At 45.8% G+C, this 143,717-nt stretch overlaps 8 protein-coding genes, 4 long non-coding RNA genes and 1 pseudogene across 12 annotated transcripts; 6 read left to right on the top strand and 7 right to left on the bottom strand.

Moving 5' to 3' along the window:
- The first annotated feature begins 19,694 nt into the window (after nucleotides 1–19,694).
- On the top strand, nucleotides 19,695–29,813 carry LOC147982132 (DIMBOA UDP-glucosyltransferase BX9-like). Its single transcript, XM_087514245.1, has 2 exons — nucleotides 19,695–20,674; nucleotides 28,796–29,813. Exons 1-2 carry the CDS (start codon nucleotides 20,164–20,166, stop codon nucleotides 29,602–29,604), a joined length of 1,320 nt encoding a protein of 439 aa, XP_087370371.1. The 5' UTR covers nucleotides 19,695–20,163; the 3' UTR covers nucleotides 29,605–29,813.
- Nucleotides 29,814–35,582: 5,769 nt separating this feature from the next.
- LOC147982131 (uncharacterized) lies at nucleotides 35,583–39,253 on the bottom strand. The gene is made up of 3 exons (XM_087516208.1): nucleotides 37,796–39,253; nucleotides 36,890–37,438; nucleotides 35,583–36,599 (listed from the first exon to the last, which is right to left on the bottom strand). The coding sequence occupies exons 1-3, from the start codon at nucleotides 39,251–39,253 to the stop codon at nucleotides 35,583–35,585; spliced, it is 3,024 nt and encodes a 1,007-aa protein (XP_087372334.1).
- Nucleotides 39,254–61,627: 22,374 nt separating this feature from the next.
- Nucleotides 61,628–63,207, bottom strand: LOC147982130 (uncharacterized). The gene is made up of 2 exons (XR_015599988.1): nucleotides 62,784–63,207; nucleotides 61,628–62,033 (listed from the first exon to the last, which is right to left on the bottom strand). It is a non-coding gene; the product is annotated as an uncharacterized LOC147982130 (long non-coding RNA).
- A 5,466-nt stretch (nucleotides 63,208–68,673) lies between these two features.
- On the top strand, nucleotides 68,674–69,558 carry LOC147982129 (uncharacterized). The gene has a single exon (XM_087516207.1). The coding sequence runs from the start codon at nucleotides 68,674–68,676 to the stop codon at nucleotides 69,556–69,558; it is 885 nt and encodes a 294-aa protein (XP_087372333.1).
- Nucleotides 69,559–70,674: 1,116 nt separating this feature from the next.
- LOC147982128 (uncharacterized) lies at nucleotides 70,675–72,233 on the top strand. Its single transcript, XM_087516206.1, has 2 exons — nucleotides 70,675–71,313; nucleotides 71,562–72,233. Exons 1-2 carry the CDS (start codon nucleotides 70,675–70,677, stop codon nucleotides 72,231–72,233), a joined length of 1,311 nt encoding a protein of 436 aa, XP_087372332.1.
- Nucleotides 72,234–72,252: 19 nt separating this feature from the next.
- LOC147982127 (uncharacterized) lies at nucleotides 72,253–72,944 on the bottom strand. Its single transcript, XR_015599987.1, has 2 exons — nucleotides 72,698–72,944; nucleotides 72,253–72,587 (listed from the first exon to the last, which is right to left on the bottom strand). It is a non-coding gene; the product is annotated as an uncharacterized LOC147982127 (long non-coding RNA).
- Nucleotides 72,945–76,080: 3,136 nt separating this feature from the next.
- On the bottom strand, nucleotides 76,081–76,808 carry LOC147982126 (uncharacterized). Its single transcript, XR_015599986.1, has 2 exons — nucleotides 76,626–76,808; nucleotides 76,081–76,523 (listed from the first exon to the last, which is right to left on the bottom strand). It is a non-coding gene; the product is annotated as an uncharacterized LOC147982126 (long non-coding RNA).
- A 2,107-nt stretch (nucleotides 76,809–78,915) lies between these two features.
- On the bottom strand, nucleotides 78,916–80,518 carry LOC147982125 (MEIOTIC F-BOX protein MOF-like). Its single transcript, XM_087516205.1, has 2 exons — nucleotides 79,808–80,518; nucleotides 78,916–79,074 (listed from the first exon to the last, which is right to left on the bottom strand). Exons 1-2 carry the CDS (start codon nucleotides 80,516–80,518, stop codon nucleotides 78,916–78,918), a joined length of 870 nt encoding a protein of 289 aa, XP_087372331.1.
- Nucleotides 80,519–88,176: 7,658 nt separating this feature from the next.
- On the top strand, nucleotides 88,177–89,922 carry LOC125549407 (uncharacterized). The gene is made up of 4 exons (XR_007301331.2): nucleotides 88,177–88,224; nucleotides 88,320–88,392; nucleotides 88,929–89,001; nucleotides 89,359–89,922. It is a non-coding gene; the product is annotated as an uncharacterized LOC125549407 (long non-coding RNA).
- A 22,813-nt stretch (nucleotides 89,923–112,735) lies between these two features.
- LOC147982124 (uncharacterized) lies at nucleotides 112,736–114,265 on the top strand. The gene is made up of 3 exons (XM_087517277.1): nucleotides 112,736–112,808; nucleotides 113,396–113,705; nucleotides 113,881–114,265. Exons 1-3 carry the CDS (start codon nucleotides 112,736–112,738, stop codon nucleotides 114,263–114,265), a joined length of 768 nt encoding a protein of 255 aa, XP_087373403.1.
- A 3,691-nt stretch (nucleotides 114,266–117,956) lies between these two features.
- On the bottom strand, nucleotides 117,957–120,335 carry LOC147982123 (protein FAR1-RELATED SEQUENCE 5-like; annotated as a pseudogene).
- An 879-nt stretch (nucleotides 120,336–121,214) lies between these two features.
- LOC125549406 (uncharacterized) lies at nucleotides 121,215–122,256 on the bottom strand. Its single transcript, XM_048712828.2, has one exon. The coding sequence runs from the start codon at nucleotides 122,233–122,235 to the stop codon at nucleotides 121,417–121,419; it is 819 nt and encodes a 272-aa protein (XP_048568785.2). The 5' UTR covers nucleotides 122,236–122,256; the 3' UTR covers nucleotides 121,215–121,416.
- A 12,357-nt stretch (nucleotides 122,257–134,613) lies between these two features.
- Nucleotides 134,614–140,653, top strand: LOC147982122 (uncharacterized). The gene is made up of 2 exons (XM_087516203.1): nucleotides 134,614–136,534; nucleotides 140,535–140,653. Exons 1-2 carry the CDS (start codon nucleotides 135,316–135,318, stop codon nucleotides 140,651–140,653), a joined length of 1,338 nt encoding a protein of 445 aa, XP_087372329.1. The 5' UTR covers nucleotides 134,614–135,315.
- Nucleotides 140,654–143,717: the final 3,064 nt, after the last annotated feature.

Here is a 143,717-nt window from a genome sequence, read left to right as displayed (position 1 = left end):
CCCACCACCATTGGTCCCGGTTGGTGGCTTGAACCGGGACCAAAGGCTCCCCTTTAGTCCCGGTTCATGCCACCAACCGGGACCAATGAGGTGCCTATATATACCCCCTCGCGTAAGAGCAGAGCACACTGCTCTGTTTTTTTCTGGCCGAGGGGGAGAGGGCTTGGTGGTGCTCTAGCTCACCTCCTATGCACACAAGGTGTTCGATGGAATGCCCGAGCCACACTACTTAAGCTTTCTCCTCTCCAAGCTCGACCTCCAAGCTCCATTTTCCTCAATATTTGTCTAGATTTAGCGGTCCGTCACGCCCCGTCCCCGTCTTCACCGCCGTCGATCACCCACGCCGAGCTCATCGCCAGCACCACCGTGGTGAGCCTCTTGTTCTTATCTTCTTTCTGAAAGGAAAAATATTCTTACTTGTATGTTTACATAGATACTTGTATTATTTTCTTACTTTTATTATTGCATCTTATATAGTGTAATGGTTTTGGTATCCGCCCCCGTCGGCCCTCGTCATGTCTATGATTCGGATGTGGTATATATATTATCTTTATAACTATTGGTTCATTTATTGTTTATGAAAATTATGCCGACCAACGTGACATAGATTTTATTTATGTAGGATGTATGTGAATCAGAAATGCCAACCGACCCTATTGTCGAGAGGTTAAATTTAGTTGAAGAAGAAAGCAATTTGTTGAAGGAAAAAAAATTGAGAGGAGAAGATGATATTGGAGTTGCATGTTGCGGATGTCGTCGATGATCACAAGATCAAGATGGATGCAATGCGCTTGAAGATTAGAAAGATTAGAAAATATGCCATTCATACCGAGGCTTGGTATCATTATGCCGTTGGATCAATTGTTACCTTGGTTGCGATTATGATCGCATTTGTTTTCGCATTGAAATGCTTTACATAGTTTCAATGTATGGTTTAATTAATTAGATGCTCTGGAGAGCTATATGTTGTTAGATGAGAACTATGTATGCACTTTGGTTTTAATGTGATGATGAACTTCTATTAATTTGGACACTTAATTATATATAATGCATGTAGATGAACCGGCAATGGATGTATAGTGACAGACACACCTCCGAGTACATTAAGGGCGTGCATGAGTTTCTCAATGCGGCTGAGGCAAACAAGCAGAATGGTTTTATGTGTTGTCCATGCACTGAATGTGGGAATACGAGGTCTTACTCTAACCGTAAAATCCTTCACTCCCACCTTCTTTACAAGGGTTTCATGCCACACTATAATGTTTGGACGAGGCACGGAGAAATAGGGGTTATGATGGAAGACGGCGAAGAAGAAGAGTACGATGACAACTATGTGCCCCCTGAATATGGTGATGCTGCAACGAGGGGAGCTGGTGAAGATCAAGAGGAACCAGACGATGTGCCCAATGATGCTGCAACGGGTGAAGCTGCTGAAGATCAAGAGGAACCAGACGATGTGCCCGATGATGATGATCTCCGCCGGGTCATTGTCGATGCAAGGACGCAATGCGAAAGTCAAAAGGAGAAGCTGAAGTTCGATCGCATGTTAGAGGATCACAAAAAAGGGTTGTACCCCAATTGCGAAGATGGCAACACAAAGCTCGGTACCGTACTAGAATTGCTGCAGTGGAAGGCAGAGAATGCTGTGGCTGACAAAGGATTTGAGAAGTTACTGAAAATATTGAAGAAGAAGCTTCCAAAGGATAACGAATTCCCCGACAGTACATACGCAGCAAAGAAGGTCGTATGCCCTCTAGGATTGGAGGTGGAGAAGATACATGCATGCCCTAATGACTGCATCCTCTACCGCGGTGCATACAAGGATCTGAACGCATGCCCGGTATGCGGAGCATTGCGGTATAAGATCAGACGAGATGACCCTAGTGATGTTGATGGCGAGCCCCCCAGGAAGAGGGTTCCTCAATGCAATCTCTCAAAAGGTGATCGATCCAGAAATCGTACCAAGGCTAAGGAGTGATGTGGCGCAATGTCTTGTCAATTTCGAGCTGGTGTTCCCACCATCCTTCTTCAATATCATGACGCAAGTCCTAGTTCATCTAGTCGACGAGATTGTCATCCTGGGGCCCATATTTGTACACAATATGTTCCCCTTTGAGAGGTTCATGGGAGTCCTAAAGAAATATGTCCGTAACCGCGCTAGGACAGAAGGAAGCATCTCCATGGGCCATCAAACAAAGGATGTTATCGGGTTTTGTGTTGACTTCATTCCTGGCCTTAAGAAGATAGGTATCCCTAAATCGCGGTATGAGGGGAGACTGACTGGAAAAGGCACTCTTGGAAGTGACTCAATAATATGCAGGGACGGATATTCTTGGTCTCAAGCACACTACACAGTTCTACAGAACTCTATCTTGGTGATCCGTATGTCGATGAACACAAGAACAGTCTGCGCTCCAAACACCTGGAGCAGTGCGACGACTGGATTACATGTGAACACATCAGGACTTTCAGCAGTTGGTTGGAAACACGTCTCAGAGGTGACAACACTATTTGTGATGAGTTGTACTTGTTGTCCAGGGGACCATCTTTGACTGTATTGACTTACAAAGGATACGAGATAAATGGTGCCCGGTTATAGCAATCTTGGAGATTACCTGCCCGACGATGTACATTATGATTTCATGGAGGTGCAGATACAAAGATACGAGTACGGGAAGCCTCTCGTCAAAGATGAAAGATCTCTATCAACGATGATGCAAAGATTGCATGATTGGTACTTGAAAATCTGCAGAGAGTCTGGGGGAGGAGTACTTTGTATGTGAGAGTTAAAAAGGAGCATGACCTCGTTGGAATTGATCTGTTGCCTGTTCCATTTGAGGAGTTCTTTTAGTTTTTCAATCAATTGGCCCTTGATAAAGCAACGGTCACCTGCTACTGTCTGTAAGTAGTACTACTTCTGTCATTAATTCTCTCTATATAGCTCAGCTCTTTCATTGCATGTATTTATAATTATCCTCACTATATTATGCAGATTAAAGATCGTCGAATTGAAGAAACGACAAATCGGTGATATTGGGTTCATTAACACAAATATCATAGATGCAACTCAGGTTAAATTTCATGCCACAGATACCGAGGCCAACTTGCTACGATCGTTGGTAATAAATAAAAACAAAGATATAATACTCTTTCCTTACAACTTCAAGTGAGTGTTACTGTCTTGTGCGTATTCGGTTTCCCTTATATATTAGTCAAGGTTATAGTAATGTAATTGATGAGTTATGCATGCGTGTGCAGTTTCCACTATATTCTCCTAGAGATTAAGCTTGAGCAGGGACTAGTAACCGTCTTAGACTCAAGACGAAAAGATCCCCAGGACTATGCGGACATGACTCAAATGCTCGAGAAGTAAGTTAAATCGATCATTATCCATCATATCAGCAACTTTGTTCATTTCTTGATATATCAAGTAATTGTTTTCTTTGTCTGGCAGGGTTTGGAAAAAATTCACCAAAAAAGCTCCGGGACTCCCGAAGAAGCTGCAATTTAGACACCCGAAAGTAAGTACTATAGTAGCATGTTCCGCGCATCTCCTATTGATTCAAGCGCTAGTTTCAACAATACCATTTGGCATTCTTGCTTATCAGTTTGATTGACCTCTATTTCTTGTAAAGTGGTTGTGGCAGGAACAAGGGAATGATTTCTGTGGATACTACGTTTGCGAGTCCATCCACCACACGACCTGTGAGCGGGGCTACTCTGACGAACAATATGAAGTGCGTAAATAACAACATTCACAATTTTATTTTATTACCATCATTTGTGTTGAGTTTCATTCATTCATATATATATATATATATGTATTGACCCCCTTCTTCAAATTAGATGTTTCGGAAGCGGGATGAACTCCTAGCACCAGCTCGCATGCGAGCAATTCAAGAGGAATTGGCGGCATTCTTTCTTGACCATGTGATCGCTGAAGACGGAGAATACTATGTGGACCATGAGTCCGTATGTTAGGAGATTATATTTGTAAGAGATAATTATTGTATATATGTAGCCGGTAGTGTCTGATAGATATATGAGAACTTGTTGTTCGACCAATCTCTCGGAGAAGGAGAGGTGGTTGATATCACTTCTCTCTGTATGCATATATGTTCATGACGATCTTCTGTTTCCTTTGTTTGCTTACTAGCTAGCTAGCGTGTCTAGTCCTCTCTATATGTATGTATAGTATGTAGCGTCGACCAAGCACGGACATAAGAGAGGACACTTCTCTCTATTAATTATAGCTAGCTAACACAATATATGAAACACCTAAATTAACCCCCCAAAACCCCCAACCCCCCCCCCTTTCAAAAAAAAACCCCAGCCACAGAAATGCTGACGCGTGGATGCTTATTGGTCCCGGTTGATGCCACCAACCGGGACCAAAGGCCCTCCTGCCTTGGCTCCGCGCACAGGCCACGTGGAGGCCCATCTGTCCCGGTTCTGGATTGAACCGGGACTAAATGGACAGGGCATTAGTACCGACCCTTTAGTCCCGGTTCAGGAACCTGGACAAAAGGCCCTTACGAACCGGGACAACAGGCCCTTTTTCTACTAGTGTCATAAGGACCCTTTTCATTGAATCTGATCCGACTAAAGTGAGAGAGACAGACACCCGCTAGCCACCTCATGCAACTAGTGCATGTCAGTCGGTGGAACCAGTCTCACGTAAGAGTACGTGTAAGGTCGGTCCGGGCCGCTTCATCCCACGATGCCGCCGAATCAAGATAAGACTAGTAACGGCAAGTAAATTGACAATATCGACGCCCACAACTGGTTTGTGTTCTACTCGTGCATAGAAACTACGCATAGACCTAGCTCTGATGCCACTGTTGGGGATCGTAGCAGAAATTTAAAATTTTCTACGCATCACCAAGATCAATCTATGGAGTAATCTAGCAACGAGGGGAAGGGGAGTGCATCTACATACCCTTGTAGATCGCTAAGCGGAAGCGTTGCAAGAACGCTGATGAAGGAGTTGTACTCATAGCGATTCAGATTGCAGTTGATTCCGATCTAAGCGCCGAACAACGGCGCCTCCGCGTTCAACACACGCGCAGCCCGGTGACGTCTCCTACGCCTTGATCCAGCAAGGGGAGAAGGAGAGGTTGGGGAAGACTCCATCCAGCAGCAGCACGACGGTGTGGTGGTGGTGGAGGAGCGCGGGACTCCAGCAGGGCTTCGCCAAGCACTACGAGAGACGAGGAGGGAGAGGGGTAGGGCTGCGCCAACAGGGCAAGAACTTCGTGTGTTGGGCTGCCCCTTTGCCTCCACTATATATAGGGGGAGAGGGAGGGCTGCGCCCCCACCTAGGATTCCCACCCCAAGGGGTGCGGCAGCCCTAGATCCCATCTAGGGTGGCGGACACAAGGGGAAGAGGGGGAGGCGCACCAGGGGTGGGCCTTAGGGCCCATCTGCCCTAGGGTTTGCCCCCTCCCCTCTTGGAGGTGCCTTGGGCCTTGGTAGGAGGCGCCCCAGCCCACCTAGGGGCTGGTCCCTTCCCACTATTGGCCCATGTATGCCTCCGGGGCCCGTGGCCCCCCCCCGGTGGACCCCCGGACCCCTCCGGTGGTCCCGGTACACTACCGGTGATGCTCGGAACACTTCCGGTGGCCAAAACCATACTTCCGATATATCAATCTTTACCTCCGGACCATTCCGGAACTCCTAGTGACGTTCGGGATCTCATCCGGGACTCCGAACAATATTCGGTAACCGCGTACATACTTTCCCTATAACCCTAGCGTCATCGAACCTTAAGTGTGTAGACCCTACGGGCTCGGGAGTCATGCAGACATGGCCGAGACAACTCTCTGGTCAATAACCAACAGCGGGATCTGGATACCCATGTTGGCTCCCACATGCTCCATGATGATCTCATCGGATGAACCACGATGTCAAGGATTCAATCAATCTCGTATACAATTCCCTTTTTCAATCGACACGATACTTGCCCGAGATTCGATCGTCGGTATCCCGATACCTTGTTCTATCTCGTTAGCGGCAAGTCTCTTTACTCGTTCCGTAACACATCATCCCATGATCAACTCCTTGGTCACATTGTGCACATTATGATAATGTCCTACCGAGTGGGCCCAGAGATACCTCTCCATTACACGGAGTGACAAATCCCAGTCTCGATTCGTGCCAACCCAACAGACACTTTCGGAGATACCTGTAGTGAACCTTTATAGCCACCCAGTTACGTTGTGACGTTTGGCACACCCAAAGCACTCCTACGGTGTCCAGGAGTTGCACAATATCATGGTCTAAGGAAATGATACTTGACATTAGAAAAGCTTTAGCATATGAACTACACGATCTTGTGCTAGGCTTAGGATTGGGTCTTGTCCATCACATCATTCTCCTAATGATGTGATCCCGTTATCAACGACATCCAATGTCCATGGTCAGGAAACCGTAACCATCTATTGATCAACGAGCTAGTCAACTAGAGGCTTACTAGGGACATGGTGTTGTCTATGTATCCACACATGTATCTGAGTTTCCTATCAATACAATTCTAGCATGAATAATAAACGATTATTTATGGTGTCAAAACCGGCGGATCTCGGGTAGGGGATCCCGAACTGTGCGTCTAGGCCGGATGGTAACAGGAGGCAAGGGACACGAAGTTTTACCCAGGTTCGGGCCCTCTCGATGGAGGTAAAACCCTACGTCCTGCTTGATTAATATTGATGATATGGGTAGTACAAGAGTAGATCTACCACGAGATCAGAGAGGCTAAACCCTAGAAGCTAGCCTATGGTATGATTGTTGATGTGTATGTTGTCCTACGGACTAAAACCCTCCGGTTTATATAGACAGCGGATAGGGTTAGGGTTACATAGAGTCGGTTACAATGGTAGGAGATCTAAATATCCGTATCACCAAGCTTGCCTTCCACGCCAAGGAAAGTCCCTTCCGGACACGGGACGAAGTCTTCAATCTTGTATCTTCATAGTCCAGGAGTCCGGCCGAAGGTATAGTCCGGCTATCCAAACACCCCCTAATCCAGGACTCCCTCAGTAGCCCCTGAACCAGGCTTCAATGACCACGAGTCCGGCGCGCAAATTGTCTTCGGCATTGCAAGGCGGGTTCCTCCCCCAAGTACTTCATAGAAGATTTTGAACACAAAGGTAGTGTCCGGCTCTGCAAAATAAGTTTCCACATATTGCCATAGAGAGAATAGTATTTACACAAATCTAATCTGCTGACGCACTCCGTAGTGTGACATCACAGCACGACCAAGCTTTGATTCGAACCGTTTTACTGTCCCATCTCAGCGCGTTATGCGAGGCGGTTTCCTTGGCACATCTTGTTAAAGCAGAGATCGTGTCCCCTTATTCTGGGATTCTCATCAATACAGGCGTGGGTAACCCAACCGCGCCTTTGATTACGGCGCTTGGGAGATAAGTAAGTTTTACCAGGCTGGTGGGGACATGTAGTTGCGTCCACCCATATAAGGGGATAAAGATCCACCTTTTCACCTACTCCTTCTTCCTCCTTCATCTATCCATTCTTGCGCACTCATCCTCCAGTGCCCAAGTCTGCACTCCTCACCTCAACCTTCTCCAGCCATGTCCGGAGCGGGAGGCAAGTGGATGGTCTCCTCCGTCATGGAGGGACACATCAAAAGACTAAGGAAGGCCGGATACTTGTCTAACGACATTGCGCACCGGCTTCCCGAAAAGGGGCAGCTCATCCCCACCCCAAGCCCCCATGAGAGGGTGGTGTTCCTCCCCCATTTCCTCCGCGGACTAGGTTTTCCTCTCCATCCATTTGTCCGGGGGCTCATGATCTACTATGGCCTGGATTTCCACGATCTGGCCCCGAATTTTGTCCTCAACATCTCGGCTTTTATCGTAGTGTGCGAGGCTTTCCTCCGCATCCGCCCCCATTTCGGCCTATGGCTCAAGACCTTCAACGTCAAGCCGAAGGTGGTGCGCGGCAACCAGGCGGAGTGCGGAGGCGCCATGGTGGGCAAGATGGACAACGTCCTATGGCTCGAGGGCTCCTTTGTGGAGACCCTGAAGGGGTGGCAATCGGGGTGGTTTTACATCACCGAGCCGCGCGACGCCGAATGGGTCGCACCCCCTGAGTTCCGGTCCGGACCCCCAACGCGGCTCACGTCCTGGAAAGATACGGGCCTGTCGTGGGGTAAAAAAGGAGAGCTGACCGGACTCCAAACATGCATCAAAACCCTGGTGGACAAGAAGCTCAAACTTGTCAACGTAGTCCAGGTTATGCTCATCCGCTTGGTCCTCCTGTGCCAACAACGGGCTTTCAACCTGTGGGAGTTTGACCCGGCGCGGCACCAAACTTTGAGCAGGCTCTTCGACACGACGTACGAAGATGCCTGGAAGGTGCTTTTCAAGGGCGTCGTGGCTCCCGCATCCGCTACCGAGGATCGTGGATTCAGTGCACAGCGTCATGCTCTTGCGGTAAGCTGTTTTTTTCCTTTTACAGGGTATCAGTGTTTCATAGTTTGACTCCATGCGGGATCTAAGCTCCCTTTCCTTTGACAGGATTGGCAGGTGACGTCCGGACAGATCAACTGTCCGGCTCCTTTGCCTGAAGGCCCAGCGGACGCTCAATTGGCGAAGCTGCTGGTTCCGGCACCCTATGTGGTGCCGGAGAAGAAGGCCAAGAAGAAGGCCACGGGGACTCAAAAGAGTGCCCGACGCCCGGAGGTGTCGGATTCATCATCCGACGAATCCAAGACGCACTCCTCCCATGAAGATGAGGAGCAGGAAGAAGAGACCCCTCCCCCTCCAGCGGGGGAAGGGAAGAAAAGGAAGGCTGCCCCAACTGGGGAGGCCGAAGGGTCCAAGAAGGGGAAAACCCTTTCTCTGGACTACTCCTCCGACGCCGACGGCGGCGGAGAGGAGTGGGCGCCTAGGGCCAAGCCCCTGGCCAAATCGTAAGTATCCGGATACCAGAGTAATTCATAGTATTCGTTTGTTGCACAGCTTTCCCTTATGTCGAATGTGTTTATGCAGCCCACCCAAAGACCGGCTCGACGCGTCGTCGAGCGGCTCACTGGACTCGTCGGACGTGAACTCGCTGCCGACGGCTTCCTCCCCCCACCCTACGGACGACACCGAAGTGTTGTCCCAACAGGTTCCAATCCGGGAGGAGGTGGTCCTGGAGGCGCCGCAAGGCGACCTCCCGGACTCCAGGAGTAAAGGGGACGAAACCCCCCAGGGCTCCAAGTCCGGCCCTAGGCCGGACACCGCTCCAGAACCTTCAAAGGTTCCAGAGTCCGGCGGGGGACCTCCTTCCAAGAGGAGCAAGCCCGTCGTGCCGGTGACCTCCGTCCAATCGGAGGCGCCGGACAATCTGTTGGAGGCGCTCCAAGGCGCCTCCATCGACGAGGGGCACCGCACTATTATGAGTGCGGTGGCCAGAAGGTTCAGTCCACCAAGAGCGGACTGACTGAAGCTTGTACAAGCCTTTTAACAGACTTTGAGGTAAGTAAAGAATGCGTAGATAATATTACCGCATAGACAGTAGCCCCTGATGCTCTGTTTGGCGTTCAGAAAGAAAAGCCGGATAGAGGATCAAATAAAAATCGCAGGAGTCTAAAAAGAGTCAATATGCGTGTGTAGGCTTCCCTGCTGGTGTCCGCCGCACTAACTACGGAGGTGGACGTGCTAAAGCAGAACCTCGAGCGGTCCGAGCAAGAGCTCGGACGTGCCAAGAAGCAGCTCGAGGACAATGAAGGTATGAAATACCTTGTTTAAATTAAATATATATATATAAAGGTGCAATTGCAAAAAATGACAGGATTATCGTGGCTATTTTAGGGGCCAAGTCTGAGGTGGCGACCTTGAAGCAAGCGCTGCTCGAGGCCGAGAAGAGATCGGCCGCGGAGCGCACTGAGCGAGAAAAGTATGAGGCCGAGGTTGGCAAGGTGCGGCAAGAGCTCCAGGCTCTCATGGAAAAACATGAGAGTTTGGAGCGTGACTCAAGGACACGAGCGTCCGAGCTCGCGGCGGTTATTGAAAGTGCCAAGTCTGCCAAGGCCGAATCCCAGAAGACCCTCCAGGAGTTGGATGAGGTGAAGAAGATAGCGGCGGGTAAGGCATTTTTTATGCAAAGCAAACACATAAGCGTGAGTTACTTGTTACTTACCCGAATCCGGAGTTCTCCAGGCGCGTTCGCAGATCTTCCCCGGAGTATATCTGATGCCGCCGCATTCTATCGAGCCAAGGAGGGAAGCTCAACGGAGTAGGTGTTCTGGTCTCAGTACGCTGAGGCCGGACACCCCGTGCCCCTGAGTGACCAGTTAAAGAAACTGGTCGAGCTCCACAAGGCGGCCGAACAGGCCATGAAGGGCCTCATAGTTCGGCTGTGGCCTGGAGAGGCTCAGCCTGGGAGCTACTTCGGGCTGGTGCGGCGGCTGGTGGAGGCCTGTCCAAGGCTCGAAGTCATCAAGCACTCCGTCTGCATTGAAGGTGCCCGTAGGGCCCTTGCCCATGCGAAGGTGCACTGGGGCAAGCTGGATGCTGAGAAGCTTGTGAAGGACGGGCCACCGCCGGGGAAAGAGCATCGCAAGCCCGAGAATTATTATAAGGATGTTCTGAAGGGTGTCCGCCTTGTGGCGGATGAATGTTCTATGGATGTAATTTTTGAACAAAACTCGCTCGTTTTGTCCTGTGCGCTGAAAACTTGTTCATATGCGCTTAAGCAATGCTGTTTGAATTTAAAATATTACCTTCTGTGTGGCTGTTTATCAATTCTGAGAGATGGCGAGTCATCGGCTTCTGCCCCCGTGCCGCTAGTGCTGGGGTGTTCGGGGATAAACCTGAGGGGTCTTTTTTCCATGTTTGGGTCCTTCGAGGGAGGCGCTCAGCCCAACGAACAAGGCAATCGGACTATAATGCGTGAACACTCTCACTTAGCCATAGAATTCTATAATTTTAAATTTCGGCGAAGCCCCTGGTATTCGGAAGACCGATTTCGGGGCGCTATCCACACCTTTGCCGGACAGAGCCGGCTCCTCGCCCTAAGCGGCATAAGTCTTTAAGGACTCGAAAAGTCCTCTCGAACAGCGACCAGCTCTCGCCTCATCATGACGGTCAGTTTTAGCTTTATCCACTGAGGTGCTCAACCCAGCTCAACCGGGGCACAATCGCAGTGGTTCTCCTAGTGCTACCTTAGCCGATATAGCGGAACGTAAGGCACCAAAACATAGGAGCCGGGCAAACCCAACTATTGACCCAAGACATGATTCGGAGCCGATGCATATAATGCTATAAGTTTGGGGTGCCGCACTTGTTAAAGTGTTCGGACTTCTCACACCATGTTGAGGGGTACTGAAGCCCCTGGCGTATTTTGGCCATACCAAAGTGTACAGGTGCAACATGTCGTTAAGGAACATATATAAATATAAAAAAAGAGTAATGCAAAAATAGACAAAAGCTATGCATTGTTTATTAAAAAGAGCTGCGATCAAAGCAGAACGATACAAATAAGCGATAAGCAAAAGGTTGGACTATGTAACATGTCCGCTCCAGGGGCAAGCTACGGAATAATATGCGAAACAGGTATACTACTCGTGATAGAGACCACCTGGGAGTTCCGTAATGCGGCGTGGCTTGTCTGCTTCCCTGGTTCTTGCATCGTTTGTGCGGCAATTGAACTGACGAACAGGCCGTCCGAAGAATGGAGTCCTAAAGTAAAAAAATTTAAAATAATTGGCAGCCCCTGATACGGTTTAAGCCGTGTTTTAGGCGTGCCGCGATGGTGCCCCTCCCCCTGTGCCCATGGTATCTCTAGAGCGTAGGTATGTACGCGAAGTACTGACGTCGCCTTTTTGCAAGGGTCGGGGTTGGGGCCGCATTGCTACGCCTGCTCGGATCGTGCCAGGCGATCTTGTTGTAGGTTACTCCGGGCGCGCTTGACGGTGTCTGGTCGTTTAGTGGCCGGACTGGAGAAATGCCTGGAGAGGCTGCTTTGTACTTCCGCTGCAAGGGCCGCTGTGTGCTCCTCCATTCGGAGGGAGCGTTCGGTGTTTCCATTGACCGTAATTACTCCTCGAGGTCCTGGCATCTTGAGCTTAAGGTATGCGTAATGCGGTACCGCATTGAACTTAGCGAATGCAGTTCGCCCGAGCAGTGCGTGATAACCACTGCGAAACGGGACTATGTCGAAGGTTAACTCCTCGCTTTGGAAATTATCCGGAGATCCGAAGACCACTTCAAGTGTGACTGAGCCTGTACAGTTGGCCTCTACACCTGGTATTACGCCTTTAAAGGTCGTTTTGGTGGGCTTAATCCTCGAGGGATCTATGCCCATTTTCCGCACTGTATCCTGGTAAAGCAGGTTCAGGCTGCTGCCGCCATCCACAAGGACTCTAGTGAGATGAAATCCGTCAATAATTTGGTCTACAACCAATGCGGCGAAGCCGCCGTGACGAGTGCTAGTGGGGTGGTCCCTTCGATCAAAGGTGATCGGGCAGGAGGACCATGGGTTGAACTTTGGGGCGACTGGCTCTATCGCGTATACGTCCCTTAACGCGCGTTTCCGCTCCCTCTTGGGGATGTGGGTTGCGTATATCATGTTCATCGTCCGCACTTGTGGGGGAAAGCCCTTCTGTCCACTATTGTTCGGCGGCGGGGGCTCCTCGTCGTCATCGCTATGCGGCCCCTTGTCTTCATTTTCGGCATTTAACTTGCCTGCCTGCTTGAACACCCAACAATCCCTGTTGGTGTGATTGGCCGGCTTTTTGGGGGTGCCATGTATCTGGCATAAGCGGTCGAGTATTCGGTCCAAACTGGACGGGCCCCTAGGATTCCTTTTGAATGGCTTTTTCCGCTGACCGGATTTAGAGCCTCTGAATCCGGCATTAACTGCCGTATCCTCAGCATTGTCACCGTTAATGCGGCGCTTCTGCTTGGTTCGACGCGACCTGCCACTACTGTCCCTGGTGTCCGAATTACCAGGGTTCTTGGTTATATTGTTGCTACGAGCAAGCCAGCTGTCTTCTCCCGCGCAAAAGAGGGTCATGAGTGTCGTGAGTGCTGCCATAGATTTCGGCTTTTCCTGTCCAAGGTGCCGGGCCAGCCACTCGTCACGGATATTGTGCTTGAAGGCTACTAGGGCCTCAGCGTCCGGACAGTCGACTATTTGATTTTTCTTTATTAGGAACCGTGTCCGGAATTGCCTGGCTGATTCATCTGGCTGCTGAATTACGTGACTTAGGTCACCGGCGTCTAGGGGTCGCACATAAGTGCCCTGGAAATGCGGCTTCCAGGTCCTCCCAACAGCTGATTGATCATGTTGGAAAGTTGTTAAGCCAATGCCGAGTTGGTCCTTTAAGCTTGAGTGGGAGGTATTTGATGGCGTGGAAATAATCGCCGCGGGCCATGTGGATATGAAGGAGATAATCCTCGATCCATACCGCAAGATCTGTTGTGCCATCATATGATTCGATGTTTACGGGTTTGAAACCCTCGGGGATTTGATGATCCATTATTTCGTCTGTAAAGCAGAGTGGGTGTGCGGCACCTCTGTACTGGACTATATCATGACGTAGCTCCAATGAGCTTTGTCTACTGTGTTCGGCCCTGCCGAATTTGTGGCTGGCGTGACGGTTGCCGTCTCGAGCCGTGGGGCGCCCACGCGATCCGTAGATCGATCTCGTTTGCCTTGCCTTGTCCTCCAACATATCTCGTAAGTCCGGCGCATAGTCCCGTGCCTTGGTACGGGGTGCGGCTTGAGTGGAGGGCCGAGAGGCCTCTCTGTTGCGGCCACGAGGTGGTCGGTCGGCCGCATCAAGTGCTTCCTCCTCTAATTGGGGTAGCAACCTGCACTTTGGGTAGCTCTTGGAGGGGCGTTCGAGTTTATGCTCTTCGGCCGCAAGGACTTCAGTCCATCTGTCAACTAGCAAATCTTGATCAGCTCTAAGATGTTGCTATTTTTTCTTGAGGCTTCTTGCGGTGGCCATAAGCCTGCGTTGAAAACGCTCTTGCTCGACGGGATCCTCTGGCACGACGAATTCGTCGTCGTCGAGGCTTGCCTCGTCTTCGGAGGGAGGCATATAATTATCGTCCTCGACCTCTGTCTGACGCTCTCTCATGAGGGCTGGTTTCTCCATCCTCATGTGCTAAATCTTGCTGGAGGGGGTTTTCTTCGGCACTTTTCGGAGTATTATTATCTCCCGTGCTGGAATCACCGTGTTTGTTTTGGCGGGATTTTGAGCGGCGCCGCTGACGTCGGCGCTTAGGCTGTTTCTTGGAGGGGTCATCCTCCGTTGTTCCATCGCCATCTCCCTCTTTTGGGGTGTCCATCACGTATATGTCATACGACGAGGTGGCTTTCCAGGGCCTAGTAGGCGCTGGTTCTTCATTATCTCCTTCATCGGCGTCCATACCGTCGATGTCTTCGGAGTCGAAGTTGAGCATGTCGGTTAAGTCATCGACAGCGGCTACAAAGTGGGTGGTGGGTGGGCTTTGAATTTCTTCATCGTCCGGATCCCAACCTTGCTGGCCCTAGTCCAGCCAGGGCTCTCCTGATAAAGAGAGAGACTTCAGTGTCTTTAGAATATCACCAAAAGGCGAGTGCTGAAAGATGTCCGCGGCAGTGAACTCCATGATCGGCGCCCAATCGGATTCGATTGGCAGGGGCGCGGAGTGTTCGGAGTCCGGAGAGGAGTCCGGCTCCTTGGAGTCACGAGTCTCGTAGAGTACGGGGCTGGTGTTCGGCTCAATCGCCGTTGGGATCGCAGCCCCCGAGGCGGCGTCCAACTGCCCATCCTCGATCGCCGCAGTTGGCTCCGAATTAAGGATCGGAGCCGATGCGGGTGCGGCCTCCAGGGCACTGTTCGGCGGCAGAGCTAGATCATGCTCGTCGGGACAGTGCGGCGCGCTCGGCAGTGGCTCGAATCCGTCGAAGATCAAGTCCCCGCGGATGTCAGCCGTGTAGTTTAAACTTCAAAATCTGACCTGACGGCCAGGGGCATAGCTTTCGATCTGCTCCAGATGGCCAAGTGAATTGGCCCGCAGTGCGAAGCTGCCAAAGACGAAGATCTGTCCGGGGAGGAAGGTCTCACCCTGGACTGCATCGCTGTTGAAGATCGTCGGAGCCATCGAGCCTGACGGCGACGACACAGAGGAACTCTCAATGAAAGCACCAATGTCGGTGTCAAAACCGGCGGATCTCGGGTAGGGGGTCCCGAACTGTGTGTCTAGGCCGGATGGTAACAGGAGGCAAGGGACACGAAGTTTTACCCAGGTTCGGGCCCTCTCGATGGAGGTAAAACCCTACGTCCTGCTTGATTAATTTTGATGATATGGGTAGTACAAGAGTAGATCTACCACGAGATCAGAGAGGCTAAACCCTAGAAGCTAGCCTATGGTATGATTGTTGATGTGTATGTTGTCCTACGGACTAAAACCCTCCGGTTTATATAGACACCGGATAGGGTTAGGGTTACATAGAGTCGGTTACAATGGTAGGAGATCTAAATATTCGTATCGCCAAGCTTGCCTTCCACGCCAAGGAAAGTCCCTTCCAGACACGGGACGAAGTCTTCAATCTTGTATCTTCATAGTTCAGGAGTCCGGCTATCCGAACACCCCTAATCCAGAACTCCCTCAATTATCATGAACAATGAAATATAATAATAACTAATTTGTTATTGCCTCTAGGGCATATTTCCAACACCGCAACCCCAGCGACAGCAAGGTCAGATCTGACGCGCAGGAGCTGGGGGCGGTTCTTCCATGAGCGCGGTACTACTGCGCCTCCATGCGGTACTACCGCAAGGCAGAAATCCCCTAGCCAGGGGGGAGGAAACATCCGTGCCTACTTCCGCAAAGAAACGGAAGAAGCAAAAACCCGACACAGTAGTACAGCCGAGGGGCGGTACTACTGCCTGACAACATAGTGCGGTACTACCGCGGAGCGAAAGCGGTACTACCGCGGTAGGTGCGGATGTAAAAAATTACATCCGCCCCTACTACCGCGAAGGAGCGGTACTAGCCTGGTGGGCAGCGGTAGTGCAGCTCCAGGGGAGCGGTACTACCGCACCACCGCACGGTACTACCGCTGGTGCCTACGGTACTACCGCTCTCCTGGGAGCAGTACTACTGCGACCCAACTCAGCAGCCAGAACCAGGGTGGCGAGAAAGCGGAGGAAGCTCCAAGGGAAAAGGAGGGGACAAGAAGGAGACGTGTATGTGATGATTCCACCCAAACCTTTCCGACGCGGACCCCCTCTTAATAGTACGGCTTTCCGACGACTCAAATCCACCAAAAAGAAACGTAGAAAAGACGCCGTCTTCAACAGTCTTCGAGGGGCACCCAACCGTCTTGTGCCTAGCAATGAAATGTCTGGGATACTCAACGCACACGATTAGTCCGCAAACGCGTTGTCATCAATCACCAAAACACCTTAGGGATAAATATGCCCTTACAATGGTGAATGCGTACGCGGAACATGCAATGGCAGGGGGTAGTAGTATAGTGCATACGAGGTCCTTAGAGCATCTCCAACAAGCGTCCAAAAAATGCCTCACGTGCTAAAAACCATCCTTTTTTGCGCCGGAGACAAAAAACAGCGCTCCAGCAGACGTTGTAAGGCTGCTGCCAATGCATGGGTGCTTAGATGAGGTGCTAAACACATTAAATAGGTTAGCAACTATACTCCCCAATGCATAGGTGCTTAGCTTATGGTTGCTAAGCTTGCTTCATTTAATGATTTAGCAACTAAAACTCTTCATGTATTGGTGAGCTTCCTTCCTTTAAATGTTTTGCCTAGGTTCACGCGCTTAGCGTTGTTTCTTTCTGGGGTCACCACACTCATCTCTCTCCTCTTAAATAACATGCAACATCAGATTTTTTTTTGCCTACGTGGAAGGCTTAGCACCTGTACAAGGTGGAGCATTGGGAAGGGTCTAAAATAGAGCCGCACACTTTAGCGCATGGGTGTGCGCGCGGGCTGCTGCAGGTGGGACCACCGGATTGGGCGCCGTGTTTTTGTGCAATGCAAAACCTCTTCGTCGCTCCGGCACGCAAAAAGACCATTTTAGCGCTGTAAAATAATTATAGCACGCTGAGGCGAAGCATGTCTGTTGGAGATGCTGAGAGACAGAGAGAGAGAGCATTTGAGACTTGAGCGAATGTCTCTCTGAAAAACTCCGATACGACATTCTCAATAAATGGGGATTCACTATGGACGCGGACGAGGAGGGCTAGGCGACGTACCCTCTAGAATCAGAGTCACTCATAATTAGTTCAGGGATTGGTGCAGGTTTTCGCTAATTGGCAGGAAAATCCTAATATAACGTGCTTGGGTATATGTCAATAATAAAGAAATGTCCGGAAGTGGACGAAGAGCACCCGGCGAAGCAGCCCACTGAAATCTACACGTCCGTTATTGTCTTGGGATGCATGCAATCAATGCAGTTTAATTTATTTTGAACCAATACAGGATAAATACTCACTGGTGATGCAACGGCACCTTGAATCGCATTTATTTAGGTCCCCGCGACTCTGTTTTGTCACATGCAAACAAGTCGGGGTGGACCGAAGCATGTTCATGGCCATCAAGGAAGCCATGCCCAAGGGCGGCAAGGCCATGTCAAGGAAGCCGGTCGCGAGCACGAAGAGCCAACGACCTTGAGCACTGAGACTTAGGACGATCATGCTAAGCTTGTTTGTGATGAGGACGACCAGACCAGGACGTCGATGACTTATTACCAGTGACGATGATGACTAGAACGCTGGCGGCCGTGGGTATGCAGTACATGGAGTCATTGAACAGGGCAGACGCGGTGCATAGGACGCAAAAAACAACGACGAACAAATGTAGCACAAGATTGGGGAAGAAGTTGCAGGAGCTGTAGAAAAGGATTTGGGGAGATGATTCACAAGGAAGAAGTTGTGTCCTGGGGAAGAAGGGTTGGTGGGGAGAGGAGAGGGGTGGGAGGTATCCTGAGCATTGATTGTTTGTCCTCTGGGTGGTTGGCCGGTAGTGCCAATGCTATCGGACAATGTCAGGACATAAGTACATGCATTAATACAGGAAAAGCATGTGAAAGACACATGGCGTAATACAAACTGGTTAATATAGGAGATGTGAATCCCGACGCTAATGAATGGGTGGGATTTTGGTGGGCTGAGTCGCTGCTGAGTGCTCCTACGCACTTTCGAGAAATGTCCATACTCATTTAATTCGAGGTAGTGTGTCCCATAAACATATCAAAGATTTCAACGGAGTATTGAATGACAAAGACTTTGTGGTACACATCCATTTAATAAAAATAACTAGAGTGAAGCACTATAAACCGTAAAGATAGAAATTGTCCCTTTCACCGATGGCCTGTGGCAATTTCGTTTGTGTCTATGCGACGTGATATAATAATTTTGCTTGCGATGATTAATTGTCCCGCGCTTGCCTCGACCGCCATGGTTCCATGACACAACTGGAGCTGCCGGCCTTTGCACGTTGTTTCATGCACGCTTGCTTGGGGGCAACCCGACGAGGCTTCCACGGCTTCCACCAGCACTGCCGGCCATCAATCTTCCGAAGAAGGGCAAAAAGAAGAGGACAGGCGGACAGAATTTCTCGCCGTAGTTGTCTAAGGCAAGCGGTGGATCGGGGAAGACGAAATGCGGCGGAGGGGGTCCGAGAGGTTAACCCTAAAATTTATCTTTAAGCAAAGGTTAACCCTAAATGCCCCCCCCCCCGGTTGCCAGTGTATATCAAGGTTTTGGATCCCAAGTGAAGCTTTTTTCTCGAGGGGCACCGAGATTCTCGGTAACCACGAATTACTGAAAAAAATTCGGACGAAATTTAAAACCAAATTTTGAATTCAAAATTTTTGAGTTAAATATAGATAAGCGTTTAACTATTAATAGTCAGTAAAGTTGCTCTACCGTAGTGGCTCTTAACCTGCAGATATCCCTTGCTCAGGCGCCCTGAGTTCGATCCCCGAATTCTCCAGAATTTTTCATAGGTAAAAACTTTTGCATCTCAAAAAGTTAACAAGAAGAGTGCGTAGCCAGACTCAAACCCGCGACTAAGGTCTGGGGATACAACACCTTTGCCACTGGGCCATGATAAGTTCTCTGTTTAGAGCACAGATGCAGCTTATTTAACTACAAAGTGAGCCTTTTGATTCAAAATTTTCAAAAAACTCAGGATTTTTTGCTCGGTACGAGTGTTTATCGTGGGGGAGCGGTAAACGCGGTAACCGAATATCTCGAGCGGTTACCAAAACCATGGTGTATATAGCAGCGGAGGGCCACATATCCGGGTCACACTGTTTTTATGGGCCGGGCTGATATGTAGTTCCTGTTTGGGCCGCCAAAAAGGCAAAACCCGCATATCAGCTGGAATTTCCCGGGTCGGGGGCCTTTTTATGGGATCTGCTAGTAATGCTCCTCTAACACATTTCCCTAATTCGACCACGCACTTTTTTTTTCAAGAGTATGCCAATGGTCTACTGTATTTTTATAAAAGGCAGAAAGTTATGTACAAGATCCCTGACGAGATGCGAACAAGTCATAGGGAGAACCCACACCAGCGCCTGCTTTTCACCTTTCACTAAAAGGCTACTCTCTCGCGAAAGGATCTAGAGCACCGACTCCGCCTAGACCGGCCTTTCTCCACTCGTCTGTTTCTTCTAGTATCTCTGTCTTAAGTTGCAACGCCGTTCTCTACCTCAATATGTTGTTGAACACTCACGCATTGCGCTGTTTCCAAAGGGACCACACAATTAGAATTTTAACGGAATCGAAGCCTCTCCTCATCTTTCCTTTGAAGCGCATCCTCTGGCCTAGCCACCACTGCAAGAAAGTAACATCCGTGGGCGGAACCTGTATGGTGATTCTCCATGTGTGGAAGCAGGAATGCCACACCTCTGGTGCGTATCCGTAGTGTGCTAGGATGCGGTCGGCGTTGTCCTCCTCCACACACTCAATCCTCGTCCTTGCCTCCAGTATCCATCCAACCATCTTCTCCCGCTCTAACCCAATCAATGCGCTCATCAATCATTCGATCCTCTTTTATTTCGATCCAATCCAATTAGCCAACTACTAATCCTTACTAGTTTTTCTCTATATGAAAGCCAACACTGCTGGAGTATATTGATCCATATCTCCATCAGCAATCAGGCACTCTCCTCCTTCCTAACAAAAGCCATGGCCAGCGCGGCGGAGAGCTCTGGCGGCGCCACTGCCACCCGGCGCGTGCTGATGTTCCCGCTGCCGTTTCAGGGACACCTCAACCCGATGCTTCAGCTGGCCGACGTGCTGCACGCCCGGGGCCTCCGCGTCACCATCTTCCACGCCGCCTTCAACGCCCCGGACCCTGAGCGCTACCCCGCGGATTACCGCTTCGTGCCCGTCGGCGCCGGCGTGCCTACCGCCGACCTCGTCCCCACCGGCAGTAACGCCGACTTCGCTGGGGCGGTGCTGCGCATCAACGAGCGCCTGCAGGCGCCTTTCCAGGACAGCCTCCGCGCGGTGCTGGAGGAGGACGAGGAGGGAGCGGCGGCGTGCCTCGTGCTGGACTCCAACCTCCGTGGGATGCAGGTGGTCGCCGACCGGCTCGGCGTGCCGACGCGGGTGCTGCGTACGGCCGGCGCGGCCTGCCTCGTCGCCTTCATGGCCTTCCCGGCGCTCTGCGACAAGGGCCTCCTCCCACCACAAGGTACATCCCTCCACCTGACAAACAAACGGAGGTACTGTTATGAGATCATCTCGATGGTTTGATAATCTCACACGTTTAATTTACCTTTTCCCCCCTTGGGATTGCTTAGTTCAGTTGGACGTTTAACACATAGTATAACTACAAATTGAAGGAAACATTTTTTTTCATGGAACACCATATAAATCCTGCATATGTTAAATATATTGTGTTAAATATTCATTAAGTGAAAAGACTTATGGCATCCTAGTTTTCAGACGAACTCCATGTTGTGCATAAATAGTTAGAATCGGCAATATTACATATTTGTTGGTATATTATTGTATCAAAATTAACTTAAAACTGAGCAAAGCAAATATTTACAAACTAGCAATTTGATATTCCATTAATAACAATTAATATATAACGACGGAGATAAATTATAGTTGATGCGAAGAACATGGACGCCACAATATCGAAAAACGCTATGCTTTGATCAGTGAAATAAACTGTTTAGCAAGTTAGTTGAGTGTACACCAGCACCAGCAAACACATCACATTAAATGGAGAGGCGACAGAGAAATTTAGGGGGGGGGGGGGGGGTCATGTACATTCATGACACTGCAGTAATGGAAGAACATGATCATCTGGATGCATGCCATTTCTTTTTCTTTACTAAATACATTTATGTAGTTTCCCGATGTTGAGTCATGTCAATTTATTTTATATCCTTTTTGCGGGATTTGTTTTATGTTGACGTTCGTGTTATTTTCTACAATGCTTTAGGATGAGTTTTGGATAGTTAGAAAAGTTTTCATGGACAGTTTGGTGTTGTCGGAGAGATTTTTCATTTGATACATGGAGCATTGTTTAGAACTAACAACACATTTTATAACTCAAGCCAACCATTATTTTTAAACCCTCAAATATACTCATGTAATAGTTGAAACATTCTTGAATTAGAAGAATATTTTTTACCTAAAGTCTTAATAGTGCAGCTGGACCATTTAACTTCATGGAGCTCACGCTTTTAAATGGAAAGAAAAACATACTTGTCCAGACTTATACCAAAGTTAGAACTCCGCCATACAAAGTTGTACTAAAATCAGCGAAAATTAATATGGATCTGAGAGAGTAATAAATTTGGCCCAAGGTGGTTCTAAATATGCATGGCAACATGAACATGCAGGCACAGAAGATGTACATGGGTTACCACAGTGAAGTGCTATGTCTTCACGTGCATTTAATTATGTTTGCAAAATGATATAAATTTTGAATATAATATCAAGAATTAGATCCGCTTTCAATATTGAAACTCTCACGGCAAGCTCTACAAAACTAGGTATCATACGTGTATGTTTTGATGAACTTTGTTCTGTGCAACCTTTGGGCTCCAGGAACCAATGTTAATACTGTAGAAACCAACTTTAGTGTCACATTGATTGCTAGACAGATGGATGGGGAATTATTATTTTTTTGAAAAGAAGGATGTATCCTCGGCCTCTGCATCTGGATGATGCATGCAGCTATATTATTAATTATTCACAAAGATCATACAAGGTGATACATCAATAAGCCTGAAATCACCATCTTGGCAACGTTGTTGCTACTACTATCCCCTTGATGAAAGTGTGCCGAATGTCCGGTCCTAATACCGAACAGACATCATACCAAAGTCTAACATCTAAAGCCGGGTGTCCCATCCAAGCAACTACCTGGATTGGGTCCCACACTGGTCCGGCACACTCCCAGTGAGCACCACACGCTGCAAGGACCATCACCTCCATCTTCCATCGGTCCATCCTCAGAGCAGAACTGATGCACCAACCTTGCCAGACCTCTCTGCCATCAACGCCACCATGACGCCAGACAGATTCCTCCTCATGCGCGAGTCAAGATGGCTGGGGGAATATATGAAGTTACATATCTCACTCGTAGGATAGTCGGGATGAGGTGCCAACACTGAAATTGTACATCCACAGTTGGGGAGGAAGTTGCAAATCAACTGCTATCCAGTTAGTCCGGACAAGAGACGAAGCACTATCCTATGTTGCAAGGAAATTTGGAAAGAAAACATAAAGAAACAATAAAAAAATCAGAAAACCCTAAAGCAAGCACCAATTGAATGGGAAATATAGAACAATTCCACCAAATGCAAGTCCCAAGAATGAGTTGTAAAAGAAATATAGATGGCACATTGAGTTGAGTGCGATTGCATGCAAAAGTAGTGACGTATGGATAAAAACAACTGGCATTTTGGAGTGACTAGCATTGAGATGGAAGCAAGCAAATCAAAGTCTATACCTACTATTAAAGTGAGGTGATATTCTTAATTTCGTCCCGCTTCGTTTGGTCCCGCTTTAATTAATTTTACGTACGGTATTTGGTTGATCCGGAGAAAAATAAAATTGCCTATGGGAGGGTTCGATCTCATAACCTGTCAACCGGGCACGCACAGTTTGTCCAACTGACCCAGCTAGAGATATGAGTAGATTTTCTTTCTCCAGTTGCAACGCACGGGTCTTTTTGCTAGTAAACATAAAAGTGGCTTGCTCGATGCGGACGAATAACTCTCGATGGTAAGCACTTCCAAAATCCGACGCCTTTCTTGTTGCCTTAAGTTGTGTGTGTAACGGGGAAATACCCCTTGGTTCCTGGGAGTATATAGACCCTATATAGGGAAAATAAATAATTACGGAAAGAGTAAAAAAAGTTCAAAGTTTTTTGAATAAACTTGACTTCTTTTGTACTAGTATATAACTTCGCAAATAAAAACACAGCATTGACTTGAGGGCAAAAATACAAAAAATGTTGGTATATACAAGTCACTATCCACATTATGTTGACCGAATAATTGTTTTTTTACCATGAGGTCAACGGGGGTTTTCTTTCAGGACAATGCTTCGGTGCCTTAAGGCACCTACATTTGTGTCTATGACATGTGGACCCAATAGATGACTGGCCCACATATCAATGACCCAAAGGCAGGTGCCTTTAAGGCACCGAAGCTGCGTCCTTTCTTTCATGGGTTTTTTACAAGTACAATGTAAGATCAAGTTTATTCCAAAAATATTTTAGAATGTTTTTTCTTTTTTACATATAAAGTGTATATATACACCTGTGGACCAAACGGTCTGCCCCCAAGGCAAACCGCACTATACTCCGGATGGGATCTTCTACAGTACCACGATGCTCCTAATAAATGCAACCTGTCTGTCAATGCTAGCTTTTGTACAAGTAACTTTTTGAAAATGGACTGTAAAAACTAAACTCTGATTGAAATATGTTCTGGATTTTTCTAAGTAATTAATAAATGTTTCGTACCTTTTTTACAGTTAGTTTTTTAAACTGGACAGTAAAAACTAACGCTGATGGTAATATGTTCTAGAATATATTATTTAATCAATAGTTTTTGTAATGATTATTTTTATAGAAATAAATTGTTACTGTATTGGTGTGTACACTCGAGCAAGGGGCGATGCCTACCGACATATAGTTATCAAACTCCCCTTTCCCCTCCTCCTCAGGCGGCCCTGCGGATGGCAGTGGAGGAACCCTAGCCATCGGATGCCTCTCCACTTCCTCTCCCCTCCTTCCCACCCCTCGCTGCTAGAGGGGGCGACCAGGCGAAGCTTGACCGGCGCCGGTGCCGGCGGGGATTCCTCATCCCCACGTGCGGCAGTGGCTGGCGCGGGCCGGCATCTTCGTGCGCGGGAGCTGCGATGCTCAATCATGGAGACGCGGTAGCAGGTCTGTGTTTCAACGGCCCAAGGTCTTCCCTGCGGCGTGGTGGGCTATGCTGGGTTGGGGCGTGCCCTGCCATGCGCTGGCGGCAGCTGATGCGACTGCGGCCAGTTCCGGCGAGCGGCGCGGTCTGGGGCACGTTGGGGCAACTTGGGTCGCGGTTGGCCATCTCTAAAGTGCTCGATGGAGGTGGCAATGTGGTGGAGGTGGAGTTCATGCGGTGGGCGTGTGACGATCTCCTCCTAGAGCTTGCGACGTCCTGTGTGCTACGTTGTGTGGTGGCCCTCGATGGTGGCGCATCGGTGGCAGAGCATGCTGTGGGGGGCGTTTGGAGGTGATGGTGATTGGTGTCCAGAGGTGCTTGCTGCCACTGGGCGGCCGGAGGTGCCGGATGGCGCAGTGGTCTTCCCATCTATTTTTGCACAAGCAGACCTGATGGGGCGACGCCTGCCCCTCCTAGTAGTGTAGGCTGGCAGTTGGCCGATGGAGCGAGCTGGCCCGCCGGGGCAGGGGTTGACACGGATCCCCCTGATCGGGGCAGGTTGTTCCTTGTGCTTGCTCCGGTCACCTCCAGCCATGTCGCAGCGGAGTTCCATGGGTTGCTTGGGGACGGCGTCTGCTTGTTATGGCGTCGGTGTAGGCATCGTCCTTGGATGCCGAGGAGGCGGCCTCGAAAGGTGGGCTTTGCTCTCTGACGGGCTCCGTAGTGGTAGTGGTGGCTTCAACTCTTGGTTGTGTGGGCGGCAAGAGGAGTAGCGGCGGAAGGCTTTGGTCTGCTCTCTTGCAGTGGGGGTTGGATGGGCTGATCTTCGTCGCAGTGGTTGCCTGGTGTCTCCTGTGGGGCAGAGGAGTTCCCAAGTGAAACCTCTATGCTTTGGCGCCGACGACAGCGACGTCTGGGGGTGTCAATATCCTCTTGAGGACGTTCTCGCGGCCTCTTCCCTATACCAGCAGGGTTCTGGATGAAAATCCATGTCTGCGGACTCGGCACCGGCGACGCTTGGCGTCGTAACCCTCTCGAGGGCGTTGTCGTGGAGCTATGACACCGGCTGTCGGGTCATGGCGATGTATTAGGACGTTCATGTTGTATGTTTATATTTGTTTTATCACTATCATATATCATTCGACTATGTCTTTGTTGTGTTGTTCGCTTTATTTATAAAGCGCGGCGAAAGGCTATTTCGAGACATATAGTTATCAGTTATTTTGCGTGACTAAGTGAGATCCACTAAAAACTAGCGTATTGACCATCAATGGTACTACCCCCGTCCTAATTTATTGGTCCCTTCGCATTTCATGCAAAATTTTGACAGTAAATTTAACTAAGAAAATGTTAATGTATGTAACCAAAAACAACATTATAGGAAACTATGTTCAAATATGAATCCAACAATATAATTTATGATGACATGCATTCTTATTTTCATAGTTGAATCTATGGAAAAAAAATTAGCGCAAAATACTAAGGCGACCAATAAATCAGGATGGGTAGTAATAGGTGAAGTACTGTTCTGTCAGTGGAGATTAAGTATAGAAAAAAATCCATCTGGATGTCATGCCCTGTACTAGCTTCAATATTTTTTCTAGTTCCGGCTTCTGTAAGTGGATTGGATGAGTAATTATGTCGACGTGACATTTTCAGGTGATACAGTTGCGTCATAACTGTGGTTGGAATATCATTATTAGAATAATTGTAGTACTAACAAATGCTACTCCATCCGTTCCTTTCTGTCCAAGCTATCTAAAAGAGGAGCCCTGGGAATCAGACTACTGATAATGAGTTTCCCATCAGATTGTTGGCTAGTATTCGTGACACGGAAGTAATATATGAAAAAGGTTCTAGCACTTCAGCAATTCGTTTTGTTTCTATTTCAATAGCAAATTTGTTTCCATATCAACCGGTGAAATTTTTGTCTAGAGCAACCATATTTTGTTTATACTGCAGATATTCTTTTGCTTCGAATGACCATAGAACTGTCTCCAGTGTAACAATAAAATGCTTCCAACAATACACACACATATATGATTCAATCAAACCCTTTTTTTTTACCATTGTTACTGAAGGTTTCAAGGCAAATTACATTGGGACTTTGCTTCCATAGAATTCGGTATTTACGTCCGAAGAAATGGGAATTTGCTTCCAAAGAATTCGGCATTTGCGTCCAAAGAGACAAGAATTTGCTTCCAAAAGAATTTGCTATTTGTGTCCGAAGAAATAGGAATTTGCTTCCAAACAAATTTGGTATTTGCGTCAAAAGAAATGAGAATCTGCTTCCAAAGAATTTGAAACTTGCATCTAAAAAAAATGAGGATTTGCTTCCATATACAACAAAAATGATGCACATATGACCAGTTTTTGCATCACTTGGGCACAATGCATACGCCATGCTTCCAAAGATACACATTTTGCTTCTAAATCATTACGATACTATTTTCATATATCAGAGAATTGCTTCCATATTTATATAGATTTGTTTCCATCAAAAAAGGAAAACATATAATGATATGTTTCCACAAATGTTGACCATTTGTCTCGGTTAAACGAAGATTCGTTTCCATGGTGATCACGAAGCACTACACCATCCATGGCAGTGGCACGATCGACAAGCATAAGTGCGAAGACATTGTCTCTGTCACCATGGCCATGTGGAAAGACGTGATGCATCTTACTACCTTCCTGCAATGCGAGATATAATCATGCGAAGGAGTTAACAAAATTTGATAAACAAATCCAAGAACGATGGAGAAGAACTCTACAACTCATAAAATAATCAAAATGTCCTAATGGAAAAAGAACAATACAAACTATGCTTTCTCCATTCATTCCTGATGAATTAATGATATAAATGCAATCCAGTTCAAGCTAGTGCATCAATGGAAACTCACATGCGCTTCACCAGCGTCACCTAGCTTTGGCATGTGGTGCTGACTTGCTGAGATGCAATATCGCCTGGTAATCCACCCTCCTGTATGGCGTGAGAGCCTGCCCCTGTTGGCCTTGTTTCCAATCTAAGCCGGCGATCAGGCGAGGTGGATTGGAGGCCAAAACCGTAGGTGTAGCCGGGCCGATCCTGGCAGAGTTAAGCATGGCGACGAGAGAGGTTACGAGCTCGCCGGCGAGCAGGTTAGTGGGTCAGCCTCTGCAAAGCCGCCGGACGAGATGGCACACCGACGAGGTGGTGCGGAGGCCGCAGACGGGTGGATCTGAAATTCGTGCTACCGAGAGGAGAGTCATCCAGGGGCATGGCGAGCTTGGCGATGTGCAGAAGAGATGGGAGAGTTATTTCAGGCGATTAATTTAAGAAGAGATTATAGGGTGTGGGCCAGAAAATCAGATGATTAGTATCGGGTTTGATTTCAGGGCATATCTCAGCAATGACATTAAAATACAATTCAAGGTCATCCGACGAGTCTGAAGAATGCTCCTCAACAGACGTATGTAGGAAAGTGTTTCCCTATCTAAAACCTGTTATAAAAGTAAACCGAGGAATAGTTTATTTAGTTTCGTGTAAATAGTTACATGATAGCTTTTGGGCGGTACAGAATTATTAGGGCCAGCTAAAATGATTTTATAAGTATACACTGAGCTAGTACATACTACGAGCGAGCAGACAGGTTCGTAATTATTTTTTACTGCGTGCTGGGGACTAGAGAGGAAGGGAGAGGAAGCACAGGACATGATTTGACAGCAGTAGTTGGCAGTTGAGAGAGCATGCTCTGGCATTGACAACATAACTTGCAGGTGGGTCCCGCACATGGTTTTAACTTTTGGAGAGGTTTTCGATGGAATTCACTTAATTTCAATAATTTCGGTAGATACTGAAATATTTATCTTTCAGTCAAAATATTTCAACAATTTCAGCAGTACACAGGAATTCAAATACTTTTCAAAATATTTTCAAGTATTTCTAAATATTGAATTGAATTTCAAGTGAATATTTCTGTACTTTGGTCAGAATGCAAACTAATATCACTGAAATTCATTTCGGTTGGTGCTGAAACAAGTCTGAAATTGGAAGTGAAAACCATGGTCCCGCACACTTGGTACATGTGAGTGGCTTCAAAATATGAGTGGTTAAATGATTTCGTGGTTCGAATACGACACAAAGGCGAATTATACATAATATAGTGGATGCACGGATCTTGAGAGGATTGGTTGGTGGGATTTCATGGGGCAGTGCACCCGAGTGCAGTGGGGTCTTTCTCTAGCCACCTCTTACTATATAAGTTTTGTAAACATGCATCACTACTCGCATTCACATATGCATTCCACCACACACAACCACAATCACAATTCATTAATAACTAGGCATACATATTTATGGTTCTAGTTTCCTACTAATGCATATGTATCCTCACTATGTCACCTGGTGGTTGAGCATTTTCTTACCAAAATTTCAGACCATTCACAACTCAACATGCCACTGGATGATCTCCAACCACTCCGGGTGCGAGACATGGTCTTCTCAAACACAACTCCACATGAAACAATCTCCACCAGTCTAGAATGCATCGTGGAATCAGTAAGGTGTTCTTCTGGTGTCATCTTCAGCACATTCTATGACCTCGAAGATGCTGAGCTCCAAAAGGTCAGTGATAGCATGGGTGTCCCAGTGTACGCGATTGGTCCGCTTCACAAGATATCTTCAGGTACCCAGAGCAGCCTGCTGGCTCCAGATCGAACTTGTTTGGACTGGCTGGACAAGCAGGAGGAAGAGTCTGTTTTGTTCGTGAGCTTTGGGAGCTTGGCGTCGATGGACCAGGAAGAGCTAATGGAGACTGCATTGGGCTTGGCCAATAGCCGCATTCCATTTCTTTGGGTGATCAGGCATGACTTGCTTCATGGTTCGGAGAAGGTAGGCCTACCTGATGGCTTTGAGGTAGAGACACAAGGTAGGGGAATGGTGGTGAGCTGGGCCCCACAACAAGAAGTTCTTGGGCACCAGGCGGTTGGTGGATTTTGGACCCATAATGGCTGGAACTCGACGTTGGAGAGCATAAGTGAGGGTGTTCCAATGCTATGTAGACCCCATTTCGCCGACCAGATGATAAATGCAAGGTATGTCCAGGAGGTGTGGAAGGTAGGATTTGAGTTAGAAGGCAAGTTGGAGAGGGGGGAGATCGAGAGGAATGTTCGAAACTTATTGTGCCAAGAAGAAGGTGCGGAAATGAGGCGAAGGGCAAAAGATCTGAAGGACAAAGCAATCTGATGCATCAAGAAAGGAGGCTCTTCGCAAACTAGAATTGATTTGTTGGTGAATTTTATAACGTCGCTACCTCCTTCCATTTAGAAGAGATATGTTTCCTATTTTCATGTGGATTCAGTCTTCAAACTTAGAATGTCGTGATAGTGGGCTTGTTTTGCATATGAGCGAAGGCTTACATACTGCTTAATACATTTCTGCCAACTTCTACACAATTCTTTTTCTATGGAAACTTTTGCATAATTCTATCTAGCAAATAATACAATTTAGTTTAGCAGAGTCATAACAAAATTAGCAGCAACGAAGAAAGTAATACTAATAATTATACAATGTTAAAACACACATGACACCTTCATGGTGAATACAATCTATCAGAACACATCCACATTTTTACCTTGTGGTCAGATTCTAGTACTATTACCATAACGAAGTAACAGGTTCACAAAATCAATCCTAGTTCGACGGAAGGAAATTAGTTAAACTACAGGTTCTAGGTATATACTACTATGCGAGCCATCGAAAAAAGGTTATTACAGAGCAAGATAGCAGCAACAACAAAATTAAAAGCACACCAGTTCAGGCATGTCACATAACCCCCCCCCCCCCCCCCCCGACCCTTCACATACGCCCAACAAAATTCCAAAGCACCCCCGAAGAGCAAGAGTTTTTTCGTCTACGAAGTAGCTGGCCAGAGCACTCGATCAGTTTGTTTCAAGCTAGCTCTTTGTGGTAGTTCAGGGTGGACATGGTGTGGGCCGGTCCGGTCCCTGGACGAGCCACCGTTTAAAGCTTGGTGAGGACCGACCGGCTTGCGAGCCTGCCACGTCCCATGTGAAAACAAGGACGCCAATCGAACCCAAGACCTCCAGTAGATGAAAACTCGCCCATAGCCTCTAGAACAACAAAGCTTTGTTCATAAATATGTAGAGCAATAACATATAGACCTACTGTAACACATCAAACCGGTACTGTACAGCCTGCACAGTACTGTAGCTAATGTGTTTTTTATATAGCTAAAACAAAACTAATGCGTTTTCAATTTTCCAAATATTTTTTGAAAACACAAACATTTTTAGGAATACGAAATGTTTCTCAGATTTGAAATTCTTTTGGAAGCACGGACATTTTTTTTCCAAATATGCGAACCTTTTTTGTTAAAAATTAAAATATTTTTTGATTATGTGAATATTATTTCAAATTTAAGAGCAATGTTTCAGAATTGTGACCGTTTTTCTGAAACTGAGAACATTTTTTTAAAGACAAATTATTTTTCCAATTTGCAAACATTTTCATGAAAATTTGATATTTTTTTAAATTTTATGAACATTTTCTAAAATACGACCATTTTTCAAATTTGTGAGCATTATTTGAAAACATATCTTTTTTTCAAAGTTTAGATTTTCTTTCAAATTTACTAACATTTTCTGAAAACATTTTTTATTTTCTTTGCCCTAAGTTTTTTTTTCTTTTTCCTTCTCTTTTATCGTTTATTCATTTTTCATGTTTCGAAATTTATTATAATTTTTGAAACTTGTTCGAAAATAAAATTGTTTGGAATGCCAGAAAATGTTTTTGTTGTCAAATATTGTTTACAATTTTATAAAATATTATTATATTTTATAAAATGTTCCAGTTCTTGAGTTTCTTCCTCACAAATTTAAGAAAGTTTTGCGTCTAAAAAAGTTGATACATTTTTTGTTTAAAAATTTAATCAATTGCTGGTAACAATTTTGAAAGAAAGATTCAAGTTTGTAAAATTTTGGAAAAAAAGGTTCAAGTTTGTAAAATTTTCATACATAATTTGAAATCCCAAAATTGTTGAAATTTTTCAAGAAATGATTAGGACATATAAAAATGTTCATTTTAATAGATAATGACAAAAATTGTAAATAACAGAAGTATTTGAATTAGTTTAAACTACATGATGACGGATGCACGGGCTGATATAGTCTGGCACACTCCTCTCAACTGTTGTTTTTGGGACTATACATAAATGCCCCCAACTTCTTGTAACTGCCTAGCACGGGAATATGATGTATCCATGCCTGGTTCGAATAATTTCCGACACCTTATGCACGTTGTGACACATTCTTCCATTAATCAGACTTTTTTCATCAACAAAATTCTAGAAAATGTAAAACATGTTGAAAACCCCAACAACTTGCCATGGTGCCTTGAATTGGTCATACAAGGCCCTGTAAAAATATTGGAGACATCTCAAGGATGTCGAGAAACAACTTGCTCTTTGACGGTGGCCTACCCGAACATGCTTCGTTCAATATGGTCTATTTTTGTACATTGTTGAAAAGACCCCAAAATTTTGCCAGTAGTTGGGCATGACATGGTAGGCATTTATGTCAGGTTTAAACGATTTCCAACACCGTATGTAAGTTGCGACATGTCCTATCATTTATCAGCCTTTTCTTTACCGAGAATACTCTGAAAATGCAGAACTTGTCAAACACCCAAGCAACTTGACTTAATGCCTTGGATTGGTTATACAAGCCAATAGAAAATATTAGGTGTGTGGATGCCTACCATGGGCATGCTCACCTGCCCGCAAAAGTTAGCGTCATTTCAAGAATGTCCAAAAAAAAATCATGTTCAACGCAAGGTGTTCGGATAGGCATCTGTGCAGGTTTGAAGGGAAAATATATTTAAAATAATAGTTAAACGTGTACGTCAAACTGTCATTTAAGTTTTTAACATAAATACATAACTAATAAATACTCCCTCCATTCCTAAATATAAGTCTTTTTAGAGATTTCAATATAAACTACAAATGGATGTATATAGACGTATTTTAGAGTGTAGGTTCACTCATTTTGCTTCGCATGTAGTCCATATTGAAATCTCTAAAAGACTTATATTTAAGAACTGAGGGAGTACAAAGAATAAAATGAAAACAGAAAATGCTTTTTATAGACGCATTTAATAAATATTTAAGAATATAAAAGTTTGCTACTACAAACTGTAATTTTGCTACTACAAACAATATTTCAAATATTTGAACAAGTTTCAAAAGGAATATAAAAGTTGAAAGAGGAAAAATACAAATTAATGAAAAAAGAGAAGAAAAACGAAAAAATAGAAAAGAAATAAAAATGATCAGGCCTTGCGCAACTGAACGATGGCATTGCTTCCGTTGGTAGCCTTCTCGAATTTTTCGGAATTTAAAAATTGTTCCCACTTCGAAAAAAAACCATTTCACAAATTCAAAAAATGTTCGCGCAAATTCAGAACACTTTTTTATTTCAAAAACTGTTATTCACATATTTTGAAATGTTTTTAAATTTAAAATTTTGTTCAGGATTTTTGATTTTTTCACAATTTTGTTCGTGCTTTTCAAAACAAATGTTGGCGTTTTGACATTCTGAACAATTTTTGAAATACAAGAACATTTATTTGAAATTACCTTAAATATTTCCAAAATTCGAATATTTGAAATTTATGAATAAAATTTTAAAATAACAAACATTTTTGGAATTTAAAGGCATGACCATTTTTGAAAAAAGAAATAAGAAATGTAACAGCAAAAACGAAAAAATGAAAAGAAGAAAAAAAACTGTGGAAGAAAGATCGGCTCACAAAGTGTTCGTAAAATGTTTTTAAAATTCTCAGCCTGTTGGTTACTAAAAGCGTCAGGCTTCAAATTGTTCACTAAAGGTAGGTGGTCCTAGCGGCTATGCGCACATGTTATTAACTAGGACGTTGCGTGTTTGATTCCAACAACGGTGATCCTTCTTCGTTTACCACCGCAAATGGGCCAGCCCAAGTGAGCTGTCTTTGCGAGCGTACAGTACAGTTTATACATTCAAATGGAAAAGATTTGCAAATTAACCTGTGGTTGAGTTGGTTAGGTGGACAGTGATATCCCCAACCCACCAGGGTTCAAATCCTGGTGCTCGCATTATTCCTGGATTTATTTCAGGATTTCCGACGATACGTTTTCGACGACGAGGCGCCTACGGTGACTTCGAGACTCACTTCTGATACAAAGCAGATCCATTAACTAGCTAACTAACTCCCGATCTGGAGAACTACCCCACGGCCACTTCTCACATCATCTTGCGGCTTAGGAGAACTAACAGGACATGGGATCGTGTCGTGTGCATGGAACACGTCCAGCCTTAGCTACGTGCATGAATCAGAGGCGACCATGCATTATTAACAGAAAAACAAACTAACTTGACGTGGCAACTGAAATTAGGTAGGTCCAATATTTCACCCCTTACAACACTCATTCTCGTTATAATTCAAGATATTAATTGGGCAGTGAATTTCACTTTTAGTGGAGCCGTCTCCTTTCCAAGAAAAGTCTAGGATTCCCCTGCCTCCCGCCTGCGCCGCCACCGGCCCGCCTCGTCTCCGGTGGCCTTAGGGCCATGGCGGCGTGGTGGATCTCGACCCTTGCCAGCGGGAGGGCTCTGTTTTTAGTTGGTCCTTCGTGTTTTGTTAGGGTTTGTGTTTTGCTTAGTAAGACGAGACGATGGTGGCTCCATGAAGATGGAATAAGGTTCTTCCCGCCTAGCCCCGTCCCGATGGTATTTCTAGCACCGTCGATGGGCGTGTGTCTCCAGTGGATCTGTCCTTGGTGGATTTGCTCGGATCTGGTCGTAGTTCGTCTACGTTCATGTGTCTTTAGGTTGGATCCTTTCGATCTACGTCACTCTTCATCGGCGTGTTGGTCCTACGTGGCCTTAGCACGACGACTTCCAGACTGTCTACTACAGTAAATTTTGCCCAGCTCCGGTGAGGGAGGGGCGATGATGGCGGCATGCCTTCGGCTCGCTTCAGTGTTTGTAGTCGTCGCTAGGTGGTCTATGGATCTGGATGTAATTTTTACTATATCTGGTGTTTGTTATACTGCCATGAATATTAAAGATGAATAGATCGAAAGTTTTCTTAAAAAAACAATATTTCACCCCCTTAATCTCATTGCCCACTGCTGATTCTGATCACTCCCAGACGCTTACGCAGCTCGCTGAAATGCACCCTTTGTTAACACATCAGCTGATTTTGTGTGCCAACGTGATCAATCTCCACTAGTCCGGTCTCCATACAATCGCGAACGTAATGGAACTTTATCTCAATATGATTGCTGCGGTCATGGTGAACAGGATTCTTACTCGGTTCTATGGCTAATTTGTTTTCAACCGAGTAACAATCCTGTTCACCATATCTGCAATAAGGCCAGTTAACCAAATGCCTTAACATGTTGCTGCACATGCGGTGACCTACTCTGCTTCACAGGAAGAAAGAGAAACGACCTTCTATTTCTGGGAGCTCTATGTGATCAGGTTCTTGCAGAGGAAGAAGACGTATCCTGATGTACTCTTGCGATCCCCGGTGTTCCCTGCATGACCACTGTTATTGTACCCGAGCAAGTGTGCATCACCATCGTCTACCCTGTAGAAGCAACCACAGTGCATTGTACCAAAATCGCCTTGAGATATGTGCTATAAGATCAAACAGTAGGAGAGGCGTTCGTTCCGACACATCAAAAATCTGATGTCAGTTTTTTATCGTTCCGTTTTGTTTTGTTCGTCCCATAACAAAAGAAATTGCAGTCACCTAATAAAGTGACCAATTTATCAACGCTATGCTCAATAGATCGTCAAACTAATATCATTTTGATTTCTCCTCCACCAAGTCACTAACCCAACTTAATTGATCGCTGATATATGTTTTTGAACTCCGGTTAAAAAAATGTACTTATTCAAAACAAACTACATCACGAGTTTTTATTTTTATTTTTTTAGAACAAAGACGCCAGGGGCGTCCGGCTTTAAATTAATAAAGCCCACAACATAGGCAGCGTAGCACAACCACATAACTCACACTATGCAACAGGCCAAAAGCGAACAAGTCAAGGGGGAGCAACAGACCGGAGACGGAAATAAGTGCGTTACAAGGCGCGACCGGCCTAGCGAAACGAGCACGCAGGCTCGGCTGAAAGTAGAACCAAAAGGGGCTGCCCATCCCTATGGGACAGCAGACGGCGCGGACAACGGGGCGCGGGACTCGGCGTAGACAGAGCGGAGGCAACTAATAGCATGACGATGAAGATCAGAGTCCTGTTGCCTTCCCAGCGGTGTCCATTGCTGCAAGAACATGATGCATTTGAAGATAACGTCAGCAGGGTGCGAGGGAAATACACCCTCAATGGTAAGTTTGTTACGAATATGCCAGATAGCCCTTAACATGGCCGCCGCACACGTCCACATGACCCGGCGCGTCGAGCCATGAAGCGAAGACAAGGAAGACACCAGCGCGGCACGGGAGCGGGGATCCCAATCCACCCCCGCGGCTTTGCGAACCGCACTCCAAGCGAAGCGCGGCAAAGAGCACCGAAAGAAGGCGTGATCCGCATCTTCCGGCACCCCACACAAAGCGCAAGGGCCAGCGGCGGGTCCATTGCGCTTGGCCAGGTTGATCGAGGTAGGAAGGCGATCTTGGCAAAGTTGCCATAAGAAGACTTTGATCTTTAGAGGGATTTTAGCCTTCCATAGCCCCATGGCAGCCGAAGGGACCTGGCCGCGGGTAAGCTCTCTGTATAAGGACTTGACAGAAAATTTGCCAGAGCAAGAAAGCCTCCAAGAGACCGTGTCTGCGGAGTCAGACAGGCGAACATCCGCAATCAACGCCCGAAGGCGATCCCACTCCGCCATCTCCGGCCCCGTTAGTTCTCTCCGAAAATTGATGTAGGGTGGAGATGAGCTAAGGGCCGACGCGACCCATTGGTTGGGCTCAACCGCAATGGAGTAGAGTTGGCGAAATTCGGACCAAAGGGGTTGTTGGCCAATCCAAAGGTCAAGCCAAAACCGCGTGAAGCGCCCGTTGTTAACCCCAAACTTCGCACCCCTGGCAAAGAAGGGTTTAAGGTCTTGAATGGAGTTCCAGAAGGGGGACCCATGGGGGGCCGCCTCAAAGAAATTCCCATTCGGGAAGTATTTCGCACGGAGAAGGTCGATCCAGAGACCAGTCTCACCCTGAGACATCTTCCAGATCCATTTGCACATGAGTGCAATGTTCATCAGCTTGGAGTTGATGATCCCAAGGCCCCCTGGGCTTTAGGTCTGCAAACGGCCTGCCATTTAACCATATGGTATTTCCGTTTAGGACCCGCTCCTTCCCAAAAGAAGCGGGACCGCGGGGTATCCAACTTAGTGTGTACCCCGTCCGCCAGCAGGAACAAACCCATGGCAAACATAGGTAAGGATGAGAGGCTGGAGTTGGTTAAGATTAGTCTAGCCCCTGAAGACATAAATCTCCCTCTCCACGGACATACCCTATCCGCTACCTTGGAGGTGAGAGGTTCCCAATCAGCGATCGAACTCGTCTTCGCCGTGATCGGGAGGCCGAGGTATGTGAACGGAAATTGGCCAAGTTTGCAATTGAGCAAGTTGGCAACCCGCTGGCTCTCGGCCGCGTCCATCCCTATGGACACTACTTCACACTTGTGGAAGTTGATTTTAAGCCCCGACATGAGTTCGAAACACAACAGAATGGCTTTGACCGTTGCAATACTGTGAGTGTCAGACTCGAAAAGGAGGAGTGTGTCATCCGCGTATTGCAGGTGTGACACACCCCCCGGGATCAGGTTGTCAACCACTCCCCTGATGTGGCCAGCCAGACGGGCTTTGTCTAGCATGGCGCCCAAGGCATCCGCCACAAAATTAAACACCAGCGGCGAGGCTGGGTCCCCTTGCCGCAGCCCACGCTTGTTGCGAAAGAAGTTCCCTACTTCTCCGTTCACCGCAATCGCCGTTTGGCCTCCCGAGACCAATTGCATCATACGGTGAACCCAAACCGACGAGAATCCCCGGTCCAGGAGAACCTGTCGGAGAAACTCCCAGTTCACGCGGTCGTAAGCCTTTTCGAAGTCAAGTTTCAGTAGGATCGCGGGCTGATGAGCGCGTTTAAGGGAGTGCACAATCTCTTTTAGGGCCAGCGGCCCTTCTAAGATGTTGCGCCCCCGAATAAAGGCCGATTGGTTCCTACTAATAATACGATAAGCTACCGGAGTCAAGCGTGTCGAGCAAGCTTTCGCACAAATTTTAAACGGAACATTAATCAACGCAATGGGACGAAAGAGCCTAATATGATCCGCGCCCGGAACTTTGGGAATTAGAGAGAGAACCCCAAAGTTTACGCGAGAGATATCTACCGTTCCCCGCATAAAACCATTGCAAACGTCAAAAATAGGCCCTTTGAGCACTTGCCAGAACCTTTTGAACATCGCCACCGGCCACCCATCCGGCCCAGGAGCGGTGTCGGATTTCATGCCCAGCATCACCTTGTCAATCTCTTCCGGGGTGAAGGCCAGGCCCAGGCCCTCATTTTCCGCTTCCGTGACCCGCAACGCAGGGTCCCACACATCCGCCCTAAGCCGGGCACGGGATTCCTCCCTGGAACCCATGAGATGGATGTAAAAATCGTAAATGTGACGTACGATATCCTGTTGCCGCAAAAGGAGCCCCTGCTCGGATTGCAAGCGCAGGATTGCACATTTGCGACGACGACCATTTGCATAGGCGTGAAAATACTGGGTATTCGCGTCACCCTTGAGCGTCCACTTGATTCCTCCACGTCTACGCCAGTACTCCTCCTTAGCTCGGAGGAGGGACTCGACCTGGGCCTCAAGCGCGTAGCGCTGAGCCCAGTCTTGCTCCGAGAAGGTCTGCACGTCCGCCACAGCGTCCATCTGAGCAAGATCCGCAGTCAACCGCGAGCGAAGCAACTTATCGTCGCGCCCCTGGTTAGCCCCCCACCCTTTAAGGGCCGCACGCAAGCCCGCGCCTGCAGCGATCCAGAACTCCATCGGCCCGCGTACGCGCCCGATCCAGGCGACGCAATTCTCCCATTTCGAAAGGAAGATTTGCTCAAAGTCCGGAGACTCTAACCACGCGGTTTCAAAGAAGAAACGGGGACTGCGTTTTAGCCTTTCCTCCCCCGAGGAGAGAATGAGGGGGACGTGGTCCGACCCTATCCTCGTCTCGGCGTGCAAGGAGCAAAGAGGAAACAGCGCCTCCCACTCCGAGGACATAAAAACCCTGTCCAAAACCGACCGCACCGGTGTAAGTTGTTTGTTGGTCCAGGTATAGCGTGCCCCCACGCGAGCCACTTCCCTAAGGGCCATAGCTGCGATTGCACTATTAAAAATGGACACCCTTGTCCAATTAATACTACCGTTGTTTTTATCCGCTCCCGAACGGATTAAGTTGAAATCCCCTCCCACAAGCAGAGGAAGGTTTCGCGTGCCCAAAGACGCAACCTTTGCGTGGAGTTCTCCCAAGAACTCGAGCGAACGCGAGTGATCGGCCGGGCCGTAAACCACAATCACCTCCCACTCGCGGAGAGTTGCACGGTGGCGCGCCGACAGAAAGAAGCAACCAGCATCCCATGCCACCACCTCCAGGCAAACTAGGTTGATACCTAGCAACATGCCTCCCGAGTGCCCGACCGCCGGCACCCAATGCCAAACAAAACGCTCCAGCGGGTCAACAGTTAGCAGGTCCCGATGATTGAAATCGGTCTTGATAGTTTCCTGCAGGCCAACTACGTCGATCGCCTCGTTTCGAATGAACTCTTTTAACTGGGTCCGCCTCCCAGCGTGGCCGAAGCCTCGGATATTCCAAAATATGTACCGCATTAGATAATGCGATTGCGGAGGCGGATACTGCGAGCGGTCACCGCTTTGGCCACGCGCCGTGTCTTGGCAAGACGACGGTTGGAGGGGGACGGCGCAGCCCCTGCTACTATGTCCTCCTGATCGGGCCGCGCAACAGTCACCAGAGAAGCCCCTGCTTCTTCTGCTGCTGGCGCAACGCGGGCCAACGCTGCCTGGGCGAGCGCGGCCTGCGCGATTTCCTTAGCACGGATAAGAGAAAGCACTTCGCGCGCTTCCCCCTCGTCAGACATCCAAACACCACTATCCGCTAAGATACCCCCCAAGCACTCATCAGAATAATCGTCAAAGATCGTAAAACGGGGCACGGGATTACCTTCAGATTCCAGGTTCTTCTGGGCCTGCAGGAGTTGGGCATGTTGGAGGGCAGGCAGGTTGCCCTTGGCACCCTTCAGGCGGGAGCTCGCCCGCTCCTGCGTCGCCGTGGACGTCACCACCGCCTTGGAGCGCTTGGCCGTAGAAACGGGCGCCACCTTTGTCACCTCCACTCGAAGCGCATCAGAAGCGGGAGGGGAGATGACTGACGGGGTACCACCCGCCGGACCCCCAGGAGAGGCCAACGCCATCACCACCAGCCGCTGCGGGGCAGGCGTGCTCCCACAGCCCGAGGGTGGGCTCGCCGGCGCCACGAAGGGAGTCTTGCGGCCCGCCGGCTTCTTGTGGAGCCTCGTCCCACCGACCCCGAGGCCTGACGGCGCCTTGGGAGAGCGTCCCTCGGTAGCCCGAGGCTCATCCACCACCGTAGCCACCGAATCGCAGGACATGTTGGAGTCGTACTGGTTGAAACCCAACTCGTTGCTGCCCACCACCACCTGCCGCTCCTCCTGGTCCTTCGCCGCACCCGCCGCTGGAGGCACGTCCTGGGAGTCCTTGTCCATGAGCCCAAGCTTGTCCTAAGTGGCAGTGTCAAAGGAGTCATCCCCCATGCTCGTATCGAGGTCCCTGTCCTTGTCGTTCGGACCCTTGTCCACGTTGGCTGGTGGCGGGGGAGGGGGAGCCGCGCCCTGCAGCTCGCCCGCCTCGGCCTCCAGGCGAATGGTGAACCCCTCGCTGTTGAACCATACTTGAACGTAGCCCTTGAGCTTGGCCGGCGAGCGACACGCGAAGCGCATCCGTACTGGGCCCAGCCCCGTCAGCGACGCTGGATCCACCTTCATGGGCCGCCCAATCATCACCGTCCCGGCCATAAGGTGGTCCACACGGCGGTGCTTGGGTGGCACACCCCATAGCTTGACCCACACGTCCGGCATAATCTCGGCCTTGGGTTCCTCCTGGCACAGATCCTTGATGTCCGCCATGATGTCGTTGAGGGAGAGGTAGAACTTTCCGCTGCGGGTCGCCATCCGTAGCATGGCCTTGTTGGGGAAGACGACCGAGAACTGGTCGACGCCAATGGCCGTCACCTGCCAATCCCACTCCCCTTCGAAGAGGTGGGGGAGCTCCGCCTCCAAGATGGGGATCGACAGCGTGCCCGGCGCCGCCGAGATGATCGCCGCGTCCGCCACCAACGGGGCCCGGACCTCCTCGCCCTCCGTCTCCACGAAAGGGAGGCAGAAGAAGCCCTCGCCAGGAATGGCGTTGCCCATGATCTGCAGCATCAGGGGCCGACCCCGCGTGGGGCAGTGCGCCGACGCGTGCCCTTCCTCGTGACAGACGACGCACAGGGGCTTGTAGTGGCACATGTTTTGGTAGTGCCCCACCCTGCCGCACTTGAAGCACTCCGGCCCGTCGGCCTCCTCCACTGGGATCGGGGCATCAGCCGAGCCCATCGAAGCCGACGGCCCAGCCACCAGCTGCAGCGACGCCGTGCCATCCCCCTTGTGCTTCTGCTTCTTGGCCAACGGATCCCCGCTCCGCTCGCCGCCCGGAGGGAGCTGAGACTCCTTCCTCTTGAGCTCTTTCTTCTGCTCCAGCCCACGGCGCCGATATTCCTCCTTCTTCTTCTTTTTGCGCTCGCGCTCCTCTTGATGCTTCCGCTCCTGCTCCGCAATCCACCATGGAGGCGGCGGCCCCCAGCCCCCGTCTTCCACGGCCTTCGCCGACGCCTTGGAGAGCGCCTTCGCCCAAAGCTCTTGCTCGCGCTGTCGATCCGCCGCCGGAATCGGGGGTGACATGGGAGGCTTGTCGCCGCGACGGGAGCCCATCGTTACCACAGTGGCGAACGACCAAGAGAGAGGTGGGGGAGGGGCAGAGCGGATAAGGCGACGAGCAAGGTGCCCGAAGCGCCGCACCTGAGAGTGGGAGGCAGGAAACCCTAGCGACAAATCTAGGGTTCCTTTTGGCACCCACAGCCACCTATTAATAGGAGCGGGGGCCCGCGCGGCCACCTCCACGTTGGGCCTGGGCCTATGCGCAGGCTCGCGGCAGGTCGTCGGGCCAGGCTGGATAGGCCCGCGCACGGAGAGGAGCCCCTGCACCCCCCCACTCGAAGAAACTGGCTGAGCCGCCAATGGGCCCCCCGGCCCAATTACATCACGAGTTTTACAATGACCAACCCAAAAGAATTTTGAATATTGGGTATGCATTTGCATCCTGATCCCCTAATTTACTCAATGGCAACACATGCCATGAGAACATACCTCGGAAAATGTTTTCTTGGCTAGCAACCACTCACATAAGTCGAACTCAAACATCAAGGAGCTAAACACGAGACGTTTGGCTTGCCTGCGCATCTCCTTCGTCTCCAAGTCAAGGATAATGAGCAGACCATGAGGCCACTCATTAGACCACATCCTCAGCAGCACGGCGCTGCTCATCTCTCCAGAGCCCTCAAACTCAATTATCACAGCGCCCGGAGGGATGTAGGGATGCAACGACCATAGCTTCTCCTCCACATCGATTACGGCCTCCCGTTCCCATTCACCATCGTTGAGTTGTAGCCAAGAGGAGACCGTGAACCCGTCAGTGACAAGCAACCGCAGCTTCCCGTCGGGCGATTTCCCTAGGTGTCGCTGACTTTCTTGGCACTTGACGGGCGGGAGCTTCGTCGTGTCTAAACTCCCCTTGTGGACATTGTAGGTGAGTATTTTATCATAACCACATACTACAAGCCAGTGGATAACACTTCCATGAACGACGACACCGTCGCGTTCTCTTTGGAGTGACCCTAAGGTGGGGTCGATGTCACCATCATAAGTTACAGGTCCCCAGCTGGTGTGGCCAACATTTAACGATGTGGCGGTCAGAACTCTGATATTGCATCCAGTGCCATCGAGGTTGGAGTCCACATCAGCGGCCACTAGCTTGAATGGGCAGCCAATGCCATCGGCTGCGGTGAGAAGAACATATGTGATAAAATCCCAATCTATTGGAATGCCCGACGGAGCCGAGAAGAAGGTGCGGTCTCCCGTGATGAAGTCATACACGCACAGGTGGTTGGACTTGTTCTGGCGCAATCTGATGTGATGTCGCTGGAGTAGGACGAGGCCGCCATGCGATGTCATGGGTTCGTATTCGCATAAGAGGTTGGCGGTGTGGCGTGACCTGAAGCGAGACAGATGGCCGTTGCAGAAGGATGCAGCAGCGGGCATGACATCTTTGTTCGTGTAGACGTAGGCAAGGAAACGGGAAGACAGGATGCCACCTTGTTGGGTGACGCGGCGGATGAAGGACGGAGAGAAGATGTCACGGCGGAGGTCCTTGCAGGCAGCTGCGCAGCAGATGAGGGTGGAGGGGTTGGTGCGCGCGACGATCTCCAGTATGAGGTCCGCGGGGAGCATGCATGCTACTGGCGATTCCGGCATGAACGTGTTTCTACGTCCGCGTTTCTCCGGCGGTGCCATGGGATGTCTGGCACGTATGTCGTGTATTAGGCTGGCAGGGCTGGTTTGTCATCGCGTGGCGGCCTCGTCCTACTCCAGCGACGTCACATCAGATTGCGCTGGGTGTGAGGGGCACGTGGTAGTGGCTGGGAGAACAAAAGAGCATCGGACCAGGGAACACACGTCGCAAAAGGAGGCGATCGGCACGAGAACAAGATGTTTGGAGACGCATGATAGACCACGATCCCACGACTCATGTGCAACCGACGCAAGCTTCAGCCGATCGCCCGGCCATAAACATTTCTCTTTCTCTTTTGGCTCGCTCTGTTTTGCTGCGACATGCAACAAAAGTGAAGTGTTATGAGAACCAACCCCATGTTGCCGCGTGCCCGTTCCAGGTATAAGTCAAACATGGACGAAATTCGCAAGTGCCTGCCAATGTTTTAAATAGCGGGCTATACTAAATAGCGACGAACCTCCAAATCCACTATAGCAGGCTTGCTACATATTTTTTATAGTACAAAAACTTTTTTTTGTGGGACACAATAACTTCGTTCATGAAGCTACTCAATGAGTAGATAGGACCAGGACAGACTCTGGCTGCCGGGAAGCACAAATGCCACTCCAGGGTGTTTATTCAAAATGGAAACATAACGATACACGGTTATCATGCATCACGATGTTTATATCAACACCGAGTACACGCTCGGCAAACAAACTTATTCATCCTTCGGCATATTTGTATTCCTGTGATCCATGAACCGATCTCCTCCGGCCTACTTTGAAGGAGGATAACCTGGGCGTCGCCCCGTCGGTGCCCCATAACCGCCGCCCCAGCCACCCCCATAGTTATCTCGCTTCACGCTGGCAGCTGCAATGACGTTCAACCCAAGCAGGCAAGCAGGACCTTGTCAGATTAACTTACAATTTATCACGCAAAAAGAGGGACACTAAACACTGGAACTGAAAGTTTGTTCTTTCGGATCCGGCGAAAAACTGTGGACAACTAAGCAAATGAAATAGAGAGTTTGATACCTCTGGCAGCGAACACGCCTTGGGCGGCGAACGCGAGCGAGGCCATCATCACGCACAGGAATGCGGCAAAGGTCCTGAGGTGAGCCATAGTTGAAGCAAGAGAGGGGCGTGTGTTTTCTCTGTGCTTGGAACCAATGCCATTGGCATATTTATATGCCTGCTGATGGTAAGGTAGCTTCGCCATGTGCGACCAGTGCGCGTGTACAGGTCTAAGGGCATGCGTAGACAGGTCAGACGCAGTTACATAGGCCAAAACACTACTGTCGGAGAAAGGTAGCAGTGATGGAATTTTCCACGGACCCAGCGGCGATGTTCCACAGAAAGTCGCCCAAAACTCTAATTCAAGCGTTCAGATCGACCATGTCCGTACTTTTCTTGATAGCTAGGAGCAGCAGAGCTCCAGCGGGTATGTGTATCTACACTCTGGGTTCTTTTTAGATGGTCTCTGGGCATTTTTTACTTTGCCAATCTAAAACGAGACAATGATCAGTTGATGGTCTCTGACTTTATCTGTGATAGAACAAACGCTCTTCTCGGTCGGCTTGCTATCATTTTCGAGAAGATCGCGTACAAAACGTTACAGAGGCTAATAGGCCTATATTGTGTAATTTGCTCGGGCCTATCGATCTTAGGAATTCAAACTACGATAGTGTCATTCCAAACCTCTGGAATTACCTGATTATTAATACCATTATGCACCACCTCTATCAACTTGACCCCAATATATGCCGACACTTTTTGAAAATAAACCCATGCCAGCCATCTTTGAATGTTTTGTTCTACGAAGTGGTGCTTGGAAACCCAACAGGGAAGCCAACGGCCCACTAAGCCGAGATGGTGGCTGTTCGCCCGGGACACACGTTGACGTGTAGGAGCGGTGGCTCCTATACGGAGAATAGGTCACCACGGAGCCACCGTGTGCCCCCCCCCCCCCTCCCGCTCGCTGGAATTTCTATGAGCCGGACCACTTTTCGGGATTCACCATCAACTGGTTTTGGGAAGGTTCTAAAACCATCCACAAACAGTGTTTTTTCTTACGATTTTTTCATTCTTTTTTCTTTTCTTTTTTGTTCCTTTTTCTGTTTCCTTTTTTTCTTTCAGTTTTTCATTTTTCATTTGTATTCTTGTTTTTTAATTTGAGAAAGCCTTTCCAATTCGTGAATATTTTTTGTTTCTTTTTTGTTTTCAATTTGCAGACATCTTTTTTCAAATTCGAGAACATCGTTTGAATTTGTGAACAATTTTTGGAAATCATGACTACTTTGCAAATACACAAACATTTTTTTTCAAATTGGTTCCTTTTTGACTTTTCACTTTTTTGTAATTTTCTTTTAGAGTTTGTGAAAAAAATTTGGTTCATCAAATTTAAAAAATGTTCATCTAATTCAATTTTTGTGCACTGGATATAAAAAATGTTCATTGGTTGCAAAAAATTCATCAAATTCCAAACTTTTCATATATTTTCAGAAAATTTTCATCAAATTTAAATTTTGTCCATTGAATAAATAATTTTTTCATCCTTTTTTTTCCAAAAATGTTCCTGAATACAATGTTTGTTCATCAGGTTCTAAAAATGTATATTGAATTCAAAATTTGTTCATCAAATACAAAAAATGTTTGTTATTATGAAAAATTTGCCAAATTTAAAAATGTTCATTCCTTTTGAAATTGCAAACATGTTTTGAATTCGGTGAACAGTTTTTTTGAATCCTTGAGCTTTTATCATTTCCCGAAAAAAATTAATATCATGAATTTTTTTTGAATTCATGAACATTTCACAAGTTGCGACTTTTTCTTGAAATCGAAAATTATTTTCAAAAAGTAAAAAAAATTAAAACAGAGAAAAGCAGAAAAAATAATGTGCTTCCCAGCCCGCACATGGGCCAGCCCAAGAAGAAGAGGGGCGCGTGGGTGGATGGGGGTGGGGGGGGGGGGGGAGGTGTGCGCTCCCTGGGAACTGGTGAAGTCACGCCTAGTGCGCGAAACCCTTGCTCACAGGTGTCGGTGCCGGTGTTGAGGTCTGCCGCTAACTCGAGCATGTTTGCCGCGGCTGGGTACATCACGCGGTAGTCGGAGTGGTGCACATGGATATTCTTGTCCTTCTCCGAAGCCATGAGAGCGTCGATGCGCTTGCGGATGTCCAAGGCTACTGCACCACTCACCATGTTTATGAATTCAAAAAATGTTCATGAATTCAAAAAGTCGTTAGTGAATTAAAAGAATATACATGACATAATAAATGCTTGTGATTTTTTATAAAATAATGTTAACAAATTCATAGTAAATTTTGTGATAAAATAATGTTCATGAATTTGAAAAACAAAATCTTGCATCAAACAATGTTCAGAATATTCCAAAAATGTTTACGAATTAAAAAAATTGTTCCCAAGATTTAAAAATTTCATGGACTCAAAAAATGTTCTCCAATTCATAAAATGTTCAAAATTTCAAAAAAATGCTCATGCATGCAAAAAAAAATAAAAACAAAAAAGCGTTCAAGAAATTTAAATATCATTCCCACATTTCAAAAAAATGTCTATTCAATAACAATTCGTGAATTTCAGAACATGTTCACAATTTGAGAAACATGTATCAAATATGTAAAAAATGTTAGCAAATTAGAAGAATATTAATGATTTCATAAAATGTTCACGAATAGGAATATTTTTAACTATTTAAAAAAAGTTCACTATGTCGAAAATCATTGACCATTTCAAAAAACAATTGACGAATTCAAAAGATCATCGCACAATGGAAAAAGAAAAATTGAAAATAGAAAATGAAAGAAAAAATGAAAAGAAGAAGCAAACATGAAAAAATGAAATAGAAAAGCAGAAATGAAAAAGGAAACGAAAAAGTAAAAGGAAAAGGAATATAGAAAAGAAAAAGATAAAATGAAAAGGATATAGAAAGTAAAAAAACAAAAAGAAAAAAGAATAAACCAGTTCAGGTGGAATTATCGAAAGACGGTGCAAGTTGGCCTCACTCGCCCTAGCGGCGAGCCCTAGGACCTCGGCACACACCTGGCCGTGTGGCACCCCTATGGCCTCTCTTGTTTGTTCCCAAAGCTTCCTTGTCCTTTGTTGCCCGAAAAAATTCATGTTAAATTTGCACTGTCCATCTTAGATATTGGTTTTCTGTGAAACCGAAAACACGCAAAAAGATTAACTGACACTGGGCGGTAGATTAATAGGTTAGTCCATAAAAATATATAAAAGGCTATAAAATGTATCAAAAATGATAATATAATAGAAAAAAACAATCAAAAATTAGACATAAGTTTGAAAAATATTTTAAACATCAAATAGTATGTGTGCAAAATTAGTAGAATCAATGTCATTTTGATGTTTGAAACAATTTTTATAAGTGATGGTATTTCAATACCAAATATTGACCACACACAGATTATCAATTTATTATTGAACCCACTATATCATGTAAGCCACATTGTGCCGAAATGCAGGCACACCAGAGCACGATAGTTGATAGCCTTGAGTTGCCTCATGTCCCCCCCCCCCCCCCCTAAAAACACATGTAAGACATATTTGACTCAGCAAAAATAGGTAAAGCAACATGCCATTGATTTAGTGACAACAAATCATAAACACACCTTACACTCTAGAGTTTTCTATTTACTTATACTTCACTCTAAACCTGATACTGCTATCAAAATATTTTCTTGTACCATACACATTACATATATCTACAGTTATATCTAAGGATATACATACATATACCCACTATATTCGTCCAACTTTTACAACTTAATCGTGAATACATGTGATTTTATATTATTTTTCTTGCATTTAATGCCATTGGTGGAAAATTTGTTTTAAGCGATAATGACTCAAAGAAAGTAACTATTATTACAAAATACAGATTAGTACAACGAATTTATGTTTCAAGATAGACATTAGAAGTTTATCTATCATTACATTTGAAAATATTATCACATAATTAAATATACTAGCTAAGTTATATGTGATATATTAGCTTTTAGTTTTATAAAAAAATTATATAAGTATAAAAGTTTGGTATAAATATTTAAACATGACTTGATTTACTAATTATGTTGATTTATTTAGCTAATATTTCACCTCAAGAACTATGCAGTTGGATTATCAAATCAATGGCAGAAACAATTTATGCTCGTGGTAAATACATTCTCTTCAAATATGATATTATCGATTGTGCGTTGTATTATCGGATGTTATTATATTCTATTCAAATGTGATATTATGTGATGTTTTAAAATGAAATATTTTTAACTAAGATTCCTAAATAGTTTTGAAATTCTATTTTTGTAAAATATATATCACTGACTAGCTTCTCTCACAATACCGCTCCAAATGCTTATCAGCCTATAATACTTACCAGAATGTTTTATGGGGCGGACTCTATATCTGTTCCATATCAGATTTGGAAACCCAACAGTTATTAAAAGAATCATGAAGTAGATGTCCTAATCTTATTTTTTTGTCTATAAATTGTATATTGGTTGCATGCAAATATAGGGTTTTAATCAGGCATATTGATGAATTTCACTTTTCATTGGGTGCTAAGCCTGATCATCACTGTTATCTTGGAGCTCTTGTGTTTGATGAAGATTGAAAGGTTGTTGGCGTATTATTTGATTGTGTCAAAAGTCTCCAATCTATCTAGGTCAATTATTTAAGGAAAATGTTATTGGTTATCATTCTAGAGACAAATGAGATATTGGATAAATCTACCCACCCATTATAAGTCTATCTCACATTTTCTCCTGAATTTTCATTATAAATGTCCGGTGCTTGGAGAATCATATTTTTGAGTGTATTATTATATAATAGGGATTGTATTTATTTCTCTCATTTATTTAAAAAGCAATTATTAGTTTTGAATATTCATTATCTTTGACCATTTTATAGCGAGTTGATAGAATAAAGCAATTATTAGTTTTGAATATTCATTATCTTTGACCATTTTATAGCGAGTTGATAGAATAATTTCTCATTACTAGGTCCACTCTCTTACTCCTTGAAGAATATCTGATTAATTATTCCTTTTGTGAGTTATTTATTTCAGGCCCCGAGGAGGAGGTTTTTGTGCCCCTATTATGCTTACAGAAAAAGGCACGAGAAGGCTATGGATTTCCTAGAGTGGGTACATTCGCTCCCTAGTCTTTCGGTGCAACACTGTGTGGCGTCGAGTTTTGGCTTTTGGCTGCTCGTGTAGTGTCGTCCTAAATAAATAGATGAGTTAGATGCATTATGGCCATTTGTGCTTTCGGTAAATAAATGAAGAAACCTACAGCAATATATTCCTCACTTTCGCAGCTGATTTGATTTGTTATGTGTGTACATATCCGGTCTTTGCTCTTTCAGCCAGCCGTCAAACAGATGGCGGAGGTAGACAGCTCTCACAACTTAGAGCCACATGCATTCTCATGACATCTACCAACAAGGTCGTTGCTTCTCTATTTCTGTTGTCGCAGCAGGGGAAGAAGGAAAAGGGGTTCAGCACGGGCCCTTGTTAAATTAGCATCAAGAACAACACTCAGGTTGGTTGGGTGTTCTTCATATGTTGAGATCTCGGCTTAGCACAGATTTCTGCAGTACTACTCACTGTATCTCCTCATATCTGTTTGAATTGAGTGCTTGCCAGAGTTTCTTGTCCTTGCGCTGGCCAGAAATCTAATCAACTCAGTTGCATGTTCAACTGTAGTTTCGTGGGCCTTTGGTAGTAATGCATTGTGTTCTGTTCTCTTAGTATGCCAAGTTAAGCGCACCATCGTGTAATATATATATGAGGAATTAACCATGCTCTGGAGTAATGCATTAAGTTCTGTACTCTTAGTATGCAACTTTAAGTGCACCATCGCCGTAATATATACGAGTAATTAACGACTGTGCTTTCGGCAGCCTTTTGTCAGATGCATTTGCCCTTTGGTATTCGCTTCCTACTGTAAAGTTAAATGAACCATCATTTAGATGTCTGATTATTAAGTGCCAACCATAGTTTCTGTGTAGCCTGTTGAAAATAATCTTGACGTGCGTGCGGCCGAGTCGTCGCGCGAGCCAGCAACTAGAGAACGTGGATATGCGGAGAAGTGGCGAATCCAGATCGTGCGGACGAGCGGGCGTGCTCATAATCAGGAGACTGGATCGCCAGGGAGGCTCCGCGAGAGCTACGTTTCAGTTAGTACGAAAGTGCTGTACGTTGAGGTTGTTAGGATAAGTTAGCCGGATGAGTTTGTTAGTGCATGCAATTAGGCCGGTTAGTGGGTGCCTGACTTTGTGGTGGCTGGGGCATGTGTGGGTGTGCGCACCTGGGTAGTATAAAACACCCCTGTACTGCTCGTTGGTCGCTGGTTCGTGCCAGGGTTTGAGCTCTAAGAAAGAAGCGCCCGTTCGTGCGGCGTGGCTCCGTTCATGCGGCAATGCCGTTCGTCGCCTGAAAAAACAGTGTATTGCTCTCCATCTTCTACCTCTGTCCGTGAGCGAGGGAGGGCGAGCTGGTCCGAGGTTTGTCCCAACACATAGCCTTCCATCAGTTGCCTTTGGTACTAGTGTTTCCCTCTTACTATGTTCTACTATACTTTGAGAAATTAGTGGCTGCACCCACTTTCGGTGCACCCACGGTGCACCAACGCAAGAAAACATATCAAAACATTTCAAAAAAAATATGAAACTTCGTGGAAATGATGATCAACAAATGTTATGAGGGCTTGCAAAATTTGATGGTCAAATAACATTCGAGAAGCGCTCTACAAAAAAGACAAAATTGCAAAATCTGCTCAAACAGTGCACGTACATTTTGACTAATTTTCAGTGATTTTGTCTTTTTTGTAGAGAGCTCCTCGAATGTTATTTGGCCACCAAATTTTTCAAGCCCCCATAACATTTGTTGATAATCATTTCCACGAAGTTTTAGATTTTTTCGAAATGTTTTGATATGTTTTTTTTTGCGTGGGAAGTGGCAGAAGTTGTGGTTATAATAGCAATAATCAAATGTAACATGCAGACTGGACAACTCTGTGGCAGAGGAAGCTAAATAAAAATGTGGAAGATACTGATGTATACGAAGTAGATTTGATATGCAAGATGATGTATTTGTAGTACTCTGTTTGATACTGATTACTAAGGTTGAAAACTTGTGTAGTAAATTTTTGTTCAAGTTTGATGATGTTGTTAATAGTGCACTTCTATTGTTTTGACTTTCAACATTAATCTTATTATAATGTGCAATGTGTTTATGTATGTGGATTTGATCTCTGGAATGTCCTTGTGAACTACAAAACATACTTTTATTTTTGTCTGAATGAAGTGGAGACGTGTCTCTTCCTCACTTCCTTACGTGGGAAACTTTAAACCATGACCGACCTATATTTAGCGAATGCAAAATGATAGCTATGCGCTCTAGCATACTATATTAGGCCCGCTATTTTTGTACTACCAAATGTGTTACTAGGGTGATTGAAATTGTGTTGCTACAGCTAGAATAATATGTTACCAATTATGTTACGAGAGTTAGAAAAAAGCGTTACTTTTACTGTTACTATATCTATGAAAATATGTTACGACATGTGTTGCTATAGTTATAAAAACATGTTACTGGTGCATTTAGTAACACAAATGATACATGTTACTATAGCATAATTGTAACACAATTTTTGGCGTATTGGAACAATTATCATGTGTGACAATGGATACATCTAGTAACATGGCCTAACGTAACACATCTCAAAATGTGTTACTCTATGGCACAGTAACACGTTTTTGGACATGTTGTAACACAAGTGCATGTTACAAAAGCTCTGTCCTCTTGTAGTCTCCGCCTCTTCCTCCTCCTCCGGCGAGTCAGGGCACTCCGCCTCCTCCTCTGGCGGGTGATCAGGGCACTCAGTGATACGACTATTTTGCATCATGCTTTTATATCGATATTTATTGCACTATGGGCTGTTATTATGCATTATGTCACAATTCTTATGCCTCTTCTCTCTTATTTTACAAGGTTTACATAAGGAGGGAGAATGCCGGCAGCTGGAATTCTAGGTTGGAAAAGGAGCAAATATTAGAGACCTATTCTGCACAACTCCAAAAGTCCTGAAACTCCACGAAAGCCATTTTTGGAAAATATAAAAAATATCCAGTGGAAGAAGTTCACTAGAGGGGGCCCCACCTGTCCACGAGGGTGGGGGGCGCGCCCTACCCCCCTGGACGCACCCCCTACCTCGTGGGCCCCCTGTTGGCTCTCTGATGCCCATCTTCTGCTATATGAGGTCTTTTGATGAGGAAAAAATCATAAACAACCTTTCGGGACGAGACTCCGCCGCCACGAGGTGGAACCTTGGCAGAACCAATCTAGGGCTCCGGCAGAGCTGTTCTGCTGGGGACACTTCCCTTCGGGAGGGAGAAATCATTGCCATCGTCATCACCAACGCTCCTCTCATCGAGAGAGGGCAATCTCCATCAACATCTTCACCAACACTATCTCCTCTCAAAATCCTAGTTCATCTCTTATATCCAATTTTTGTCTCCAAGTCCGGGATTGGTACTAGTAGGTTGCTAGTAGTGTCGATTACTCCTTGTAGTTGATGCTAGTTGGTTTATTTAGTGGAAGATCATATGTTCAGATTCTTTATGCATATTAATACCCTTATGATTATGAACATGAATATACTTTGTGAGTAGTTACGTTTGTTCCTGAGGACATGGGAGAAGTCTTGCTATTAGTAGTCATGTGAATTTGGTATTCGTTTGATATTTTGATGAGATGTATGTTGTCTAGCCTCTAGTGGTGTTATGTGAACGTCGACTACATAACACTTCACCATTATTTGGGCCTAGAGGAAGGCATTGGGAAGTAATAAGTAGATGATGGGTTGCTAGAGTGACAGAAGCTTAAACCCTAGTTTATGTGTTGCTTCGTAAGGGGCTGATTTGGATCCGTATTTTCATGCTATGGTTAGGTTTACCTTAATACTTTTGTTGTAGTTGCGGATGCTTGCAATAGAGGTTAATCATAAGTGTGATGCTTGTTCAAGTAAGAACAGCACCCAAGCACCGGTCCACCCACATATCAAATTATCAAAGTACCGAACGCGAATCATATGAACGTGATGAAAACTAGCTTGATGATATTCCCATGTGTCCTCGGGAGCGCTTTTTCTTATATAAGAGTTTGTCCAGGCTTGTCCTTTGCTACAAAAAGGATTGGGCCACCTTGCTGCACTTTATTTACTTTTGTTACTTATTGCTCGTTCCAAATTATCTTATCACAAACTAATCTGTTACCACTTATTTTAGTACTTGCAGAGAATACCTTATTGAAAACCGCTTATCATTTCCTTCTGCTCCTTGTTGGGTTCGACACTCTTACTTATCGAAAGGATTACGATAGATCCCCTATACTTGTGGGTCATCACTCAGCCTCCTTCTCCGGCGCGTGGCAGCACTCCGCCTGCGCCGGCGCGCCCGAGTGGCCAGCCTCCTCCTTCTCCGCCTCGTCAGCAAGGGCGGAAGGGACCCGCCGCCGCTCCGGCTGCTCCGGCGCGTCGTAGTCCTTCTCCTCCGCCTCGTAAGAAAGGAAAGAAGACAACCGCAGCCGCTCTGTCTGCTCCGGCGTCTAGCAGTACGGCTAGAGGCGGGAGGCAATACAGATTCGGTCCTTCTCTGAAGACTCCAGAGAAGTTATCATACGAGAGGAGCCAGGAGGAAAACACGAAGATCGTGCGAGCCGAAGTGAAGAACTTCTTTCAAGGGGTGAAAGCAATGAAACATCCACCTCCGGAGGAGAAGGCAGATCCGATGAAAGCGAAGCACACTCTGGCTGCCCTGACGAAACCACCAAAGTCTCCGTCGAAAGGCAACTATGAGCGCATTGTTGAAAAGTCATTTATCGAAGCGGAGCGGTCGGGAAGTACTAGAAGTGATCAAAGGTTAAAAGAACGACGAGCTGGGAAACAAATTTCCTAGCTCAGAGAACAAGCAAACCAGTCGTCCCCCCCGCTCAAGGTGTCTAGCGATATCGTCGCTAATGATCCGAGGATGGTGCCCGGTTATACCAATCTTGGAGATTACCTGCACGATGATGTACATTATGATTTCTTGGAGGTGGACGAACACAGATATGAGTACGGGAAGCCTCTCGTCAAAGATGAAAGCTCTCTAACAACGATGATGCGAAGATTCCATGATTTGTACATGAAAACCTATAGAGAGTCTAGGGGAAGGAATATTTTGGCGCTGAGAGTTAAAAAGGAGCATGACCTCGTTAGAATTGATCTGTTGAATGTTCCATTTGTGGAGTTCTTCCAGTTTTTCAATCAACATGCCCTCGATAAATTAACGGTCACTTGCTACTGACTGTAAGTACTACTTCTGTCATTAAGTCTCTATATATAGGTCAGCTCTTTCATTGCATGTATTTATAATTATCCTTACTATATTATGTAGATTGAAGATCGCCGAATTGAAGAAAAGACAAATTGGTGATATTAGGTTTATTAACACAAATCTCATAGATACATATACGGTTGAATTTAAGGCCAGAGAGACCGAGTACAACTTGCTACGATCGTTGGTAATAAATGAAAACAAAGATATAATACTCTTTCCTTACAACTTCAAGTGAGTGTTACTGTCTTGTGCATATTCGGTTTCCCTTATTAGTCCAAGTTATAGCTAGTAATGTAATTGATGAATTATGCATGCGTGCGCAACTTCCACTATATTCTCCTAGAGATTAAGCTTGAGAAGGGACTAGTAACCGTCTTAGACTCGAGACGAAAAGATCCCAAGGAGTATGCAGACATGACTGAAATGCTCGAGAAGTAAGTTAAGTCGATCATTATCGCACCATATCGGCAACTTTGTTCATTTCCTGATATCAAGTAATCGTTTTTTTGGCTGGCAGGGTTTGGACAAAATTCACCTCAAAAGCTCCGGGACTGCCGAAGAAGCTGCAATTTAAACAGCCGAAAGTAAGTACTACTAGCATGTTCCGCGCATCTCCTAGTGATTCAAGCGCGCGCTAGTTTCATCAATACCATTTAGCATGCTTGCTTATCAGTTTGATTGACCTCTATTTTTTGTAAAGTGGTTGTGGCAGGAAGCCGGGAATGATTACTGTGGATACTACGTTTGCGAGTCCATCCACCACACGACCTGTGAGCGGGGCTACTCTGAAAAACAATATGAAGTGCGCAAATAATAATATTCACAATTTTATTTTATTACCATCATTGGTGTTGAGTTTAATTTATTCATATATATGTATTGACCCCTTTCTTCAAATTAGATAGGATGCGGGATGAACTCCTACCACCAGATCGTATGCGAGCAATTAAAGAGGAATTGGCGGCATTCTTTCTTGACCACGTGATCAATAAAGACGGAGAATACCATGTGGACCCTGAGTTCATATATAATTAGGAGATTATATTGTAAGAGATAATTATATTGTATATATGTAGCCAGTAGCGTCGGATAGATATACGAGAACTTGTTGTTCGACCAATCTCTCAGAGAAGGAGAGGTGGTCGATATCACTTCTTTCTGTATGCATATGTTCATGACGATCTTCTATTTCCTTCATTTGCTTACTAGCTAGCGTGTCTAGTCCTCTCTATACGTATAGTACGTAGCATCGACCAAGCACGGAGATAAGAGAGGGAACTTCTCTCTATTAATTAGCTAGCTAACACAATATATGAAACACCTAAATTAACCCCCCAAACCCCCATAACCCCCCTCCCCTTTAAAACAAAACCCCCAGCCCCTAAAATGCTGACGCGTGGATGCCTATTACTCCTGGTTGGTGCCACCAACCGGGACCAAAGGGCCTCTTGCCTGGGCTCGCCGCACCGGTCACGTGGAGGCCCATCTGTCCCGGTTTGTGTAAGAACTGATACTAAAGGCCTAGGGCATTAGTAACAACACTTTAGTCCCGGTTCAACAACCGGGACAAACGACCCTTACGAACCGGGACAATAGGCCCTTTTTCTACTAGTGACAGTGTTCTCGCTTTTGTCTCATCACCTTATAATGGCAAGATCAAACTAATACAGATACATTATACATCTACAAATCAATTTCACAATCAATATAGTGGTAACATATGGAACTATGCAAACAATGCACTGGTAATTATAATCATGTACGTATGATCTGGACACTGAAGTACATAAAGAGAGTTTTATACGTAGCTAATACTATCCGCACTCTGTTGGGGAGAGCCATGGTGATGATACTGATGTTGTCTTCAAGTAATTCCCCCTATTATCAAGGATATTTCTTGGTGGTGGCACCGATTTATTTTCTAAGAATTATGGTTATCACCAATTCTATAGACCGAGCGTCCACCGAATGGTTTCAGAAGTGGATCCACATAGGGCATATTTTGGTTAGGTCTGAATTGCTTATGAAATAAAAAAAACCTTGGTCTGAGTACTATTTTAGACATGGGCAACGAATATATATAGCATAAATGATTTTCACTACTTATTATATATTAATTGGTACTCCCCCCGTCCCATAATGTAAGACATTTTTTGATACCAGTGCTAGTTACGTAAACAAACATAAAGAAATCAACATTTGGAATAAGCATCAATGTTCTCTTAAATATTAGGAATGTAAATTGGATTATCTTACTATGAAGCTATCCCAGCTTTTGCACTTTGTAAGTTCTAGGAATATTCTTTGTGTTTGTTCATTTTATATGGAAGCGACACATTTAGACGAGTTGCGAGTCTATAACTTCAAACATGATGGTTTCTGGATCAGAGAGTGAAATCATAAATCTTTAAGTGATCGATTAGATTAACTTTGAGAAGGTTAGCAGCAGGATCGAGTGGGCATGCAGGCAGATCAGCACGCTGATGGAAGAGTTAATGAATGATGCTGTGGAGCTGAAGAGGAGCTAACGTGCCTCTGGACCTTTGTCGTGCCTCTTCTCTGTGCCGTTTGCCGTGTGCTAGGTACTTTTGCTTAGCGCTCATCCCTTTTGTCTTATCTAATATGCATCTGGACCTTTTATGTTATGTACTGTTGATCTTAATTATGTCTGAGCTATGTCTTAGTTGAGCTTTCTAATATGAAGTTGGTGTGGTGCCATGGTTGTATTGCATGATGTTGCTTTATTTTATCAAGCTGGATGATGCCTTTGGTATAAAAAATAGAATGCCATGGATCTCCAAGAAAATGAGAACGGTGAGATTGTTTCGAACCAGTTGTCACTGTGTCGAGAATGTGCACTCTCATCCACACATGGTATATGTTCTTGCTACCCATACCTTAAAACACCTGCGGTGTTACACCCAGGCATGACAATTCTGCTAGATTGTGTCGAAGTGTTAGAGCATCTAGAAACGGAGCTGACTAATGTGACCCCCCAAGAATGCACAGATTGTTGGGTTTAGTTCCTCATCGGTTGTTGGTTGTGGTAGGAGGCAAAACACATTTATAAGGGCAGGGGTCTCCTCTTCTAACATGTTAGTCTTTTAGGGGGAGAGGGCTCAAGGCATCTCGTAAGTCAATGTTGCTCTCCGGTTGTGCCTGGTAGCGTAGGCCGATCGAAAATGCTGGTGTTCACGGACCAGAGATTGCGTAACACGGATAACACCCTGTCACCGCTCATTTCTCAGCCGTTCCAACCACACTTATCATTTTCAAACTACTCCGGTGGTTGGGCGAACCTCTGGCTCCTCCTCCTTGTCATCCTCGTCCCTGAAGAGTTTCTCCTACTTCACGTTAGCCTTGTGGATAAAGCGGTCATTGGTCACCACCTTGAGCTCAAACTGAATGTATTCAAGGATGGTCGGCTGCTCTGCATGGATATCTGCCCAAAGCTCTAGGGTTAGCATTTTGTAGTAGTGACCTTGGTGCGGACCATGGTGGCGAGCGGATCGCGGGGTTGTAGTGGACTGATGAGTGGATGGGGTCAAGGCAGCGGTGTGGACGAGAGGGATAGGGAGGAAATTTTGGCGGCTAGGGTTTAACACTCGCCGGAGCGGCTTAAATTGATGTGTTTCGCCCGTCAGGCAGCGCACTGGAACGGTGGTGTTAGTGTGGACCGGTGACCACCTGGCGGGCTGATGGATTTCCTCATGGGTCCCATCCGCCACGTACGACCGACATACGGGTTGGGTATGAGGGGTGCCAGGCAACCTAGACGTTTGTGTTGGGTTTGAGGGCTCCGGTTGGGTGTGATTTTGGCATCACGCGGTGGTTGGGCCGTCCGCCCGAAAGTATAGGTTGTGGGGAGTGGGGGCGTTGAGGGGCCGGTTGTAGATGCTCTTATAACAATAGATAAAGAACATTGTACACTCGGTTTTTTCTTCTATTTTCTTACATTGGTAAAACCCAATAGAAATTGTTGTAGACTATGGATGCAGCCACTCAGGAAAAAATTATCTGCTTTGTGCAACCGATTTGGGTGGCCATCTAGCACTATTATCTATGATATATCAACTGTAGCATATATATGATATTTGCTTGAGCAAGATAAACAGTAATGTATATAATAAGCTTATTGTAAAACAAACTAAGCCCAACACTGACCCATTTACCAGAAAATAATTCTTACAACGAAATTTCTAATTTCCAAACGTTCGGATTTTAGTGTTAGATCCGAACGACCCAGCCACCGTTTGATCCGCATCTGACGGATCTGGCGAAGGGACTCGATAGAAGTTCAAACGTAACACACATCGTTCGATGAGATCATGCGGACGTGTTTTTAGGGAAGATCCATGCATTCCCACTTCCTTGCTCGGAAATCACGCTGAACCAATGACCTGCCCACTACTGGTTTTTTAGCATCTATAAAAAAAGGGGCATGAGGGGACTCGTACCTGGCACCTCACGACAGGATGTGAAATATCCTAATGCACTAACCGCATTAGCACGCTCCATGTTGTGTTAAATACTAGTACAAAGCTAAACATTTTGACCCTAGTTTTTACTAGCATCACTAACCATTCAAGCTTACATTTGTCGGGTTTTTTTCATGAGTTTTTCTCTAGTGCATAGTTGTGGTTCCACTTCATCATGGAAGTAGGCATCTCTGCTAACGCTCAGATGACGATGACGACGATGTTGGTTATGTGAGACGCTTCTACATGATATGACGTCCGAGGGGTAGGAGATGTTAGCGAATGGGAGGTGGCCGGTCATCTCGAAAGGATGGGATTTTACGCACCGCGGAGATGATAGCTTTTACGTACAAACATCATGGTAACATTTGTTCGGGACGAAAGAAGTAGCTGAAACATACCACCCAATAACTTACGTGTGAATAGCTTGTTAATTTAAGCACCATACACCTGATAAATATGTGCAAACATCACGGTAACTTTTAACCTAGAAAAAAAGTTGATAACATATAGCCCAAATAACTTTTCTGTGAATATCATGATAATTTACGCATTGCAGAGCTGACAACTTACGTGCAAATACCTCGGTAACTTTAACACAGAGAATTTTTTTGATAAGGTATACCCCCGGTAACTTCTATGGAAATAACATGATAATTTAGGCACCACAGACCTGATAACTTGCGCGCCAACACCACAATTACCTTTTTTGGTGAGAAATTTTTTTGATGAAATATAACCCCCTCCCCTACCCCCAATAATTTCTGTGTGAATAGCATGGTAATTTACACGTGCATAGCTGATAACTTATGTACCCCCGAGTCTGGTAACTTTGACGGGGCAGCTAGGGGTGTTTGTTGAAACATACAATGGTAACTTATGTTTAATTAGCATGGTAATTTACACACTACATACCTAATAACTTACAGACCCCTGGCATGGTAACTTCAACTCGTGGAAAAAGTTGTTGTGACATACTACCTCCATCCGGGATTATAGTTCCCCTCGACCGCATCAGCAGGATCAAGGCAGAGCAAACGTGCATGCAAAATCTTTTGTTCCCGGTGCTAATAATTACCACATGCAGTGGCTCGCTTTTATGTTGATCTCATGCATTGGTCCGTCTTCTCCGCATGCAACGGACGCAATACTAGTCACGGAGTAAACATTGCATGCATCCTACCTTTTCACATCCAGGGTCCCTTGTGGAACAACATTCGAAACGAACGGCCTAATAAAAACAGACAACGATGTGGTGCTAGCCCGCCATATAAACCCGGACGGAGGTAGTACCCCGGTAACTTGTGCGTATACTTCATGGTGATTCATGCACCGCGTACCTGATAACTCACATACAAATATCATGAAAAACTTTTTGACCTAGGGGGAGAAGTTGTCAAAAATACTCGCATTAATTTCTATGTAAATAGCACGGTAATTTACGCATCACATACATGATAATTTACACAATAAACATTGTGCCAGCCCTTACCAAGGAGTGGGAGCGGGAAAGTTGTTGAAACATACCCCGGTAACTTCTATGAAATTATGATTGCCGGGGGGGGGGGGGGGGGTAAGTTGTTGACATATCCTGTGTAAAATTTATGGTGATTATACACACGCAAACCTGATAACTTGTGTACAAACATCATGGAATCTTTGACCGGGGGAGAAAAAAAATGTCAAAACATCCTGTGGTAAGTTCTGTTTAATTTCATGGCATTGCAAACCTGATAACTTACGTAATGAACACCGTGGTAACTTTTTACCCTGGGAAGAAGTCATTGAAACAAACTCAGTAAATTTTGTGTAAATATCATGGTATTTTATGCACTGAAGACATGATAACTTATGTACAACCCCATGGTAACTTGGATCCAGGAGAAAAAAGTTGTTGAAACATACAGTCAGTAACTTTTCTGTAAATAACACGGTATTTTACACACTACGGACCTGTTGTCTTACATATAAAACTTCCCGAAAAAAGAACTTACGTGCAAAACACGTTCATATTCGAAGTAAAAAAGTACGACACACAAACACGTGGGCACACTCCATAAAGCCATATTCCTAAAGAACCCTAAAGATTCGTACTTACATTAGATCTTCATCCATGCACCGAAAAAAAACCCAGGAAGATACCTTTCTATGTACTAGGACAGTAGTAAAAAAACAGTTTAAAAGGTTTGTTTTTCCAAACATTTAATGACAATGTGGGCATCGTGTACTGGTAATTGGTCTAAGTAGCAACTCGCTTTTCTACCTGACCAAGGTTCGAGTGCCATGTAGGCTCCTTTATCTGAACTTGTGGTTTTTTTTTGTTATCCTGTAAAAATCAATCCCCCTTTCCTGAACTCGCATTTTCTTTTTGCTATCCTGTAAAAATCAATTGGGAGAAGCGGATCGATTGAACTGGAAAAGTGGATTGAGGATCGAACGGGAAAAGCGGATCGAGGGAATAGTTCGGATCTAATGCTAAGACCAGAACGTTTGGAAGTTAGTCCAGTTACAATGTTTGCCACAAAAGTCTCAAAGCGCACGATCAAGAATAAATCTTTTTCGGTAATACAAACTCTGTGATAAAAATCTTGGTTGCTGGAAGCATGAGTTGTAGTGTTTTAAAATTGGAAGCCTAAATAGTGTGCAAGGAGAGAGACATCAACCAAAGAACATCAGACTCACGTATGGAGACACTTAAAACACATATTACTTGTTGCGAGATACAACACCAACACACAGAGAAAGAGAAATGTACCGCGTAAACACGGCATGGCTTTTCTTCTCCTGGTATTATAGATAATCACGTGGCGCTGTCTGGCGTTTATTCAAAAAGGGAAACACAACGATAGATAGTCTCACATCGCTATGCTTGTATCAACAACAAAGACTAGTGTTCAGTAGCTAATTTATTCATGCTTGGACAGTACTTGTATCGATCTCCAAGCTCCAACCTGCCTCCAAGTGTGGTTCCCAGGCCGCCTATATCTTCACGGATACTAATGTGCGGGTGGGCCGCTCGAACAGTAAGTAACACCAATTACACAAGGGGGATTAGGCGGATCAACCGTGTAATTCATGCTGCTTAAAGCACCTGCAATGGCGTTCGAGCCCACGCACGCACACAGGGCATCTCGTCAGACCGGGTTACAAAAATTTCCTACGCTGAAAAAACCAAGAAAGTATTGGGACTGAGAGCTGACTCACTCTGTGCATTTAAAAACCGAACCGAAAAACCATACCGAAAATAAACCGAACCGAACCAATTTTATGGTTTTTATGGTTTCTGGTTTCGGTATGGTATGAACTTTTCATACCGATTTGAACTTAGTTTTTATGGTATATACCGGAAAACCTAACGGTTAACCGAATAAACCGAAGTAAAAAATAAATTTATATTTCTTGAGATGAACAACCATACAAGTTGTCATTTTTCTTGTACATGAGTCAAATGCACTACTAAGCACGTAATTTTTTCTTGTAACATAGTCATTTTTCTATTTTTAAAATGCTAAGCACGTCCTTAATCATCAACAGATGAATCAATGCATGCATATATACTTATATATATAGTCATATACTATTTGTGTAGAATAGTATGTGTTTTGAGTCATAAATTTGCTAATTATTATTACATCATTTCCAAATTCGCGTCAACTTTGGTTTTTATGGTATATACCGAAACTATACCGAAATAATTTGGTATATACCGAAACCGAACCGTATTTTAATTTCATACCATATTTACTGAAACATTAATACCGTACAAACAGAAAAACCGTATAAATCGAACCATGTAAACTGAATAAACCGAACGCACAGGGTGAGAGCTGACTGTACGTACCGGTGGCTGGGGCGAGGCCTCTGGCGGCGAGCACGGCCTGCACGGCGAACGCGAGCGACGCCACGATCACGCACAGGAACGAGACCACGTTCTTGACGAGGGCCATTTTTGAAGGAAGGACGTGCTTGTGTTTTCGCTGTGCTTGGAAGCAATGCCAATGGCGTACTTATAAGAAGATCCAGCGCACCATGAGGACCAGAAGCAGGGTTCCAAACACCGGATATTTTCCTCAGTGTGCTGTGTGCACGTCCAAGGGCATGCGTTGACGGGTCACACAAAGCTAGACAGACCAAAACGATATGAAATGCACTGTACTGGTGTGACCTGCCACCTGATTCTGCAGACTCTAGCGACAGAAGTCATGGAGAATTCCACGGTTTGGCCCACCATGCACACCCATCGTTCTCCTTGACCACCGGGTTGGTTTCGGTCGGTCGTGTAGCTGCTTGCACCATGATGAGCTTCGCTACACCCATATAATCTTACGTAGAGAGGGATGTTACGGGATGATGTGGCAGTCATTAATTGGAAATTATTGGGGGCGCGGACCCACCCTGAAAGGAGGGGGCGAGGGGAGGTTTGATAGGTTAGACAGGAAGGTTGGTACGTTTACTGAAAGGTTTAGCATTTTTGCGTCGAGAACCACCTGGCAACTCGCAACATTTGACTGACTTTAGCTTCTTTTGCAGTCCACGTCGGTTCGTGCGGCAATGCGTATTATTCACAAGAATAATAAAAAGTGTATAATTTGATCCTTGGTAGTTTACCGAAAAAATAAACAGAGTACTAGCCATAAGGAGTTTTATAGAAAAATAAAGTCACACATTCCATACAAACGAGACTACTCTCGCGGCACGAAGGATCCCAAGTGTTTCACGCCGGGAAAAACTCAAAAGGAAGCCTAGTGCTTGATTTTTGCGAAAACCATAATAGGCATGGAAGAGATATCACGTTGGACATGAGCATTGCGCTCGGTCTAAATTTCCTATACTGTTAGCAAGAATAGTGAGGACATAGCCCTACGCCTTGAGCCGACGCTCGAGACAAGGTCTTGGAAACTTGTTACACAATAATTGTATCCACACTTCATCCTCCTCGAATGATAAACAATATAGCCATTTACTGAGCAAACATTTATTTTTAAGCTCCAAATTTTCTATGCCGAAACCTTCTTGATTTCTTTGGTTCACATAACGTATCCCACTGTGCTAATATATACTTTGTCTTATACTCATTTTCCTACCAAACAAACTACAATCTACATAAACCCAATCTTTTCCGGACTCATACGGATACTTCGTAAAAAGCATAAACATAGGTAGACTCTTAAGCACCAAGTTCACGAGGACCAGCCTTCCTCCGTAGGACATAAGTTTGGCTTTCCAATAGCTCTGCTTCTTTTTGAACCTATCCTCGATACATTTTCACTCTTTGTTCGTTAATTCACGGTGATAAGATGTTATCCCTAGATAACTGAACGAGAACGACCCAATCTAACGATCAAACAACTGTCTAGAGTTATTCTCTTCCTCTTTGGCGGGTCCAAAATAGAATAGCTCCCTTTTGTGGAAATTGATTTTGGGACCTGATAATTGCTGAAATAGACACAAGCCCACCTTAATATTTATCACCATTTCCATGAGGTGTTCCATAAAATTAATGGTATCATCAGCATAATGTAGGATCAAAACTCCCTCATCCATGAGATGTGGGATTAACCTTCCAACCTGGCCATTCTCTTCGGCTGTATTAATGAGTATTGCCAACATATCCGCAACAATATTAAATAGAATAGGGGACAACGGATTCCTCTGATGCAATCATTCTAATTCTGGAAGAAGTGACCCATGTCATCATTGACCTTAACACAGTGCTACCTCCTTGTACAAAGGTCATAACCTGCTTCCTCCAAGCAGGGTCGAAACCATTCATACACTTTACCTTATCATAAGCTTTCTTAAAATCCACTTTGGATATAACTCCATCGAGTTTCTTCGAGTGAGTTTCATATAAAGTTTCATGCAAAATGATTCGTATCTACTTTCTGAAAAATCTTGAAGCTAATATCAAGAAGGCAAATGGGTCTGAATTGCTCAATTCTAACAACCTCTTCTTTCTTAGGTGTTTGAGAAATTGTCCCAAACTGAAGCTTGAACAATTGTAGCTCACCTTTAAATAAGTCATGAAACATAGGCATCAAGTCATCCTTAATACTACCCTAGCATCGCTGGTGGAATTCCGCAGGCAATCCACCCGGCCTAGGTGCCCTATTATTCTTTATCTGCAGAATGGCCTCATGTACCTCCTTTCTGGTAAAAGGGGTACCGAGCACCTCATTCTCTTTCAAACATATCTGCAGAATGTCTCCCACGAGGTTCCCATCGTAAGAAACAAAATTATCCACTAGGGCACCAAAAAGTTTCTTATCATATTGGATATGTGTCATTTAAGGTTCTGTGACATACAGTTGCACCTTCCCTTTGTTCAATTTGGACAATCCTCTTTCTCCTATGCTTTCCATTCACAATAAGGTCAAAAAACTGAGGGTTACTCTCACCTTTTGTGACCCCTCAAACCTTTGCCCTTTGTGCCTATTTAATCACTTCATCCCTAAGAAGCTCAGCGAGACTCTCTTTAGCCTCTCGCTTGGCGAGCTGTCAGCCATATCGAGAGGATTCGCCTCAGCTTCAATATCCAGCTCATCAATGAGGTGCAGAAGTATTTCTTTTTCCACTATAAATCGCACTTGCATTCTTAGTCCAACCCCATAAAATTGTCTAAGATGCCTAATCTTAAACTTTCATGTTCTACATTAGTCTCTACTCTAGATTCCTTACCCCATTACTTGGCCACCATGACTAGAAAATCCTCTCATCCAAACCACGATAGTTTGCAAGAGAAGGCAGTCTTCTTGCCCACATGATCCTCCTCACCGGAGTCAACAAGAAGCGGTGTATGATCCGACAATCCTATTTGCAACGCTCGCACCGTCATAAGTGGAAATTTTTGTTCCCATTCCACACTACTTAGAATTCGGTCTAACCTCTCATAAGTTGGATTCTCAAGGTTATTAGCCCATGTATATTGTCGAGCCTTGAGAGCTATCTCCCTCAAGTAGAGACTTTCGATAGCATTGAATATGGAGGACCATCAACCATCAAAATTATCATTATATTTTTTCTACCTTGCTACGAACGATGTTGAAATTCCCTACTAACAAGAGGGTAACCCATGATTTCCACAGATACGCACTAATTCTGCATGAAAATCGGGTTTGAACTCAGGCTACGCCGCCCCATATATAGCAACCAGCGCCCAGTACTGGTTGCTAGTACTGGTTTAGGGTTTGCGGTACATATGATATTTGCTGGTACAATTTGAGATACATAAAAATAATGTACTTAATAACCTTGTTGTTAAAAGTTAGTCCTAGAATGACCTATTCACCGCAAATGTTTGCGGAAGAAGTTTCAATTGACACGAGAATAAATCCTTTTTCGAGCATTGTGTTAGGAATATTCACTTCCTCAATGAGATGTAGTATTTTCTTGGAAAAGTAAATTAGTGTGCACGGGAGAGACATCAAGCAAACCAGATCAAAACTCACGCGAACACTTTAAGCACATATTAATTCTTACAAGGGACAACACGTAACATACGAACAAAGAGATTTATGCCGTGTAAACACGGCACGGCATGAAACGCTAAGCGGCGGCTGAAGGGCGATTGCGAGGCGATCTCCTGACGACGCTAGGGTTAGGGTTTTGGCTACGGGGGTGGTGAGAATACGGTGGTGTCTGGGGCGGTGACTACGTCTCCATCGACACGGACTGGTGTAGCCTCCCTCCTCCACGGTGTGGAACCATGGCAGAGAAGGCGAAGGTGCAATCTGCGGAGATCCCGGCGACAAAGGCAAACCCGGCGGCGACAGCGACCCCAGGAAAAGCAACGAGTGGGGGTTCTTCTAGATCCCCAATCACATGCAAGACGTTGGATCCTACCGCAAGCCTCTCTCCTAGGATGGGAGGGATGGTGCTGCTGGATAAGGAGGCGGAGGGTTTTGTCTTCGAGGAACCAGATCAAATCTTGCCCAAGAACATGAAGTGGTCGGCGGTGGGAAAGGCGTTCTCCCCGCGATCGCTAAACATGACGGTGCTGGAGAAAACGATGCAGAGGGCTTGGGGTCTTCACCATGAGGATCGGTTCCGGGACATGGGCGACAACGTCTTCGTTGTGCACTTTGGGAGCGAAGGGGATTGGAGATATGCAATGAATAATGGACCATGGCAATATGATTTTAATGTCCTAGCCTTGAAGGAGTATGAGAGCAATGTCCGGCAGTCGGAGATTGTCTTTGATAGGATTGATGTGTGGGTAAAAATCGCTGATCTCCCACCAGGCAAGAGGACGGATGCTTTCGGAAAGGCATTGGGCGATTGGATCGGTGAAATTGTTAAAGTGGATGTTGACAAGGACGGAATGGCTAGAGGGAACCAACTGCGTGTCAGAGCAAGGATCATGCTTTTTGAGCCTTTAGTGCGGGGGGTTTTCCTCAAAAACTCTCAGGAGGACAAAGTGGGTACTTGGTACGATTTTCACTACGAAAAGATCCCCCACTTCTGCTTTGAGTGTGGACGTTTGGTGCATGAAAACAGACGATGTGTCCCTCCTGTTGACAAAGCAGCGCAATGGGGAGGCTGGCTAAGAGCATCACCGGGGAGGAGCACTGGCTCCAAGAACGAGGTGAAAGGAGGGAAAAACAACAATGCCAGCACCAGTAGCTTTATGAGTTCACAATCTGATGGAAACAACAGGGAGCAGGACAGCCATGCTCGTGCTTGAGATGTACCAGTGAAGCGCAATCTAAATGCCGAATTCGATCGTCCGGGGGATTCCCACACTGGTGGGCATAACTGGCGAGAGAAAGGGATAGTTATTTCCCCAAGCAAGGAGAAACTCAGGGGCGACTGGCCAAAAGAGAGAGATCTGAGACATGAAATTGAGAGGAAGGAGAGGGATCTCAGGGAACAGCTCAAGGCGCAACAGTGGCAAAAGGAGTATGAGCGGAAGCAATATGAAGAAAGGAGCCATTGGGAGAGGGGGTCTTCAAGCAGAGGAGGCGAGAACAGGCAGGGGTACCATTCATCCAACCCGCAAGAGAGGAAGAGGGGGTACTATGTCCGAAAGCCTCAGCAAGAGTTCGATGAAGGAAGGAGGAGGGGAGACAGCCCCCAAGGCACACCTAGCTCAAGGAAAAGGAGGCCGCATCAGATGTGGGTGCCAAAAGCGGATGGAGCCAGGCATGAGGGGGATGAGTCCTTTATTCGTGACACTAGACAGAAGACATCCTCGGTGTTTGATCGTATTGAAGAGACTCACAAGGTAATGGCGGATCATGCTACGGGGCGGGGCCGCTGCGAGCAATGATTATCTTTGCCTGGAACTGCTGAGGCTTGGGGTTGGACTCGACAGTCGGCAAGCTACGAGACCTGATTAGGTCATACAACCCAGAGGTGGTATTTTTATCAGAAACTAAAAAAAGATCGGGAGCGATGGAGAGACTCAAGTGGAGTTTGGGATTCACAAAAGGGGTGGCGGTGACTGTAAAGGAGAGAGTGGATGTTTGGCGCTATGGTGGAGAGATCATATTGAGGTCACAGTTAAGCCGTGGTGCCAATATTACATAGATGCTACGATCGCATGCGATGGAGCCTCCTTTAGATTCACTGGAATCTATGGAGAGCCATGTGTGGATAAAAGATCGCGGACGTGGGATGCACTGCGCTATATTCGTACCCAAGATAACTTGCCGTGGTTGTGCGTGGGCGATTTCAATGCGGCTCGAAGCCAGGATGAGCAACTAGGTGGTAACCCGAGAAACAGAGGGCAGATGGAACACTTTGAGGACTTCCTAACCGACTGCGGTTTGGCAGATCTTGGCTTCTCTGGGTACCCGTTTACATGGCACAACAAGAGAGAGGGTGCGGAGAATATACAGGTACGGCTGGACCGGGTGACGTGCAACGGGGATTTTGCTCGGCTCTTCCCGGCCACTGAAGTGATGCATGTCATGACGGAGGAATCAGATCATCAGGCGCTAGTTATAAAAGCATTGAAAAAGACCGGGGACAAAGGCGAGCGTGGGCAGCGACCTTTCATGTACGAGGCAACGTGGGTGCGTCATGAGCAGTATGAGACAATTGCGGCCGCTGCATGGGAGGAGGCACATGCAGCCAATCAGGGAGGAGGCCGGCTAGCGACGACATGCAACAGCCTGTGGGCCACCACGAGATCCATGCAGGAGTGGAGCCGAAGGGTTTTTGGCTCTATCAGGAAGCAAATTGGGCATCTCAATGAGCAACTGATCGATGCAAAAGAGAGGGTTGCGAGGACGGGCTACAGACAGGAGATCAAGGAGATCGAAGACCAACTACATGAGCTGTATGAGAGAGAGGAGGTGTTTTACAAACAACGTTCGCGCGTAAACTGGTTGCAGGAGGGCGATCAAAACACTAAGTATTTTCAAAACCGTGCTTCACACCGTAAACGTAAGAACACAGTCAAGGCACTTCGGTGTGAGAACAGGTCGAAGTGTTCGGATGATGAAGGGATGAGGAGGATGGCTGCCCAGTTCTATGCGCACTTATTTGCTTCTGAGGGCTCGAGGGGTGGCGAAAACGTGCTGCAACACATCGATGAATCTGTGACAGAGGCGATGAATGCAAAACTTGATTCTCCGTTCACTGATGCGGAGATAGAGCTCGCTCTCTTCTAGATGGGGCCTACGAAGACGTCGGGCCCGGACGGCCTCCCGCCCATGTTCTACCAAGGCCACTGGGCGCTGGTTAAGGACGATGTGTGTGCTGCGGTTCATGAGTTCCTCGTCGGAACTGCGCCCCCCGATGGCTTCAATGACACGATAATTGTAATGATCCCGAAAGTTAAGTCACCTGCATTTTTGGCGCAGTTCCGCCCTATCAGTTTATGTAACGTACTGTATAAGATTGCGGCGAAGGCACTGGCCAATCGCTTGAAGGTTGTTCTTCCTTTCATGATCTTTGAGGAGCAGAGTGCGTTTGTGCCAGGCAGACTTATAACAGATAATGTACTGGTTGCCTATGAGTGTGTCCATGCTACTAGGAAGAGAAAGAGGAGGAAACCTATCTGTGCGGTCAAGCTGGATATGATGAAGGCATATGACAGATTTGAGTGGGATTTTCTTGAACAGATGTTGTTGAAGTTTGGCTTCTCTGGTCACTGGACAGAGATGTTCATGAGATGCGTGAAGTCTGCAAAATTCTCGGTGAGACTTAACGGTGGGCTCTCTGAGTTTTGATCCCACCAGAGGGCTTCGACAGGGGGATCTGCTTTCTCCATACCTTTTCTTGTTTTTTGTGGAGGGCTTCTCTGCATTACTAAAGGAGGCTCGGAGAGAGGGGAACATCAAGGGGTGTCATTTGGAGGTGGTGGCCCAACAGTCACCCACCTTCTGTTTGCTGACGATAGCGTGGTCTTTGTGGAGGGGTCAAGGGCAAATTTTGAGACTCTATGCTCCATATTGCATGACTATGAAGCCACATTAGGCCAGAAAGTAAACCTTCATAACTCAGTGATCTTTTTTGGTAAAGACACCCCGGATGAAGACAAGAACGAGCTCAAGCATGTGCTTGGAATAAAGGAGGAGGCCCTGAGTGAACGATATTTAGGCCTCCCTACGGTAGTGGGGAGAGCTAAGGATGGTACATTTAAGTACGTCAAGGATAGTACTAAGGGCAAAGTTTCAGGATGGAAGGGTCAAGGTTTATCAAAAATGGCAAGGGAGGTCTTAGTCAAATCCGGACTGCAATCCACACGAACTTTTACCATGAGCCGTTTTCAACTCACGAAGAAAATGTGCGGGAACCTGTCATCTATTGCTTCAAACTTCTGGTGGGGTGAAACAGATGGTCATAAGAAGGTGCACTGGATTGGGTGGGACAAAATGTGCACGCGAAAGCATGAAGGAGGGCTGGGCTTTCGGGACCCGGAAGCGTTCAACCAAGCAATGCTTGCCAAAGCAGCTAGGCGCTTGCTGCAAGTGCCAAACTCGTTGTGTGGACGAGTTCTAAAGGCACGGTATTTTCCCGATGGGTCGATTCTTAATGCAACGTGCCCTGCCGGCGGATCATACACTTTCAGAAGTATCTTGCATGGTCGTGACCTCCTTGCTGACGACCTGATATGGCGTATTGGCGACGGCTCACGAGTATCGGTCCACCATGATAATTGGCTCCCAAGGAGCGGTAGCCTCAAGCCACTGGACCAAAGCTACATCGCAGGCATTACACGTGTTGGGGATCTACTCGAAGACGATGGCTTTTCATGGGACAATCGAAAAGTACAGGAAATGTTCGCCCCGGATGAGGCTCAAGAGATTCTTCAAATACCAGTTCGAGGACCGGGGGTACAAGACTACCAAGCTTGGAACTACACCAAGAATGGTATCTTCATAGTTCGCTCGGCATACCATCTACGCATGAGCCAGAAGAGGGTAAGATCCGTACGGCCGAAGTCTTCATCCTCGGTGTTCGATCGTAAGTCTTGGCTGAGCCTTTGGGACACGGCAAAGTTAAAATCCACACGTGGAGGTTGATTCGGAACGGGCTTGCGATGGGAACGGAACTATTAAGGAGGAAGATCAAGCAGGGTGTTTTTTGCATGGCGTGTGGGCGGGAAGAAACAAACTACCATAGATTCTGGGGTTGCTATCATTCTGCTAAGTTCTGGAAGATAATGCAGTCGGAATTGGGGGTACCGGTGGCGATCCCGCCAGAGTCAGCTTGCTCCCAGAGTGCGTTGTCGAGATGGTTGATGTCGTGGTTTGCGGAGGCTACGGATGACGAGCGAGCGGTCATGGTTCAGGGTGCATGTGCGCTCTGGCTCGCGAGGAATAATGCACGCGATGGGCAGCGGATCGAGGAGGCAGAGATGATAGCAAAAAGAGTCTTCCATCTAATGTGCGAGTGGCAATCGATACATGGCCGGAAGAGCAAGCAGAACACACCGGCGGTGAAGGAGAAATGGAGGCCCCAGGAGAAGGGGTGGGTGAAGGTAAACGTCGATGGAGCCACATCGAAAGAAGGGGACAACGGTGGAGCCGGGCTGGTATTTCGGAACCATGATGGTGCTTTCTTAGGAGGCTTTTGCCATGTCCTTCCACTGGGGAGTGATCCCGCAAGGACTGAACTCCTGGCGTGGAGAAGGGCTGCACAGGTGGCCGAGGAGCTGAACATCGCCAACCTACATATCGAGATGGATTGCAAGGAAATCGTACGTAAACTCCAAGGCACGCAAAAGGACTTCTCACCGCTGGGCCTGTGGTGGAGGAGGTCAAGCGCCTGCTGGCCTCGAGGGAGAGTTGGAAGATTGCGTGGGTTAGGCGGGATGCTAATAAAGATGCCCACTTGTTAGCTAGGGAAGCAGTTTCCACTAAGTTAAACAAGGTGTGGCTGCATGTGCCCCCAGATTTTATTTTACAGACTATTTCGGACGAAATCCCTGTGTGGGATGCTTAAATAAAAGTGGGACTGAATTTAAAAAAAAACAAAAAACACGGCACGTCCTTTCTTCTCATGCTATTGTTGATAATCGCGCGCGCGCGACAAGCAAGCATGCTGCTCGGTGCTTCAACCACCAAGTTTGGTTCCCGGGCGGCCTGTCTTCTCGGAGTCTAATGTGCAGGTATCCCACTCGAACAGTAATCATCATCGTCGTCACAATGGGGTTTAACAGGCGCATTACCCGTGTACGTGCTGCTAAAAAACCCTGCAATGGCGTTCGCGCCCACGCACGCACGCGGGACATCTCGTCGGACCGAGTCACGAAAATTTCTGAAAAGCCAGTAGATATTGGGACTGAGAGTTGACTGTACATACCCGTGGCTGGGCCGAGGCCTCTGGCGGCGAGCACGGCCTGCGCGGCGAAGGCGAGCGAGGCCAGGACCACGCACAGCAACACGGCCAAGTGCTTGAGGAAAGCCATTGTTTAAGGAAGGACGCTTGCGTTCTCGTTGTGCTTGGAAGCAATGCCAGTGGCGTACTTATACGGAGATCCAACGCACCATGAGGACTAGGTGCTGGGTACCAAATCACCGGATATTTTCCACAGTGTGCTGTGTGCACGTCCAAGGCATGTGTTGACGGGTCAGCCGAAGCTAGACAGGCCAAAACGAGATGGAATGTACTGGTGTGAACTGCCACCGCACTCTGCAGACTCTAGCGGCAGAAGTCATGGAGAAATCCACGGCTCGCCCCACCATGCACACCCATCGTTCTCCTTGACCACTGGATTGGTTTCGGTAGGTCTTTGCACCAACAAACTGGGGGCAACTCGCCACACTTGACTGACTTTAGCTTCTTTTGCAGTCCACGCCCGGTCGTGCGGCAATGCATATTATTCCGAAGAATTAAAAAATAGTGTATATATGCACGCACACGATTACAAACGTCTCGCTGTTCGCACAAATAATTAAAATAATCAATTTTAAAAGAGACATGTGACTTCGAAACGTATAGTTGATCCTTGGTAGTTTACCGAAGAATACAAAGAGTGTACAGCCATAAGGAATTTTACAGAAAAATAAAGACACACATTCCATACAAACGGGCTTGTTAGGCCTTGCACATTGCAAGTGCTTTGGAGAGGTGCTTCGAGAAATAAACCAATCTTTTCTTAAACACCGGTGCTTATTTGTACAGGGTAGACGCTTAATTAGACGTCTCTCTTGTAGAAATAGGCACTGATGCTTCAGAAAACCCGGTTTATTTTTTTAAGCACCTCCCTAAGCACCTAACATTGTACAAGGCCTTATCGTACCATGAAGGACCCCATGTGCTTCGCGCCGGCCAAAACCCAAAGAAAAGCTTCTTGCTTGATTTTACTGAAAACCATAGTAGGCATGGAAGAGATACAATGGAAGATGAGCATTGCCCTGGGGCCATAGTTCCCACGCCATGAGCAAGAATAGTGAGGACATAGCCTGCCCCTTGAGCTGACATTTGAGACAAGATCTTGGAATGTAGATACTTGCTATGTAATAACTGTATCCACACTCCATCTTCTTAGATGATAACCGATATGGCCATTTACTAAGCATATATTTATTTTCAACTTCCAAAATTTTCTTTGCCAAACCTCCTTGGTCTTTTGAAAGGGAAACATTCACTATGACTCGGCGTCGGCCAAACTAAGACGAGATGGATCGTAAGCACACAAGCCACCACAAGAGGGTTTATTTGGAAAGGGAAACATTCACTATGTTTTTCGTACTCCCTCTAATCTAAAATAAGTATCGCGGTTTTTTGTTAAGGTTGAACTAAGATTAATACATAACTGCGAACTTATTATGGTATGATATACCAGTAATGGGTGAAACTTTATTCATGGTCTGCCGTAGGTATTTATATTTCCGTGGTCCAAGTATCATCGTGTCCGGCCTATCATGGATACTTCCCGTAACCACCACCGTAAGGCTAGCCATAGTGGGAGTAACTTAGTTAGTAACATAACGCAACCCAAGACAAATGTGCTTATGTGGCAAAGAGTTAATGAGGATAGAGGTGTTTATGGTAACATAATATGTTACTGTAACATAGCGCACCCTAATGCAAAATGTGTCTACAACCTAATAAATGAAGGCTTGCATGACACTAAACTTATGTTACTACCCACTATAAAAGTAGTAACATAGACTAGTAACATAGAGCAGTTTTAACATGGTCCCTCTTACCTCCTCTTTTCACATGAGAGGTAAGAGTATAAAATAGATCTTAGCCGTTGATCTCATCAATGAATGGCTTGATTGACTCTTACCTTCTTACCTCACATGTAAAAAAAGGAGGTAAGAGGGACCATGTTAAAATTTGCCAGTAACATATACATGTTACTACTCTAAGTTACTTTTCACTAACCATGTATCCCTTCACGTTGCTCAAAGCACCTGCTGTAGCTAGGTTCAAGAACAGTCGGATTAAATTACAGCTATTTTAGACACGAGGATGATGATGATACATCTGGCGGCGAGTGCGTCTTGCGCAACGAAGGCGAGCGAGGCCAGGATCAGGCACAGGAACGCGGCCAAGTTCTTGAGCAGAGCCATTGTTGAAGGAAGGACGCTTCTGTTTTTGCTGTGCTTGGAAGCAATGCCAGTGGCGTACTTATACGCAGATCCAACGCAGCATGAGGACCAGCAGCAGGGTATCACGCGATGAAGATAATTTTACCCACCATATAGTGCTGTGTGCAGGTCCAACTCCAAGGGCATGCGTACTAGACAGGCAAGAACGATAGAAAATGACTTGTCACTGGACTCTAGCGGCAAAAGTCGTCGAGAGTTCAACGGTGCCCACCATGTCCATCGATGGCTCTCCTTGATCACCGTAAGTGGAGCACCTGCCTGCACCTTTGGGCAACTCACCACCTTCGAGAGACTGTGGCTCCTCTTGCAGTCCACGCCGGGTCGTGCGGCAACGTGCATTATTTGGAAGCCCTCAGTAGAAGAAGCATGGCATAACATGGTGTGTATGTATGCACACACTCGATTACAAACGTCTCGCTATTAGAAAAAGAATAAAAAAATCCGCATGTATCACAAAAGAGAGATAATTTGACAGCATGATCCGTGAATCAGGAGATGAATTGACATCATGACCCAGGGAACAAATAGGCAAAAATAGTTGTCGTAACACATATTTTCCGCATTGTATTTCCATGATCTGTCGCAAATAATAGGAGAATGCCATCAACTCCAAAAATATTAAACACGGTAAATTGGGACAACACAATTAGACCTGCCGCACAAGATATTAAACAGGGTGAATTGTGGCAAAACTTATGCTATGGGGTAAAACGGATGAAATCCAGCTAAAATGTGTAACTAGTATAAAAAATGTCGAAATAGGGGGTAAAAACCGGAATTTACTCTTTTGAAAATGTCAACAAATGAGATTAGCAGGAATGCTGTGATACCCAAATTACAAATTGCTAGCAAATCGACATTAGGGGGGAGGGGGTATTTGGTTTCTCCAATAATGATCCGTTCAAGGTCAAATCCTTATGGGTAATGCAAACTCTACGAAAGAAATCCCAGCTCCATGCATAGCATCAGAACTAAGAAAAAACAAAACTGATTTTGTGAGAGAATAATCAAACAAGATCAGATTCACGCAGGCACTTGAAACCAGTACTTGTTCCTTTTCTTCTTCTTTTTTTCTTTACGGGGAGCTAGTACTTGTTCTTGCAAGAGAGAATACAAAACACATGAGTGAAGAGATTTGCGCCGCGCGAACTTGTCGTGGCGGCTTTTCTTCTCATTCCAGTATTCATTCAAGGTACAAGGTAGTGTCCAGCTATATAATGACTGTAACTTACTTGATGCAGAGACTTGATAACTTTGATGCGACCCGAAGAGACTCGGCCTCGGCCAAACTCAGACGACGCGCACAACCGCCACAAGGGTGTTTATTTGTATATATATAAAGGGAAACTCAATAACAATATAAAAAGGTGCATCACTATGCTTTGCTATATATCAGCAACTGGTGCAAATTTATTCATGCTCCGCCGTACGTATTTGTATTTCGGTGCTCCAAGTATCATCGTCTCCGGCCAATCATGGAGGAGAATTCCCATAACCTTCGGGCAGGCCCGGCGGGGCCTGGTAGCTGCCCTCGTATCCGTATGGCGTCTCGTTGCTCAAAGTACCTGCGGTAGCAACGTTCATGCACAGGCAGATTGAAATACAGCTATTTGAGACACGAGGAGAAGGACACTGAACGACACTGAGAAAAAGAGAGTTGATGATACCTCTGGCGGCGAACGCGTGCTGCGTGAGGAACATGAGTGAGGCCAGGAGCACGCACAGGAACGCGGCCAAGGCTCTGGAAGTGAAAGCCATATGCTGGGATGCGTACGTAGCTGCGCTCAAGCTCTGTCCCTGGAAGGAGCTGCTGTACCTCCTCTCCTATTTATACGCGAGCTTGTGGCTGTGTCGACTGCGACTTGTTTGTCTCTGTGCGCACCAGTCCAGGAGCGTAGAAATGTAGAGGCGAATCCGATCGCCCGTTCAATATGGGCCAGGCGGCCATTTCCACAAGAAGTCCACACCAGTCCAAGGCTCTGGTTGTGATTGTGCAAGCTCTGGCCTCTGGTGACGGCCATTTCCACAAGAAGTCGTTCGTGGCCAGCGTTTCCACACACCCACCATGCACGTCTTTTTTTTCGAGCATAAGTACAGACACAAGCGCTCATATACACGCGCATACACTCACCCCTATGAACGCACACACGCACGCCCTATCCCTATGAGCACTTTTGAGAGACTGAGCCGGCATATCATCTTGAGATTTACGAAGTCACCGTAGGCGCATCGTCGTCGACGGAAACGTCTCCTCCCACTGAAAGCGTATCGCCGGAAATCCTGAAATAAATCCAGGAATAATGCGAGCACTAGGATTTGAACCCTGGTGGGTTGGGGATACCACTGTCCACCTAACCAACTCAACCACAGGTTGATTCGCCTTTTTCTTGACCGTTCGGGGAGCATGGAGCCTTACAAACTAGTGTGTGTTTATCCTGAGCCTTTTTTGCAGGGCTAAAATGAGAGGCATATAGGCCGTGAATGCTTTGATTTCCATGCATTATTTCTTCCGGGTCTTTTTTCTTAAAAAAATTGGTACCTAAGCATCTCTATTCATTGAAAAAATATGGCCGGTTGATTAACGCGAAATCAGACTAAAGCCGGCACAACAATCCACGCGGGGCAACACCGGCCGACCTGGCCAGCCACACAAAGATTCAAAATCGCCACAGTGAAGGAACACAAAGTCGAGGTTGTCACCAAGCGTGATCGTCATCACTCCTCCATAAACATGCTAGTCTGACTTTACCATCGACTTCCACCAACGAAGCCATCGTCACCAAATGCCAGAGCCGATGCCGGCCCATGCCAAACAGTCGGCCACCAATGCAGGCGCCCACACAACTCCGACTAAGCCCTAAAAAAGACAACCCCGACTAATAAAGCCATCAAAATAGAGAAGAATTGTGCAGAGCTGGCGCCAACCAACACTTCCTCGAAGACGATCAGCCACCTGTCATTGTCACCACCTAGGCACCTCCGGGGCACCTTTGACTCCGTGACGACATGGAGAGACCAAGAAGAAACCTATCGAGCATGCTAGGATGAAACCGACCCTGCACCGTCGGACGTCATCTTCGAAGCCAAACTTGGACACCACACCATCACCCTACCTGGGCACCTGCCAACCGTAATTCCATGAGCGTCTAGCACACGAAGAGCACAAACGTGATCGATGGGTCTCCATGGACAACACCCCAAAGAGGGAAGTCATGATGCGGACATTGTCGCTTGACCCGATCTGGCCTTAGGCTTTCACCCAAAGAACTGGTTCCGAGGGTGCACAGGGGATGAACTCCATGATAGTGCCTCCAAGGAGGAAAAACGACGTCCGTGGACGCCGATGCTGTCGGCCACAGAGCCCGGCAAGCTTTCACACGAAGCACCGCCCAACACCACACCCCCACGCACCACACCTCTGCTAGCCCGCACACCTCCCACGAACCCTCCGCCGTGACTATGCAGGAGCCACCACAACCTCGCCACCGGTCAAAAAATAAAACCAGGCGAGACCGAACCATAAAAAAGAAAAGGTAGCACTATGTGTTCTTCACGGTTTTAGTAATGCAACCTATACAACATTACAGATAGCGCCAAACCAAACACTAACACTGTCTCGTTAGTTCACTGTCAAAAAGAAGATACTCTTCTCGTTAGTTCACTATCAAAAATAAGATACTCTTCTCGTTAGTTCACTGTCAAACGCTGTGGAAAAAAGGTGCGAGTGCATGTGTATGATACTGTAAATGTGTGTGTGTGCATCTATGTCATAATAAGATGTTTCTAAAGAAAAGACATTGTTATCGTGAGTTCATTAAAGGGAAGGGAGCCACACACCAAGCCGGAAGCGTGCGTTTGTGTGTTTGATATTCAAGTACGCTATCCGTACGTCATGGTGTCCAAGAAGGTTCACTTGATTATTAAGAAAAACACAAACGAAGTCCACCTTCTTTATCTTCATTTGGAGATTGTTGCCCGCGGTAGCTTCCGTTTTATCTTGGACCTCAGCTTGTTATTTCCATGAACGATTTGCACCAACTTGAGGTTCATTGCCATTGTAGCGGTCTCCAAATCTTGTTCTTCATCACTCTCCTGAGCATATGGATCCTCTTGCCACTGCATGCACACAACGATAAAACTAGTTAGCAAACATATTAACCGTGAATTAATTCAATTTAAGACAAAGCAACTACTTCCTCTGTTTTTATTTATTTCTCATATTAGCTTGTCTAAAACCGAAATTTATAAACCTTGATCAAATTTATAGAAAAACCAGTACATATACAGCACCAAATCAATACCATTAGATTCACCATTGAATATATTCTAACATCATATAAATTTGTTATTGTGAATTTTTATATTGTTCTTGATAAAGTTTATAAAATTTGTCTTTAGTCAAAACTAATATGTGGAGTAAATAAAAATGAAGAGAGTATCATATTTGGACATTTTCATTGGAAAAAGAACAAAAATATCATCGGCCGAACCATAAGCCTATATAGGCTACTATATAGACTGTCCTATTTTTAATTCCACCTAGCTAGCATACCTAATAAAATATCCTTCAAAGATATGTTAAAATTCAAAAGATTATTGTCTTTGTGACACCATACATGTTCGTGCCTTTTATATGCGTGCAAAAGTTCATGCCAAAATAACAAACTATATGCTCCCGTAAAAAAAAAATCTAAATGTGCCCTTAAAAAGCAAATTTGGATAAACTTTCAATTGTGTGCACTTAATAGCCATCCCACTTAATCTGTATGTTGTGCTGTTTAATACGTGGGACCAGTTAGATCATGGTTCAATAAATCCTCTATCAAAAGAAGACATGGAAAATATATACCACTACTAACGACAGCGTGTCGGACACGATGTACCCGAGGGCGCTGTTCCTGATCTCCAGGTCTTGCAGGGCGGGGAGGCTGTTGGTGCCGAAGAGATTCTTGATGGTTTGGCTGAGGAGAACGTTGTCGATGCGGAGCTTGGCGAGGCGCCCAAAGCAGGCGCCGGCGTTGGAGAAATAGGAGGGTTGCTTCATCGGGACACCGTCGATGGTGATGTCGATGGCCGCCGGTGACAGCCTCAGGCCGCGGCGAGTCCACCTGCTGATCATATCCTTCTCGGTGCTGCCGTGCCGGCGTCCGTCGTCTTGACGGTGGATGCGCAGCCGCAGGGTGTCCAAAGCCTCGCCGGAGAGACTACGGTGGAACAAGAGATTGTCCGCGAAATCCGCCAGCTTGGCTAGCGCGTCCTCCTCCGCCTCAAACAAGCGTTGATCTCGGACGCACCAATCGGCCTCTGAGTTCCGATCATCATCATCTTGCTCCGAGGCAGCGTCCTCCGAATCCTCAACGATCCGGATGCGGAAGTCGTCGCTGTCGATGTGGATGCATGGGACGGCGTGCCACAGGTGGCGCCACCGCCGCGACAGAGCGCTCGTCTCAACCACCTGGCGGGACCGGAGCTGCGAGAGGATGGCCTGGAGGAGGCAGTCCGGCAGGTTGCTCAGCCGATCCCTGGCGGCGGCGCGCTTTGCTCTGCCACGAGTCTCCATCGCATACCTACATCGTACGCACAGCTAAAGAGATTTTTATTTCCTCACGCGCGACGCGAGTATCTCCATCTACTCCCTCCGTTCCTAATATTTGTCTTTCTAGACATTTCAAATGACTACTACATACAGATGTATGTAGACATATTTTAGAATGTAAATTCACTCATTTTGCTTCGTATGTAGTCACTTGTTGAAATGCCTAGAAAGACAAGTATTTAGGAACGGAGGGAGTATATATCTTCCTAAATTCTAAAAAGTGCAGCTGTGCTGATTAGTTCTCCCGAGCACACAGGCCTGCGCGCCGTCGGATCCGCAATCATGATCGCCAGGTGTGCCACGGTCGGAGCGAATCGTCCGAGTTAATTAAACCGCTTGGGCACACAGCGAAACTGCTTCGCTATCTCTCAGAAAAAAACACACTAGCCCAATCCCCTTTTCCCCGTCGAGCAGAGGAGCGCCGGCGACGACGCCCGGGAGGTCGAGGGGGAGATGGCAGAGAAGAGGAGTCCGGCAAGCCGGTCGGCGGGGGATACAGAGCAGCCGCGCCGCCGTCTCCTCCCCCTCTTTCCAGGATCTGGAGTTTGGGTCAGCTAACCGTCGCGGCTCCATCGGGGACGGCCGCCACGGAGCCCACGCTGGAGGGCGATCTGGTGCTCAGGTCAGCCCGCAGCGGCTCGTCCGTGTTGTCCGCCGGCACCAAGGGCCGATCCGTCGCCTCCTCTTGCAACGGCCGCCCTGAAGCGGTGGTCTCGGGTTCGGGTATGGCGCGAAGGTAACCCTGAAGGACCCGTGCGGGAAGCTGGACTGGTTCGGGTCGTTCGCGCAGACCGCGTCAATCAGCTGCACCTGCGACGGCTTACCCGGGTGCCGCATCATGGGCTGTGTTCCTCGCTCGCTCGACGGCTCGCACCAACTTGATTTGTGAGCTGTGCGTAGGTTGATGTGTGCTTTGCTGTTCTTGTGTTTTTGCTGACACTGAAACTGAAACACGGTGCACACCAAACTTCAAAGCAAGTACACGAGAGCAACAACACAGCTTTTAAGAACAGGTGCACATGCGTCCACATTCTACAGTCTTCGCATCATTTGCACTCCTTTGACATCTTTTTCAGAAGCACCGAACGACAGATCAACCTCTACATCCTTTAATCAATGTTCAGATAGTTTACATCCTTTGCACATCGCAATTCACCGGACAATTTCATTGCAGGGGCCGTTGGGTTGCAGTTACAAGGGAGCGCTGAAATTTCTCATTTCTCAACATACTCATGTTAGAATTAATGGGCTAGGCCCATAGCAATTTCTGAAATCTCAAAGCCCATGTGTAAAATGGCAAGTGGTGGTGCTAAGTTTAGTCCCACCTTGAAAGTTGAAGAAGAGTTGGACCTCTTTATATAGTGGGTTCTCTCTACCACTCTAAGTGGTGTGTGAGAAGAGAAAGGGAAAACCACACGTGCGCGCTCGCTCGCCTCGCCTCGAGGCGAGGCGTACATGCGACATGCGCGTGAATGGTCCGCCGAAATCCGGTCCGTCTTATTTTTATGTCTTGGCAGACAAGTTTTTTGATTTCTTGTCCGGTAAGTATACGAATTAGAAACTGAGTCGGTTTGGGATTGTGGTCGCGACACAATACCGCCTCTGGTCCTAATATATATACAGCTACCGGCTGCGGCCAGAGATACACCGAAAAACACCTAGGGTTTTGCCTCATCTCACAACTTGCGCCGCCATCGTAGTCTACTCCATCCCAAACGCCGGCGTGCATCGGCGCGTGGGAGAGCAGGTCTCCGGAACCGTTCGTCTTTGCGATCCTGCACCGGGAGAGGACGCATTAGGTTTTTGGGAAGCGATGTGCGCGACTGCTCAAATTCGTCATCACGGGTCGTCTTCCGTCCAAGTCAGGCGGTGCTACTCATCGTCGTATTCATCGCCGTCAGCAGCAGATCGTCGCCAACATCGTCATCAACACTGTCGCACCCATAATAGCCAACGACCAGTACGTCCAACATCCTCTGTTCATGTCTGTTTCTACAGCTATTGTTACGTGTTTGCTGCTGTTATGCATGTCTTGCTGTTCTTCTAGTTTGCTAGATTTTTGCATGCTAGTATCTCTTCTAGTCATGAATTATTTACTGGAATTAATCATGAACTTGCCTAATATTCCTACAATCCAAAAACCTAATTATAGGCAATTTCCTGAGTTAACTATGGCTGGATTCGCTGATGCACTGAGGCCGGATAAGTTTACCGGTGTGCACTTTAAGAGGTGGCAGGTGAAGACCACGCTCTGGCTTACTGCTCTGAAAGTTTTCCACGCTAGTGTTGGTGCTCCAGAGGGAATGACCGACGAATATCGGAGAAAATTCCAGGAAGCCAATACTATGTTTGTGGGATGCATTCTGAGTGTTCTTGCTAACCGTCTGTGTGATGTGTACATGCACATAAACGATGGAAAAATTCTGTGGGATGCACTGAATGCAAAATTCGGTGCAACAGATGCAGGCAGTGAACTGTACATCATGGAGAGTTTTCATGACTACAAGATGGTGAATAACCGTTCTGTGGTTGAACAAGCTCATGAAATACAGTGCATTGTGAAGGAACTTGAACTCCTTAAATGTGTTCTACCCGACAAATTCGTGGCTGGGTGCATGATTGCAAAGTTGCCTCCTTCATGGAGGAATTTCGCCACAACTCTGAAGCATAAGAGACAGGAGATATCAGTTGAAAATCTGATTGCATCTCTTGATGTTGAAGAAAAAGCTCGGGCTAAAGATACCACTGAAAAAGGAGGTGAGGTTCAGCCTACTGCTAACATGGTGCAGAGGTACCCACAGAATAAGAACAAAGGGAAGAACAAACCTGTTTTCAACAAGCCTACCAAGACTACTACCTTCAAGAAGAAGAAGTTCAACAAGGCTGAGCTAGAGTGCAACGCCTGTGGGAAGCCTGGACACTTTTCCAAAGAATGCCCTGAACGTGCAGACCGCAGAGGGAAAACAAGCTCCAAGACTGTCAACATGGTGACCGCTAGCAATACTGATGGGTATGGTAATTTACCTATTGTGCTTTCAGTATTTCAATCATCTGCGTGGTGGATTGATTCGGGTGCTAACGTTCATGTGTGTGCTGACATCTCCCTGTTTACTTCTTATCAGGTCGCAAGGGATTCTTCCGTCCTAATGGGGAATGGGTCACATGCTTCTGTTCGTGGCATTGGCATGGTGGATCTGAAGTTTACTTCGGGAAAGATCATGCAACTAAGGAACGTGCAGCATGTCCCTACTATGAACAAGAATCTAGTTAGCGGCTCCCTTCTATGTCGAGATTAGAGTCCAATAAAGTAATCGTGTCAAGATTTGGACAATTTATAGGAAAAGGCTATGAGTGCGGAGGCTTGTTCCGTTTTTCTCTTTCAGATTTTTGCAATAAGTCAATAAACCAAATTTGTGCTAGTGTTAATGATGATGCAAGTATTTGGCACTCTCGTTTATGTCATATTAATTTTGGTTTAATGTCTCGGCTATCCAGCATGAGTTTAATTCCGAACTTCACAGTTGCCAAAGGTTCTAAGTGCCATAGTTGTGTGCAATCTAAGCAACCTCGAAAGCCTCATAAGGCTGCCGAGGAGAGAAACTTGGCACCTCTAGAACTCATACATTCTGATCTTTGTGAGATGAATGGTGTGTTGACAAAAGGTGGAAAGAGATATTTCATGACTTTGATTGATGATGCGACTAGATTTTGCTATGTTTATTTGTTGCAAACTAAAGATGAAGCATTAGACTACTTTAAAATCTATAAAGCTGAAGTTGAAAATCAACTAGAGAGAAAGATCAAGCGTCTTAGGTCCGATCGTGGTGGAGAGTATTTTCCAAAAGTTTTTGATGAATTTTGTGAGGAACATGGTATTATTCATGAGAGGACGCCTCCCTATTCACCTCAATCAAATGGAGTGGCCGAGAGGAAAAACCGCACATTGACTGACTTGGTGAATGCCATGTTAGACACTGCTGGTTTATCTAAGGCATGGTGGGGGGAGGCTCTATTGACTTCATGTCATGTCCTGAATAGAGTTCCCAACAATAATAAAGAGAAAACCCCTTATGAGGAGTGGGTTGGGAGAAAACCATCACTTTCTTATTTGCGCACTTGGGGATGTTTGGCAAAGGTCAATATTCCTATTCCTAAGAAACGCAAACTTGGACCAAAGACAGTGGATTGTGTCTTTCTAGGGTATGCTCAACGGAGCATTGCTTATAGGTTTTTAGTGGTAAAATCTGAAGTACCTGATATGCATGTTGATACTATAATGGAATCTCGTGATGCAACATTTTTTGAGAACATATTTCCTATGAAAGATATGCATAGCATTGCTAGATTTTCTTCTGAGATAATTCCTGAATCTAGTACAACTGATGAATATTTCGAACAATCACGTGAGGAAGTCCTTGAGAAGGATAACAATGAAGTTCCTAGAAGGAACAAGAGACAAAGGATTGCAAAATCCTTTGGTGATGATTTCATTGTATACCTTGTGGACGACACACCCAAGACGATTGCAGAAGCATATGCATCTCCGGATGTAGATGATTGGAAAGAAGCTGTTCATAATGAGATGGACTCAATTCTTTCTAATGGAACTTGGGAACTAAATGATAGACCATATGGTTGTAAACCTGTGGGCTGTAAGTGGGTGTTCAAAAAGAAGCTAAAGCCTGATGGTACTATTGATAAATACAAGGCACGGCTAGTGGCCAAGGGCTACACTCAGAAAGAAGGCGAAGATTACTTTGACACCTATTCACCCGTTGCTAGAATGACCACCATTCGAGTGTTACTTTCCTTGGCTGCCTCTTATGGTCTTATCATTCATCAAATGGATGTAAAGACAGCTTTTCTCAATGGAGAGTTGGAAGAGGAGATCTATATGGATCATCCTGACGGGTTTGTGGTAAAGGGTGAAGAGAGAAAGGTGTGCAAGTTGTTAAAATCTTTGTATGGTCTGAAACAGGCACCTAAGCAATGGCATGAGAAGTTTGAAAGAACTTTGACTTCTGCAGGATTTGTCATTAACGAGGCTGATAGGTGTGTTTACTATCGCCATGGTGGGGGCAATAGTGTCATATTATGTTTGTATGTGGACGACATACTGATCTTTGGTACAAACATTAATGCAATTAATGAGGTCAAGTCTTTTCTATCAAAAAGTTTTGACATGAAAGATCTGGGAGAAGCCGATGTAATTCTAAACATCAAACTTATTAAGGATGAGAGTGGGATTACATTAACGCAATCTCACTATGTTGAGAAGGTCTTGAACCGATTCGGTTTTATGGATAGCAAGCCTTCTCCAACACCTTATGATCCCAGCGTGACACTCAGAAAGAACAAGAAAGAATCGAGAGATCAATTAAGATACTCTCAAATTGTCGGTTCACTCATGTACTTAGCTAGCGCTACAAGACCAGATATCTCTTTTGCTGTGAACAAACTGAGTAGGTTCATGTCCAACCCGGGTGATGATCATTGGCATGCACTAGAAAGAGTCTTGCGCTATCTGAGAGGTACTATGAGTTACAGAATTACTTATTCAGGGCATCCTGCTGTGCTAGAAGGATATAGTGATTCAAATTGGATCTCCGATGTTGATGTACTTTACGCAACAAGTGGGTATGTATTTACTCATGGTGGTGGCGCAGTGTCATGGAGGTCTTGCAAGCAAACCATATTGACGAGGTCAACTATGGAAGCAGAATTAACTGCTTTGGACACAGCTACTGTTGAGGCAGAATGGCTGCGTGAGCTCTTGATGGACTTGCCGGTTGTTGAAAAACCTGTACCGGCTATTCTTATGAATTGTGATAACCAAACGGTTATCGCTAAAGTGAACAATTCTAAAGATAATGCAAAGTCATCAAGACACGTGAAAAGACGTTTGAAGTCTGTCAGGAAGTTGAGAAACTCCAGAGTAATAACTGTTACGTATATACAAACAGACAAAAACCTGGCAGATCCCTTTACAAAGGGACTATCACGAAATGTGATAGATATTGCATCGAGGGAGATGGGTATGAGACCCATAGATGTTACACCATAGTAGTAACCCAACCTTTGTGATCGGAGATCCCGTGAATTAGGATCTGGGAAGAACAAGCTATTGGTTAACTGAGGAGAGTAATAACTTATGATCGTCTCCAAGTGAAGATGCAAAACTCTCAGAGCTGTAAGGCTCAGATCTGTAAGGCAGGTCGGCAACATGCCTTAATGTGGTTCTATTGGCTATAATTAGCAAAGATGCTGTCCTACAGAGCAGTCTTGAAAGCACACACCTATATGAGTTCTGACTGTAAACGTCGCAGTCTATGAGATTTGGGTGATCTCTAGTAAACTCACGAAGAGACCAGGGAGTATGACGTATAAGCTCCAAACCGCGGGGTAGCCTACTGGCGGTCAGGTACTGGTTAAGACTTTGAGTGAAACCTGTTCACACAAAACTAGCAATTCAAGGCATAGTCCATTGTCAAGTTGTGAATGGATGTAGCTTAAAGTTCTAGGCAGAAGTTCAACTTAACAGTCTCTGCTGAAACACTGGTATATTAAACAAGTGGTGAGAGAAGGCAAATCTCTAAATGGGTATTTGAGATCTGGTGGGGGATTGTTAGAATTAATGGGCTAGGCCCATAGCAATTTCTGAAATCTCAAAGCCCATGTGTAAAATGGCAAGTGGTGGTGCTAAGTTTAGTCCCACCTTGGAAGTTGAAGAAGAGTTGGACCTCTTTATATAGTGGGTTCTCTCTACCACTCTAAGTGGTGTGTGAGAAGAGAAAGGGAAAACCACACGCGCGCGCTCGCTCGCCTCGCCTCGCCTGGCCGGGCCGGGCCGGGCCGGGCCGGGCCGTGCCGTGCCGTGGCGAGGCGAGGCGAGGCGAGGCGAGGCGTCGCGTACATGCGACATGTGCGTGAATGGTCCGCCGAAATCCGGTCCGTCTCCTTGCAGGAGCGCAGCTTCCTTTTGCCGTTTTATTTTTATGTCTTGGCAGACAAGTTTTTTGATTTCTTGTCCGGTAAGTATACGAATTAGAAACCGAGTTGGTTTGGGATTGTGGTCGCGACACAATACCGCCTCTGGTCCTAATATATATACAGCTACCGGCTGCGGCCAGAGATACACCGAAAAACACCTAGGGTTTTGCCTCATCTCACAACTTGCGCCGCCATCGTAGTCTACTCCATCCCAAACGCCGGCGTGCATCGGCGCGTGGGAGAGCAGGTCTCCGGAACCGTTCGTCTTTGCGATCCTGCACCGGGAGAGGTCGAATTAGGTTTTTGGGAAGCGCTGTGCGCGACTGCTCAAATTCGTCATCACGGGTCGTCTTCCGTCCAAGTCGGGCGGTGCTACTCATCGTCGTATTCATCGCCGTCAGCAGCAGATCGTCGCCAACATCGTCATCAACACTGTCGCACCCATAATAGCCAACGACCAATACGTCCAACATCCTCTGTTCATGTCTGTTTCTACAACTACTGTTACGTGTTTGCTGCTGTTATGCATGTCTTGCTGTTCTTCTAGTTTGCTAGATTTTTGCATGCTAGTATCTCTTCTAGTCATGAATTATTTACTGGAATTAATCATGAACTTGCCTAATATTCCAACAACTCAATCATAGCTAACTACTGGGATAGGATTCATCATGTGTTCCCAGGTAATCTACAAAACTTGCCTGGAAGTAGTATGTATTTTGCCTACAACACGCAACAGGACGTACTTCTGAATTTTTTTCCTATTTCCCCCAACCAGGACTTCATGCAATCTACACACTGAGAAAACAAAATCATGCCTAGGCAAAAAAGCTTTATCACTTACTTCTCAGGTACAATTCGGACGAAAAAAACTTCATTGTGATCACCCAGGGATTAGCCTGGTGCTTGCAAAAAGCTTTATGTGGTTTGCCTACATCACAAAAACAATTTGCCTAAAGACTTACTAAACTTTGCTTAACAGTTCTTGTCCCAAAAAGCAGGAGATTTTTTTTGCTTTCTTGCTGATTGCACTGAATTTGCCCCAAAAAATGGCACCAACAACTTGTTGTGTTTTCTTATTACAAATCAAAGTAGCCTGCGAAAAAACACAAACTTTTTGCCTGATGATTATACTTAATTTGCCCCAAAACACACAAATGTCACTTGCCTATATTTTTTGTTCTAGACAAATGCAATCTAATATGCATGGAGGGAAGATGCATTCATAACAACACAACATTTACTCTTCATGTTATTTATTTTAAAAGCCAACACTGCGCAAAGTCGTTTTCTCAGGTAAGCTAGATCATGTACATGCCATTTTGGATTTCGCCCATTACTACTGCTTCTGACTCAATCCTTTGCATGAATGTGCAATTCTCCATAGCTCGAAGTCCACAAGGTGCTCACCACTGGCGGAGCTGCGTTCTGCTTTTGGAACACCAAATTTTCCCTTTCAGGTGTGTTTTAACTGCTTAATAGCTATGTGATTAATTATGCAACAAGATCCTAGTTAATCAGTAGCATCATGGTTCAACATGTAGCTTCTGATGTAGTATCTTCACTGTATGTGTTGCATACGAAATTTATCTTATCCAAACAGATTTTTCATTTTCTTAGTTCCAAGAAATTATAACAATTTCTTCAAGATTGTTGACTTGGAATCAACAGTTTCTCAATCGGTTCAGAAATAGATAGTCTTTTGCTGTAAAACTTTGAGGTTAAGACAATACGGTTGTGCTCGAAGCTACTTCTGTAAGGCCTCTCAACTTATGTGAAATATAATCCATACTCATACGTGCTGTTTCCTCCGATAGGTCAACTCGCAAGGAACAAGTGATGACTCAAGGATACCAGGATATCATTTGTTGCATACTGTGTTATTATTGACCAAAACTTGCCCATCATTTACTAGGTAAACTGTAGTTGCCCGAAAATCTACGTGATGGCCCATTGAATTATGAATTCTTTACCTGTGCAGTGAAGTTAGGCAATCTGTAAATAAATTTGTACACTTTATATCAGTAGCATTATTTAAGCAGCAAATTGTTGTGATTTGCACACAAGTTGCAATTGCCAATGGAGTAAGTTGCCTCAATATAAATAATACTTGCCTAAATCACTCAGTAAAAGTTTCCTATAAAAAAGGGGGATCTCTAGAGTCATTGTTGAACATCAGGGGGTAATTCATGGACGTAGCTCGGTCCCTTGTCTATTTTGTAACTGGACGCGGGAAGGGAGAGATCACTTGTGTGAATCTGGTTCGTACTTATGCACCCATCTACCTATCCATAGGATGAGCACAACACTTTAATTGATTGGGCAGTATAAAATCTAATAGCATCCGATGTACTTCCTCCGTTCCACAATGAGGTTCCATAGGGAGGTTAAATAAGAGTCTGTGGAGGGAAGTGCCCAAAACATGTCCAACACGCGATAGTTAGTTGCGGGAGATAGTGACATGACTTGCCTAGAGATCCGCTCCCATGAGTGACGTGGTTTCACCAAAAACTTGCCCAACGTATGATAAGTAGTTGCTAGAGATGCTGGCGCAAGTTTCCCAGAGATCCATCCCTGAGAGAGTTGTGTTTTTTCGCACAAAAACTAGCGCAACACATGATAGGTAGTTGCTAGAGATGCTTGCGCAAGTTCCCTAGAAATCCACTCCCGAGACCCAACAAGAGTGTGGGGGGGGGGGGTCATGTCGAGTTGTCTATGGATTGGAGGAGGCGAATCGATGATTTCGATGACGATGGGATTTCGTGGTTGGGGATAGTGGTGACGTCGGGGGCAGGGGCACGCACGAGAGAAGCACACAAAAAATGAAAATATGGTCAAGGGCCACTTGCCAGAGACATGGACAAGTCGTCAGTTGCTTGGGCAGTTGACAACTTCACACCACTTTTACTATCCAGGGAAAGAGGCCAAATTATGTGGGGTGGTAAATTTTGCACCACTTTCAAAGCAACTTTTCTGTTTATGGAAAGATAACTTTAGTGGCACACAAAAGCAACTTCATTGTATAATGTGTACTAGTTAATTCGTCAAAAGTGATGGTATGAAGCTTGGTAGGCAACTTATAGGTGATGGTAGGTAACTTGATAGTCATCATAGTCAACTCAAAAAAACATTGGGATGATAGGTCACCATGATAGACGACCTAACCGAAAGTTGCTTACTGATACAAAAGTTGCCTCCATGGCACGAAAGTTGCTTGAGATTTTTTTCATCAAAGGCAATTTCATAGGTGATGCTAAGTAAATTGACGGTCATGAGATGATAACCAACTTTATAAGAGCATTGAGTTGATAGGTAGTCATGATAGGCAACCTGGCAACAAGGTGCATCATGTATGTAGTACCAAAGTTGATAGGTAGTCACAGGTAGGCAACTTTCAAGTGATGCTAGGCAATTTGGTAGTTATTGTAGGCAACTCAAAAGAACATTAGGATGATAGATGACCATGATACACAACCTAACCGAAAGTTGCCTACTGTAGTATAAAAGTTGTCTCTCTCTGGCACCAAAGTTGCTTGAGAGAAAAAGTTCATCGAAAACAAATTCATAGTTGACGCTAGGCAACTTATAGGTGATGCTAGGCAATTTGGTAGTCGTCATAGCAAACTTCAAAAGAATATTGGGATGATAGATAACCATAATACACAACCTAACAGAAAATTGCCTACTGTAGTACGAAAGTTGCCTTATACGCGGCACCAAAGTTGCTTCAGAAAAAAAGTTTGCCGAAAGCAACTTCATAGTTGATGCTAGGCAACTTATAGGTGATGTTAGGCAATTTAATAGTCATCGTAGACAACTCAAAAAAACATTAGGATGATTGGTGATCATGATACACAGCCTAACCGAAAGTTGCCTACTGTAGATCAAAAATTGCCTCTTTGTGGCAGCAAAGTTGCTTGAGAAAAAAAAGTTCGTCAAAAGCAACTCCCTAGGTGACACTAGGAAACTTGACGGTCATGATAGCCAACTTTATAAGAGCATTGAGTGGATAGGTAGTCATGACAGGCAACCGGCCAACAAGGTGCTTCATATAACACCAAAGTTGATAGATAGTTGTGGTAGGCAACTTACAGATGATGATAGGCAATTTGGTAGTCATCGTATAGCCAACTCAAAAGAACATCAGAATGATCTGATAAACAACCAAACCAAAAGTTGCTTGTTGTAGTACAAAAGTTGCCTCTTCGTGGCACCAAAATTGCCCGAGGAATAAAAGTTTGTCGAAACATATCGATATGGGATCTAGTTTTGAAGAGCTCGTCGCCAAGAATCTAGCGATGAAAACGAATCTTAATTTTGATGCTTCGTTCAAAAGTTATGACTTTTTGAAAATTTTGAACACACGTAATAATTACACATGGGACAAGATCTTTCCTATTTTGGAGTGAATTTTGCATCATAGCATTAGAACAAAATTTACCTTTTTTGGGTGTGTGCTCCGGAACGCTAAGGAGCACACGTGTGCTCCCTAGTCGCATCCATATATCTTTTTTCATGGTACATGTGCTTAGTATTAGGGATGTGTTTCCGTTTTAAATCTGATACCGATCCGATTGGGTTGTTACCAACTAATCCCTCTTTCTTGAGAATAATAATAAGATACATACAACAGTTCGAAAAAAGGACAATTGATTAAGATACAAGACGCCATTTATATCTAGAGTTTCGATTAGATTACTACTGAATCAATCACTCTTTCTCAAGATAAAATGCACAGTTCTCGCATTAATTCTGAATTTATTTTCAATATATTTTCGGCGTTGTGTTTTCAGTGGAAGAAGACTTTCCCGTCCACGAAGAGGGGCCTATGGTGACTTCGTATATCTCAAGATGATATGTCGGCTCAGTCTCTCAAAGGTGCTCATTACGATAGGATGTGCATGTGTTCGTTCATAGAGATGATTGTATGCGCCTATGTATGAGCGCTTGCGTATGTACTATGTTTAAAAAAGAAACCATGAGTTTAAAAAAAAAAGAAACCATGTTACCACGGGGCACAGGTCCACGCTTCGATCATCCACATGCATGCCCATGTTGTCAGCTGCATAGCTGAATGCATCTTGCACATGACCGTGCGCAGGCCACTTGGCCGATCGATCGGCGCAAGCACCGTCGCACGCACGTTTGTACCCCATCATTCCTTTATATCTAACCCCCTAAGAATTTTTAAAATCTTGTTAGTCTGAGGCTACATTTTGAGATATTAAATTGGACCTAATACAATCTTAACACAATTACGAAATCTTCTATTAAAGATAGTAAAACTGAGTGTAAACCGAGATCTCTCAATAATTTGCATTTTCGGTCGTTCGTTTACACAATCTAGACATTCCTGGCTGTTAGATCCTGTGTGAAACATGGCCCAGCTGTCCTGTGAGCTATTGCTCGAGAGGCTGAAACGAAGGCCTCTGGTGCACTAGGCCGTCGGCCAGCTGCCTGCCCATTCCAGCGGAGCTGGGCTTCGCTAAAGGGGATCTACTAGATGCGAGGCATACAGAGAGGAGCGACCGTGTCCATCCATCCAGTCCCGATTCCTGGCGTAGTGGAGTAACAACATCCAATCAATCCAGTCCCGATGGCCGGTCTACGTCGCTCAATGCCTCGACTGGATCAACCGGAGGTGCCGGATGGGATCAAGGCAAGTCGATGCGTGGGCTTGATCAACTGGAGGAGCGGAGCAGCCCTCGCGTGCCGGTCGATGCAGTGCATGTGAGCCGACCTTCGCCACGGCATACATGTGGAGTTTAGGGGGTGAGTGGCATGGTGATCCTAGATCCACGCGACCTACAAGTTGGAGGTGGGTTTTGGGGCCTCGGAGATGCAAATGTTAAACGACAGTTTGCAGTTGGCGCATGACCTGCCGTTTTACATCTCCTGCAGGTGGAGATGCTAATTTGCATCTCAAGGTGTTGTATTTTGCATCTCCGGGAGACAGAGATGTATTTTTTCCATCTACATCATCTGTTGGAGATGGGTTTTGGGGCCTCAGAGATGCAAAAGTTAGTTATATTTACATCTACATCATAATAGTTATATTTACATCTACATCATAATAGTTGTGTGAACCGCGACAATGATGAGGGCCATGCGGTGTGCCTCTAGGATGGAGAGAGCCCGGTGCACCTCAAGAATGTCAAGGATGCCAATACAAACATGACAAGCCCCTGTGAATAGTCGACATGGTCCATTTAGTCGTCTACTTAACCCATGCCGGTTTACTATTGAAGGAAAAAATCACACCAATTTTTTTTAAACTCAAGATATTCAGAATCTTGCATGGGTTGTAAATTATATAAGTATTACCTTTGGGCTTGGAAATATGAGAAGTTGTGGCTCATGGAAAAAATACCATACTTTATTTTTTAATTCATTTTTGATGTGTGTGTGTGGGGGGGGGGGGACCTTTATATATTGACACGACAATGTTGTAATTTCTGTCAACACATGTGCAGCGGCACACACACGCGCGGGGCAGCCTCATCCAAAAGTTAGCGTATGGTGATTTCTACCATATAGCTACCTAATTAACGCGCAACAAACCTCAAACCTGCTTGAGATGCTGCGGATCGTCAAACATAGAGAGGAAAGAGCTTTACACATTGCGACAACAATAGTGTAAACACATGTGCAGCACCACACACACGCGCGGGGCAGCCTATCCAGAAAAAGCTGATGGTGAACTCTACCATAACTACCTAATTCACGTGCAACAAACCTCAATCCTGCTTAAGATGTTGCGGATGTCAAACATAGAGCGGAAAGCACGAAAAAATCTCCACACCTAGCTGGACATCCCCTACCTGTCAAAAATTATGCTAATTTTTTCAAGAAAGCTCTTTGATTCTAAATGATTATCGTATTATGGTCCCTTGCATTTTGCACAACACAGCTGATAATTTCATATATATTCTATGTAAGTTTCTTCCACTGACACTTAGCTCGAACAATTAAGACCTTCATGTAGATTTGGGTAGTTATAACAGGTAGAATTTATTGACGCTTTAGCTATTGCATAGTCGCCTGAAAATAAAGTTAGGCTCAGTTATTTTTTTTCACTAAACGTTTATTGTCCGGCGAAAACATTGGTTGATACTTTTGGGTTGGTGCATCCATGTACAAGGCTTGATCAATTGAGCAAGAAGATGTGTAACATTTGTGTGCGCAAGTCTATTGTCCATGTGTGTCTATGCGTGTGAGTGTGTGTCTATGCATGTGCGTTTTGTTTTGTCGATGGGCGTGGATGGATGTTTTCATGTGTGCGTGGAGTTAGAGTGTTTATGAAAAGAATACGAGGGGGATGACATGGTCGGTATTAGATGCAAATATAATTTTTATGCACTTTAGCTATATGTAAGTGAAGAAAATATGCCCTAGAGGCAATAATAAAATTGTTATTTTATATTTTCTTATATCATGATAAATGTTTATTACTCATGCTAGAATGTATTAACCCGAAACTTGATACATGCGTGGATAAATAGACAAAAACACCGTGTCCCTAGTAAGCCTTTACTAGACTAGCTCGTCGATCAAAGATGGTTAAGTTTCCTAACCATAGACATGTGTTGTGATTTGATGAACGAGATCACATCATTAGGAGAATGATGTGATGGACAAGACCCGTCCATTAGCTTAGCATATTGACCGTTCAGTTTTACTGCTATTGCTTTCTTCATGTCAAATACATATTCCTTCGACTATGAGATTATGCAACTTCCGAATACCGGAGGAATGTCTTGTGTGCTATCAAACATCACAACATAACTGGGTGATTATAAAGATGCTCTATAGGTATCTCCGAAGGTGTTTGTTGGGTTGGCATAGATCGAGATTAGGATTTGTCACTCCGAGTATCGGAGAGGTATCTTTGGGCCCTCTCGGTAATGCACATCATAAGAAGCCTTGCAAGCGAAGTGGCTAATGAGCTAGTTATAAGATGATGTATTACGGAATGAGTAAAGAGACTTGCCGGTAACGAGATTGACCTAGCTATGTGGATAACGATGATCGAATCTCGGGCAGGTAACATACCGATGACAAAGAGAATAACGTATGTTGTCATTAGGGTTCGACCGATAAAGATGTTTGTAGAATATGTAGGAGCCAATATGAGCATCCAGGTTTCGCTATTAGTTATTAGTGCTTAGGAGAAGACCTACGCGGATCACATCACCATCCCCGTCACCACGCCGTCATGCTGACGGAACTCATCTACTTCCTCGACACCTTGCTGGATCAAGAAGGCGAGGAACGCATCGCGCTGAACGTGTGCAGAACTCGAAGGTGTTGTACGTTTGTTACTTGATCGGTCGGAGCTAGAAGAAGTTCGACTACATCAACCGTGTTTTCAAACACTTCTGCTTTCGGTCTATGAGGGTACATGGACACACTCTTCCCCCCTCGTTGCTATGCATCTCCTAGATAGATCTTGCGTGAGCGTAGGAATTTTTTGAAATTGCATACTACGATTCCCAATAGTGACATTATGAGCCAGGTCTATGCGTAGATGATATGCACGAGTAGAACACAAAGAATTGTGGGTGGTGTTAGTCATACTTCTTACCACCTACGTCTTATTTTGATTCAGAGGTACTGTGGGATGAAGCGGCCCGGACTAACCTTACATGTCCACGCACATGAGACCGATTCCACCGATTGACATGCAACTAGTTTTGCATAAAGGTGGCTGGCGGGTTTCTGTTTCTCCTACTTTAGTTGAATCGAATTTAACTACTACCGGTCCTTGAAGAAGGTTAAAACAGCAAACTTGATGAATCACCATTGTGGTTTTTGCCGTAGGTAAGAACGGTTCTTGCTAGAAGCCCGTAGCAGCCACGTAAAATTGCAACAACAAAGTAGAGGACGTCTAACTTATTTTTGCAGGGTATGTTGTGATGTGATATGATCAAGACATGATGTGATATATGTCATTGTACGAGATGATCATGTTTTGTAAGTTATTGGCAACCGGCAAGAGCCTTATGGTTATCTCTTTATTGTATGAAATCCAAACGCCATGTAATTGCTTTACTTTATCACTATGCGTTAGCAATAGTTGTAGAAGCAATTGTATGAAATGCAAACGCCATGTAACTGGGTGATTATAAAGGTGCTCTATAGGTGTCTCCGAAGGTACTTGTTGGGTTGGCGTATTTCGAGATTAGGATTTGTCACTCCGATTGTCGGAGAGGTATCTCTGGGCCCTCTCGGTAATGCACATCACTATAAGCCTTGCAAGCATTGTGACTAATGAGTTAGTTGCGAGATGATGTATTACGGAACAAGTAAAGAGACTTGCTGGTAACGAGATTGAACTAGGTATTGAGATACTGACGATCGAATCTCGGGCAAGTAACATACCGATGACAAATGGAATAACGTATGTTGTTATGCGGTTTGACCAATAAAGATCTTCGTAGAATATGTAGGAGCCAATATGAGCATCCAGGTTCCGCTATTGGTTATTGACCGGAGACGTGTCTCAGTCATGTCTACATAGTTCTCAAACCCGTAGGGTCCGCACGCTTAAAGTTAGATGACGATCGGTATTATGAGTTTTGTGTTTTGATGTACCGAAGGTAGTTCGGAGTCCCGGATATGATCACGGACATGACGAGGAGTCTCGAAATGGTCGAGACATAAAGATCGATATATGGACGACTATGTTCGGACACCGGAATGGTTTCGGGGAGTTTCGGACACATACCGGAGTACCGGGGGGTTACTGGAACCCCCCGGGGAGACTAATGGGCCTATTGGGCCCTAGTGGAGAAGAGGAGGGGCGGCCAAGGGCAGCCTCGCGCCCCCTCCCCCCCCGGTCCGAATTGGACAAGGAGGGGGGCAGCGCCCCCCTTTCCTTTCCCCCTCTCTCTCCTTCCCTCTCCTCTCCTACTCCCTCTTGGAAGGGGGGGTCCTACTCCGGGTGGGAGTAGGACTCCTCATGGGGCGCGCCCAGGGAGGTCGGTCCCCTCCCCCTCCTCCACTCCTTTATATATGGGGAGGGGGCACCCCTTGGAGACACAAAAATTGATCTCTTAGCTGTGTGCGGTGCCCCCCTTCACCATATTCCACCTCGATAATATTGTAGCGGCGCTTAGGCGAAGCCCTGCGTCGGTAGCATCATCATCACCGTCACCACGCCGTCGTGCTGACGGAACTCTCCCTCAAAGCTCGGCTAGATCGGAGTTCGAGGGACGTCATCGAGTTGAACGTGTGCTGAACTCGGAGGTGCCGTACGTTCGATACTCGGATCGATCAGATCGTGAAGACGTACGACTACATCAACCGCGTTGTGCTAACGCTTCCGCTTTTGGTCTACAAGGGTGTGTGGACACACTCTCCCCTCTCGTTGCTATGCATCACCATGATCATGTGTGTGCGTAGGAATTTTTTTTGAAATTACTATGTTCCCCAACAATACAGGCATGGGCTCGGAACACTGGAGACCGAAAGGTCGAACGTGAATCATATAGTAGATATGATCAATATAGAGATGTTCACCGTTGATGACTACTCCGTCTCACGTTATGACTGGACATGGTTTAGTTGATTTGGATCACGTATCATTTAGATGACTTGAGGGATGTCTATCTAAGTGGGAGTTCTCAAGTAATTTGATTAATTGTACTTAATTTATCATGAACTTAGTCCTGATAGTATTTGCATATCTATGTTGTAGATTAATAGCTCGTGATTTAGCTCCTATATTTTTCATATATTCCGAGAGAAAACTAAGTTGAAAGATGAGAGTAGCGACGATACGGACTGGGTCCGTGATCTGAGGGTTATCCTCATTGCTGCACAGAAGAATTATGTCCTTGATGCACCGCTAGGTGACAGATCTATTGCAAGAGCAGATGCAGACGTTATGAATGTTTGACAAGCTCGGTATGATGACTACTTGATAGTTTAGTGCGCCATGCTTTACAGCTTAGAACCAGGACTTCAAAAAGGTTTTGAACACCACGGAGCATATGAGATGTTCCAAGAGTTGAAATTGGTATTTCAGACTCATGCCCATGTCGAGAGGTATGAGACCTCTGACAAATACTTTCCCTGCAAGATGGAGGAGAATAGCTCAGCAAGTGAGCATATGCTCAGAATGTCTGGGTAGTACAATCCCTTGAATAAAGTGGGAGTTAATCTTCCAGATAATATAGTGATTGACAGAGTTCTTTAGTCACTATCACCAAGCTACTAAAATTTCATGATGAACTATAATATGCAAGGGATGATGAAACTGATTCCCGAACTCTTCGCGATGCTGAAATCGGTGAAGGTAGAAATCAAGAAAGAGCATCAAATGTTGATGTTTAACAAGACCACTAGTTTCAAGAAAAAGGGGAAAAGGAAAAGAAAGGGAACTTCAAGAAGAATGGCAAGCAAGTTGCCACTCCCGTGAAGAAGCCCAAAGCTAGACCCAAGCCTGAAACTGAGTGCTTCTATTGCAAAATAAATAGTCACTAGAAGCGGAACTACCCCAAATACTTGGCGGATAAGAATGATGGCAAAGTGAACAAAGGTATTTTTAATATACAAGTTATTGATCTGTGCTTTACTAGTGTTCATAGTAGCCCATGGGTATTTGATACGGTTTAGTTGCTAAGATTAGTAACTCGAAACTGGAGTTGCAAACTGAACATAGACTAGTTAAGGGCGAGGTGACGATGTGTGTTGGAAGTGATTCCAAGGTTGATAAGATCACCATCGCATACTCCCTCTACCTTCGGGATTACTGTTGAACCTAAAAAATGTTATTTTGGTGTTTGCATTGAGCATGAATATGATTGGATCATGTATATTGCAATACGGTTATTCATTTAAGTTGGAGAATAATTGTTTTTCTGTTTACATGAATAAAACCTTCTATGGTCATACACCCAATGTAAATGGTTTATTGAATCTCGATCGTAGTAATATACATATTCATTATATTGATGCCAAAAGATGCAAAGTTGATAATGATAGTGCAACATACCTGTGGCACTGCCGTTTTGGTCATATTGGTATGAAGCGCATGAAGGAACTCCATGCAGATGGACTTTTGGAATCACTTGATTGTGAATCATTTGATACTTGCGAACCATGTCTGATGGGCAAGATGACTAAAACTCTGTTCTCCGGAATAATGGAGCGAGCCAATGACTTATTGGAAATAATACAAATCGATGTATGCGGTCCAATGAGTGCTGAGGCACGCGACGGGTATCGTTATTTTTTGACCTTCACAGATGATTTGAGCAAATATGGGTATATCTACTTAATGAAACACAAGTCTGAAACAATTGAAAAGTTCAAAGAATTTCAGAGTGAAGTGGAGAATCATCATAATAAGAAAATAAAGTTTCTATGATCTGATCGCGGAGGCGAATATTTGAATTACGAGTTTGGCCTTCATTTAAAACAATGTGGAATAGTTTTCCAACTCACGCCACCTGAAACACCACAGCATAATGGTGTGTCCGAACGTTGTAACCGTACTTTATTAGATATGGTGTGATCTATGATTTCTCTTACCGATTTACCCCTATCGTTTTGGGGTTATGCATTAGAGACAGCTGCATTCATGTTAAATAGGGAACTGTCTAAATCCGTTGAGACGACACCATATGAACTATGGTTTGGCAAGAAACCCAAGCTGTCGTTTCTTAAAGTTTGGGGTTGCGACACTTATGTCAAAAGGCTTCAGCCCGATAAGCTCGAACCCAAATCAGAGAAGTGTGTCTTCATATGATATCCTAAGGAAACAATTGGGTACACCTTCTACCACAGATCCAAAGGCAAGATCTTTGTTGCCGAGAATGGAACCTTTCTAGCGAAGGAGTTTCTCTCGAAAAAAGTGAGTGCGATGAAAGTAGAACTTGATGAGGTAATTGTACTTTCTCTCGAATTGGAAAGTAGCACATCAGTGAAATCCGTTCGCATGATGCCTACACAACTAGAAAGGAAGCTAATGATGATGATCATGAAACTTCGGATCAAGTTACTACTGGACCTCGTAGGTTGAACAGAGCACGTTCCGCACCAGAGTGGTACGGTAATCCTATCCTGGAAGTCATGTTATTAGACCATGGCGAACCTACGAACTATGAAGAAGCTACAATGAGCCCAGATTCCGACAGATGGCTTGAGGCCATGAAATCTGAGATAGGATCCATGTATGAGAACAAAGTGTGGACTTTGCTGGACTTGCCCAATGACCGACAAGCCATTAAGAATAAATGGATCTTCAAGAGGAAGACGGACATTGATGGTAGTGTTACTATCTACAAAGCTCGAATTGTCACGAAATGTTTTCGACAAGTTCATGGTGTTGACTACGATGACATTTTCTCACTCGTATCGTTGCTTAAGTCTGTCCGAATCATGTTAGCAATTGCCGCATTTTATGAAATCTAGCAAATGGATATCAAAACTTCATTCCTTAATGGATTTATTAAAGAAGAGTTGTATATGATGCAACCAGAAGGTTTTGTCAATCCCAAAGGTTCTAACAAAATGTTCAAGCTCCAGCGATCCATCTATGGACTGGTGCAAACATCTCGGAGTTAGAATATACGCTTTGATGAGTTGATCAAACCATATAGTTTTATATAGACTTATGGTGAAGACAGTATTTACAAGTGAGTGGGAGCACTACAGCCTTTCTGATAAGTATATGTGAATGACACATTGTTGATCGGAAATGATATAGAATTTTCTGACAAGCATAAAGGAGTGTTTGAAAGGAGTTTTTCAAAGAAAGAGCTCGGTGAAGCTGCTTATATATTGGGCATCAAGATCTATAGAGATAGATCAAGACGCTTGATAAGACTTTCGATGAGTACATTCCTTGATAAGATTTTGAAGGAGTTCAAAATGGATCAGTCGAGGAAGGAGTTCTTGCCTGAGTTGTAAGGTATGAAGTTGAGTAAGACTCAAATCCTGACCACGACAGAAGATAGAAAGAGAATGAAAGTCATTCCCTATGCCTCAGCCATAGGTTCTATAAAGTATGCCATGCTGTATACCAGACCTATTGTGTACCTTGCCATGAGTTTGGCAAGGGGGTACAATAGTGATCCAAGAGTAGATCACTGGACAGCGGTCAAAATTATCCTTAGGTACCTAAAGAGGACTAAAGAAATGTTTCTCGGTTATGGAGGTGACAAAGAGTTCGGCGTAAAGGGTTATGTCGATGCAATCTTTGACACTGATCCGGATGACTCTGAGTCTCAATCTGGATACATATTGAAAGTTGGAGCAATTAGCTAGAGTAGCTCTGTGCAGAGCATTGTAGACGTTGACATTTGCAAAATACATAGAGATCTGAATGTGGCAGACCCGTTGACTAAACCTCTCTCACAAGCAAAACATGATCACACCTTAGTATTCTTTCGGTGTTAATCACATAGCGATGTGAACTAGATTATTTACTCTAATAAACTCTTTGGGTATTGGTCACATGGCAATGTGAACTATGGGTGTTAATAAAATAAAGAACTATTAGTGTTAAATCACATGGCGATGTGAACTGGATTATTGATTGTAGTGCAAGTAGGAGACTGAAGGAAATATACCCTAGAGGCAATAATAAAGTTGTTATTTTATATTTCCTTATATCATGATAAATATTTATTATTCATGCTAGAATTGTATTAACCGGAAACTTGATACATGTGTGGATACATAGACAAAACACCGTGTCCCTAGTAAGCCTCTACTAGACTAGCTCGTTAATCAAAGATGGTTAAGTTTCCTAACCATAGACATGTGTTGTCATTTGATGAACGAGATCACATCATTAGGAGAATGATGTGATGGACAAGACCCATCCGTTAGCTTAGCATATTGATCGTTCAGTTTTATTGCTATTGCTTTCTTCATGTCAAATACATATTCCTTCAACTATGAGATTATGCAACTCCCAGATATCGGAGGAATGCCTTGTCTGCTATCAAACGTCACAACATAACTGGGTGATTATAAAGATGCTCTACAGGTTTCTCCGAAGGTGTTTGTTGGGTTGGCATAGATCGAGATTAGGATTTGTGACTCCGAGTATCGGAGAGGTATCTCTGGGCCCTCTCGATAATGCACATCATAAGAAGCCTTGAAAGCAAAATGACTAATAACTTAGTTACAAGATGATGTATTACGAAACGAGCAAAGAGACTTCCCGGTAACGAGATTGAACTAGGTATGTGGATACCGACGATCAAATCTCGGGCAAGTAACATACCGATGACAAAGGGAATAACGTTTGTTGTCATTAGGGTTCGACCGATAAAGATGTTCGTAGAATATGTAGGAGCCAATATGAGCATCAAGGTTCCGCTATCGGTTATTGACCGGAGAGGTGTCTCAGTCATGTCTACATGGTTCTCGAACCCGTAGGGTCTGCACGCTTAACGTTTGATGACGATTTAGTATTATATGAGTTATGTGATTTGGTGACTGAATGTTGTTCAGAGTCCTGGATGAGATCACAGACATGACAAGGAGTCTCGAAATGGTCAATAGGTAAAGATCGATATATAGGATGATAGTATTCGGACACTGGAAGTATTCCGGATAGTATCGGGTATTTATCGGAGTACCGGGGGGGGTTACCGAAACTCCTCGAGAAAAGATATGGGCCATATGGGCCATAGGAGGGGAGCACACCAACCCAGAAGAGGTGGCGCCCCCCAGGGAAGGAGGCCGAGTGGGGAAGGGAAAGAGGGGGTCCCCCCCTTTCCTTCTCTCCCTCGTATTAATTACCTTTTCCCCCCTCTGGAAATAAGGAAAGGGGGAGGCCAAATTGGGAGAGGACCCAAAGTAGGATTCCTCCTACTTGGGGCGCCCCATGGCTGCTCCCCTCCCCCTCCCACCTATATATACGTGGGGAGCGGGCGCCTAGAATACACAACATCTATTCCTAGCCGTGTGCGGCGGCCCCCTCCATAAGTTATGCCTCCGGTCATATCTTCGTAGTGCTTAGGAGAAGCCCTGCACGGATCACATCACCATCACCGTCACCACACCGTCGTGCTGACGGAACTCATCTACTTTCTCGACACCTTGCTGGATCAAGAGGGCGAGGAACGCATCGCACTGAACGTGTACAGAACTCGGAGGTGCGTACGTTCGGTACTTGATCAGTTGGAGCTAGAAGAAGTTCCACTACATCAACCGCCTTGTCAAACGCTTCCACTTTTGGTCTACGAGGGTACGTGGACACATTCTTCGCCCCTCGTTGCTATGCATCTCCTAGATAGATCTTGCGTGAGCGTAGGAAATTTTTTGAAATTGCATGCTACGTTTCCCAACAGTAAGTTGTCTAATTTATAAGTTTTGGTAAGTCAATTTTTAAATGGTTGATTTTTGTCAAGATTCGTGCTTTTTTTTACTTATATTGTTCCATGAGTTTTTATGCTGAATTTAGATTTTCTCTTGTTTCGGGTTACTTGATTTAGTTTTATTATTTATTTCAATTTTTTCATCCATGTGGGGTAATACCAATGCCACTAATTTATTCTGTCTTCATAAAATTTTGTGCAAAATTCTAATATTACATTATTATTTTTGCATATTATTAGAAATTCCATTTCTTGTGAATTGTGTGATATTTTTATCATTATTTGTTATATTTTTATCCTTTTCTTTCTTCTCAAAGAGGAATACCAATGCCACGAATTCATTCTTCCTTTCCCTTCAAAAATGCATTTTTCCATAGAATACTTCATTATTTTTAGTTTGCTTGTTTTCAATTCATTTTCTTTCTTCTTTAAGGGTAACCCCAAATAACATTAATTCATTACTTCTTAGATTGTTTTTGCGAATATTCCACTATTATAGGTTTATTCTTCTATATTATTGAAAAGCAATTTCTTTTGTAAATTTGTTACAATTTTTTATTACTCCTTTTCTTGTTCTTTCTTCTTAAAGGGTAATGTCAATGTAGCATTCATTAATTATTAGAAAACTTAGTCACTTTGATATCACTTTAGTCTCAATTGTGGTTTTCTTTAAGGGTAACAACAATGACACAAATACATTCTTTCTTAGGTTTTTCTTTCTTCTTAACGGGTAATACAAATGACACTAATTTATTCTTCATCAGAAAACATCATTATTTCCAATTTTTATTTCATTTTCTATCTTGTTTAAAGGTAATTTTAATGCCACTAACTCATTCGTTCTTAGGAAACCTCCATTTTGTGAAAAAGTCAGTATTATGTGTTTATTCTTTCATAGTAGAACAAATGCATTTTTGTATAATTTGTGATCAAAACTATTAAAAAATTATTTCTTCTTAAAGGGTAATACCAATGCCACTAATTCATTATTTCTTATAAAACTTGGTTATTTTGATTTTGTTGTAGTTTTGTGCAAATTATATTTTTGTGGAAATTCAACTATATATAATATGTTATTTTTGCATATTGTAAAAAAGCAAAATTCGAGTATAAGTTGTGTGCCACCAATTCATTCCTTCTAAGGAATATTCTTTTAACCCCTTTTTTATTTTGTTTCTTCTTAAAGGGTAGTAAGAATGCCACTTATTCATTCCTTTAGAGAAAACGTCTTTATACAGAAAGTCCTCTACTATATAATTATGCTTGCATATTATAAAATTGTTCATTTTTTGTGTAAATTGTGTGATTTTTTCATATATTTTTTCTAATTTAATTTTTACTTTGTTTCGTCTTGAAGGGTCAGCTTTCTATTTTCTTTGATTTTTTTATTCTTGTTTACTAAGTGTTGCATGCATGTACTTGGAGTACTCCTATCCATCTACTCCCTCCGTTCCTAAATATTTGTATTTTTAGACATTTCAAATGACTACTACATACGGATGTATGTAGACATATTTTAGAGTGTAGATTCACTCATTTTGCTCCGTATGTAGTCACTTGTTGAAATGCCTAGAAAGACAAGTATTTAGGAATGGAGGGAGTATCAGCAAAGACTAGTGGTAGTTGACTAATGGCCATGCACATGGGGCCCATCAATGCATGAGGTGAAAAGTAGCAAACATGCACTACACTTTGTATTTTGCGAGGAGGTAGTGGCACATCGCGGCCTTGCCGAAGGCAGGAACAGTTCTGAGCTGCGGCGGAGTTTAATGAGAAAAAAATACAACTATTTAATAGTTTATTAAAATAATTTTTGTTCGAGAAGTACAATCTAAATCCTAAACTAACTAATTAGTTTCAACAACGAGAGTTCACCATAGTGAGGGTTCTTATTTCGGCCGCCGCAACAAATTTTACTTCAAATGATGTTCAATTTTAATTCTACATTAACTTTCATTATGTAATTATTTTTTGTGAATTGACTTTCATTATGTAGTTCTTTTTGCAAAATCATTATGTAAGTTGCTCTTCCTTTTGAGCAATTTTTGCATACTAGTCCAGTCGTCGGGTCCTTGTTGTCTGGTGCGAACCACCCGTCATTTTCACCGCTCTCTGCTTGTTGATAAAATCATGACTTCACAATGGTTTCGACTTACCGGGATTTTGTACCCGGTGTTTGATAGGTTTTTGAGATGGTGATCGTTACTTGGCCCGCTGGATCATGTATTCATGTTTTAGTTCGTTTATAGAGTCATGTTACAACTCGCAAACCCACCGACCAACGCATCAGTCCCACCAATAGGCAGTAATCAGGCCTAACACACATTGAATTTACGGTTTAGAGTTGTGCATGTACACATAGTATAGCGGTATACATGGGATTTTTGAACAATTAACACGTACATGTCGATCTTTTTTTATGTTGCAAGTATGGAGAGAACCAATGAAAAGGCTTAATAGTACGGAAATGTTAACGCCCACACGTGTGGGCGTTCACCATCCCGACCACACGGAAGCATCTCCGTTGGCAACTTTGTGCACGAATCTTGGAACAAACCGGCCGGTTTTCTGTGCCACGTAGGACGAGGCGCGTGTGCGGTGTGCGAGTCAGTTCGCCCGCACGTTGGTTGCCATCCCGCGGTCAGTGGTTGCCACTCGTAGGCGTGCGGTGGAACTGCTATGCGCCCGCACGCCATGCTCCGATCGCGGTTGACGTCAAACACGTCGCACACCTCTGCCCCTTCTCCCTCACGGTTCCATTTACTCACCTGCACCGCAGTTACTGGCACAACCCACTCGCATTTCAAACCATTGGAGGAGAAGGCGAGGGGAGAAGGCGACGGCGGAGGCGGAAGAATCGACGGTGTTCACGGCCGTCGGTGGTGCTCGCCGGAACGGAGCGGCTTCGCCGGAGCGCCTGCGAGTTGAAGGTAATGCCCTCTACAACTCTCGCAATCCCTTCCTGCATTTTTCCCCCTTCCCTCCCTGTTCGATTCCTCGATCGAGATTCGTAGAGATTCAGGCGATTCGGCGATGCGTCGGCGTTCCCGCCGGCGCCGAAGTGGTCTGCTAGCCGTTTTTGGTGGCACTGGGCAGTTTCGTCGCGGCCGCGGCCGCGGCATCGTTGGTGTGGTTATGCCTGTTCGGAGGCACACACTAGTCTTGCCTATGGATTGGGCAGGTGTCTCCTGGTTTGTTTGATGCGCATTGGTTTGAGTTTGTGTTTGCAGTCAGTTCGTGGGAGAATTTTGAGGGTGAATTTGAAGTCGCGGTAGTTGCCATTGAACCCTAGATCTAGTTAGTTGGGTTTTGAAACTGTAGTATGAGGCGAACTTGATAGTTTCATTAACTATCATGATTGTGTGGCAACTAACTCCCTGAACAAATGTGATAGTTGCCACAAACGTGTTTCCCCTTGCGGCAACAAATTACTGAAATGACTGTGTTCGTTGCCACATATAAGCTTTCGCATGGGGCAACTATTTTTATTGAATGACTGTGATAGTTGCCACACACACGCTCTTCCATGTGGCAACTAAATTTGCTGAATTACTGTGATAGTAGCCACAAACATGCTTTTTCATTGTGGCATCTAATTTTTCTGAATGATTTGTCATAGTTACCACACTGTGATAGTTGCCACAATCGGTAGTCAATGCAGTTTCAGGAGCCAACTGCACTGGACGGCAACTAATGTGCACATCAAGTGTGCCTATTGCCACTTGGATAGTATATTCATGTGGCAAATAGAATGTGAACACACTGTCTGTTGCCATTCTGCAGATAAGACAGTGTGGCAAATTGGCTGCATAATGTGGCAACCAAATTTGCATATCAACTGTGTCAGATGCCATACATATGCTTTGCATGTGGCAAGTTTTTGGCTGACCACATCATGTCTATTGCCATGCCGCAGTCAGTACAATATGGCAAATTCATTGTACTGTAGGCACAATTTTTTTTGCCACAACGACTTTGTGATATCTGATCACACTGTGGCAACTTTCAGGTTCTTGATTAGATGTGGTTTCATTGATTTGTTGTAGTATGTGTTGCATTTCAGCACGGCAATTTCACCCTAGCACATTTCTGCCACTGAACAAGTGGCATTTGATTGGTGTATTTTTAGGAAAGTGTGTGAGCTGCCACGTCTTAGTTTTTCTGATGTGGAGGATTCTGTGATTTTCTATCGTACTATCTTGGGCTAACATGGCAACTTCAACATTTTTTGTTTTCAAGTGCATTTACCATATGTACACTTTTTTTTACTTGATAATGTAACCAACGTGCTTACTTGCCACGTTTATGTTTTCCAACAATCATAGGAGGGGTGCGTGTGTGTTCATGTTATTTTTTCTGCATTCACTAGTTGACATTTTCTGTTAGGTGGCAACTGCTTACCTCTTGCATTTACATTTCCACCATGACAATTTGGTCTATTCCTATCTCAGCAGAATGGCTCGTGGCGATCATCAAAACGATGATGATGATTTCATGGATCCACCACAGCGTAATCGGGCAACTGGACGGAGAAAAGAGGGTGATGAGGTAAATGTTCACACATCCCCCTTCCTCCTGCTTTATGTTACTGGTTGACACCTCGAGCTTGCAGTCGTCTGACACGAACTAAAATTTCATGACATTGCAAAACATGGCAACAACTGATCACTTTTTGCAAAAACATGGCAACAACTGACCACTTTTTGTCTGTTTTTTGCAGAAGAAGAAACATATTCGCAACAGAGCCTCCCAAGAACGACTGACTGCGTTAACTGACAAATTCACCGACGATCAGAAGGGGGCTGCTGCTGAGATGGGTATGTAGTCTATGATGGATGTCCGGTGCACGAACCTTGTCAACCCTGTATGCGACTGGATTGATGAGATCTACGACCCCGCCTCCAGGGACTTCGTGATTCCGGGACGTGGAAGACTACCGTTGAACGAGGAATCCGTGTTCTGCACTTTGGGTGTGCCTCATGGACATATCAAAGTCCCGTACGAGGTCAACAATGAGATCGAGGAAGCACTGTTCCCCCGTTTGTTTCCTGGGTCGGAATCCATGCCGAACACGTCTGCAGTGGCAGATTTGCTGCAGGCCATGACGATGCATGGAGATGTTTTCAAGATGAAGCTACTCATGTACCTCATCTCAGCTGTTTTCGCGCCGACCACCTCTCTTCGCCCAAGCAAGAAATGCTTCCCCATCCTGGTGAATGATCCATCTTTACTACTTTATTTTCCTTTGATCTTTTTGGCCCCGATGTCATGTGTAAAGCTAGTGACTGCTAGCGTTTTCCGATGTTTTTTTCCATTTGATTTCTGATGCGGCAACCTTTTTTGTCCTGAAATTTTGTGTGGTGCAGGCGGATCTGGGAAATGTGAAGAACATGAATTGGTGTAAGTTTATTGCCGACTTCCTGCACGATGCATTCTCAAGCAAGATGTACCAAAAGGGTTGTCGACTGCATTTAATGGTATTTTTTTACCAGTTCTTTCTGTGAACACTGTTTTTTTAACACACTTTTATTCATGCATGGCAACCTGATCATAACAAGATGGCAACCTGATCATATCAAGATGGCAACTGCCATAATGACAATATGGCAACTCCCATCATATTAGTATGGCAACTGCCATCATAACAACATGGCAACTGCTATCACACTATGATGGCAATTAGCACATGTAGATGGCATCTTCTTCTTTTTCTTCTCTTCTTTCATGCACCTCAACTTGATTATCATGGTAACATATATTATCATGTTTTCCTCCACACAGTACCCATGATGGCAACTGATATTTCTTTCTTTTTAAAATTGTTTTGCATCAGCTCATGTACGTCGACTGTCTTGACCTGTCCACCGTGGATTTCACTGGGACAGGAGGCCCGCCGCCTGCGCACAAGTTTGATGTTTCTGCATGGACTATCAACGCTGTCAAGGCTGTGCTTGCCGCAGACAAGGCTACTGACACCACATCTGGAAAACTGCAGGTTAGTTCTGGTTTCTTTGCCCACACGGCATGCCTACAAATTGGCATGAGGCAACCGTCTGTGGGTCATAAGAGATGACTACCTTTGTTATCCATGGCTGTCTGAGTACTGTATCCATGTCTCATTCCACATGGCAACTCTTTTCATTCGTGCTTAAACTTACATTCTCTCTCTTACGTCCTAGCTTTTTTTCTTTTTTTTGTTCTTTCCAGCTGATGGCCAAGCATGCTATAGACTACAGCGTGTTTGGGGGGCCTCAAAACTTTGGAAAGTGGATGGATGTGCACTCAGCTCCGTCTTGCCCTGCCGAGGTAATCAAAAGATCTACATCTATGTTTGCCGTGGAGTATTTTTTGATGTCGTGCAAGTGATTGCAATACGGGTGGTCATTGATGCTTCTTTGTTTCGTGCACAGGCGAGGGCACCTGTTGAGCATCTAATAGGGCAGTTTGCATCTGGAATGACCGGCTTGCTCGGGAAGTTGGTTGTGGGGTGGACGTCCCTCAGTGGCTCTGACAGCGACGCGGTCGCGAGGCAGTTCACTTCATTTGTCCCGGAACGTACACACCGGCCAACCGGTTGCCGTGGCCGGTATGACTACAACAGTTCCCAAGAGCCTGCTGACACACAAGATGAACTAGGTGGAGATGCTGGTCTTAGCAAGGATGACGACGATGTCATGGAGAATGTGCAAGAGGACACCGATGATGATGATCATGCTGAAGTTCGCGCAGGTGGTAACAAGGGCAAGGATGCAACAGATGTCCCTCAACCGGAGAAAGTCAAACAACATACGGCTGCGAGAGGCGAGGGGGTTTTGCCATCAAAGAGGGGGAGGGCTCCAGAGGGTGTTGGGCAGGGTTCTGCTGGCAAGAGGTCTAGGACCGACCCCGTAGCTGCCAGGAAGAGGTTCGACTTTTATTTTAGTTTTTTGCTTTGTCTATTTTCTTCGAACAGACTCATCCTTTTTTGCACTTGTTTTTGTCAAGCGTGGCAACGAGTTTGTTGTCTGATAATTGCCACCTTTTTTTCCTCCATCTCATACGTGCAGCGAGCCGACAACTGGTGGACGAGTAGTTACGAAGAAACAGGCGCCAACGCCAACCCGTGTTTCTGCTCGGTTGAACAAAGGCGCTCCCATTGCCGGTGACACCCCTTCCACCAAGTCATCTCCTCGCACGACGACGACCAACACCGGGACCCTATAGTGTTGCCAGACCTGAGGAAGGCAGTCAAGAAGTAGGTTTTTTCATCCGCTTTCATTGACATAGCGCTATATTTTTCTTGATTTTCCAATGCATCCGTTTAGCTTGCCACATTGTCTTCTGTCATCGCCCCCCACGTGGCAACTGCTGTTCTCCAAATGATTTTTCCCTTCCTTTTTAAGTGTATGGCAACTCCTATTGTTTTTTACATGGCAACTGGAATCTAGGCCAAATGGTAACTTTAATGTACCTAATGGCAACCGCCATCTTTACCGTTGGCTTGTGAGCTCATCCCACACCTAGGTTTGAAATTGCATTCATGGCAGATCAGACATTTTTATCATTCTTCAAGTTGGCTAACATGGCAACTGCTGCTGGATGGCAACTGCTAATTATGACACATGGCAACTCACGTTCCCCTTACATGGCAACTACCAGCTTTTCCACTTGTTTTTCATTTTTTTTAAGATTTCTACCAAGGAAAACATATTTTTGTTCATTTTTAATACCTTTTTCATGTGCTTTATTTTTTTCCAGGGTGGAGAAGACTACTACGCACGGGGCCAAGCATATCAGTAAGGACCCGCTCGAACGCGTGCATTCAAAGTTGTCAACAGGGGGCAACTCAGATGTACATGAGGCACCAGGCGACAATACTGCTGCTGCACCGTTGACCGCTCCCACCAAATCTAATGCAAGTGGTCGACCATCTCCGCCGGCTGCAGATGTGCAGGCTAGAACAACATGCATCCATACATCGAGGAGTGACGAGTCGGTATTTGCCAGGACAGCTGAAATATTGCCAACTCTTCTGGCAATGAAGGATGCTGCTGTGAGCCATGCCACCCCATCAGCAAGCGTTGAAGTGGACGCTCCCGAGACGAACCTAAGCAAGGAAGATTCCCGCTCATCTGACACTGATTCCAAGCGCGTGCGTGGTGGCACTCCTGTGTCCACGACAGAAGCGGCTGAGGCGGCAGTTCACAAGGATATGCCATCTACAGGTGAGAGTCCTGGCACAACAGCTCCAGCTCCTGTCGGTGCAGATACTGCTAAGGCGATTGTTTCGCGTGCTGGTCTTCCACCTAGGCGTCGTAGCCCCTGCAAGCAACCAACAGACATACCCAACGCACCGGCTGTAGCTAGGAGCAGGAGAGACGAGTATGGTTATGTTCCTGCGTCCAGACTGTTCCCACCACCTGCCAAGAGCAATGTGATGGAGAAACCGGAAGACCGAAGCACAACTGATGCAGGTGTCAAGCCGGGCACGAGTGACGCAGGTGAAAAACCGGAGCAGACTGCGCCTTTACCCGCAGTGGAAATCCCCAGCATAAATCTGCACACTTCCAGGCTCCCAGTCAATGTCGGTGTCCCCTACAGCCCAAACAAGAAGATTGTCATGAAAGCTGCGGCTGATACCGCTGACAGCACGCCCCGCCCTGCAAATAAGGCCGATCATTCTGTAGCGGCCGATTCAGATATGTTTGTCAATCTTTCACCCTTGGATTCTGCCCCGCAAGTCGTTCGTGGTCCGGCCAGTAGGAATGAGAGGCACCCAATGGCCTTTACCCCACCGAGCTTCAGCCTTGGCATCAGCCAAGATCAACCGGTGGTGCAAGATCCTATGCCAGTTGCCTTTGCTTTCCCAAGAGGCATGCCCGCAATGATGGCGCGGCCAATGGTCGAGGGCAGGAAGGCTGTCAAGTTCGCAGAGCCGATTGTGCAAGGTACACTTGTCATGTCCTTATGTTTTTTCTTGTATACATCTTTGTAGTTTGATTTTTGTCCCAATCATATTTTTTGGGGGTTCTCACTTGTGATGGCAACTGACATGTGATGACATGGCAACTAGATTTGATGCACCATATCACCTACATTTTTTTGCTGCCATGCTGCATTTGACATTTGGGCAACAACGTGGCAACTAAAGTTGATTCAACATGGTAACTGTAGTTGCTGTCACATGGCAAATACAGTGCATTACACATGGCAACTGGATTTGCCACACCATGTCACCTGCATTTTTTGTTTCCATGCTGCATTTTTTCATACGGCAATCACATGGCAAGTGGAGTTGACACAACATGGCAACTGTAGTTGCTGTGACATGGCAACTACAGTCCAACTAGATGGCAACTACAGTGCAACTAGATGGCAATTGTAGTTGCTATGACATGGCGACTGTAGTTGGACCACACATGGCAACTGCCCCACTTTTTCTATCTACATCTCACATCATGCACCCTATCTTCTCACAATCCATCTGTTTTTGATTTTCTAGGTATCCTAAACCATTGTTTTTTTATCATTGCAGCCACCCCTGAGGAGATTTCACCGTCACTTGACGAAGCTTACTGCATGATTGAGGAGGCAGCATTGCAGATGAGGTCCTCACGAGGGCAAGGGCAATCAAGTTCCAACGTGCCTGCAGATACGGTATCTGAGGATACCATTAGGAGTGTCACTCCTGGTTCTGTGAGGCAGCAGAGGGTAGTTCACCCACCTCCCGCGGAAGACTACGAGCTCGAATTCAGGGCCACTAAGGAACAGACCCAGCTGTACGATATCGTCAAGCGGTTTGGAAATGCGAGGGCCAGCAGCAAGCACATGAAGGAGCTGAAAGGGTAAATGACCACACCCCATAATCTTTCATTTTGCTTTGCTCCTTTTTTACCATTCATCTTCTTCGTACTTTCTATACACGATCCGCTTACGTTTTAGTTCTTTCATATATTTTTTTACTTAGTAGGCATGATCCTTCCATGTTATATTGTTTTCATACAGCTCATGTTTGGACAGAACCAAAGTCATTCAATGCGGAGCGACGTACGTCGAGCTGGGTGATCTTGCCGAGTCCGTGAGGCCAAACGGTAAAATGTCGACGAATGTAGTTGCATGCGGGGTCGACTACATCAACAATCACACCGATGTGTGTGCCGACAAGATAATCATGCATTACAGTGTGACCTGCAAAATATGGGATGGCGACTTGCACCACAAAATCCTGAGGAAGAATTTTGCTCAACACAGTGAATTCAAGCTCACACTGAAGAAATATGTGAGTACTCCTTCCCTGTCTGCAATGTTTTTTCACATGGTGTGGTTTTTTGCCATCATCTGCACTTGTGTTTATGTGGCAGATGTTTTCATGTGGCAACAGCTGCCGTGCACACTGACTTCTTGATTTTTGCATCCCGTGCAAACTATGTGGCAACTTGATAGTAAAACACACGGCACATTTTGTTCATACATGGACGGCAACTTTCTTTCAACTACCCCCACCCATAACCAAACATTCTACGTGATTCTAATTTTTTTGTCCCTCTGTTGTTCTTTATGTGAACTCTGCTTCTCATTTCTTCACTTTTTAAATGCATGTCATGTTCCCCATGTTCCAGGAGCTTGCACCACATGACCCACACGACAAGTGTGGTCACCACTATGCGATCTGTCTTGACCTGAAGAACCAAAGTTTTGAGGTGCTTGATTCAATCAATTCGGAAGCTGATGCAGACCTTACTACGCATGCCGAATTCTTCATTAACAACCTCAAAGAGACATGGAACCGTCACTATGAACATTCAAAGGTCTAGATCAGGCATTTCCCGACTGAGTATGTGGCGACTGCGAAGTAAGGGAACACGTAATTTCCTCCTTCCTTCATGTGCCATTTACATCAATCCAACCCCTCTTTTGTTGTCACATCTGAATTGAAGTCTATCTCTGTTACGTCTGTCCTTTTTACGTGTTCACCTGACTCTTTTCCTCGTGCAGGACGGACTGTGGCTTTCACGCGCTGGAATACTTTGCAAAGTGGGAAGGCAGAATTGTCCCCCCTATCACAGCTGCAACGGTCGTTGAGCTCCGGAAAATCTACACATGGAACTGGTTGACGAATGAAGATTTCAACAAGCGGTCCAGAGCACGCGAGTTCATGGAGGAAGCTGTCAAGAAAGTCATCAAGAAGTACAAGTGATCACGTGGCGTTACACACCGGACTCATACCTTACATTCTGTTGCCGAGGAATGTAAGGTACTATCTCTTTGTTCTCGTCGAAAACTATGTTTGTGTGCTATGTTATGACTGCAACCCCGCGTAGCCTACTATGTAGTGGTGGTGTGTGAGCGGCATTTGAATAGTTTCTGTAATATATGTGTGGACGTGAACCTATTTTAGGCGTTAGAGCAGATATGTTTTTATATTTATCATTATTACAATGGTTTCATCGTTTCTAGCATCGGTTTGCTGTTTCGAATGCGTCTACGATGTTTTAAAAAAGATGGAAAATGTAGTTCATCAGACATGGGTAGTGAAAGTCATCGTCATTTTTCATTTTGGCTGTTTTGCTTCTTCTTTTTCATCGCTAACTGCACCGGCTAGCATGGGTAGGTTGATCATGTAGCCACAACCTTTGCTGCGGTTTATGCACGTTACGCCTTTTCCAACTTGTTTCCCATACATTGCACACAACACACTATGTGTTTCTAAACCGCGTCGTATTATCATGGAAATATATGCCACGCAGAGTCATTACAAATGCCATGGCATATTTTCAGTACAGCTAACATGGCAGATACAGTACAAACAACATGGCAGATCCAGCATAATTAACATGGCAGATACAGTACAACTAACATGGCAGATCCAGTACAACTAAAATGGCAGATCCAGTACAACTAGCATGGCATATTTAGTATAAAATAGCATGGCATATTTAGTATAAAATAGCATGGCAGACTAACTACACATAACATGGCAGATTAACTACACATAACATGGCAGATTAAGTACCCATAACATGGCAACTGCATTTATCCATTCAATGAATTTTCCTTCCACTTCTGATGCCCCTCAAGAGTCATTCTCCCAATTTTTTTTAAAAAATTCTCATCATCTAGGGTACAAAACAAAATGTCCACAAGGACCATGTCACATCGCCCCAATTTTTGCTCATGGATTGCCCGCCCCTTTCTTCGTTTTCTTGTGTTTTGCTTGGATCTCCAATCCCGACTTGTACCTTATCTCTCTTGAACGACCCTTTGTGATAGAACGGGGTGGGTTCCTGACCTGGGTCTGTGTGCTTGCTATTCCAGATCCTATCTCCGAGTTTTCAGATGATGGCCCCGTGGATGAAGGCACACTTGATGTGCGGGGGAACCGGTGTAAGGCTTCCTCAGCTTTCCTCTTCTTGATCTCATCAAGCTCTCTTTTCAGTGCCTTCCTGTGTTTTTCTGCGACTCTCGCTGTCTCATCATTCTTGCACGCTTCATCAATTAGCTCAGCATAGTTCTTTGTCAGCACAACGTGCCTCACGGCTTCCATGGTTGACTCAGGTCTCTCGTCATGCACAGCCAGAACTGCGTGTGTTGTCTACGGCGCCAACGCGTCGTCAGCGTCCCAAGTCCATCGCCGCCTTATGAAATGGTGGGGCATCCGTGTCACAGCGTTCATGTCCATTACTTTTAGTATGTGACAGCACACAATGTCATCCCGTTCGAACTTGCAACATTGGTAGTAGTACTCGCCTTCGCCTATCGAGGCTTTGACGAAGTAGTTCCTTCCTTTGTCCGGGTCTTTAGGTTCTGAATCTGACATGCCCAAAATAGAACACACCTTGAACGTATGTTCGTCCACCTGGAAAGCCGTGAACATGCTGCCACGCTTTATTTCTTCCTGGAATCTGCAAGTTTTGTGTGTTTTCTGTTAAACTATCGTGAGCTCTTTTCTTGTACCATCTTATGTTGTCATGGAAATAGAAATACATTTTGTTTGAACATGGCAAACATAGTTCATTGAACATGGCAAATATAGTACATTGAACATGGCAAATGCAGTACACTAGACATGGCAAATGCAGTACACTAGACATGGCAACTGTAGTACACTAGACATGGCAACTGTAGTACATTTTCAACTGGACATCGTCATTTTTCCACACCAACATTCCCCAATGGAAGCACATTGCATAAAACATGGCAACTGCCCTTTTATTTAAACATGGCATCTACAGTTGAGTAAACATGGCAATTGCATTTCAACAAACATGGCAGATGCATTTTGTTAAACATGGCAACTGCATTTCAGCATATGTGTCGCCAATATAACATTTTTTCCAGTTGACATTGGCATTTGCATGCCAACATGCCCCAATGGAAGCACGGTGCATTAAACATGGCAACTGCACTTCATTCAACAAGGAAAATGCACCCGAGCAAGCATGGCAAAACAGAATTTTCATTGAACATGGCAACATGCAGCTGAGTAAGCATGGCAAACAGTATTTTATTAAACATGGTAACTGCATTGCACTCTATAAGGCACCTACTGACTTGGTGCTTTTTCTGCAAATAAGACTGCTTTAGTGCCGTGGTCGCTTCTTGCTGTAGCTCAGATCCCAGAATTTTTTGTTGCAAAGCTGTGTACTGTTTGGCAAACTGTAGCAATGAGTTGCCAAGGCTAACGTACCGCTTCAAAACAGCATTGAATCCCTCCCTGCGCTGCGTAGTCTGCAGAAAGGGGAAGAATCATTGCATGAAGTAGGCCGGCACCTAGTACATTTGCTTCTCCCACAGGCTAACAAGAGTCTCGTTGTCTTGGACTTGATGTGTTTCAGTCATGGCCATCCAGCTCCTTTCAAACTCCTCCACCGTCAAGCTGTGGTCCATGCACAGCTCAAATGCCTTGTGCAGCTCTGGACGGTTAGCAAAGAACGGTACTAGCGTCTCCTCAGCCTTCTTTATAATGTGCCACCTGCAGTGCCTGTGCACTGCCAACGGAAAGACCTCCTCTATGCCTGCACGCATGCTGAAATCTTGGTCTGTTATTATGTTCATGGAGCAAGTCCATCCATGCACTCCAAGAAGGTCTTGAACAGTCAAACGTACCCATCCGTGTCTTCGTTCCGGACGAGCCCGCAGCCGAACTGCAATGACTGATTGTGGTTATTTATTCCTATGAACGGAGCACATGGCATCTTGTACATATTGGTGAGGTACGTCGCGTCGAATGAAATGCAATCTCGGAAATGTTTGTAGGCTCTCCTTGTAGCACCATCCACCCAATACATGTTCCTGACACGGTCCTCATCGTCCAACCTTATCCTGTAGAAGAAATCTGGATCTTCATTCGCTTTCTCATCAAAGTAGGCGATTGTGGCCTCTATGTCTGCCAACTTGCTCTCTCTACGGTACTTGGCCTGTAGGTTTGTGACATCAGCTGGTATGTACGGCATGCTACTCAGAGTCCCCTTTTTGCTGTGGATGAGAGATAGTATCTGTACCATTTTGATGGACCGACGTTACAATCATGTAGCAGCTTTACGAATTGCATTTCGACGGGGGTGAACCCTCTGTGGGCGGTCAAAAATTTTACCAGGTCGAACTTCTTTTTGAGTTGGTGGTTGTGCTCGTCAAAATATTCATTGACCACCCACTGTGCTCCATCTACGTTTAGCTTACACCGGACAGGGCACTCAGTCTTGAGAATGATACCTCTCTTTCGTTCCGGAACGACAGGCGCAACACCTTTCCCCTTCTTGTTCCTCTGTGCCTTGTGGCACCTCATCTCACCTCTGCTGTACTCGTTAGTTTTCTTAATTTTCCTATGGTATTCGGTGTTGACCACAAATCCATGGAATTTTGCATATGTCTGGTAGTATTCCTTTGCTTGTTCGAACGATTCAAATCTCTGCCCAATGTACGGTGGCTGAGGTACCACGATCTCTGATTGCCCACCATCTTCATCCCCTTGTGCGTCGTCGTCAGTTTCATCATTCACTTTAGTATCGGCGGCAGTTCCATCTACTTGAGTGTTGCCAGTGCTTGTGTTCAAAGGGGTGCTTGTCGGCATTACTGGAATGATTGTCATTCCCGACTCTGACTCGAAATTGTTTGCGGCATGATTGTCTGCTGGCTGGTGGAACGCGTCTTCCGTGCGCTCAGAGCTCCCCGCAGTAGATGTCCCCGCGCCACTGTTCAGTGTAGTTGTAGGCCCTGTAATAGAAAAAACAGGTACGAGAGTAAGATTTTTGTTTGGATAACATGTGTATCACAACGGATCACACCATCTTCGAGTGATTTGGCATGACATCATTTCAAACAGCAAGCCGTGAGTCTGCGCGTGGGCATGTATGGCAGCTGTAGCTGTCCAGTCATGGCAGCTACTGTTCAACAAACATGGCAACTATTTGTTTTGCCTACAAATAACTACAAATAACAAATGTAGCGTTGTTTTTTGTGGTTCAGATTTTTTCCTTACCTTGTTGTGCTGCATTTGACCATCTTGTGTGGTCTGTGACACCATAATGACGTGCTCCACCTGCAATTTATGAAGCTTGCCACGGGACGTTTGCTGGGTTACCACCAGCGTAATAACCTGTAAGCATAGTAGTGGTTGGTCAATTCATGGCAACTGCAGTTTGTGCTAGCATGGCAACTGCAGTTGCCCCTGATGTGGCAACTGCAGTTTTACTGGCATGGCAACTGTAGTTGCATCGGTATGGCAACCGCGGTTGTTCCTTCATGGCAACTGCAGTTGCCATGGCATGGCAAATGTAGTTGCACTGGCATGGCAACTGCAGTTGTTCCTCCATGGCAACTGCAGGTGTCCAGGGATGGCAACAACAGTTGTCCAGGGATGAGAAGTGTAGTTTTTAATTCATGGCAATTGTAGATGTCCAGTCATGGCAATTGTAGTTGTCAACTATGCTCCTTCTGCTAATTGAGCATCCGCAACTTCCCTTTTTTTATGGACTCACCTGTGTATGACGTCGATGGCAGGTACATGGGTGCTGCCCGATGCCACGTGCTGCACGAAGGCTCTGCATTTTCACCCGTCATAACTCGTGAGTCCTTTTGCCAGTTTTTTTGCATGTTCGTTTTTCATGTCCACAGCAGTATGTGCTCTTTTTTTCGTTTTGCATTACCTTGATTAGCCATACTAGCTAGTTGAAGTTGGCTGCCCGTACATTTGTCAGTGTTAGCGCCTTGTGACTGAACTTGCCACGGGGGCCCCCTATGAGTGTTTTGGTCATAAGAACCTGCGAAAAAATGACAGTGTATGACATAAGTAGAATGTCATCTTCATCGTTGCGAAGATGGCAACTGTTCTCTTCTTTTGTTATCACGCATCATACCTACGCCTGCATACTGTTCTAGTAGTGGCAGCAACGGCCCTGCAGAGATGAGTTGACTGTACTCTGATGCATTCCAAGGGGGCGTTTCTGGCCTTTGAGAACCCCAACCATCAGCGCCATCTTCGTGATTCATTCTTTCCGTGTCTCGCTTCTTTCCGATGTGTTCTCAATCACTGGATGAACAAGAAGGCATCAACAATCCACAAGGATTGTATTCTTTTGCTGCTTGCACATAGAAGATAGGGATGGCAAGCAACAGGTCAAAATAGGTGGCAGCTACTGACAACGAAAGGTGGCAACTGTCATTATACACAAGTGGCAATTAATTTTTCCCACCCCCTTCATTCCAAAAATTGTCCTTCCTGCCATTTTTTAGGGATTCCTACTCATCCATTTCATACCCAATTACTTGCGTCAATTAAACTATGAACTTAAGTTAATCTCAAACGTAGTACATGGCAGATCTGGTGTATTCGGCCTGGCAATTGCGAATATACACTGAACCATGCAGTGTTCTACCCCTATAGCATGGACCCAGTACAAGATCGGGAGATTTTCAGCCTTAAGGATGAGAAGAATGAGATCGGGAGATTTCACCTGGTTTTAGATGATCGTCTCTGGAGGGCTGGGTTGGAGTGGGGGTCTGGGGGTGGGGAGGGCTGGGGTGTGGTTTGCGGTGGGAGCGCCCCACGGATCTGCCCTGGTTGCCATGGCAACCAGAGATGGCCGGCGACGGAGGTCGGGGTTCGAGAGGTGGGGCACGATGGCGGCAGACGAGAGAGGGGATGGATCGGAGGCTGGAAACGGCTGGGTCGTGCGGGCAGCGGGTCGTCCGGCCCGGACGGGGCAGTGGGGCGGGGTTGCCACACACCGGACGTGCGGGCCGTGCTTTTGTGCGCGCGGACGTGGTAGTGCGGGCCGGTTCCCGTTCATGCCACACGAGGCGTGCGGGCGGGTTTCCGTCCATGCCACACGTGTGGCAGTTATTCGGACCCTAATAGTATTTCATTCATGAATTTCCAGCCATTGTACTGCCGATACAAAAAAGATTACAATGCCATAAATATAATTGATTGAAACAACTAATGCATAGATCTTGGACCCACGTAGATGGATCTTACATGGATCTTGCACGATTTATTTGGATTATAGTAACTGAGACTCCGACTCGATCGGACTCTGTCTGGTGTCTTTCTTCTCCTCAGTAGGGGAAGTCGGCGTTCGGCCCGAGCCCCTGCTGCTGCACCATCTGCATCCCGGCGACGAACTCCTGCAGCGGCATCATCTTCATCCCTCCCTCGAACCCTGGCTGCGGTGGCATCTCCATAACCAACTGCTGCATCCCCATCACTGCGGGGAAGTCAGGCGGCGGTGGCATCTCCATCCCGGCGTTGGCGCTGCTGCTGCTGCTACCGAACTCAAAGGTGCTGGCACCGAAGAGCTGGAGCGGAGGGGGCGGCGGCGGGGGCACCTGGAGCATACGGCTGATGTCGACGCGAAAGGCCTCGACGAGAACCTGGTTGGCGCGTCCGGAGACGGCGGCCTGGACCTGCAAGAGCGCGGCGGCGAAGGCTGCCATGTCGTCATGCCCCATGTCGCGCGCGTCGGGGTGGAGCCACGAGGCAATCTGGTCCCCAGCAGCGCGCTCCTTGTCCAGGGCCTCCTCAGCGCGCTTCTTCCGCTTCTTCTGGTCCGCCAGCTCGGAGCGCATCTCGCCGTGCTGCAGCTGCAGCGTCTGCAACCCGTTGTCGGCGGCGGCGGCCTTGACCAACGCGGCGTCCCCCGCCATGAAGCGGTTTACGACGGCGTCGACGGAGGGGTGGGCGAAGAAGAAGACCTTGCCGCTGGGCGAGAAGACGACGGCGGCCACCTGGGCGCCGGTGAGCAGGGACAGCGCGCTGGCCTTGCTGAACAGCCCCCGCTTGCGCTTTGAGAAGCACACATAGCGGGCGTCTAACTTGACGATCGGGAGGAGGACGGTCTTCTTCCGGCCGTTGCCACCCTTCCGCTTGGGCGCCATTGCTCAGGGTGGCTGAAGGAAGAGGAGGGAGGAGGTGGACGAAGATCTCTCTCAGGGTCGGGGGTGTTTATATAGCAGCGGCCGGAGAGCGAATTGCCACGGTGTGCTGGGTACTGCATTGAAACTTTTGATTGAGGGCAATAAAAAATTGATCTTGTATATATTCTCTGCCTGGCACGCGTCGAAATGTACGTCACTACGTACGTATCACCTGGTACGCTGCACCACTCCTACCCATTGCAGTACGCTTCGTACGGCAGCGGCTCATGCATGCATGTACTGTTATTTGTCGCACAAAATCTAGCACAACGTCGGTACTGGCCGGCCGGCGTGCTGAACGCGGCGATCGTTCCACGACCCATGGGCGGGCGGGCGGACTCAAAGATCATGTCTTTTGCCATGCACCATCGTCACCGTGTGGGGCTTCATCTCAACATAGCATACCATGCTACTCGATCCATCCATCGTTTCACCGCCGGCGGAATGCAGATCGAAATTATCCACGCACCTGAGCAGAGCATTATGCATCACACACTTAATACTCATAGTCTCATATAAGTGCGTAAATGCATGTGTACGTGCACCTTCGCGTTCAGAATCAATTGTTCGCAGCCCAGCTCATGCACGTACCTACTGTCTTTGGTTTTCTCGACACGGCCGCCTTGGTCTACCGAAGCCCCATCTTCCGGCACCACGGCTGCCGCGAGCGACACGACGACACCGGCATAGAGAGCCGGGGAGACGGCGGAGGCATACGTGGTCAGCCCAGCAATGCTACATCTACGTAATCTATTTACCTAATGTTACGCAGAGGCTGATTTGGAGTATCATTAGTCATTAGGGGCGCGCGGGCCCACCCTGAAATCAGGGGGGGAAGTTTTGATTGATGGAGAAAGGAAAGTAGGTAAGGTTAAGTAGGATTCATACGTAGGTGTAGCATTGCTGGGCTGCGTACATCCGCGATGCAAGGCGTATTTTTTCATCGGCTGAGGTGGTGTATTGTTTCATTCACTAGGGTGGTGTGATTTGTTTTTGAGAAAGTAAAAAAAGGGACGGCCGCCCATGCACTATGTATATGTATTCGTACATCCGCGATGCAAGGTATATTTTTTCATCTGCTGGGGTGGCGTATTTTTTCATTCACTAGGGTGGCGGATTTGTTTTTGAGAAAGTAAAAAAAAGAGGACGGCGGGTAGAGTCGAACTTGCAACCTGTTGCACGGGGGCATTAGCACATTTGAACTAGCAATTATGATCTGAAGGCTTGTTGTGACAGATTTTTGGCTTTTTGGTTTTTCATCCTCAGGGCAGTAGTGATTTATTTGCTATTTTTCTCGGCGCCGGGTCATGATATTTGTGTTGCGTGACGCGCCGTGGCACACGGGGCTGTTCAAGATGATCGGCTGACAATCACATCTCCATCCCCTACCGCTTACCGCTGTTGTCTCGTCTGTCGTGCCACATCTGTTGTCACCGGTTGCTCGCATGCCGCATCGCCCGCCCTGCCATTAAGTCATCGTGTCGCGCTGCCTGCCCTGGCATTCACACCAATGCGGCGCCCTCCAACCCCCCTCCCCCTTGCAGCCCCCATGCTATAAAAAGTTGGGGTCGGCCAGCCGTTGCACGCCGCCCCTCCCCCTCCTCCTCAGACCCCCGTCGCCCCTACTCTTCTCGATGGCGAGCTCCGGATCCGACAGCGAGACGGTATATCTTGGCCGTCAACTCTCTCGTGGTCGCATGCAGAGTTGAGCCGCTTCGGACTGCTCATTCCATCATCGGCACAACTGCCGAAGGAGTGGCACATCACCGCCGATGGATACGCGACATTGGGGCCCGATGGATACCGGCAGAACCGAACGGTCACGGCCGAACAGGGTGTATTTGTTGTCATGCACGAATTGACATCAAATTTGGCCAGCATGCTGCACGCGCCCATGGTAGTCCCCATGCAAAAAGTGAACGAATTCAGACACCAAACACACGTTGCGTCATGTCTGCCCTGTGTTTTAGGGGTTTTCACTAGGAAAATCATAGAAAATGAATAGAATGTCAGACATGAAAGAAACTTGGCATGCATGCTGGCCATGGCGATGCCATTGTGTGGAAAAAATTTGGGTACGTTTGGTGGAGTTAAAAAAAGTGCTTCGAGAGACTTGCCCTACCGGCAGACCCGAACGGTCCCTGTTGAACATGGTATATTTGTTGCCATGCACGAAATGACACAAAATTTTCCTTGCATATGGGCATGCCCATGGCAGTCCCCCAGGCAAAAATTGAAGAAATCTGGACACCGAACGCACGTTGCGTCATGTTTGGCTTGTGTTTTAGTGTATTTTCAGTGGGGAAATTGTAGAAATGCATATAATGCCATAAAAGAACAAAATTTGGCGTGCATGCTGGCTATGGTGATGCCATTGTGTGGAAAAAATGAGTATGTTTGGTGGAGGTAAAAAGAAGTGCTTGGAGACTTTCCCTACCAACAAATCCGAACAGTCCCGGTTGAACATGGTGTATTGTTGGCATGCAACAAATGACACCAATTTTTCCTAGCATGTGGGCATGCCCATGGCAGTCCCTCACACCAAACTTGAATCAATTCGGACACCGAATGCACGTTGTGTCACGTCAGGATTGTGTTTTAGGATTTTTTTTTCACATAAGAAACCCTAGAAAATGCATGAAAAGTTGGAAACCAACAAAACTTGGCATGGATGCTTGCCATGATATTTCTCTTATGTGAAAAAAATTAGGTCCATTTGGTGCGGTTGAGAAAAAAAAGTGTTTCAAGACTTGCCATACCGGCATACCCAAAAGGTCCAGGTTGTGCATGCTGTGTTTGGTGCCATGCATGAAATGCCACCAAAATTTTCCAATGGGTGGGCCTGCCAAGGTAGCCACCCCCCCCCCCCCCCCCCCCACACACACACACCCCAAATTTGAACGAATTCGGACACCATACGCGCGTTGTGTCATGTCTGGTCTGTGTTTAGGTTTTTTCATCGGAGAAACCCTAGAAAATACATGAAATGTCCTACAGTTTTTGTCTTTGGGGCTTTAAAACTCAACGGAGGTTGTCTAACACTACAGTTTTTTTGGTTCTTGTTTGCCTGCTTTTTCTTCTGTTTTTCGAAATATTGTTTAGCAAAAAGTGTTGTTGTTTAGAAAAAAGTGTTGTTGTTTTAAGGTGCAACACACATAGTCTACAAAAAGTGAAGACTATCCTAAAAAAAGTGTATTGTGTGCATGTAAGTGAATTGATGAAGGGAGTAAGGTTTTTAGTACCACCTCGCTTACTCTGGCGTCTAGTCGGTGGAGCTCTAGTATATAAATGAGACTAGGAGGGTGCTGGTCAAGAGGAAATGCATCAACCATGACATGCATTGAATGAGTAAAATGAAAACGTAATAAAATGCCAGAACCGACGGGTGCCTGAGTTGGCCGGGTTACTCGATGCCAGAACCAATAAAAGTTCGAAATTCTAATTTTGTTCACTTTCAAAAAAAATCATGTTAAAAAAAGTTCTCTCTATATATTGAAGAAAAATGCTCATGATGCATTGGAAAAAATATTCACTGTGTATAAGAACATGTTCATCGTGTATAGAAATTTTGTTTAGCGTGCATTTCAAAAAGTTCACCATATATTTGAAAAGTGTTTGCTTTGTATTTGAATAAAGCTCACCGGATACAGCGTGCTCTCAGACAGAGCCTTGTGGCCACCTGAGCACCCTCTCTTAAAAATGTTGTTTGTTTTGTCTTCCATGTCAGGTTTGAAGTAAAAAAGTATTTAAATTTATTATCTCAAAAAGTAACCAAGTTTTCAAACAATACTAAAGTTGAAAAAGAAGAAAAATGAATTAAAAGAAAAAGAAAAGAAAAATGTAAAATTATAAAAGAAAAAATGCTTAGGCTTTGGCCCAACTAGGCGACAACATCGCTCCTGTCAGCCACCTGTTAGCCGGCCCAAGAGTACGTGGATTTTAAAAAGTTTATCGATTTTTTGAATAATGTTCACGGATATGAAAATTTTCATTGATTTTGAAAAACGAAGTTCACTAAAGAAAGCTGCAAAAAAATGTTCCCGGTTTTGGGAACCTCAACTTGTCAGCCGTTTTTTGAAAAAAAAATATATCATTGATTTTGAAAAAAAAATCTATGTGAAAAAAGTTCATCAATTTTTAAAAAAGGTCCGCACAGTTGAAAAAAGTTCACGATTTTTTTAAAAAAATTCAGGATTCAAAAAATTCACAGATTTGGAAAATATTTCATAAATTCAATAAAAGTTCACGAATTTTAAAAAAGAAAAAGAAAATGATTAAAACGAGAAAAGAAACAGATGAAAACTTGGCCAAAACAAAAAAAATATATGAGAACTACTGATTATTATAACTGAGAGAGCTTTTGTACCTTTAAATATCAGAGGTGCTAATCTGGCCCGTTGGTCCCGTTGGTGTAGTGTCTAACAGGAGGTCCCTAGTCAAAAAAGGTGCAAAACGTTTGCGATAACGGAGCCATCAAACACAGTTTAGATTTTAGTTATGTATATGATTCATGGCACATGGTTAACCCGTTCGAACTGTTTGTGATGAGGCAGAACAACAGAAACGGGCAGTCATATCTATGTCTGTACGATATACGGCATATAGTTCGCTTCGATGAACCGTTTGCTATTAGGGAGTGCAACATAAACGGTTAGCCAAATCAAGATGTGTGTGATATAGGGCATATGGTTCACTCGGACGAACTGTTTTCGATTAGCGAACGCAACAAAAACGGTTCAACTTAACAAGATACGTGGCAAACTGCTGACTCAGATGAACTGTTTACGATGAGAAATTACAACACAGACGGTTAATAAGTTAGTTCGTGTGCGATTCTGTGTGTACAAAAAACTTTGAAAAATACAAACTAGTTGCTTGCGGTCGCTAGGAGTGTCGCACACGATGCGTACGCGAGTACTCATGTGCGATGATTAGTATGTTACACATAGCGTTTCCTTATGTTTACGCTTGTGTGATAAATAACACGTGGCACCGGATACGGTATTCGGGTTGTGTGTGTGCTCCACTTAGTCTTCCCGCGCTCCACATGGGTGAATTGTAAAATCTATGCCTATTCCCTCACCGGTTTCCCGCCACCAGCTAACGGCTTGCTGCATATAACCCAAACGACAACGCACCGCCGCGACACTCTGCGAAGATCTAGTCCTCACCCATCTACCATTAGTTATTCCAAGCATGCCAGGAAATGACCAAAACTTTGACGTCGACGCCTACCCGCGTTACATCTTCGGCGAGGAGAACGAGCCAGAGAAGATCGGGGAGCAAGAGCTTCATCGGCCGGTGCAGGCTCCATGACCCATCGGCGGCGATATCGACGTCCCAGTCTTTGGGAGCACAATCGACATATTACAAAGGAGGTGTGATGAGCAGTTTGCCATCCACCGTATAGAAGGTCCAATACAATGGGAAGAGAAGTTTGTACGAGCAAGTTTTAGGGAAACAAAGGTAGGGGATGTACGCGCATATCGGATAAGACTAAGCGGCAAAAGCGGTGCGTCGGTTGTGTGGGCCAGCACAAGGACGCGTGGCGTGTATACGAGACGGCTTACGCCGAACTAAAATCAGTCAGGCAAATTCAAGACTTTTCCAGTCTTTATGGGTAATGCAAACTCTATGAAAGAAATCCCAGCTCCAAGCACAGCATCAGAACTAAGAAAAAACAAAAGTGAATTTGTGAGAGAATAATCAAACGAGATCAGATAATATTGAAGGCAAACATAATGGAAGTACAATTATATCTCGACCGAGCAAGGTTGAAAATCACCATGTCAAGAAAAAATGCAGATGAGTAGACCCGTCTCACATGCAACGTGGCCCACTGATGAGTGATGTCGATGACAACCCAAATATAAGCCTCTTAGCAACAAACATCATTATTCAAATTATCAAAATGCTCTACATGCCATTGAAATTTGAAGTTATATGGTAATATGATGAAACAAGATGGCCAGATGTAGCTTCTCCTAAATTATCTATAATTCTTAAAGTAGTCTACATGTCTAATCCAAATATGTATCAGGACTTTTTAAATTGCAGAAACTCCTAGAGATGTGTCATCGGTTCATCCCCCCGATAGGTGCAGGCTTCAGTCCTATTTGCATGTCGTATTCAATGTCAATGAAGAGCAAACTAATGGAGTACAATTCTACATTTCTACACGCAAAGTAGGCTCGCATAGTAAGTAACTTGCAATCTGAATAAGAATTTCTACTACATAGCTCATAGCAGTAGCTTCTTTCAATTAGAGGATCTATAGAAACACTGAGCAAGTTACATGCGATTTACCAGAAAACGATAATTTTGATAAGAGTCTCTCCTGTTCTCCATGTCATGCCAAATCGAGGTTGACGCTAGTTATTGAATTAAGCCACTTAACTGATTTCTGGACCTTCTTGTACAATAGTAATGTTTAAGCTGGTTTAATTCCTTTTAATTTGTTTTTGGTTTTCGGTCATGGTACCTCTGAACCCTTGTATTCTGCTCTTTGTTCTTCTATTAATGATCTCTCCTAAATGGTTGATGAAAAGATAGTGGGGGACTTTGGACTCTAGCAATGAACTGGATCGTCATGAGCCATCTTCGGTCTCTTCTCCTTTGGACCTTCCTAGTGATCCCTGCTAAAAAAATAAGAGGTGAAGACATGGAGTTAAGTTGTACTTCTGTATCCCTCAAGGTTCCTCAGTAGAAACATAAGAATGAAGTAGTAGCAGGCATGATACATAGGCTAAACAACATGACAATTGACAAAAGAAACCTGGAATACAAGCACTTCGACTTAAATTTGCTTTTCTTGAATGCACATATATAAGATCATTTTTGGAAGAAATCCTTCAGCGCAAGAGATTGTCAACATAATTACATAATAGCGATAGTAGTTATTGTAACCAATTATGTATGCTAGTAAGGTGGACTACTGGTGGAATACTGAATCGGTGAACAAAAAATTCTGGAAGTTATCAAGAACGTATTGTGTTGAATCATACATAGATGAACTGTTTGTGAGATGAAAATGTGGATTCCCCCCCCCCCCCTCGTCAAATCTAGATTCTTACTCTTCACTTGCTTTCTGATTTTAGATCTAAAAATAACACAACTCAGCGGATTATTTAAAGAAATGCCATGGACAATCAGAGAAAGGCCTCCTACTATATGGCTGATATATACTCTTTATGCGTGTGGCAACAACTGCTGCTCCTCAAGGTCGCTTGGCTGGTGCTACTGCTTCTCATAGCATCTTACGGTCTTGTACCCGCCTCAATGGACTACACCCAGGCATCAACTGAATCAACTCTAGCACAAAAATGAAAGTAGCCAATTCCAACATGAATGAGGTGCGAGATCTGCCAATCGTCCCTGCCATTTCCATTATTTTAGGTCATAAACAATAATGAGAACACGTTGCAGAAGAAATATTTCACATCCAGCAAGGAGTCTCACCCGTCACGCAGCAACCCACAAGTCAGTTCAGCACGCCGGCAAGGAAGAGGAGTCCGATGGGCAGCCACCATGGATGGGACAGCCCGTGGCTGCCGTAGTGCCGTGCAGGGCGGGGCTAGAGCAAGGGATGGTAGCAGTTATCTCCATTTGCACAGTAGCGTGTCCCAAAATGGGAGATCCCCTCTCCCCCTCTTCTCTTCTTCCTCAACCTTCGACGCTCGCTCACGAGTTGGGCTTCACAGTGGCAATGGATCTGGTAGAAGCGTGCACGGTAAAGGAGATTAGCAAGCACAGAAAGAATGAGTAGGGCTCACCGAAAAAAAGCAGAAGGAGGTGAGCCGGCACCCGGCAGTAACGGACCTCCACCACGATCGATAGGAAGGAAGAACGTCGGGCGGCGGCGCCGCATCGTCGCTGCCTCTTCGGATCACCCGAGCACTGGGGGATAGCGACCTCGACCGAGTGTTAGATGGGCTAGCCCATGCAGAGGGGCAGTAACAGGCTCCTTGTAGCAGGCCCAATCAACGAGGTGCCTGCATTTTTGCTACGGGAGTAGCAGCCCAGCCGAGTGTGCGGGGTTGTGCGGGATTAGAATCCTGCATCTGACGGCGAGCAGAGTCCATAGGCAAGATCGAACGGCCAGAAATCATGAATGCGTGAGAGGCTTCCTAGAATGCACGGTTATAATGTATTTAAACTAGATCATGATCGCGCGCGTTGCTGCGCCTGTTCGTTTCTGAAGAAGTTAGAATATTGCGTAAATATTGGGAAAAAGATCATTTTCACTGTTTTATAGGCATGTACAACAAGTAACAATTTGGACAGTGGATAACATTTTTCTTATGACATAACACATAAAATGGAAACTAAGAGTATGGAAATTTTTAGTTTTTTAGACATATAATAGTGAGCGACAACTTCCACAATGTTTGAGATTCCCTCTTTACACCTCATATCGGCTAATATATGATTATGGCGTGGCTTGCATAAAGAGTGCAAGAGAGAACTGCGTACTTTTCGGGCCATCAAACTTTTCAAGGCTCAAAACCTCTCGGTGGTTTCTGAGATATCTGATGGTTCAATAACAAAATGGTCATCTAGACCTACATGCATAATAAATTGCACAAAGTAGCATGGTTTGTAGTGCAATGTGGGGGACTATTGCAAACCAGACCCATAGAGTGATTCAAAACTTGTGTTTCTCACTTTCCGAGAATATACATTGAGAGGTAATTATTCACATAATGGGAGACTTTTTTTAAGAAAATAATGGGAGACGTTTTTTTGAAGAAAATAATGGGATACTTTCTACAGGTACATATATGAGATAGACATCCCAACCTCACCAACTGAGAGACAGAAAAACGATAAATTGACTATGTCAATGCCACTACCAAAGAAGCATCCAGATGTGGGACTAATGAATCATGCACGGTTGATTTGCACATACTTCTTTGGCATGCCTGACTTAACCCCAACAAAAGGCGATGGGCATATCTGCATGTGCATCGCACAGAAGACGAGGTAAAAAATAAAACACATTAACCTCATTCCATAGTGATGAAGAATCTCACAATTTAGCTCAACGGGGTGGATATGAAAGTGTTTCCTGAGACAAGGTTTTTGGAGTTACTGTTTCCCGGGACAAATAAGTAAGAGCAATTATCTCACAAAAAGTTCAGAGATTAAAGCATTAGCAGTGCTCACGGCCGCTGGGATGAAAGCACGCACTACTTTTTGGGTTACGATCACGTTTTACACTTCATGTATGTGGTGGGCTGAACGCACTCACCCACCGGCCCAGTAAGCATTCGTGGCCCGATCAATCACACATCGCCCAGCTAGCTCCACGGAGCAGCGGCCCAAGAGAAATACCGCAACATCAAAAAAGAAAGCGATCGACTTAATTGCTAGCGATGGCAAAGCGCTGTACATCGAGCGACTTAATTGCTAGCGATGCAAAGCGCTCTAGATAATCGGACGGTTAGCGATGCAAAGCGTTGTGGTGGCTCCTAGCTAGCTGAGTTATACTGTTTAGTAATTGTTTGGAGCTTACTCGGTTCTTCTTTTCTGGATGAAAATCCATCATCTAACCTATGTGGTTATATCCGGCGACGACTGTGCTCATGTATTGTTTCCTTGCTGGAGGCATCGCTATTGGGAGAACCTTTTGGTCGTCCAAGTGTTGTCAATGGCAGTGGTATTAGTTGATGTTTTGCTGTAGTGGGTCGTTTGCATCACCTTGACACCTATGTTTTTCTTTTTCTTTTTGTCTGTGTGCATCTTAGTTATACAGAGGCCGGGTATGTACTCGTTGTGATTGTTTCTGCTTGATGCCACAATATGAGTCAATAAAGAATGCCCTTTATCGAAAATATTTTTATTTATTTCACATCATATAGATTTGTTACTGTAAATGTTCATATTTTTCGATAAACTTTGTTAAACTTTATAAAATTTGAATTCAATCAAAACTAACATGCGGAGTAAATAAAAACAAATGCGGTATCGTGTTTGGACATTTCATTCAAAAATAACATCATTGGCCGAACCATAAGCCTATATAGGCTACTATAGACTGTCCTATTTTTAATCTCACCTAGTTAGCATACCTAATAAAATATCATTGAAAGATAATTTAAAATTCAAAAGATTGTGATTTGTTTGCACTTAAAATGTTTTTTATAAACTTTGAATTGTGTGCACTTAATTGCCATCCCACTTAATCTGTATGTTGTGCTCGCTAATACGCAGGGACCAGTTGGATCATGGTTCAACAAATTCTGTTTCAAAAAAGACGTGAAATATAGCACTGCTGACACTTGACTGAGTATTTAACCAAAAACTATCACAATTCATGGAAACGTGTTGAAAAACTACCACTTTACAATTTTGTGCCAAAAACTCCCACTTTTGTCCTAATCTATTGCTAAAAACTACCAAGTGTGAAAACTGCTCGCTTTGGCTCGTTTATGATAGTGTGGCCCACATGTCAGGACGGAAAAGGTCAGCACCGTTAACTTTGCTGTCACCGTAGAAAGAGATCGAGACGGCGGCGGCCTTCACTGTGCGGCACGAACGGCTGAGCAGGGTGGCCACTAAGCACGCCACCGGCGGCGAGGAGGCTGGAGGACCTTGAGCGGCCACAGCCCGCCCGTTGAAGAGGACCAGAGGCGGCCACAAGAAGCTGCATGACGGCGCGCCGGCGAGGCTGCACGGAGCCGACCACCTTGAGTGACCTAGCGCGCACCTGCAGCGCGCCCGCTCCTGCAGCGCGCATGGCCGTTGCTACATGCCGGCGGGGATGGCGGAGGCGGCGTTGCTGCATGCCAGCGGGGATGGTGGCGACGGTTCGTCCATGGATCAGGGAGGAGGAGGAGGAGAGAGGAGGGCTGGAGGTGTGGGGCGCTTCTCAGGATGGCGGCAGCGTTCGCCGACAAGCATGCAACAGCGAGGCAGAGGTCAACCCACCCCACCGCGGCTGCATCTGGAGGAGACGGCGCGACCTGCAGGCGGCGCTCCGGCGCGAGAAGGGCGGCAGGGAGGTCCAGGGGAGGCGGATTCGGGGTGGCGTCTGCCAGATCAGGTCGTGATGGGGTCGACGACTGCCGGCGGTGAGGGGAGACGAGCGGGGGCGCGGGCGCGGCGGGAGCTGGGGTCCGCAGGTGGCTACGAGGATAGGCGGTCACGGGCGTTAACAGCTGGCCATGAGCGCTTCGCCACGCTGGCACCTAAACAGTGGGGTTGGGCAGTCAGATTCGGGTTTAACCCAGGCAAAGCGAGCAGTTTTCACACTTGGTAGTTTTTAGCAACAGATTAGAATAAAAGTGGTAGTTTTTGACACAAAATCGTAAAGTGGTAGTTTTTCGACATGTTTTCATGAATTGTGCTAGTTTTTGGTTAAATACTCTACTTGACTATATAGTACTGACAATCATACATTGAATCTCGCAACTGTGTATTATTATTTTGCATGTCATAGGCATTTCGAAGGAGCAAACGTAACTTGCAACTTGTGAGAGCCAGCCGCTCAAGGGTAGGAGTGTTGTGTAGAAAACGCCAGAGAGTTTGCAGTCCGTTGCCAAGGTTACAGTCGTCCAGGACCAGGCTTTTTAGGTCGGGGAACACGCAGCAGGGTTCATCCAACACTGCCTGCAGCAGCACGGCGTGCGTACGTGCCATTTCCTGGAAACCAAAGAGGTGCAAGCTGGTGACATTGCACAGAAAGCCGAGGAGGGTGCACAGATTGCTTATCACCGGCGTCGCGTGCCTAAGTAGAGCGCTAGGGGCGACACGATGGTCGGTGCTAGCGGGTCGGGCGCGAGGGTCGACGCCGCCACGGAGTACGCCGCCGACGAGCGGTGGTCGGTGCTATACGCGGTAGACTTTGCGGCTGCGCGACGGATCTCCCTACACGATGGCGTGGTCTGGCTCAGGAAGGACGCGCTTCGACTTGTGCTTCTCGACGAGTTCGGCGTCACGATCGATGCGAGATTTCTTCGGGTCGGGGACTCGATCGACATCGGCGGGTTTGTCTCCTTTCCTTGCCATTTCGCTAGGGTTTGTGACAGGGCTCCGGTGATCGTCGCGGCGGCCGATCCTCGGCGTGCTCCTTCGTCTCGGGCGCATGAATCGATCGGTGCGTTTCACGGTAACATAGATGTGGTGCAGCGCGGTGCACGGCCACGTCCGCCGCCCCTGGCTAATGGGGCAGGCCTGCTGGGGCGTGGGCCGACTCAACGCACGGTTGATGCTCGCCACGTGGTGGAGGTGGGATCTGACCGCCATGGATCGAACGAGCCTAGGGTTTCGGTGGGTGTCGCTGGTATAAATCATGAACCTGAGCCCCCTCCCCCCATTTTGGATCTGGACGAGTGCCTCGCCCACTTCTGGGACGCGCCGCGAGAAGCCAGATCTAGGGTTCCTCAAACTTTTTCGTGGTGGGAGGGGAAGATCCATGGGGATAGCAGATCGTATGCGCAAGTAGCCGTCTCCACACCTCATCCTCCAAATCCCAAGCCAATCCACAACAGCCAGAAACCAGAGATGAGGGGGGAAGGCTTCGGTGCTGGTCGCCATGGCCGTGGGGCTGGCCGTTTCAACCGCGGCAGCGGCCGCGGCCGGGGCCATGACTCCAACGTCTGGAAGCACAAGACGGGGACGGGCGTGGGGGAGTCGTCCTCGACGAGGGCGTCCGGATCTGGCGATTCGGGCTTCGAGAAGTGGGATGAGGCGGCGGAGGGCAGGATCGACCCCTGCCGCCGAGATCGATGGGGGGACGAAGAACGCGGAGTGGCTGACCACAGGGGAGAGCCTCCGCCGAGAGGAGCGCTTCCTGCTCATACTCGCATCAACGACAATAACAAGATGGACCAGGTCACCCACAACAACGTGCCTTCCCGATCTGATGATCCTCCTGCAACCACTGGTAACATCATTCCTCGTCTTGAGGCTTGCCAGATCTGTCATCTGGCCGGTCATTTTACTGTGAGTTGCCCCCAAGCTATTTGCGAGCGATGCAAGAAAAATGGGCATCTGTACATCATCTGCAAATAATTCATTCCCTGGGAGTGTCTTCCTGTTATGTGTGCTTTCCAATCTAAGGGGCAAGGGTTCCATTTCATTCCTGACACGAACATTGAGAAACAGGCCAGAGAGCGTATTTACAATATTATCGTTACCATCATAGAGGGTTCTGCTCTCACCAAGGACAATGAACATGAGCTTAGTGTTTATGTTGGGCAAGGCTGGCGCTGCTCTGCTAGGTTCTTTGCCCCAGAAAAATTTGTCATGAGAATGCCTAATCCCAGGGAGGTGGATCGTGCTTTGTTTGTAGAATTTATTAAGCTCAAAAAGTGCGGTGTGAGTGTAAAATTCTCTCCCTGGTCGGAAGATGTGGATGCTGAGGGGCTACTTGAGGTGGCTTGGGTCAAAATTGGGAAAATCCCACCTAACAAACGCAATGATAAAACTGTGGCTTATGTTGGAGGTCTTGTTGGGGTCACTCTTGAAGTTGACATGTCCACTTTGAACCGTCCCACCTCTGTTAGAGCTAAAATCGGCTGTAGATTTGTGGATCAGCTGCCTGCCACGACCGAGGGGATGTTAGGGGGACGTTTTTACAAGTTCACTTATGAGATTGAAGAGGTTTTGGTGAGGAACCTTGTGGAGGAAGGCAAAGGGACTGCTGTGCAAAATGACAATGTTAACAAAACTGATCAAACGCCCAAACGCAAAAGGGCTGATCACGAACTGGCTGCTGAACAACTAGATGCCTCTATTTCTGAAAACCATGGCACTTCTTTCCGTGGTGGAAAAACCTGTCGTTTGCTATCACAGGAAAATGAAGACTCATCGTCGTCTGGGAGCGATGACAACTCCCTGCTGATTGAATCCATGGCCAGGGATCATGAAGAAGGTGCTCAGAAGGAGAAACAAAATACGTCAGGCTGGCTGGTCCCTGTAGATACTACTATGGGACATACTCCTGTTGCGCATGGCACCCCAGGACAGAGCGTGCAGGTGACTAAGTTTCCTGTTAAGCAATCCATTTTATCTTATGCAGAGGTGGTAATGAACTCCTCTCAGGTCATGGAGCTAGAAGGGGAGGTGGATCCTGGGATGAAGATTTCGAAGGATTATGTGGTACAGCTCCCTACTTCTGATTGCGACGACGAAATGATTCTCACTCCTCCACTAGTCCCTGAAGATCTACCCAGACTCAGCAAACATAATGTTCAGGGGATGCAGGATCATGTGATGGCCAAAGCTGAAAAGATGGCAAGCAAGAAAAATCTGGAAGGTAACTCTCATAATGCTCGTAAAAATTCTTTTGCCATTCTGTCTGATGCTGAATTAATTAGTAGAGTGTCCAATATGGGGGTTGCTATTCCCTATAATGACTTTGCTTGTATTGACGTGCTGAGAGACCTTGAACATGTCAGAAAAAATTTAGAGGAGAAAGAGAACGTAGGCAAGCTAGATCAAAGTGGTGAGGATGACATTTTCGTTACTAATGGGCTGGGTAAAAAAGCCCCAGTGAACCTCACCTGGCTGGACTAGGATGAGGTCATCCATGATAAGGTGGCCCCTGGTAAACTTAAGAAGAAGACACCTAAGAAGCCTGTTGTCAAGCTTTCTAGACCTGTGACTAGAAGCCAGAGAAAGGTTTCAGAGGGGAGTGGAAAGTGTAGCCCTGCCATGCCTCCTGGTGGGGCTACTAAGTCCAAATTCCATAAAAACGTTCCAGATGAGAGGGCTCATCTGGAACTGCAGAGGGGTGGGCAAGAAAGGGATGGCCACCTGCCTCTCTGACCTTATTAGTGACCATTCCCTAGATTTCCTGGGTCTACAAGAGACCATGAAAGAAAAAATTTCTCCAAAATGTTTGAGGAGAATTGACCCCTTTAACTTGTTCAATTGGGACTGGATCCCTTCTGTGGGCAAATCTGGAGGTATCCTATGTGGAATTAGACAAGACACCCTGGAGGTGGTTTCATGTGACAAAGGCAAGTATATCTTGCAGTTAGTGGTCGGGGATAAAAACAAAAAAAACCAACTGGGGGCTGTTGATAGTATATGGCTCTGCTCAGGAAGAACATAAGGAGGAATTCTTGCTTGAGCTTGCTACCATGTGTCATAATATGCAAGTCCCTTATATAGTGGGTGGGGACTTTAATATTCTCAGGCACCCTGGGGAGAAAAACAAAAAAATGGCAAACCATAAATCCACTGACCTGTTCAATTCTATTATTAACACCCTGGCCCTTAGAGAGATTCATATTAGTGGGGGTAAATATACTTAGACGAACAACCAAGCTCACCCTACTCTGGAGAAACTTGATCGTGTCCTGATGTCTGAGGAGTGGGGGGAATTATTTCCCCTGGTTTCTGTTAGGAAATTGGTTCGTGAGATTTCGGACCATAACCCTTTGCTGATTAACTCTGGGGAAGAGGGACGAGAGGCTCCCAAACCTCGCGAATTTCGTTTTGACCTTTCTTGGGTCAAGGACGAACGCTTTCTTCCTTTGGTCAGTAAAATCTGGGCTCGAGGGGTCTTCTCTAAAGACCCCATCGATATCCTGAATATTAAGTTGAAGAGATTCAATACTTTCTTTAAGGGGTGGGGCTCAGACAAATTTGGTCACAATAAAAGGTTGAAGGAGGAGCTTAGGCTCGAGTTAGCCACGCTAGAAGAACTAGAGGAGGATGGACCCCTTACCCCAGAGCTGTATAGTAGGAAAATCGATGTGTGTTTTGAACTCCATGAGATTTTGGTTAATGAGGAAATATACTGGCTCCAGCAATCACACGAGCGTTGGCTGCTTAAAGGAGACCTGAACACTGACTATTTCCATAAAATTGCCAACGGACGTAAGCGTAAAAATACTATCCACTCTTTTAAAGCTGACGAGGTGGAAATAGAGGGTACAAATAATCTGATTGCCCATGCTACTGATTTTTATAAGGAACTTTTTGGCCCAGCTCAGGGCAACCATTTTCACTTGGATCCTAATACTTGGTCCGAGAGCGAAAAGCTGAGTGAGGATGACAATAGAGATCTTTGTCGCGAATTCATAGAAACTGAAGTTAGAGATGCTCTCTTCTCTATGGCCACCAATAGGGCACCTGGACCGGATAACATTCCTGTCGAATTTTATCAAATATGTTGGGATATAGTTAAGGATGATATCATGTCCCTTTTTAGACACTTTCATAATGGGACGCTTGATGTTCAACGTCTTAATTATGGAGTGATCACTTTACTGCCCAAAGTGTCGGGAGCTGACAAAATTCAGCAGTTTAGGCCAATTTGTCTCATGAGGTGCCCATATAAGCTCATTACTAAAGTAATGGACCGTAGGGTGGAGGTATATGCTGATAAGTTGATTAGTCCCACCCAGAATGCGTTTGTTAAAGGAAGAAACATCATGGATGGGGTACTCTCTTTACATGAAATTTTGAATTACACTCATGTTAAAAAAAAGTTGGCATAATACTTAAGCTTGATTTTGAGAAGGCATATGACAAAGTTAACTGGGATTTCCTCCTGGAATGTCATAAGTTGCGTGGTTTCAATGAAACCTGGTGCGGTTGGGTGAAACAAATTCTCCATAAGGGCATAGTTAGCATTAAGCTCAATAATAGTGTGGGCCCCTACTTCCAGAGTGCAAAGGGTGTGAGGCAAGGTGATCCACACTCTCCATTCTTGTTTAATCTTGCAGTGGAGTGCCTGACCAAAATGATAAAAAATGCCCAGAAAAATAAGCTAATCACGGGATTAGCCTCTAATCTGATTTAGGATGGGGTCGCAGTGTTGCAGTATGCAGATGATACTATCATCTGTTTAGAGCATGATATTGAAAAGGCAGTTAACCTGAAGTTGCTGCTTTATACCTTTGAAATGATGTCCGGACTCAAGGTGAACTTTCAAAAAAGTGAAATCCTCACAGTGGGTGGAGATGACAATGTGGTCAGGGAATATGCTGAATTATTTAACTGTGACATAGGGAGTTTCCCTATTAAGTACTTGGGGATGCCTGTGAGCTACACCAATCTTCGAAATTCTGACTGGGAATTTATTGTAGTCAAATATCTTAAAAGATTTGAAGCCTGGATCGGCAATGCTGCATCCATGGGTGGCAGACTTACTCTGCTTGACTCAGTGCTTACTCAATTGTCCATCTTTCATATGTCTATGTGGCTCATGAACAAAACTTTCATTGAAAAGCTGGATAAGCATAGACGTAGATTTTTCTGGCAAGGATGTAATAATAAGCGTAGATATCATCTTGTCAGGTGGAATAGGATTTGTAGATCCAGAGACAAAGGAGGACTGGGGGTTAAAGACCTTAGAAAACAAAATATTAGTTTAATGGTCAAATGGTGGTGGAAGCTGGAGACCCAAAACGGCTTGTGGCAGGATATTGTGTGTGCTAGATACCTTAGAAACAAAACTGTTACTGAGGTGGGTACGAGGTTTTCTGATTCACCATGCTGGAAAGCTCTTCTGAAGGTGAAAGAAGTTTACCTGGTGGGGAGGAAAATTAACAATGAATCTGGTAATATTGCCCGGGTGTGGATGGATCCCATCAAAGGGCTGCCCCCCTTTCGGGAGCAATTCCCACAACTCTTTTCTATTTGCAGTGCTCCTGAATGCACGGTGAGTGGGGTGCGGCTAGTGGATACTAACACTTTCTTCAGATGGGGGCTTAGTGCTGAACAGTCTGAGCAATGGAAGACGATCCAAGCTACGGTGGGTGGCCTAACTCTAACCGATGCTAGCGATTGGGTATCTTGGGGGCTTAACCAAAATGGTAAGTTCTCGACTAAGTCGGTCTACAAGTGGCTGGAGAGATCGATCAGCGGATGCCACTTTAGATGGATCTGGAGAGCCAAACTTCCTCTTAAAATAAAAATCTTCCTCTGGCAGATGTCGCAAGATGCTGTGCTGACTAGACAGGTCATGCGTGGTAGGAAATGGCCTGGTAACCCTTGTTGTTCCGTCTGTAACGAGGTTGAGAGTTCGCGGCATTTGTTTTTTACCTGTCCTGTGGCGAAATGCCTGTGGAGATCCGTTGGGGTCGTGCTGGGTACCGATAGGTGTCCCAGTAACTACTGGCAGTACTATGCGTGGTGCCATGTTTTTCTTCCTGGGGGAGAGAAATTTTATATGGTGGGCCTGGCAGCTGCCTGCTGGGCTATCTGGCTGGCCCGAAATCGTGCCACCTTTGAGAAGAAAATGATCAAAACTCCTTTTGAGATAGTTTTTTCCATGTGCTATTTCTTGCTTTATTGGACAGGTCTGCAGCAAGGAGATGATGCTAAGAAGTTACGCACAGGCGTGGAGCGGATCAGGGCGGGGACCATGCAGATGATGAAGCAGTGCGAGGCGGCCAGACAGCCGATCACCGGAGAGTGATCTTTCTGGGAGCTACACACTGAAGTTGAAGCCCGCTGCTCTTCATTGCTTCGATTAGTATGATGTTTTGGTCTGGTAGTGTCATTTTGGTCCCCTGGCAGGTCAGTTCTGTAATAGCTAGTCAGACTTTATTAAATATTGGTGTTGCTCAGGTTTTCGCCTCATGGCACTCGTCACGATGTCGGGCGAGTGTGGTGGGTTTCCTGGTAGTGCTTGAACTCACTTTTCCCCTTTCCCTCCTTTCTGAACATGTTTCTGGGACTGATGTATTTCCGTTCTATTGAATGGAAAGGGGTCAAAAGCCCGGTTCAAAAAAAAAGATTACTTATCACCGGACGTGTAGTGTCTGGTTCGTCGTCGTCGTCATCATCGTCATCGTCATCGACCCAGCTCCACGGCTGAGGAGTCTCGTGGAGTAGGCGGATGGATGCTTGTGCAAGGCAAGGTAGCTCCTCTACGGTGAAGTCCAAGTTGGCGAGACGGGCGAGCGGAACTCGAACCGCAGCGACGCCAAGCGAGGAGCGGCGATGTGGCCAAACATCTCATATGTTTGTGTACTCGCCGGGGAGTCTTAGACGACTGTGAGGTTCGTCAGCGTGTCTGGCACAATGTACCTGAGGGCACTGTTCCTGACCTCCAGGTCTTGCAGGACGGGGAGGAGGCTGTCGGTGCCGAAGAGATCCCCGATGGCCCCGCTGAGTAGAACGCCGTCGAGGCGGATCTTGGTGAGGCGCCCAAGGTTGGCGCCGGTGTTGGACAAATAGGAGGGCTGCTCCATCGGGATACCGTCAACGACGATGTCGATTCCCGCCGGTGACAGCCTTAGGCCGCGGCGAATCCACCTGCTGATCATATCCGTGCTACCGTATGGACGTCCGTCTCGACGATAGATGCGCAGCCGCAGGGTGTCCAGCGCCTCGCCGGAGAGACCATGGTGGAACAAGAGATTGTCGGCGAAATCCTCCAGCTTGGCTATCGCATCCCTCTCTGCCTCAACCAAGCGACGATCTCGGTCACACGAATCAATCTCTGAGTTCCGATCATCATCTTGGTCCGGAATCCTCGTCGATCTGGATGGGGAAGTCGGCGCTGTCGATGTGGATGCATGGGACGGAGCGCCAGAGGTGGCGCCACCGCCGCGACAGGGCGCTCGTGTGCACCACCTGTCGGGACCGGAGCTGCGAGAGGATGGCGTGGAGGAGGCAGCTCGGCAGGTTGCTCAGCCGGTCCCTGGCGGCGGCGGCGCGCTTTCTTCTGCTACGGGTCTCCATTCGCATACCTAAGCAACTTAGATTCGTTCGTATCCCTATATAATACCTCACGTGCGTACATCTTCCATCTATATATCCCTTTTTATGGTGTCCTAGTATTATATTTGGGCAGCAATAGGTGCCAGCGCACCAGCCCAATTTTCGGCCGGTCGGCTGCCGAGCGTACGATACGGACTTTTCCAACCGTATGATACAACTTTTCCTTCGTCTCCAAAAAGTCAACCACGCTAGAAAAAAGGTAGCGACCTAGTTCAGGCGCGCTCGCCGGCCGCCGCACTTGTCCTCGGCATCTCATGCTTGCCGGTCACCCGTGCCATCGCGTTCGCCCACCCGTGCTCACCGGCGTTCGTGCCATTGCGCTCGTCTCGGCTGCCTCCCCTCGAGATGGTTGTAGCTCGAACACAGACGGTTCCAGCATATGGTCGCCATGGTTGCAACATCTCGGCCGTCCCTGTCTCCGGCTTGCCGCCGTCATTGACTTGCATCACCGCTGCCATGTCCAGCAAAACCAAATCTAAAAAGCAACAAAAACCCATAGTAGCAAAAAAAAGAGACGGTTCCAGCAAAAATAAAGGCTGGTTCCAGCAAAAAATGTGTCGACTGCAGCTCCTGGTGTCACCGGGAGCCACCATGCCATGGTTGAAGCTTTATCATGGTTGAAACTTTTTCACACAACGGTTGAAGCTTTTTTCATGCACGATTCCAGATTTTGCGCTTGCGTCATGGCCGGTCCCAAATTCCATCACTTTTGATGGGGTAGTAGCAAAAACAAAAGACGATGGTAGCAAAATACAAAGACCATGGTAGCAAAACTTAAAGTGGTTCCAGCAAAAAATAAGATGGATCCAACAAAAAGTCAAAAACAGGGTGGTAGCAAAAACTAAGATGGCAGAAGCAAATTTCAAAGACCATGGTAACAAAAAGGCTAGAGTGGTTCCAGCAAAAAGATGGATCTAATTAAGCAAAAAATATCAAAAGACGGTCTGCAACGGTAGTAGCACAAAACAAAAGGATGGTTGCAAAGTTTTGGACTGGTTGCAGCAAAAGGCACTCAAATAAGGTGGATCCTAGCAAAAAATACTGCTGATTCCAGCAAAATAAGAAGCCAGATGTAGCAAAAAATACCACCGATTGAAGCTCCCGCCGACACCGATTCCAGCATCTCGTCCGCTCGTGCACAACGTAGTCGCCGTTCCCGCACGGGTGGAGCACGACGACGCTCGCCGGAGCGGCATGGCGACAGGTCGAGGGCGAGGCGCTCGCCGGAGCAGCGTGGGGGCAGGTCAAAAGGCTGGAGAAATGTGGAGGTAGGTAGATGCAGCCCCTCGTCAGAGCAGCACATGGGCAGGTGGAGGCGAGGAGGTCGCCGGAGCAGCGCAGCGCGAGGTGGATGCGGCCGCTCGCCGAAATGCGTGGGGTAGATGGAGGCGGACGTCGTCGGAGCAGAGCAGGTCCTGTTTGATTTCGAGGAAAACTGAATGAAAGGGATAAGGGAGGAGGAAGATGGATACGGTTTGCTGGGCCCATAAATGACGCGTGGGGAGTGGACGTGGCTGGCTCATAGGATCCAACGTGGCGCATGAGCCGGCCGAAAGTTCGGCCGGCGCACCGGGTGGGAACGTTTCCCATTATATTTAGGGACGTGTTTCCAATTTTAAGCTGATATATCCATCCAATTCGGTATTGCCTACCAAAGGAAATGATCCCTATCCCTCAAAAAAAGAGGAAATGATCCCTAAAGATATTAATCTGAAATTATATATCTAGATATTCCTTCCATCCTACTAAAATTG

The sequence above is a fragment of the Triticum urartu genome, chromosome 3A (assembly GCF_056163025.1).
Source record: "Triticum urartu cultivar PI428250 chromosome 3A, HENAU_Tu73, whole genome shotgun sequence".
Lineage (NCBI taxonomy): Eukaryota > Viridiplantae > Streptophyta > Magnoliopsida > Poales > Poaceae > Triticum > Triticum urartu.
This window is presented reverse-complemented; position numbering and strand designations above follow the sequence as displayed.

Bases quoted from the DNA above. Each gene is read 5' to 3' on its own strand.
- LOC147982132 (XM_087514245.1), top strand. From the start codon at position 20,164: ATGGCCAGCGCGGCGGAGAGCTCTGGCGGCGCCACTGCCACCCGGCGC. The intron at 20,675-28,795 runs GTACATCCCTCC...CCAAAATTTCAG, and splicing joins GGGCCTCCTCCCACCACAAG to ACCATTCACAACTCAACATG.
- LOC147982131 (XM_087516208.1), bottom strand. From the start codon at position 39,253: ATGCGGTACATATTTTGGAATATCCGAGGCTTCGGCCACGCTGGGAGG. The intron at 37,439-37,795 runs GTTTGCAATGGT...TTTCTCCGACAG, and splicing joins TCAAAGGGCCTATTTTTGAC to GTTCTCCTGGACCGGGGATT. The intron at 36,600-36,889 runs GTATGTCCGTGG...TGGATCTGGAAG, and splicing joins CCTCCAAGGTAGCGGATAGG to ATGTCTCAGGGTGAGACTGG.
- LOC147982129 (XM_087516207.1), top strand. From the start codon at position 68,674: ATGGAACACTTTGAGGACTTCCTAACCGACTGCGGTTTGGCAGATCTT.
- LOC147982128 (XM_087516206.1), top strand. From the start codon at position 70,675: ATGTGCGGGAACCTGTCATCTATTGCTTCAAACTTCTGGTGGGGTGAA. The intron at 71,314-71,561 runs GTAAGATCCGTA...AAGATAATGCAG, and splicing joins TACGCATGAGCCAGAAGAGG to TCGGAATTGGGGGTACCGGT.
- LOC147982125 (XM_087516205.1), bottom strand. From the start codon at position 80,518: ATGGAGACTCGTGGCAGAGCAAAGCGCGCCGCCGCCAGGGATCGGCTG. The intron at 79,075-79,807 runs GTATATATTTTC...GTGTGCATGCAG, and splicing joins ACACGCTGTCGTTAGTAGTG to TGGCAAGAGGATCCATATGC.
- LOC147982124 (XM_087517277.1), top strand. From the start codon at position 112,736: ATGCCCGCAATGATGGCGCGGCCAATGGTCGAGGGCAGGAAGGCTGTC. The intron at 112,809-113,395 runs GTACACTTGTCA...TTATCATTGCAG, and splicing joins CGCAGAGCCGATTGTGCAAG to CCACCCCTGAGGAGATTTCA. The intron at 113,706-113,880 runs GTAAATGACCAC...ATGTTTGGACAG, and splicing joins CACATGAAGGAGCTGAAAGG to AACCAAAGTCATTCAATGCG.
- LOC125549406 (XM_048712828.2), bottom strand. From the start codon at position 122,235: ATGGCGCCCAAGCGGAAGGGTGGCAACGGCCGGAAGAAGACCGTCCTC.
- LOC147982122 (XM_087516203.1), top strand. From the start codon at position 135,316: ATGTGTGCTTTCCAATCTAAGGGGCAAGGGTTCCATTTCATTCCTGAC. The intron at 136,535-140,534 runs GTAACTCTCATA...TTTATTGGACAG, and splicing joins AAGCAAGAAAAATCTGGAAG to GTCTGCAGCAAGGAGATGAT.